Source organism: Conger conger, chromosome 1 (assembly GCF_963514075.1).
Source record: "Conger conger chromosome 1, fConCon1.1, whole genome shotgun sequence".
NCBI lineage: Eukaryota > Metazoa > Chordata > Actinopteri > Anguilliformes > Congridae > Conger > Conger conger.
Window position 1 is genome coordinate 48,143,600 of NC_083760.1, and position 144,179 is coordinate 48,287,778.

General features: G+C 40.0%; 1 protein-coding gene across 1 annotated transcript; it reads left to right on the top strand.

Annotated features, from left to right (window-relative positions):
• Nucleotides 1-32,551: 32,551 nt before the first annotated feature.
• LOC133127212 (doublecortin domain-containing protein 2-like) lies at nt 32,552-98,815 on the top strand. The gene is made up of 10 exons (XM_061239962.1): nt 32,552-32,838; nt 33,453-33,504; nt 43,693-43,769; nt 46,540-46,674; nt 48,158-48,307; nt 48,566-48,620; nt 57,607-57,802; nt 80,736-80,836; nt 86,432-86,899; nt 98,690-98,815. The coding sequence occupies exons 1-10, from the start codon at nt 32,552-32,554 to the stop codon at nt 98,813-98,815; spliced, it is 1,647 nt and encodes a 548-aa protein (XP_061095946.1).
• Nucleotides 98,816-144,179: the final 45,364 nt, after the last annotated feature.

Here is a 144,179-nt window from a genome sequence, read left to right on the forward strand (position 1 = left end):
GGCTGCAAATTCTACCTATCGGGGTAGACTATCTCTGCGAACCTTTTGCGTTTGTGATTTGACTTGTGTATGACCGTATTTTTGTTTGACCTACAACTATTGCCTAGCCCTTTTGCTTTGTTGCTATTCTGATCCTGTATTTGACCATTGCCTTGTTTGTTTTCGACTCTGACTCTTGCCTAACCCGTTTTGGATCTGTTTGCTGATTGAATTTTGACCCTTGCATCCCTTATGACTCTTCATTCATGCCCAGCCCTTGTTGATCTGTTCACCCCAGTGCCTCACTCGTGCTTGACCCTGTTCGCCCAGCCTGACTGTGACTTTGATTTGCCTCTCTGCTCACCGTATAGTGACTCTGGTAAAGTTAGAGTGTCTAAAGCTGGATTGCATCCTTCCACCGGCGATCCTGGGAGGAGACTTGATCTCCGTTGGGGGCTGGCTACACACCAACAAACTTTTCACACACACTAAAATGATGAATAGAAATGTATTTCTTAATTTATCATGCTTCTGGTTCAAGTGTAAACAAACGGAAGTTGACCATGCATATAAAACAATCCGTGTGCTGTACTGAGATTCTTTTTGGCGCAGCATTAAATCATGGTTATCATACTTGTCAATACAAAATCCCCAATTGCACATACTGTAAAGACTGCCTAATTTTTGAAAGTTAATTTAGGCTACCATTCAGAGGGCTGACCAGAGTTTCTACAGCCGCTTCCGACCATCACACAGTTTCCAAACTGTGTGACGTACACAGCTTGCGATTAATCACGTGTTTTTTTTGTTTTTTTTCTTCCGTGTGCTGTACTGAGAATCTTTTTGGCGCAGCACTAAATCATGGTTATCATACTTGTCAATACAAAATCCCCAATTGCACATACTGTAAAGACTGCCTAATTTTCCAAACTATTCTTTCATGATTTCCTGTACCAAAACAACATCATGGGCCTATTAAAGTGTCAATCCTTTTCATCGTTTCACAGCACACAGGACAGTCTCTCCTCTCCTCCATTATTTGTATAAATCAATTGCTACAAATGATGACAGACAGACCGAAACTAACTTTCCTAGAATAAACAGTCTGGTAATCTCAGAAGGCATTCATCCATTGAGGAACGAATCATCATCAGACTCCTGGAAACGCTCTCTTACCCATCAATAAATTGGATGGCTGTTTATTTGGTCAGACTGGGCTAACAAATAACTATGGATCGAGTGCAAACAATTATTTCAATTCTTGAGGGATGCGTGTTTGTGCAAACATTACATTGATAAACGTACTAGCATAAGGTGATATACAACATAATAATAGGTGGCAAGGAATATGGTACTAGTGTACCATAAACCCAATATGGCTTTAATATTTTTGTAAGGTTAAGGTTTGAGATCTATTGTCTTTTATATCCTCAAATTTTGAATAGTCTTAAGGGTTGTGAAGTTACTTAACAGAGAAGGTGAAAATGCATACATTTTGGCAGTAGACAATAGGTTTTGAGCAACCATATTGTCACAGTTTCTCCAGCAGGGATGCTGTAATTGTAACCATATATTATGCTTTTAATTCAGACTCTTACAGTGCTTGTGGTGTTATCAGCCACAACATTAAAAACATCTGCTTAAATCAGTTTTTCATGATTAAAAAAGCTTTGTATAAACGTATCTATGAACACTTAGTATTTCATTATATGATATGTGTACTTATAGAAGCAGGTAATCATAACTGCATTGAAAAGTTTTAATTTTTAAATTAAAATGGAAATCCTGTAAGCTCATTGGGAGGGGGGTGTCAACTAGGCTAACTGGGACAGCATGTTTACTATTTTCTTGTTTTCCATTGCTCTGTTGACCCTATATAGTGCATTAAGCCTCCGAGATAAAGATTGTTGATTGTTTAGAATGGGAATGAAAATGAGCAAATAAACACAGAAGATGACATGAGTAATGCATGCAGTGAAGATGGCGATGATGAAGCCTGTTGGGTGCTGACATTCAAGAGGTAAATACACAATTATACATCACACAGTTTTTACCTTGGACTAAACAAATTATTATCCTTTTAATTAATTGATATTATTTTAAGTCATCTTTTTCCCTTGTTAACCTGTAGAACAAGGAAGACCTGACACATTCTGACGGGAACATGCTTGATGCTGCCAGGAGTGAAGCTGGAAACGATGTGGATAGTGAAGACTTGATGGAGGGCAATACTGGTGGAGAAAACACATCTGAATTTTCAGTGGTATGTAGCCAATGGTTCAATGACATGGTGTTAGTAGTTTAGTGTAAAAGCTCACGTAAAGAAGCCCATTACGTAAAATGAGCACATTTGTGGACAATATAAAATAGCTATGGCCTAACTGTAGCACCTGTTTCCCTTTGGTCAACAGACAGTGCTGTGCCTAGATCACCTGGGGAAACTGCAGTGCGTTGCCTAGCTAACATTCTTTTGAGTTTTTTGTTTTAAGTTGCATGATGTAGAGTTGAGGATGCAGGTAGTAGTGCAAGGCATTCTGAATATCAGACTATTTCAGAATGACAGCATCTGTAAACATGGAATTCAGTTTCTCCACCAAACTCCCAAAATTCTGAATCTTTCTTTCAAATGTTAAGAGACAAAATAAAATTTTCTTAAAGGTTACAAAGTCATGGGTTAAATTTTGCTGTAACGGTACAGGAATGTGGCATTACTACTACTACAGAATAGAACTTTGGTAGCATCTTGGGTTATTGTATAGTTACCTGGACGCAATATGGTACACATAATGGTGAAATATCATCTTTACTTCTTTAGTAATTACTAGTGCAATGGATCCATTCACTTTCATAGCACAGCAAAAAATCTCAAAGTAACACATTCAGCATATATAAATTAACATAATGGACAATAACAGACAGAGCAAAATGGATTATGCCAAAATAGCAGCCTTGCACCAGCATTCAGCAGAGGTAATAGCAAAATAATTATGCATAATCTGCTTTGTTTGCGTTTGTTTATGTTCTAAAAGTGTTAATGTGAGATCTGTTTTGCCTTAACATACAGTACAGCAATCGATAATGTCTCTGTAATGTCACCACTTGATGGTGGCTGGTAAGCTGCATCAGAGGACGCAATTTGAAATGCTTCTATTAAACCCTTGTCTTCTACCAAAGCAACTGGCCTGCAGTCCACAGCAATTCAGTTTGCAGTTGCGTTTGTCGGTCCATCCGTGGTAGATTTACACATTCGCTGCCTGCTCTCTGGTGGTTCGGCGAGCGCTCGGATGATAAGAAAATGCTTTCTTGCAAAGAATGCATATCAACTGTGTTCTTATCAACAGTGCCATTAGGGCGTTTTTTGAAAGTTAATTTAGGCTACCATTCAGAGGGCTGACCAGAGTTTCTACAGCCGCTTCCGACCATCACACAATTTCCAAACTGTGTGACGTACACAGCTTGCGATTAATCACGTGTTTTTTTTCTTTTTTTTATTATTAATGAATATAATTAACGTGTTAAATTGACAGCCCTGTCCAGTCCAGTTCCTAGTCCACTCCCAGAAACTTCTATGAGTCCACCATCTCAATCTCCTCCCCCTGAATGGTAAGAGGGGTTGGGGGCCTCCTGCTCTGTCGGAAGTCCACCACCAACTCCTTGGTCTGGCTGATGTTCAGCTGGAGCTGTTTCTCCTCCGCCCATCTGACGAAGGTCTCGACCACACCTCTGTACTCCTCCTCATTCTCACTGATGCAGCCCACGATCGAGGAGTCATCTGAGGCAGGGGGGCGCTGTCGTCCGGCATGGGGGACAGTCTGGGATGGGAGGGGGTGTTGGTTGTGGGGTCATCGTCTCCAGTAGCGGAGGGGGGGGCAATGGCTGGGATGTGGATTGAGGCGGATTGAGATTGTCTTGGAGGGGTGCCGGCCCGGTCAAACCTGAAACCTGAAAAACAGGTTTAACTAATTTGCACGCTCCTGGCCTCCCCTCACTATTGGACCTGTTGGCTTTTATCCAGTAATCCTTTTCACTCCATCTCACACCTCCTTAGCACTGTCTTGCTGAAGCTTGCCTTCTAGCCTCTCCCTGTAGCTGTTCTAGGCCCTCCTCAGCTCCTTCTGAACTAACCTGGCCTCCTCCCTGTCCTCTTCTTCCGGTTGAGCAGGGCTTTAATGTCCTTGTTGATCCATGGTTTATTGTTGGGAAAGCAGCGGACCCTCTTAGTGGGTACAATGCTGTCCTCAGAGCCGGATGTAGTGTGTAGTGCAGTAGGAGAGACCTTCAATGTCCTCCCAGTGGTCCTTCGAGAACAGGTCCTAGGTAGGTCCTCCACAGCCTCTCTCGACCACACTTCCACAGTCCTGGTGGTAGTAGGCTGCTGTTTGACTACAAGCTTATACCTAGGCACAAGATGTATCAGGTTGTGGTCTGATCTGCCAAGGGGGGGGAAGGGCAACAGAGCTGTATGCCTCCTTCATGTTGACATACAGCAGGTCTAGGATCTTGTTCTCCCTGGTTGTGTACTGCACATACTGGGTGAAGTTTGTCAGGGCTTTGGAGAGGGTGACATGATTGAAGTCTCCATTGATTGTCATGAAGGCGCTGGGGTGCTGTGTCTGCAACGGTAGAATGGATGATGTCACACACGTGCGCCCCCACTGCTGACGGTGGAATGTAAACAGTTGTAAAACCCCACGCTAACCCAATGACGGAATTCAGCACGGTATTTGCATGCTTGTCCTTCTGTTGTTGCTGGAAGAATATTAGTAGGATTAAATAATAATGACCCCTATGCGGATGACCGCTAGATCAGCCAATAAATAAACCACATTACGAAGACAGTAGTACCACTCTGCCTTCCGCTCTCTACTGGTGCGGGCTGACCAAGAATCTCCACAATAGGGCCTATACATTCACCTTCGTTATCCAACTCCATTTGTAATTAGAATTTCAAAATTTGGTTTTGAAACATGCGCAAACCTCGGGAGTGGTTACACTCGAATCTTACCGGCGCCACCATTACTCAATATATGCTCCCGGGATTAGCATTATTGCAGAATCTCAGTTCTGCGGAGAACTCAGAGGCCGGGGGTCTAGCCAACACAATACATGCATTATATTTTGCGTAGATAGTTGCGAGCCCAGATCGGTGTGCATTTAGAGGGCTCCTTAGAGCTAACTTGATAAGAACCAATGTAGAAACGTCCATGGGTTCTCCGCATCAAATTACAAGAGCCATGCACCACCAATCCTTTTTGCAGGCCGAACTTGGCTGCCTTTCCCAGCTTGGAAACTCCACTAGAGTACCAAGCCACTGATCAGTTGGTCCTTGGTCAATATTGTCAATAATGAGTCATAGAGAAAATAATTTATTCGCAGACAGGTAGGTTATTAGCTTTAGAATACCACAAGTCAATTACAAAGTACACAAATTTCAAATGGAAATGTAGAGTAAATAATCTTAATCAGAATATGCACGGTGTGGGAAGTCGAGTTACGATCTTCCGCTACATACATACACAGGACGTGCATAGTGCGGGAAGCCGGTTATGATGTTCTTGCTACACACATACACATGACGTGCATAGTGTGGTAAGCCGGTTGCGGTCTTCCCTATACATACCGATAGACAACGTGCACCGTGTGGGAAGTCGTTTGCGATCTTCCCAGATTGGTTTGTCTCCCTCTCTTTTATCCCAAATCACACGTTTGAACCAGGCGGCAGTGCCATAAATTAACCTGGAGGGGTGGTCAAATCTGGAATTTAGACCCCCACCTTTGGGGGTTGTTAGCAGGGAAAAAATAGATGATTACCAGCCAGTATTTGGAGTCAAAGGGCCATCTCCTTTAATGAAGTTTAGTCACTTCCAAATGATAAATGGTTTCATTCCTGAATATCAACACAATGTGTGTCTTGGAGTCACTCGCCAACTGTCCACATTGTGCTTTGATACAGCAAACCATGAAGCCCAGATTGAACAGATTGAAGAGGTTAATTTGCGACTTGTAAAAATAAAACCTCCTGTTGAGATAACTAGTACACCAAGGTTACTGAATAAAAAGAAGTTTTGGAAAGCTTCAGAGTGGCGAGCATTTCTCCTCTTCTATGCTCTGCCTGTCTTGAAAGGCATACTCTCTGCCAGATTTTTGAATCACTTGTTCCTATTGGTGTTTGGCGTATATACATTACTGCACGATGAGATCAAGACTAGCAGCATCCTGATATCAGAACAGCCTCTTAAGAAATTTGTCATTGAATTTCAGAGACTGTACGGGAAAAACCACATGACTTTCAACATACACCTGCTGACACACATCACACACAGTGTGAAACACTGGGGGCCATTATGGGCGATGTCAACCTTTGTATTTGAATCCAATATGGGCACTCTTTTGAAGTATTTTTATGGAACACACTATGTCCCTTCAAATAGCTAGAAAATGTATATTGTGGAGAGAATTGCCAGAAAAGTACATTCAGTCCAACTTTTGTTTTTGTGTGTTGTAGTGTTCGATAACCTAGTGTTGGGCAGAGCGACTAGATGGCTTAACTAAATTTTACAATAGCTTAAGTAGGAAACAAGTGAAATTGCACCTGAACTGGAATAAAAGTAAAATCGTTAGACCAGTATTATTGGTGGACAAACTTATGCACTGTTTGCATAAGTTGGCAGACAAAAATGTTTTTGTTTTTTTTTACTTCTGAATTCATCCTGCTGCAACGACCATGAGTTACATTATCAATAGAAATTAGTGAGCACACTCCTGAAGCAGATGAGCTTATATGTTTTGGATCATGAGCAGATCACTCTTGGTTTCATCAGTACATAAAACTTTCTTTCAGAACTTTTGTGGCACATCTCTGTACTTCTTTGCAAATTGTAATCTTGCCTTCCGATTCTTACGACTGATGAGTGGTTTGCATTTTGTGGTATAGCCTCTATATTGCTGCTCTCCAAGTCTTCTTCAAACGTTTGAATGAGGTACCTTCACCCATGCCTTGTGCCATGCCTTTTCTTAACATCTCTCACAATATTTATGGCATTAACTTCTGTTGTTTTCCTTGGTTGACTTCTTCGTTGTCTGTTGCTCATTACAACAGTGGTTTCTTTCTTTTTCACTTGTTGTACAAGCTATCCTTAATGTTTAGGCAATCGATTTACCCTCATTTCTAAGCTTCAAAATGGCTTGCTTTTCACCCAGACAGCTCTCTGGTCCTCATGTTGGTTAATCTTTTCTAACACAAATGCAGTCTTCACAGGCAAAACCCAAGGCTAAAACCAAGAGTAGACATTCAGAACTATTTGTGGTTTAACCAATCAATCTAACAGGACACATCTGGGCAACAAGAAACACCTGTCAGTCACAATGTTCCAATAATTTTGCTCACCTAAAAATTGGGTGGTCTTATACAAAAGGTGATAAGTTGTTTAACAAATCTAGATAAAAAATACCAGGAAATAAAATATGAAATTTGGATGTGTCATCTCGTGTACATCTTTAGACCTCAAACTCAATTGTCTTCAGTGTATAGCAAAAACAAAGAATTGAAATTGCTGTTCCAATACTTTTGGAGGGGACTGTATGTACTTATTTTACACTGACTCTTGTTCACGCTGACATTTTAATTATTATACTGTATTGTAGTGTCTGTTCACCTGCCAAGGGACTGCAGATGGAACTGAGCTGCTAACTTTGGCAGTGCACATTGACATACCAGCTGACATATTGATTGGGGTTGACTAGCGTCCAATGGCCACTCGTATCCAATTCAAATCACTTACACTGGCACACCAAGCTGTCCGTGGTGCTGCCTCGTCCTTCGCTCAGACAGTGATTATACCATACACTCACCAGACCTCATCATTTTGCTGCTTCTTGCCAGCTGGCTGTCCTTTGGGACACCCAGAAGCCACTTCTCATGGCACCAGCTCTTCTCTGACCTCATCCTCCAGTGGCAGTGTTGGTTGACAATCTGCTCGGCTCAACAATCTGCTCGGGGTCCTTCCAGCTAATGACTGATCACTGTAAACTTTTGAATGATATATTCAGAACTAAGCTGTTCCTGCCATTGCCAAAAAAGTAGAACTGCAGAAAAATATAATGTGGTCCCTTTGGTCGTGTCACAAGATCAGATCAAGTATGTGCATTTATGAATATTTAACTGGTGCCGTGCTCTTGCACGTGAACACTTTTGGCTGAGCCGCCTGCCCGTTCGTATCAGCGCCACTATCCGTGTTGCCATCACACTCGCCCTTTAGACACACCCACGTTGCCCTAAATCACAAACTCTTGTGTGTCCAGTGACCACACTCCCGTCCAGATCCCTGGACTGCTAAGTTAACTCTCACGGCAATCTGTGACATACGCGATACACCTCATTCAATACACTGGGCTCACATGGATGATCGTTACTTTTCAAAATAAGTAAGGTAACTGCGCCATACCTTGCCAAGGTCTCTTTTTCAGGGGAGCCCTGATTACAATAAAACATTTACAGTTTGGATCCCAGGAATTCACATACACCACGTGAAATATAGGGATAAAATAATAAAATAAATAAATAAAAACATAAAAAGGACATAAGACAGAGAATAGTGATCTGATTGTCCTAATTTATCACTAAAGGAAGGTACATTCAGTCTCTTTTAGTATCATATCCATCACTAATTCTTGAAGGACTCGATCGGGGTATCTAACTTCAGTATATCCTGACATTTATTCTACATATAAGGTGAAAATGTGCTAAAAGTGGTATTGCCCAGAATTGTTCTAGTTCTGGCTGCCTCTAACGTAATCCAATCTTGAGATCTGATACAATGACTTGCAGTTTTGATGGACAGAAGCCTGGTCAGATAGAGAGGAAGTTTTATAAATAAATAGAAAGCTATTTTGCTTCCTTCTATAATGAAGAGAATACCATCCTACTGAACTATATAAAGCACAGTGATGTGTTCGGAAACCATCTCCTGTAATGAAGCGCAATGCGCTATGATAAATTGCGTCCAAGGGCCTTAAAGTAGTGTTAGAGGCATGCCTGTACAGGACATCTCCATAGTCAAATATGGGTAAGATGTCATCTGCACAATCCTCTTCCTGTTGTCCAATGAAAAACAGGATATATTTCTCTAAACAAACCCGATTTTAGTCTTAATTTTTTTGGACAAGTTGGCCACATGAGTTTTAAAAGAGAAATCAAGATCCAGCCAGATAGCTAAATATTTGTAGTACTGAACTTGCTCAATTTGAGCACCAGTCAATGAGGATATAGCAGTATTTGGCATAGTTTTTTCCAAATAGAAAAGATCATGTACTTAGTTTTTTCAATATTCAAAACAAGATTAAGACCAGCTAGAGCATGCTGTATAACGTTAAAAGCTGATTGTAAGTAAGTAAGGGCCTGGCTAAGCTATCAAGTCCGATGGATTAACTTTTTTTATTAAGATTGTATGGTCTACTGTATCAAAAGCTTTTGCTAGATGGATAAAAAGGGCTGCACATTTTTGTTTATTATCCAGCACTGTTGCTATATCATTTATCGCCAATGAAGCTGCTGTAATGGTGCTATGACCAGACCTGAAGCCAGATTGCTGTGGATTTAAAATATTGTTGAAAGTTAAAAGGCTGCATTGTTGTTGCTTAACAGGTGATTCCAAGATATTAGCCAGGCAAGACAATTTTGAGATGGGCCGATAGCTGTTTACTGAACTGGCATATACCACCCTTGAATAATGGAAGAACATGAGCAGCTTTCCATACACTGGGAATAGTCGATAGTCGATAGTGACTAATTTAAAATATTAGTTACCGATTGTGCAGTCAGTGGGGCTGTGAGACGCAAAAGATTTGGGACTCCAGCGGATTTATTCACATCTATGCATTTTAATTCTAATCAGACCTTTTTCACTGTAAATTCCATAAATGTAAACAATACTCTAGGTTTTGGTCAGATGTGAGGTCAGACGTGTCTCCTGTAGAGGACTGATTTTTCACATTTTCAAAAAGATTTCCAGCCGCTATAAAATGTTGGTTAAAAAAACACAGATCTTGTGTCTATCAGTAATAGGTCCGAAATCAGTTAGGCCACCTAAGGTTACCATAAACAGGCTTATTTCAATTCAGCTACTTCACTATTAAGCTTAATTATTCATTGACAGTGCCCTTACAAGTATGATTGATTTCCAACCCCAAGCGGAGAATGCAGTAAGTCTGATCCAGGTAAAAAATTCACTCCATTCAAAGTGAAACCCGGAACATACGGAACATCTGATAAGGTTCAGTGAGGAACAACTCGTAACTAAAGTTCCTACCAGAGGTTTGTTCAAGCCATTTCTGTTCGCGGCACACTAATGTTGAACAGTAATAACAGGGCCAAGGGATTTAACCTAAGGGAGAAAAATGCGGGCCAAGAACTGAGCCCAGGGGAACTCCTGTGGGGGGGACAAGGTGTCAATACTGTAGGAACCTGGAAGGAGCGACCAGAGAGGCCGGCCTCTTCGATGTGGGACCTGAGACGAGCATGTGGCTGTACGCTACTGAGCTGGACATCTGATGATGACACACGAAAGAAAGAAGAGGTAGGACTCAATCCAGTTCAGGGCTGTGCCCGACATTCCTGTTGCTGACAGGGAGGACAGGAGGATGGAGTGATCCAATGTTGAAAGCAACTGAGAGGTCTAGAAGAATCAGGACAGAGGAGAGGGAGGCTGCTCATGCGGCATGAAGTAATTCACTGACGGAGACGAGTGCAGTCAGACTGGTGGGGGTCTAGTAGGCTGTTCTGGTAAAAGAAAGAAGAGTCAGCTCATTCAATTGTTTTGGATAAAAAAGGAAGAAGAGATACCAGATGGTAGTTTTGGATGATGGAGGGGTCCAGGGTGGGCCTTTTCAGCAGCTGGGCGATGTGGGCCCTCTTGAAGGATGATGGGAAGCAGCCAGAAGACACGGAGGAGTTCATGAGGGAGGTGACAAATGGGAAGATGTCAGGTGTGAATGCCTGGAGGAGAGACGAGGGGATGGGCTCAAGGGCACAGTTGGTCGGGTGGTGGGAGAGTAGGAGTTTGGAAACATCAGAGTCTGTAAGGGGAGAGAGGCTGGCATAGAGAGTTGGAGGGGCATAGAGAGGGGGTGGACATAGGGAGAGGGGCAGTGCTTGTGAAGGAGCTGCGGATGTCTGTGATCTTCTCACCAAAGAAAACGGCAAAGTCATCTGCAGCGAATGAGGACTGATGTGAAGGAGCGGTGCTGATTAACAGTGGAGTAATGAATTTGTGCTTGATGATAATTTACCTTGGCAATGGTGAAAGCAGAAGAGAATGCCGCAAGGAGAGACTGGTAGGTTGAGAGGTATGATGGGTCCCTGGTTTTCTCCCACTTCCTCTCAGATGCGCAAAGGCTGGCCCTTGTATGTATGTAGGATGTCGGACAAACAAGGACTGGGAGGAGATGTGTGAGGTGGCCTGGTGACAAGGGGAGAGAGCGAGTCAAAGGCTGAGGAGAGAGATGAAAGCAGGGTAGCAGATGCAGCAGAGTCAGTGGGGAGGTTGGAGGGGTTTTCGATAGGGGGGAGGGAAGCGGTGACAGTGGGAGTGAGAGAGGAGACTGAGAGGGAGTGGAGGTTATAGCGGACTGAAATAGTCAGGGTGGGAGGAGGGGAGGGAGGATGGCAAGCAAGAGGGAGGGAGAAGGAAATGGATTGCCGATCAGACATCTGGAGAGGGGTAACTGTAATCTGAGCAGGAGCAGTTCCTCATGAAGACCAGGTCTAGGAGGTTGCCAGCCTTGTGGGTTTGGGGAGAGTGTTGTAAGTGGAGGTCGAAGGAGCGGAGTAGCAGTAGGAAGGCAGCAGTCTGGGAGGCTTTGAGGTGGATGTTAAAGTCTCAGAGGAGGATCAGCAGGGTGCCATCCTCAGGCAAGGAGCTGAGAAGGGGTTCTAGTTAATCAAGGAAAGTTTCCAGTGGCCGTGGAGGACAATAGACACCAACAATAAAGAGATGAATATAGTAGGATATTGAGACAGAATGATCCTCAAAAGTGGATATAGACAGGTCGGAGAGGGGGGAACAGAATTTCCAGGAGGGGGAGATCAGAAAACCAGTACCACCACCATGGCTGTTACCAGTTTCAGTGATTAGCAGTTAAAACAAACAAGCTAAAAGCTCCAATCTTAACTGTACAATTTAGCTATTTGTACTGTACTCAACCTGCTCTAGCGGAAGGGATTGTAGCGGTTTCTACACACCTGGATGTAATTATGCACAAACTACCAGTTACCAAAGCTAATATACAGTAGGGTCACTCTAAGCACATCTATAGGCTACACCTTGCTAATTTACTAGCCATCACAAGATGGATATATTGTGGCCATGAATGGATGCACATGGTCAGCAACAATACTCAATGTAATGGCATTCAAGCGATGATTGACGGGCCCCAAAGTGTGCCAAGAAAACATTCCCCAAACCATTACACCACTGCCACCAGCCTGGACTGTTGGCACAAGGCAGCTTGGGTCCATGGATTCATACTGTTAGTGCCAAATTCTGACCCAACCATCTGTTTGCACCAAGTGTGAATCTTCTGAGCATTTGCTTCCCAATAGTAAAACATCAAATTGGGCAGAGCTAACCCCCCCATCTTGTTTATTATGTTGAATAATTGCTTGGAGCCCTGCCCACCCAAACAAATGTTGAAATGACCATTTCTAACATTTTAAAGAAAGATTTGGGAAAACAAAATGGGATGACATTGAAAAAGAAAAAGAAACCAAGGTAAAATCTTTAAGATCATCTTAATAGAATGAATCCTGCCAATCAACGAAAGGGGTAAATTTATTAAGATTTATTAAGATCAACCAGTTTGGCAAAATTACTTTAATTATAATTAAATTAACTAATTATGAAGGGACTTCAAGGAATGTGTGTTGTTGACCCCAATGTATTGGAATCCTGTGGAGTAGAAATGAAAAGGTAGCAATCCCTGATTAATGAGTTTTTGCCTGATTAATGGGGAAACACTCACTTTTGGTAATATTGAGCCTATAACCTTAAAATGACCTGAAGGAGTTCAGAATGTGTTAGATTAGGTCAACAGATCTCACTGGATTGGTAATATATAGGAAGAATATATAATATATATATATGGTAATATATAGTATTAGAATACTCCGAACCAGCTAGCATTTCGGGCACATCAGGTTCAGCTGACCTATCACAAGTTGATAATCTTCACATTGATCCTGTGGAAAATCCAGGACCCAGCCTTGACGTCAATGAGGATGATGTTCTGGTAATAAGTGATGTGTCATTTGATTATGCAAAGCAAAATGAGCTCAGTAATTGGAAGTATAATGGGGTGTATGAGGAGATCACAGATGTTGGACAAAAGAAGGTCTCTACAAGATGGATTTGCACTTTGAAAGAGACCCAGAGTGGCATAGTTCCTAAAGCGCGCCTAGTTGCAAGAGGCTTTGAAGAACTGGACATTAAGGAACTTCCTAAGGACTCGCCTACATGTGCTTCAGAATCCCTCCGATTACTTTTGGCAGTAATTTGCCAAAAACAATGGAGACTGCACTCCATGGATATCAAATGCATTTCTCCAAGGAGCTGAGCTGTCAAGAGATATTTACATTCGCCTTCCTCCTGAAGCTAACAGTGAGGGTAAAATTTGGAAGCTCAAGAAATGTGTATATGGCCTGGCTGATGCTTCACTTTATTGGTACAACAAGGTGAAAGACACAATTCAGAGAACGGGTGGCAGAGTGTCACAGGTTGATCCTGCTGTGTTTTACTGGGTGGATCAAGACTGCAATGTTAATGGAATACTTGCATGTCATGTTGATGACTTTATTTGGGGTGGCTCAACTGATTTTGCAGCCAAAGTGATTCCACAGCTGAAGACTGTTTTTGAGGTTGGTCGTGAAGAGGTAGATAGCTTTTGTTATGTTGGCATGGAAATCACCACTGTTAATAGGGCTATACTGATGCAGCAAGACGGCTACATTAAGAATCTTAATCCCATTCACATTGATTCATCGAGAGCTCTACAGCGTGATGCTCCTCTCACTGGACCCGAGACTGATCAGCTAAGATCAAAGATTGGCCAGATTCTCTGGGTTGCAAGACAGAGTAGACCTGATGTGATGTTTGATGCATGCAATCTAGCGTCCTCCATAAAAGACGCTACAGTACAAAGTTTACATGAGGCTAACAAGATTGTTAGGAAACTGAAAACTGATCATGTAACTTTGAAATTCCAACAATTGGGAAAAAATTACTCTCTTAACTTAATAGTTTTCAGTGAAGCATCACTAGGCAACCTCCCAGATGGAGGTACCCAAGGTGGACATCTCATCATGCTAATGGGTCAGGAAGGAAAATTCTCCTGGCAGTCAAAAAGGATCAGAAGAGTTGTACGTAGTACACTTGCTGGAGAAACATTAGCTCTTGCTGATGGAATTGACAATGCCGTATTCCTCACAACACTGTTCTCTGAGCTGACCAAAGGAGAGGTTAATGGACAAGTGTTACCCATAATATGCGTCACTGACAACTACTCGCTGGTTGATGCAATCACATCCACAAAATCCGTTACTGAAAAAAGACTACGTCTGGAGATAAGCAGCATCAAGGAGCTGATCCAAGCTCAGAAGATACAAAGTGTTATTTGGTCAACTACAAAAGAACAGCTTGCTGACTGCTTGACTAAAAAAGGAGCATCGGCACTTGTACTTCTAAAGGCACTTCATGATGGCACATGGCTTTTGAAATAAAACACTCCGACCAGAAAATACATTTTTGTTGAAACAGTCAATGCTGCTATAAAATAAATTTTTATTAAGTCTATCTTCCAGATCTAGGTTTTACTCTTGTTCTTGTTCTATTAAAAAAAGAGGGAGATTGTTAAGTTTACTTTTTGTGTTGAGCTTATATGACTGTACTTACGGTATTTACGTGCTGGTTGTATTAAGCTAATGCGGATGCGTGAATCATTCTGGTATGAGACAAGTGAAGCCATGTTTGTTTATTAACGGTTGCACAAAAGTTACAAAGTACAAAAGTTAAAGTTCGTTTCCTGGTTTTTTTATACGAGTTAACATTTAAGGGCAATGGAGAGTGGTTCTATCACCAAAGCAAATAATATGTATGAGATAGGCAGTGGGAGCAGAGTAAAGAAGATGTATCTATGAAATAAAGTGTGAACTGAGACCAAACTATATCAAATATTCCAAGATAACTGTCGTCCCCAAATAAAGCCTGTTATCCTGGGGAGATGATAAAAGAAGGTAAGGGTCAAGTCAACATGTTAACATTATAGGTCTCTAGCTACCACACTCCTTAGGATCCTTAAAAAGATGGATGCCTGGGACAAAATCTTAGGAAGAGCTCCAATCTCCAATGAATAGATAACATATCTCAGATTAGAGGAGCCAATTGAACAGAAAACTTATTTTAAAAATCGACCAGGGGCCTTTCCACTATGCATGAATTTAAGGCAGTTGGTTATCTCATCCCGATGCAGAGGTTGATTTAAATTATTCTGTGCATCCAAGTTAATCCTAGGGAGAGAAAAGCCATCTCAAAGTTTTTACATTGCCAAGAGTTTGGTAGGGGGTTTAGATTTGGAGAGATTAGCATAAAATGAGGCAAAAACGTAATAGAAGGGCCGTAATAAGAGAATGAAGTGTCATACACCTCTGTAAAAGTGAGAAGCAAATTGAGCTTGTAACTTAAATCTGTCCACATATAATTCAGGGCTAGGGGAAACTGACTGCTGTCAGTCTCAAGAAGAGAATTAAGTTCTGACTGTCTCTGCTTACATTGTTCATCATTACACTAGATCCCTTGGCCCTGTTATCAGTGCTCATGGTCGATCCTACCACTGCTGTGCTGATGATACCTCTGATATCATTCCCGCCATCTGACACACAGGTCTCTGCTTGCCTGATCAACATCCTAAGCTGGATGGACAACCACCATCTAAAGCTCAACCCAGGTAAGACTGAAATGATCTTCATTCCTACTCTTACCTTTCCCCATTGGGATTTCTCCCTAGGGGATACCTCACTGATGCCATCACCCTGTGCAAGGAACCTCAGGATGGTGCTGGACAACAGACTGTCCCTCTCCGAGAACATTGTGGTGGTGACCCAGTCATGCAGATTCCTTCTATACAACATCCGGAGAATCCGGCCCTTTCTCAACCCCTACTCGACCCAGCTCCTGATCCAAGTGATGGTTTTGTCCCACCTGGACTACTGCAACTCTCTCCTGGCTGGCCTCCCAGCATCCGCCATCAAACGCCTCCACTTATCCAGAATGCAGCTTCACCCCCCTGATAACACTGGCTGCCTGTCATGGCTCGCATCAAATTCAGAACATATATATCTTACCTGCAAAAGATCATCAGACCCTACACGCCTGCCAGACCTCTTTGTCTTCCACCTCCCGCTCACGACTACTGTCTGTTCTGGCTCCGTGGTGGTGGAACAAACTCCCCGTGGAGGTCAGAACAGCAGAATCTCTTACCACATTCAAGCGCAGACTGAAGACGTACCTCCTCAAGCTGCACCTCTCCTCATGACTCCCTACCTCCCTGTCAACCTTAACTGTTGTCTTTACTTGTGTTATTTACTTGTGTCATCAGGATGATACCTTTACTAGTTTTATTTGGCTAGGCAAGCTGTTTATCCATATATTTGCTTGTTGCGGAATTACAATAAAAAAACCTAATAATTCAGATGATCAAATAAGCCCTAGTCCTTATTTTATTCTGTACAGGTAGCAGTTGAAATTGTACTTCCCTCTGGGGTCTTTCAGCACACTTATCCCTGGTTATGGGTATGCACTTTGCATTTTGTTGTGCGTCACAGAGATATATTCACAAAAGTCAGCTAATAGCCTTATATTAAATCTCAGTGTTTCCCCATCTTTCCCGACAGTCCCAACAAACATTTTTCAGCAATTGCTTTATCAGAATTGGTCATCAGCAAAGTGCTGCTGATCAGAAAGGTGAGCCTTCTCTGGGGAATTAATATGATCATCCGCAACATTCGGCATGACTCGTAGCCGGGCAGGATACAGGATACCAAAGAGAACTCCTTTCTTGTAGAAAGCAGATTTGACGTTGTTAAAAGCTGTCCGTTTCCTGGCTACTGCTACACTGCAGTCTTCATAGAACTTGATCTGATGCCCATTAAAAGACATATCAGAGTGCTCCTTATCCCACTGTAGTACTATTCTCTGCATAGCGGTGAAAGCGCACACTGATGGGACGTGGGTGCTGGCCCTGGTGTAGTTTGGGTCCCAGGCTGCGGTGAGCTAGGTCTATTTTGGGAGGGCTGGGGAGCTTGTCGCCAAGCACTTTCATGAACAGCTCAGACATAAACCGCCTCGGGTTCTTACCCTCCAAGCCCTCTGGAATGCCAACAATATGCAGCTTTTGACATATTGACCGACAAATCAGGTTGGAACAAAGTGCTGCGTTTTACTTCGATGCCACACTCAACTGGGTCTGCATGGAGTTTACCTTTTGTAGTGAGAGCCATGTCCGAAATTATGGAGGAATGTGAGCGGTCTTGGGGGCAAGACATAAATCTATGATATGTGGTGCATGGTCAGAAATGACAATGGCGGAGTATTTGACTGATTTAACAAAAGGGAGAAGAAAATATACAAAAAATTCACAAAAGTAGAAAGAACCTTTGACACAGAAGAGCCTAGGCTCAAATACACAATTTAAATCCCCTCCAAAAATGAGATGATGAGTATCCAGCTGCAGAATCCCTGAGAGGGGTGAGGTCATGAAGCCAGGGTTATCCCAGTTGAGGGCATAGACATTTAATAAAGCTACAGGGGTCTGCAAAAGGGAACCTGTACCTTGCAACTTAATGTTAATATTTGAGTGAATGAGTACATAGTCATAATACATACATAATATAAATAATTAATAAAAAACAATATGAAAATGACATTTCACCTGGGAGTGTGTGTCTGAGTCCATGGCACTTAAAATATTTGCCAACATAACAATCAGTTGCAAAACAGATCCGACAGTCACAACATCAAGTTTTTAAGCAGTTGCTTTATCAGCCATTTTCAACTCACCTCCAACAGAGTTGGTGCTGGCATGGTATGGATTCATCATCAGACTTTGACAAAGGTAGACCCAGAAATTATTGTATGGCTACTGAATCTTACTGAATTTAAAGAGTATCTAGCAGTTTGAGTGAAAGTAAAGAAGTCTCTACTTTTAAATGTACTTAAGTATTAAAAAGTAAAAAGTTAACTTTTTAATTGCTAGGGATATACGATGCTGAAATTAAGGGACAGAGTGCAATGTTTTTGCATTGAAATGAGTTTAATGCTATATGAGATTAGTTAAACATTACTTTATGAGTTTTCACTCTTCACCATACACAATTCCTGATAATAGTTGTAATGGGACTGAATGTAATGGCACAGTTGTACACTAATGCACTATAAATCACATTTGTTAAGCAAGATGCTAATATTTGCTGGCTACCATGGGCAAGAACAGCATTTTATCTGAAATGTAATTGAATGAAAGTATACAAACTTAAAAACACTCAAGTAAAGTACAAATAACCCAAAATTGTACTTAAGTATAGTAAGGAAGTGCAATTACCAAAGTACTTTCCACCCCTGGACTGGTCCTTACACTAGAACAGTACTTTAACAGAATGAGCCCCACCCATCAGCCCCATGTGCAACCTTTTTATTGAGAAAACCTCTGTACCTGTATCATGCTATCATAGCAACAGATTACTAAATCTGTTATTTTGCATTGCATTGACTAGTGGATAAACACAGCTTCCCATTAAGTCCACTGGACTATGGGAAGAGAGCTCTGCTTCCTGCATGCCCCCTTAATTCCCACACTGCCCTTCACCTCTTCCTTTTTTTATTGTCCCCCTGGAAGGAGGTGGGTGTCATGTTTCCTCCTTACATACGTACAATCTTAATCCATCAAATTATTAATGTAATTTCAATATATTATTATATATTTAATGATTATTATTTGCCCATTCATTGCATTATTTAGTGGAAATGCACCCGTTAATCCAAAAGGGTCGACATGCACTAACTGAGCACTTTATTAGGAACATTTTAAATTTATTACACCCACATATTCATGAAATTATCTAATCAGCCAATTGTGTGGCAGCAGTGCAATGCACACAAGCATGTAGATACGGGTCAGGAGCTTCAGTTAATGTTCACCTCAACCATCAGAATGGTGAAAAATGTGATGTGGCCATGGAATGATTGTTGGTGGCAGACAGGGTGACGAAACTGCTGAATCTCCTGGGATCTCTCTAGAGACTAGTGGTGCAAAAAATTAAAATAAATCCAGTGAGCAGCAGTTCTGCAGACAGAAATGCTTTGTTAATGAGAGATGGCAAAACTGGTCAAAGCTGACAGGAAGGTGACATTAATGCAAATAACCACACAGTACAACTGTTGGTATACAGAAGAGCATCTCTGAACACACAACACATCATAACTCAAAGTGGATAGGCTACAAAAATAAGTCTAATAAATACCTAATAAAGTGCTCACTGAGTGTATTTTGTGTTGGATAACTTTTTACTATGAAGATAGCTAGCTAGCTAGTAAACCAGTATAACAATGTCTAAGTTAACTTCCTGTTGCTGTCCCTCATGGCATTACTTCATACAGGAGTTAGACTCTAATGGGCAGTCTGACATGGATGCTGTGTCTTTTGTTTTTTACTGTCAGGTATGTACCGTTTTGTTTCCCATCCGTATTCTCACACAGTGACCGTTTTGCTGGACTCTCATTGGCAGTCTGATATGGATGTTGTTTCTTTTGTTCTTTTACTGTCAGAGCAGGAGAATAAAAAGAGCCAGGTTGGCTTTGCTTTATTTCCAATAACACAACGCAGTAACACAATGCAGAAGATATACCGGTTATACATGCCAAACCATGGAATGTCATATATTTTTTTGGAGCATCATAATTATTATATTATGGGGTCATTGTAGTATAAACAACCGTTGTCATGTTTGAAATCAATGAAATGGTCTGAGAAGTTTTGTTTTATTATGCAGTTATCATAACCTCTGCCTAATCCCCTGTGTTGACAGGTGTTGTTACTCCTGTTTCCTTGACGCAAGTGCTGTCAGCCAGGACCAATTACAAAGCACTTTAGGCTACCCAAGGACAGAATGTAAAAGCCGCCATTACTATATATCAAATAAACAACAGCAATTATGTATAATCTTGAGTAGTGCAACAGCAGTGGAAGCTCAAATCACACACTGAAGTAGAAAGTGGGGGACATTTTTTAAACCAGCAGGTTTTCATATTTATTTTCATGTTATTTTCTCAGCAAAAGTTTTTCTGTCTAAACCTTTCTAACACATCACAGGTGATTAGATTACCTTTCATACTGTGCATAAATACTTTATTTTTGAAAGTACTTGAAGCAGCTCTGTGAACATCTTACACAATGTGTGACATTAAATAGATAATTTGAAATGTATTTTTTGTTATACAATGGTCAGGGTGCATATTTACTTCTATGCATATTTATAGGGACATTCCTTCAAAAAATCAACCAGAGGTGTGGGAGTTGACCACTCCAATTTTACTCAAACTTTGTGTAAATGTTCTTTATATTCAATAAAGAACATCCAATGCCTTAGCCTCAGAGGATTTGTCATTCTACCCACTTGCGAGTGGAAATTTTCAAGCATCATATCTTTGGCAAGCAGGGAAACTATAAAGACAACTAATTTCCTGTCTAGTATCTGTTTATGTCGGATTATGAATTATGTTGTATTTTAATAATACCTTTAAGAAAAAAGGTTATGGTCACTTATAAATGCTAAATTGTGCCATTTGGCCATTTTCTTTTTCAACTAGTAGATATTTTGGTAATTTGGGTCCAGCCAGAAAATGACCAAAAAGTGTTGTATATTCAACCAAGCAGTTGGTAAGGTGGAAAGTTTCCTGTCAAAATGAAACTTTGTGTACTTTAAATTTGTGTATGTAATCTGAAACTAGACAGAAAATTGTGTTTTCGCCTGCTTTTGCAATTTGCAATTTGTATTTTTTTGGGTACCAACCCTACCCCTATCTCAAGAATGACAAATCCAACGAGGCTGGATTTATATTGAATATATGAAGAACATTTACACAAAGTTGGAGCAAAAATGGAGTGGTCAACCCCCATACTTCTGGTTGATTTTTCACAAAATTACCATATAATTTCATATTTTTCTTGGTATGGTAGCTAGCTGGCTGGCTACCCACACAAAATATTGGAGCTGGCTATGTTGGCTAAATTGTGTGATATAGCTAATCTATTTTGTGAAATGTGTGGCCGAAGATGATTTAGGCATTTAAAAACTGTTTTGAATCAGTCTGTAAAATTGCAATTAAAATTGGAATTTGGACATGAAATGACAAATAAGAAGCTGAGAATAAGAAAGCAATTTAAGCCTTATTTAAAACCTTGACCAACATAGCTAAATAACACACACTGAATTTAACAATCATAGATCGCCAGCTTCTCTATTTTAAGTATCTGCATTTTACTTCAGGATGTTTGGGGCATAAAAGCGAATTCCCTTCTAACATGATTTTGTAATTGAACTGCCTTGCTTTTACCCAGTATGCTTCATACTGTAATTAAAGACTATTTATATTAATACATTGTTGTTAACCTGAATATCGGACTACAAGTTTTACTTCACAAAGCACCAAGTTCTTACACTCTTCAGTTTACAGTGGTTTTGTATTTCATTTGGCACTTCTGCCTCCAGGAATCTGCCGGGCGGTTTTTCCACAGTAATTGTTGTTTGCACAACCACCACTTGGTGCCATATGTGGCATATGTGCCACAAAAATCCTCATTAAATTCTTTACAGTAGTTTAGTAGCTAACTTTAGCTGATTTTAATGTTTTCCTATTTTATATTGTTTTTGTTGCATTTTTGTATTAGTCTGTATTCATAGTATCCGATGACATCACTCAAAACTAACCGTGGCTATATTGTACGGACACAGTGCACCACTGGGCTACAATACTAACCTCTGTCAGACAAAATATAACAAATGACAACCAGAACCAGCCAATACCAACATCAAATATGAAGACACTTTAGATAACTATCATGGAGTCTATATGAATCTTATCAATGGATTAGATCCATAGGACATGAACATCACAAAACTTGACAATTGCCACTCCGATTTGCCTAGGGAAATAGGGAAGGGAAGATATAAATGTAGCTGAGGTTGTTGATTAATCTTACAGCACATTTATTGCAGCCACAGAGCTGTTGACAGATAAATCAAGATTACTAGCAGAGTAAACGGTGCGCTACGGATCTCTCTCTGCTAATGTTAAAAAGTCAACAAACGTCAAGTAACTAGCTGGCTAATGTTACCCTGCTTTACAAATGTGATGCTAACGTTAATGTTAGTTGTCAACATTGGCATTAATACATTTGATCTGGCTAGATTCTACCTTGAATTAAGTGATCAGAACACACTCTTGTTACGGGTTATTCGAGAGGGGTCTGGCGGCGGTGCTACCCACTGCACCATCTGTGCCACCAAGTAAATTTTTTAGGCCTATTAAAAAGTCAGATTATAATTACGCAAATGTCTAGGATAAATCTTTTATTTAAATTTTAAACATTGTCCTTTCTTTTAACTGTAGGCTTTGTAAATGGAACATTGATAGTGTGCATTCCAGGAGATAATATAATATTTGATAATATAAATAAAGGATAAGCGATTTCAACTGCACATTTAATGACATTCGCACAGTGACATATAAAATAAATAGGCCTAACAAGCCCCCCTTCTGTTACATTTTGTAGCAAATTAGTGTCTGTATCACTGTAACTTTGTAGCGATTTAAAACTCCTCTGAACGGTTTTCCATTGATAGAATATGGTGGTAGTGCATTTACATGATGTAAAAATGCCCTGCTGATGCGCATCAATCATATTGAAATAATTTGTTCGCTAACGCGTAGGCTTAACGTTATGAAGCAGGGCTATTCACTCATAGGCCTTTCACACCAGCAAGGCTCCGTGCCGGGTTCCAGTTCCCAAACCTAATTTTGAACCGGCTGGCGTGTTCAGATCTAAAATAAATTGGTTCGGAACTTGGAAAGTTTGTTCTCAGCTGGAACCAAAAAATAGTTGGTTTTCCTTGCGAACCGTGACGTCATCAGTGGGCGTGTCATATTCTGCCTGCCTTGGGCATTGAGCAACACCCTCTGTTGATGACGGAGGGCAGTGGAACTTTGGTTCTGCTTAAACCGGTATGGACACGGAGGGTTCGCCAGAAAGCACCAAGGTTCTGAGACTCCAGAACAGAACCACAGCCAGAACCAGAACCGCATCTGTCTGAAAATCCAGTATCTCAAAATATTATAATATTACACAAGGATTTATAATAGAGAAATGTCGACCTTCTGAAAAGTATGTTCATTTATGAAGGTCGACATTTCTGTATTATAAATCCTTTTTTTTGATTGGTTTTATGTAATTACCTCCGTGGCTCCCACAAAAGTAATTTTAAAAATAACAAAGAGTGTTACCAAAATGTTGCTCAAACATTAATAAATAAATAATAAATGTTGCAACCCATATACAAAATACAATCTTATGTATTTTTTATTTATTTTTTTATTCAAGTTGGACAATTATAACAGAACAGTGACCCCAGTCTACATTTAATGAACACTAGCCTGTCTATCAAAAAATAGAATTATAAGCCCAGAAGTGACACGGTGTGGTCCCAGGTGGTTTAGCTGGGAACAGTGTGTCTTCACTGTTAGGCCGCAGATGAAACCATTAGCTAGCTATTTAACATTTTAGGCATTTGAATGAAATAAAGTGAAGTAATACTTAGTCATGGACTTACTGTATCCCATTCACTAGCATCACACCATTATAAAACATTTTAAATCACTTATATTGACACAGGTAAGGTTAGGCTACTGTTAAGTCTACACACTTTTTAAACTTTAAAGCACAAATTGTTCCTCTACATTTAATGATGTGAGACAACATGGCCCTATAGCCTAACTTTACTGTATAAATGGCCTGCTTTACTGCACTGACATTTTCTTTAGCCTACATTTTTGTAATGGCTATGCATGTGCATTGTAAAAATAATAATCATAAAGAACAAGTTTACATTTTGCATTCATCTTTTTATGGTTTGCTATCACAGAATTTTAACAAGCTCTAATTTTTCTAATTAGAAAATGAGATCACCTACACTACGAGAGCCGAGTCTTATGCTGATTAACAATTGTAATGTTTACATAGGATGAGAAACACCTCCACTGCCGGTAAAGAGTAGGGGTGAGTGAGTACTGCATTACTCTTATCCATTACTTGCACTCGGAAATGGGCGTGACGTAACCCAGAAGTGGTGTCATTTAAACAGTCCCCCGTACTACATTGCAATTTGTAGTACATTGAAACCAAGACTTTCACCTGAAGCACAACTACTACAGTGTTGCACTCTGTTATGAAGGTAAATCTCTATTAAATCTTTTATCTAGTTAATATTAACATTAATTAAAAACTGAAACCGTCTATATAAAAATAAGTTTTAAACACTCGCCCACATTTTCCTAAAGCACTACAATCTTAACCCTGAGGGCAAGTGCAAAATGAACTTTAAAAAAACTTTATAAACAGTGATTTCAAAGTGTTTCATGTCTTTGTTTTCAGCACAAACTCAGCTACAAACAAAATATACTGGCTTAAAATTTCAGATGAACTCATCTTGCTTTTTTCCCTCTAAATTGTGTACTTCCTTGTTATTCCACTTCTTTAAAGGCTGTATCCTTTATTTTTTATCTGGCCCCAAAGTTTATCTTTTTGGAGGGGCATTGTCTGTTGGCCTACTTGGTATTGTGAAGAGTTGGGTTGCTAATTTACATGAATATATTTGCAGGCCTTAGTTTCAAATCGAGTCACAGAGTGCTGGGGATTCCATATAGTGCTTCGTTCCGTATTAGTTCTAAACATTCGTAAGTCAGTCAAATAAATTGTGTCTCTAAATAAATGAATAAATAAATACATACATACACACAAATAAACTGAGGGTTAATTATAAATGAGCAGAATCCTAGGTGTTAGATGTATAATGCAACTATATCTTATTTGGGCAAATTTAAAGAATTCAGCAGAATCATCTCATTCAATTTCATGCAGGCACGTGAATAATGATGATTGAACAGTGGAGAAATATATTTTCCATAATCAGCAGTGCCTCTGGTTACAGGTAATACAGTGGAATACAAGATATGTGGAACATGCTCAACCAGTTTTCACTCCTGTCTGCTTGGTTCCAGCTTTAGATGGAGCACAATCATATCAGTTGCTTAAAATGAGGTCTTTTGTTCACCCTGAATGTTACTGCTCCATCTTGTGGTACTCTGACGAAGTGCACAGGTTTTCTGAACATGAGAGAGATAAATCCAAGACCAGCTCCAAGTGATTGGGCGCAACATTTTTGGTGATAATCTAAACAAATTGATACAAATAATAAAAGGGTAAATATTAATTTATATGCTTCTGTGCTAATCAGACCCTGTATCTCTTTCTGAGACCTGATCTATTCATTTCTGCCCTCCATGACTAAGCATACAGGATTGTTTCTTCTGAGGCTCAACTATATTACTACTGCATGGTCTGATTGGCTCATTTTAATGTAAACCTATCACATGCATTCATCATCTGTTTAAAATTATGCATTTAAAATGACTTGCAGGCATACACATTCCTTGTGATGTAGCATTGCCCAAATTGTAAAATAAAATAGTGTAAAAAGTGGAATCTCTCAAACAACACTTTGGTTGCACTGCAACTAACTGCTTCCTGGGCTGCATACCATGGTGGCCACATTGCACATGAACTATACATGTTTGTTTTGTAACCTACTGCTCCAACAGCCTCCACATATTGCATATACTATATACCCACAATGTAACATCCATGGTATATTCCTGACATATATGCTCTACATATGATGAAAGTATGGACAATTCACGTTACTGTAACTATATGATAGTTCAGATTGGTTTGGTCACATGATGCTATGCCTTTGTTTCAATTCAATTTAAAATACACATTTAATATGCATTTCAATTTGTCTTTATTTTACAAGTACAAATACAAAATACATTATTTTTTAGCTGTTATGAGGTTAATTTGAACTCCTGAATATAAGGTGATTATAAGGTTAACAGAGTGTAAGCTGAAATAGGTGTATTTACTTGAACTGAAAAAATGTTCTTTTGAATGAACCTAAAAATCTCAAATTGTAACGAATTAAGCTTTTTCAGTGGGTCAAGCTGGTTTGCTACATTCCAGTTGGTAAAAAATAATAATAATAAAACTTTTTTTTTTAAAGCTCTGCTTGGATATCCAGCTGCCAATTTGAACTACATGCTCTGTGCAATCAACTAGCTTGGATGTTCCTATCAATGCACTGCCTCTTGGGGCCATTTGCAGGTTATAGATGCACTGCAAAATTTGCAATGATTGAACAGCATTCATTGTTTTTGAAAAGCTACTTAAATAAGATACTTATTTAAATGAAGCTGTCCAATGCTGCATTCTCAGACCAATGAGTATATACACCCACTAAGCACTTTATTAGACAGACCTGTACACCAGCACATATTAAATCAGCAAATCATGTGGCAGCAACTAAATGCATAAAAGCATACAGAAGAGGCTCAGCTGTTTTTCAGACCAAATGTCATAATGGGGAAGAAATGTGATCTAAGTGACTTTGACCGTGGAATGATTGTTGGTGCTATTGGTTTGAGTATCTCAGAAACTGCTGATCTCCTGGGATTTTCACACACAAGTCTAGAGTTTGCAGAGAATGGTGTGAAAAACAACAAATATCCAGTGAGCAGTAGTTCTGAGGGCCAAAATGCATTGTTAAAGAGAGAGGTCAGAGGAAGGAGAACATTTTAAATACATATCTCAATAAATACCTTAAGTGCTCACTCAGTGTACATATGTAACATCACAAAAGCATTAATGCAAAGTGTAGGTAGAAGAGAACTTTCAAGAGCAGACATGTAGGAAGGCCCTGGCCATGACATAACACACCATCACAGCCTTGTGCACTGCCAAAAAATACAGGAGAGCTGCAGATGTAGGAAAAATAGTTATGAAAAATAGAATGAAACAAAGCAGGGTTCAGATAACTCCACGTTCAGCCCCAACAAACCATATCAAAACGTCTTTTTGAACAGAAATGGTGGCGTGTTGAATGGTGCCTTTAAAGCAGGGGTGTCCAATCTTACCCAGAAAGGGCCAGTGTGTGTGTGCAGGTTGTTGCTTTAGCACAGGACTAAGACAGCTGATTCTACTCATCAAGGTCTTGATTAAAGAACAGGATTATTTCATTAGTATGATCAGGTGCTGCTGGGCTAAAACAAAAACCTGCACCCATGCCGGCCCTTTTAGGATAAGATTGGACACCTCTGCTTTAAAGCATGGGTGGGCAATTCCAGTCCTGGAGGGCCAGTCTGTATGCAGGTTTTGGTTTACACCAATTACTCCGCCTAAATGAGCTAATTGACCATATACACCAACACTAGTTCAATCAGATTAGATCACAGTAAAACCATATCATACAGGGACACAAGAACAGTCTTTGACTGTCATTAATGCCTTCATCAAGAAATGTAGCTAAAATGTCACATGACGTAAATGAACCAATTAAGTAATTAAGACCAGCATTTGGCATGAAAACATAAATGGATACGGCCCTCATTGCCCACCTTTGCTTTAAAGCAGGGGTGTCAAACTGAATCCCCAGGGGGCCACAGTGTCTGCGGGTTTTTGTGGTTTCCTTTCAATCAGCTGCCAATTAAGGCCAATTAAGGCCTTGAGAACAAGATGTGTGGATACTTTAACCATTCAATGACTTGAATGAACCCAGAACACCCCAAAAACCAGCAGACACTACGGCCCTCCAGGACTGGATTTTGACACCTGTGCTTTAAAGGATAGGCCTACGTAATTACTGATTCAGGCTACACCCCTGACACACCCACCAAACAGGAACAAACATGTTTAACACAGAAACCGTAGCAAAATGTTTTCAGATTGAACATGCCCCAGGTGTAGCTGCCTGGTTTTTGCGTCAGAGGTAACTGTGCCAAAGTGAAGTAAAAAGAGTGGCGTGAGGGAATCTACACCACTGATTGACATCTAGATGAATGTTGAATTCACCCAGCAGGACCATGGGAGTTATGTCTTCTGGGAAGGGCCCCCCGTGTTTTTATTGTGGTATATAGCAAACAATCACATAAAAAGAGGTCACATTTTTTGATCAGATGTTAACTGAGGTTAATCAATGAGCTCCTAATTAGGTTGCTGAACATATGGCACACTGGCTTATTTCTTTCACAAATTTATCAACACAATGCAGGTTCATTATCACTTCCTTTGTTTTTGAATTTTTGATCATCTTCCACATGGTTAGCTTTAGTTGCCAGGTGTCCACAATTTCACCAATTAGGAGCCTATTGGTTCACCTCAGTTTTTAGTTTGATCAGGTAAAATGAAGTTGCCTTTTTATGTAATAGCTTGCATTATAGCACAATAAACACAATATGAACATGGGCATTTATTCGTGGGCATGTCTGACATAACATGTAAGAGCAATTGTGGTTGAAACAAAAACAGCATACACAGGGGTCCCCCAGGACCGAGTTTGGGAACCCCTGGGTTACATAGGGCAGGAGTCATCAAAATTGGCCGTAGAATCCAAATCCAGTCCTGGTTTTCTTTTCTCCTGGGTAATTAACTGAACAATTAGTGCTGTTGATTAACCCAACTGTCTTCTTACCCAATTCCCAGGTAAAAGGAGGGTGGAAAACCAGCAGTTCTTGGACTTCAAGGACTGTGATTTGATGATCTCTGTAGTAGGTTAAATTAATCCTGGAGAGGGACTGCAATGATGAGTGGCTTCTGACAGAGCATGCAGCCATACACTGAAAAAGTGTTTGATTAACTATCGGGGGAAACTGAGTAATTCATTCAAGGTCCCTGCTAACTGATCATTTGCTGTTAGGAGTTCTGAAACAGAATATAGAACGCTTAATTTTATTTTAGAGATGCAGCTGCCATTATTGCAAAGTCCCAGCACTCAAGCTGAGTAGAACTGATGTTACTTTTTTTTTTTTCCAGATTTTTCCCTTTTTCTCCCAATTTGGTAATTTGGTAGGTATTAGATCGCCGCACCTTGGGCGCCTCGGAATCATGGCAACGGGCACGAGATGAGACGGCTTGAAGAAGGCGTGTCGCTCTCATTCGGGCCGCTGAGGGACGGGGTATGGGCGGTACATCTAATACGACTACCTCCAATTGAATCAGACGAGGTACAATTCTGAATTCTGTCTGATTCAATTGGAGGTAGTCGTATTAGATGTACCACCCATACCCCGTCCCTCAGCGGCCCGAATGAGAGCGACACGCCTTCTTCAAGCCGTCTCATCTCGTGCCCGTTGCCATGATTCCGAGGCGCCCAAGGTGCGGCGATCTAATAACCCTGCCAAGTCCCTCCCTCTGGGGCAGCGAGCCAATTATTGCTGCCCCACGTGAGCCGGCCAAACTTGGCTTTTGGCAGGACCGAGAATCGAACCCCGGTCCCCGGTGTGCAACTGCAGCAAACTGCAACCGCAAGTCTGCTGCGTCTTAGCCTGTTGCGCCACCGCGGCTCACTGATGTAAACATCCGTGATGCTTGTGCTCATGTCAAACTGGAAAATTCAGTCATCCAGGTCAAGTCAAGTCTCAAATACTTTTCTTTTTGGCAAGTCAAGTCTAAAGTCATCATATTTGTGACTCAAGTCACGCTCCGGGATGAATCCCAGAGGGAATCCACACATATCAAGTCAAGACATAACTTATGTATTGAAAATAGTGTCAGGATTGTATAGCCGTGGTCTGGCCTGCCTCATCAACTCCTCCAATCCAAACTCAATATATAAATCACGATGGGAGGAGATATGCAATGAGACTAAAACACTTGTTGGCCTATAGGTCAGGGAATTCCTGATGCCATGAAAGACCCTAACCCAACAACCTCTCACCCAACCTTGCTGCCCAACATTCCACATGCTGAAAGGCCTTTTTATATTAAAGTGAAGACAGTTAACTGAAATCAGTAATTTAACATCTCAATTCAACTTCACACATTTTAATGTTGAATCCTGTTGCATTTTTGTATGATATGAATAATTCTTATCGAAATAAAATATGAATTCATGGAATAATAAAAGCACAACACAAGCTTTAATTTCTGCACACAATTTGTTTGGCTCCTAAACAAACTTTGATAAATCCCACATTATTTGTGCAAATGCATTTCTGAAGGATTTACAGTCAATTGTGTTCGGCTCACATTAAATGAGGCCCATTATCTGTGTGGAAAATCTGGAGATGGATGGATTGTGAGATTCACAAATGAGGCAGAACACATAGGCATTTAAAACTTTGTGCAGGGTCTATAAAACCATCTGCAGGCTCACTTACAGTGGCCCTGAAGGCCAAGACAAATAAAACAAATCCAAAATCACAACAACAAATCAGAAAATACAAAAACAAATCAGAAAGCACAAAGACAGATCAGAAAACACAACACATCTTTATGACCAAAACTGTGGTAGTACCTGGTATATAGGTACTACCACATGTACCTATCTACCAGGTACTTGGTATATAAGCGCTCACCGAGCACTTTATTAGGAACAGTTTTACTTTATTACACCTACTTATTCATGTAATTATCTAATCAGCCAATTGTGTGGCAGCAGTGCAATGCATGCAATCATGTAAATACGGGTCAGGAGCTTCAGTTAAAGCTCACATGACAGAATAGGAAAAAAATGTGAATGGGGAAAAAAGTGCCATTGTGGGATTGTTGGTGGCAGACAGGGTGGTTTGAGTATCCTGTGATTTCCATGCATACTAGTCTCTAGAGTTTGCAAAGAATGGTGCAAAAAACAAAAAAATCCAGTGAGCAGCAGTTCTGCAGACAGAAAAGCCTTGTTAATGAGACGTCAGAGGAGAATGGCCAGACAGGTCAGGAAGGTGACAGTAAAGAAAATAACCACACATTACAACAGTGGTATGCAGAAGAGCATCTCTGAACACACAACGCATCATAACTCTAAGTGGATAGGCAACAGCAGTAGAAGTCTAAAAAACAGCTGTAATGTAAGTCTAAAAAATAAGTCTAATAAATACCTAATAAAGTGCTCACTGAGTGTGTATATCACAGAAAGAAATACACATAGCTACCAATTTTACTTGTATTTTCAAAGGTATTTGGGTTACTTTTCAAACTAAATGGTAAATTATGTATGAATATCTGTTTTTAATTATCTCATGTATCAAAGTTTTTGATGCAGATGTCAGTCAGGACAAATATACTTTCAAACTAGTGGTAGCGGTCTGTGAAAGAGTGTAGGCTAGTCTAGTGTGGATCAGTAGTGGTATTGCTATACTTGTAGTAGTCTACCACAGTCAAAACTGGAGATAATATCTCCAACACGATTCCACTTGAGATTAAATGTATTTTTTTCACTGGACAACAAGACTAATATCAAACCATTTACTTTTCTGTTGTCATACAACAAACGAAACAAACATGTTTTGTTTTCCGCACATAGTCATATCTTTCGGGAAGCAATAGCAATAAACTGGTGACAGCAAGGGGTCCCTTGGCGCCTAATTAAAACGCCTGATGAACACGTTTTCTGTGATTCCGAGCTGAGCATTGCCCGAAACTACCTTAAGTTGATTCGCACAGCGGATGCATTAGATTGGAAAAATCAACATCCAATAGCCTGCACATTGGATACCTTATACGTTGATATAGTGGTTGTTACACAGGTAAATAGGCGACTGTACAATACAAATATGCAATCAGCAATTAGTCGCTGTGAGATTTGCAAGCTAGAGATGTTTCTATAGGAACAGTTCAAAATAACACAGATTTTCCCATGATACCCTCCTGCACCATGCAACGCGAAGTGCTTCGCTTAATAGTTTACTAGATAGCCTAGTTGCCGCTAACTACAGTGTTTCGGCGGCAGGCAGTTCAGGCTTCACTTTGAATTGCTTTCGCTTGCATGCATTAGTTAATACAAAGCTGCTCATCGATAAGTATCCACTTGCGGTGAAATTTCGGATTTCAGTGTTGTTTTCACTTGTAATTTCAGGAGCTTTAGCCTAATTTGTCTTTGTCTTTTTAAAACTGTGTTATGTATTGCTCTTGCTTCGGGTAATTTCACGGGAGTTTATGGAACTGCTTTATTGAGCCAGCGTACATAGACTATAGGGGCTATAATATCGGCTCATGGCATTTTAATAATGACAACAGTTGCATACACGCATGCTCTGGTTTTACAGTTCCATTTCGAGTTCTTAACACAGTTTTCGGCTTTGGGAACATATACTGCGTGATATTTAATATAGCCTATTAGAACTACATTAAGAGTTCATCTAACTGCACGATGAACTCCGAGAAGCCTAATTTTCTGGCACAGCCAGCTGTGAAAAATATATTTATGTTTCGCAATGGAGATCCGTATTATGAAGGCCGACGTCTGGTGATAAACGAGAAGAGGGTGAACACTTTCGAAACATTTTTAAAGGAAGTAACCGGCGGCATACAAGCTCCATTTGGGGCTGTGAGGACCATCTACACGCCAAAAGCGGGACATCGAGTGTCTTCATTGGAGCACCTGCAGACTGGGGAGCAGTATGTGGCGGCTGGAAAGGAGAAATTTAAGAAACTAGAGTAGGTAAAACTGACCGCTGCATCTGAAGAATAGTGCGGTCGCAGTTCTCTTTAATTATATATATTTACTTTTTATTATATCAGAAACAGTAAGTGCTAAAATTCCTGTTTTTCTTTACCTTATTTGAATTGAAGTGGAATCCGACTAGCAACACAGCTGTTTCTCTTTTTTCATTTTCCCTTTTCCCTTTATCTATATTTTATTCCCGTTTTGAGTACTTTAAACAGATGGGACTAATGCGAAGTTGCGGTGTCAGCTATTACGATGCAAGTAATTTAACTTTTAATAGTCTATCTATGTATTCACGCACAGAGTATATAGACTATGCATATTGATTTATAGGGACTACACTTACAGTCTGTATCCATACAGATCCTATTGGCATTTACTGTAATTGTTGAAAGATGCTAAATATTGAGCCCTTGACACACGCAGAAGAGAGTTTGTGCTGGCTTTTTAAATTTCGAAATAAGTTAAATATAACACAAATTCGCTACCCTCCATGAAAGACACCCTTGTGCGGGTAATTCCTAACGTACTGCTGTATGATGTTTATAGATTATGTACTGAACTGATGATGATCAGGTTTTTCCAACTTGCCTGTCATTTGCAGTTATTTGCATATTGGAACAAAGAAGAAAAGAATGCTGCAGAGTAATGGCCAGGTAAGACTTCTGAGTGTTTTGAACCAGTTTACACATTTAGCACACCTGTTATGTAATAAGTGTGAAATTGTGCTGTCCCATCACAAGCTATCAACAACTGATGATCTCACTGACGCTATAGTAAACACTTTTTTTTGGAAAACTTTCTTGTAGACCGTAAAGTTAATTCAAATATGTACAACTTCACTATTGCTTCATCCAAAAAAAAAAGAAAGTGGACCATGGAAAGAAATGGATCAAGAATAGCATGTCAGATGCAGTTCTCTATTAATCACTATTTAAGACTTTTAATCTACCGACCAAAATCCAAAATGTTCTGTTCTGCAATTCATTCTCTCTTTTTTTCATGTAGCTAAACGATAAATAATCATAAATATTTTTGGAAGCTTCCCATTCAAATGTATATATTTTGAGTTCACTAGAAAAAACCCCAAAAATGTTTCATCAAAGTGGAGTTGGGAAATAGACAACACATGATGATGTAAATGTAATTTCTTTAACAATCTTTTGAGGAAAGAAGGAATGCTTGAGGAAAATACTGTCTGCACAAAATAGACCCTGAAAAAAGGTGTGAATATAGTCATATTTGAGTGTTGAACCAACAGAACTGAATTATCACTCACTCACTGACTTTAGAAAGTGTGGGTATGTGGTGCTTTCATCTGAAAGGGAATACAGAAAATCATCAATATAAAAAAAAAACAATGAAAAAAACATGCAAATTAATTCAACACGACAGTAGATGTGGGGTTTGTAAAAGCATGATTCATTAATTGTTGGCCTTTAGAATATGAATATTTAATTTAGGGTGCAGGTTTCAATTCTCCAGTTATTTACAGCTCTTCACATGCTGTGTTTATTATGTGTGTTTATTTTAGTATATTAAGGCAACTAAATTATCTATATATGTTAGTCAGCTTTCTGCATTTACATCTCCATGATTAGGTTATAAGCTGTAACCTTTTATACTGTATACGATATGTACTTGCTTGAGTTCACATGCACAGATGTCCTTCCTAAATGGTGTTGGTACCCTTGGGCCTTGGAAGTCTTGGTTGGAACACACAGTAATAAGCAGGATCATTATTGTTCACTGTGAAAGAGATATGTAATTCACCATGCATAATATGCATGTGCACTAAAATGTTACTGTGGGAATGGATTCCATAGGGCCTTGAACAGATAAACGAAACTCGCAATGGATTATTTGCACTTAAGGAAGCTAAATGATAAGGGGTTGCCCTGCTGTTTGAGGGAGTTCCTCCATTAGCAACTGTTCCTGTACCTCTGCAGCGCTTGCCCAGAGTTTGCAGCCTCTTGTTGTATTTTGCATGGCGTCGTATCCTGGTAACCTAAGCAATGAGCAGATCTGCATGTCAGTGCTCATAGAGGTTAACTCAAGAGTTAATTAAGGGAGAGTTACACCTACTCTGTAAATGTTATGTCTCAATCTCTACTCAGGAACAGTGTTAATTTTTGTGTTGCTGCACAGACAGGATGCATGTCAATTCAAAATTGTACCATGTAGACAATAGGCTATTTTAAAAAGCATTTGTCCTGTCTCTCTAATTTACCTTTCTCCTTGCTCACTGACCAAAAAAGTATTGAGGTTCCTTATCAAAGAGAGAAACAACTATAGGCTAGACTATTACAGGTATGGAGGATGAGCAAGATATGTCATGGTAATGAAATGCTTAATTAAATGTAAAAATATCTCAAAATATGTAGGCCTAGCTATGTGAGAGTGGATGGTCTGCTCATCAGTAAACAGAATGTGAGAAAAGTTCACTTTTGTTCAAAGAGTCATTTCAAAACCTGCAGTTGAGCTTTTTTTGTGTTATTTGATGTTGGAGGGGAGGGTTGGTAGCGGTAGGTGTCAACAGTGTTAGAATGGGAGTCCTAACATAAGTATGGACACACAGGTGAAAAATTATTTTATAAGAAACTGCAGTTTATTCTTTATTGCCAGGCATCTCATCTCCATCATTTGTAGTTGCGTGTGAGCTCATCCAACAATAGGGTGCTTATTTTTTAGATGGGGACTTGATGGTAGAAAGGTGTGTCTTCTATTTCACTGAAGGTGCAACATTTACTCCACGTTTGGCCGTTTGAGTCTGTAATCAGTTAAGCGAGGTGTAATGTTTCGCCGTCTCTCTTGTCGTCTGGGAAGGATCACTTTGTTGACGGTCTCTTTGGCTATGAATTATTAATTTTCCTGGCGTAATCAGTGCCCTTGAAAGCCCGTTTTAATTCAAGTGCGTGCCTCGGCGCCCTTGCCTGGACCTCGTGTTGCTGTTACCATAAGCGCTTGCGTAATGGCACATGCTAAACAGATCCTTTTACTGTGTTCACATTGGCTTTTTACCTCCCGGAAAGCAGAACTACAGAACTGCAGATGGTGCAAGAAGGTGCAAGAAGGTACAGGTGGAATTCTCCATGCCTTGATGTATGATCTTTGCTGAATTCCCTGATACGTTTGTCCTGATAATATGATAGATCAACCTCTCTCCGGCTATGATTGATTTCAGAGTTGCAGCGGTACCCTCCTGCTGTGTGGCTCTTACCCACACACTGTTGTTGATTCACAGTGAGGGTTACCGTGGAGTAGCACAGTCCACTTATGCAAGTGCTAATGTGACCGCTGGTGAAAGACAGCAGTGATAATTTGTTTCACACTCTATGGGAAATTACTGAATCCCTTGACCTTTGGCTTGGTTGGGGAAAAGAAACAAGAACATTAACCAGATTCCCCAATCAGGAAAGCCCAACCATATCTTTTCAGCTCTCATTGCTCAAACTTCCACTATTGAATTGTGAGACCACTGACGAGGGTGCTGTCCTCCAAAACATGTCAACCACTGCTTCTTGTTGCACTACAGTTTGCAAGTGGATTTCCTCTGTGATGCGAAGGCCAATAGTGTGTTGCCCTACAGGGCTGCTGGTTGCAGTCGGCATGGCACAGTCTGGATTCAAAACCAGATCTGGGGGCCTGTCCCAGCTCTTACCCCAACAATCTCCTAGTGGCCCCATGAGCAAGTTTTTATTGACTTGGTAAACCAAAAACATGAACTGTGAGGCCCCTTTCCCCTTTACCTCGGCACATTTTATTTGCGGGAACGAAGGAGAGGTTTCCCAGGTAATTGGCATGACTGCAATCATTACTGGGTGAGCTTTAACGAGGCCTATTTACGAGGGGTGTACTTTCCCCCTTGGCACCCTCTTGCTCCCTCTGATTATTTCAATTAGAGAGGCCTTTCAAGCCTTGCTCCTCCAAAAACATGAACAGTCCATTCTCTGACCCCTGGGCTCGGTGTGTGCCTGCTTTGCGTGAGTGTGGATTGTCGTTGCTAGGGAATAGTCTGCCCTGCCAGAGGAAAAAACCATACATGGTACCAATTGCTCTAGCGTGCTGCTGGCTGACTTGCTACTTTTACTTTCAGCAGGAAAGAGAGAAGTCAGCAGAAATTGCTGAAAGCACAAAATGATGTTGAGGCACATGCTTGGGTCTGTTTGGGTCTTGAATATTTGATGTTTGCTCTGTAATTTAATCAATAAATTATTATTTTAATTTGCCACCATATTTTTAGTGATGTTTTAATGATGCCTTCGTGTTATTTAGTTGAAGTAATTTAACATTGGGAAAGCACTGTGACAAAAAACAGTTTCTGGTTCTAGTGTCATTGTGATGGGTCAACCCGTTATTGGGCTTGTCCTAAAAGCATTTGCGCAGCAAAAACTGTACATCGTTGAGCAACCAAATTTGGAATCTTGGTTCCAATTCCTCCCCACTACTCAAATAAGATAATACTTAATTATCCACACTGGACAGATGGTGGCACCATTCTGTTTCATCAGAATCCTATTCAGAATTTAGATTTTTGTTTTGTGTTAAAATTCTGGATGAATAAGGAGCCAATGAAAACCAGTGTTAAAATAATTTTTATTTTAACACTAATAATTAAATTTTATTTATTCAATTTAAGGTCAAGGTAGTGCACACATCGCCAAAGGCAGTTGCTAATTAAAAAAACAGATCTACCCTTGATAGATCTGCTGTGTTTTACAGTTCCTCCTTTGGACTGCATGATTTGTGCTATCTTTTGCTGACATACAGTAAGGTAATCATGACCTGAACGTGATAGATCAAGCTCCTTTCAAAGCAGGCCATTCGTGATAGATTGTCAAAAACAAACCTTTGTGAAGGACAATTGCACTGTTAAATATACAGATAATAGAAGCAACCTTTTTTTGTCCACCTATAACATTAATGTTGTCATTGTCAGTCATTTTCTCTACTGCCAAACTAAAAAATACTTTAAAAGTTTGTAACCATGGGGGATAATATGCTATGTAAATCAAAGGTATTCATCCCGGTTCATCAATCAACTCAGCAGTCTTCTTGTCACCGATGCACAAACTTCAGCACAGGCACGTGACCCTCCCCGCCTCGGTGCGATCACACCACCCTAAATCAAATCAATATTTAGTGTTACCACCCTTTGCCTTCAAACCAACATCAATTCTTATAGGTACACTTGCACAAAGTCAGGGATTTTGTAGGCATGGTAGGGCTGGAGAGCGGTACAAGAATTAGTCTCTGCAGGCAACAGTGAAGCATTGTGGAGGTTCCTTGCAAGTTTGGGGCTGCATTTCTGCAAATGGAGTTGGGGATTTAGTCAGAATTAATGGTCTCCTCAATGCTGAGAAGTACAGGCAGATACTTATCCATCATGCAATACCACCAGGGAGCCATCTGATTGGCTCCAAATGTATTCTGCAGCAGGACAATGACCCCAAACATACAGCCAATGTCATTAAGAACTATCTTCAGCGTAAAGAAGAACCTGGAAGTCCTGGAAGTGATGATATGACCCCCACAGAGCCCTGATCTCAACATCATTGAGTTTGTCTGGGATTACACGATGCATTTGAGGCCAAAATCCACAGAAGAACTGTGGCTAGTTCTCCAAGATGCTTGGAACAGCCTACCCGCCGAGTTCGTTCAAACTATTTACATTTCTATATTTGAAAGCATTCTTATTTTACAGCATTTATTTCACACCTGCCTAAAACTTTTGCACAGTACTGTAAGTGAACCAGTACCTTGGGCAGCCATACATGTCGAGGCAATAACAGCCCCACCACCGTGTTTCACAGATGAGGTGGTAGGCTTTGGATCTTGGGCAGTTCCTTCTATCCTCCATACTGGGCTCTTGCCATGACTCTGATATAAATTAATCTTCATCTCATATGTCCACCTTACCTTTTTCCAGAACTGTGGTTGCACTTTTTAGTTTTCTTGGTAAACTAACCTGGCCATCCTGTTTTTATGGCTAACCAGTGGTTTGCATCTTGCAGTGTTGCCTCTGTATTTTTGCAGACATTGGTCATTGACAAATCCACACCTGACTCCTGAAGAGTGTTTTTGATCTGTCTGACAGATGTTTGGGGATTTTGGAGAGAGTTTTTCTGTCATCAGCTGTGGAGGTTTTCCTTGGCCTGCCAGTCCTTTTGCGATTAGTAAGCTGACCAGTCCTCTCTTTCTTCATAATTACAGCCTGGACTAATTTGACACGCAGTCTAGGTGTGTGCCTACTTAACCAGTAGGTGTGGTCCTCGGAATGCCCTGCTTCCTTCCCACAAACTGTGCCCTTGTCACACTACTGGGCAACTGTACCCAAGAACACATACAGTGCAGTCCATAGGTATTTGGACAATGGTACCATTTCTGTTCTTTTGGCTGCACATTTGATCATAAATTAAACAATGAATATGAGGTTAAAGTGCACTATCACCTTAAATCTGTGGGTATTTGCATCCATATCAGGTGATTGTGTAGTAATTACATCTCTTGTTATCCATATGCTGCGTTCCAGATATCTTGAAACTCAAAGATATCCCTTTGAACCAGGATAGATTGCTGGAATGGCCCGTTGGCTGAGGTCGGAAAGTAGAGTATCATTTAGCTCAAAGTTGCCAAGTAGGAGGATGCTGACGTCATTCAAAATTGCTGGAATGTCAGAATACACAATGGTGAATAACTATTAACTCCAATATAAGGGTTTAGTGCTCAGAAAGTGTCAGAACTAGCGGCAGATTCTTGCCAGCTGTCATGTTACCAGTGGTTGCTGGAATGCAATCTTCGGGGACTGAATAATTGGACAGTTGGTTTCGCAGATGTTTCTGATAAGGCTGGTGTATTCAATTAGTTAATACAGGTATGAACTCACTGAGCACTTTATTACCTTCTTAATCATGCGATTATCTAATCAGCCAATCGTTTGTCAGCAGTGCAATGTATAAAATCATGCAGATACGGGTCAGGAGCTTCAGTTAATTTTCACATCAACCATCAGAATGGGGAAAAAAATGTATCATTGATTTCAACCATGGCATGATTCTTGGTACTGGACGGGCTGGTTTTGAGCATTTCTAGAACTGCTGATCTCCTGGGATTTTCGCACACAGCAATCTCTAGAGTTTACTCAGAATGGTGCGAAAAACATAAAAACAAGCGCACCTTGTTGATGAGAGAGCAGTGTTTCCCACGGTGGTTTATCGTTAAGGCGGGCCACCTGAACAAAAAAATGGCCCTGCCTTAACTAATATTGGATAAAAAAATTTTAATAGATAAAAAAATTCAAACCCGACGGCGTTGCAAGGTAACGTCAAACAGTGGAATCTGCTGATTGAAAATAACATTGTTATTTTTGTCAATAACATTACAGTTTGTCAATAGTTTGAGGTGAGATTGAATTATTAATCTTAATCATGACTTTTGCACATCTGTTTCTTGACATTCATCAGTAAACTAGCGGCTGCTTGGAGTAAGCAAATTCAATTTTTCAAATGAGTACAGCTATGTTAGATTTCATTTTTGTAATACGATGAACTTTATTGTCCCGCTCAGGGAAATTTGTCTTGGACTCTGCGATGCGGCATGAATGTACTGTATTGGCTATTTTAAATCTTAAGTCATCATTATTCCTAGGGATATTTTGCAGAATATGCAGGACACCTAAGCAGAGGGTTAAAGCTCAAAGGCCATTCGTAGAGATCCCCTGTACAAACTACAGGCGTGAGGCATTGGACTCAGTCATGAGTTCAAGCAATCATGCAGGTGTTCTCTCTGAAAACAGTTATGCATGTACAGCAGTCAAGTCAATTTTGTATAAATTTATTTTGTGTGCGTGTTTATGTTCTGTATTGCACAGTATAAAATAGTATAAAAATGTATTCATGACTTGTGCAAGTAAATGTTTGCCTCCGTCAACAAAACTAAAATGTGTTTGCACCCCCTGGCCCAGCCAGCCACCACCTTAACTGAAGAATAATCTGCGGGAAACACTGGGGAGGTCAACGGAGAATGGCCAGAGCTGGCAGAAAGGCTACGGTAACTCGGATAACCACTCTGTACAATTGTGGTGAGCAGAAAAGCATCAGAATGCACAACACATCAAACCTTGCGGCTGAGGGGCTACAACAGCAGAAGACCAAGTTGGGTTCCACTTCTGACAGCCTAGAACAGAAAGCTGAGGCTGCAGTGGGCACAGACTCACCAAAACTGGACAGTTGAAGACTGGAAAAACGTAGCTTGTTCTGATGAATCTCGATATTTTCTGAGGCATACAGATGGTAGGGTCAGAATTTGGTGCCAACAGCATGAATCCATGGACCCAACCTGCCTTGTGTCAACAGTCCAGGCTCGTGGCAGTGGTGTAATGGTTTGGGGAATGTTTTCTCGGCCTGTTAATACCAATTAATCATCACTTACCACTTAACAACCATTTACCATTTACCATTTACTTGAATGCCAAGCGTATTTGAGGATTGTTGCTGACCATGTGCATCCCTTCATGTTGATCTTATCATGGCTACTTCCAGCATGATGCACCATGTCACAAAGCTGTGGATGTAGCAGAACGGGAGATTCTCAGCATGAATGTGCAGCTGACATATCTGGAGAAATTGTGTCATGCAATCATGTTAACATGGAACACAATCTTGAAGGAGGAATCCATGCCATGAATAATTGGGGCTGTTTTGAGAGTGAAAGGGGGCCCTTGCCAGTATTACTAAAGTGTTCCTAATAAAGTACTCAGTGAGTGTATAATTGTCTTGATTCTAGGCTTTTGATTGTAGGCCAGTATTGTACCAGTGAGGGCCAAGGAAGCCATTAGCAGGCAGTTTTTTTTATTTCTCAGTTAGAAACATAGGCCAAACAATAGGCTTATCACTGGTGCATGTTTGGGATCATTGCCTTGATGTGGAATGAAGTATTGTCCAGTGAGTTTGGAGGCATTTGATTGAACTTGAGCAGATAAAATGCTTCTGTACACTTGATAATTAATTCTGGGCAGCATACCCAAATTGTAACATGTTTCACAGATGCCTTGGTTCTTGGGCAGTTCCTTTTAGCCTCTACACTTTGCTCTTGCCATCACAAATCAGTCTTGGTGTTCTCTATCCACAAGACCTTTTTCAAGAAATCTGCAGGCTCTTTTACATACTCTGCAAACCATCCTGGCCATCCTGTTTTTGCAGCCGACTAGTGGTTTGTATTTTGCCTTGCAGCTTCTGTAGATCTGTTAGTGATGTATTCTGTGGAGAGTAGTCACTGACATATCTTCACTTGCCACCTGAGGAATGTTTCTGATCTGTCGGACAGATGTTTGGGGTTTCTCTCCATTATGATGTGAAGGCTTTGAGAGTTGGCCATCTGGCCAAACTGAGTAACCGGGCAAGAAGGGCCTTGGTCAGGGTGGTGACAAAAAATCCAACAGTCACTCTAACAGAGATAGGAGAACCTGCTGGAAGGACGACCATCTCAGCAACAGAAGGGATAGAATTGAGGGATGGATGAATGCTGCCAAATACAGAGAGGTCCTTGAAAACCTGCTTGTGTGACAGAACCTCAGACTGGTGCGCCAGTTTACCTTTCAGCATGACAATGACCCAAAGCATATGGCCAAGACAACGCTGGTTTTGGGACACGTCCCTGACTGTCTTTGAGTGGCCCAGCTAAAGTCCAGACTCAAACCCCATACAAACCCCCAACATCCCTGGAGAGACCAGAAGAAGACCAGAGAAGATAGCAGTTCACAGATGCTTCCCATCCAATCTGACGGAAGTTGCAAGGTTCTGCCTGGAAGAATGGGTTAAACTGCCCAAATCCAGGTGTGCACAGCGTGTAGACTTACCCAAGCTGTAATCTCTGCCAATGCGGCTTCTACAAAGTACTGAATCAAGGGTCTTGTTAATAAATTAGCAAAAAAATTATCATAATAATAAGAATTGTCATTATGGGTTATTGAGTATTGTTTGGGGCTTTGTTATGTATGTTTGTGGGATGACATGGCTCAGGCAGTAAGAGCAGTTGTCTGGCAGTCGGAGGGTTGCTGGTTCGATCCCCCGCCCGGGCTGTGTCGAAGTGTCCCTGAGCAAGACACCTAACCCCTAAATGCTCCTGACGAGCTGGTTGGTGCCTTGCATGGCAGCCAATCGCCGTTGGTGTGTGAGTGTGTGTATGAATGGGCGAATGAGAAGCATCAACCATGTTTGTATGTTATCCCAGCATTATTTCACAATATTCCAAAGAACATCTTGTGATTTTACTGAATGCTTGGCTTATGTCAGTCTTCAAGTGCTCCCATAAATATTAAATGGGGTTCAGGTCAGGTGATTGTGGATTGTGCAGCACTCCTTGCTCTTCTTTGATTTTAAAGTAGTTCTTGCATAGCTTTGAAGTAACTTTCATTATTTAAAAAATGTTCAAAACTTTCTGTTAAAAAATGTACACAATTACAGGAAAAATAAGTCCCAGATTTTCAATGTGGTCTCAGACTTTTGGACCCCACTGTACATGTTTGCACCTTATTAAGCTCCTTATTATCACTGATGCCAAATGTAAACATTAAACAGAAATGACTTCCACTGTGCATTGTTAAACAAATTCTTAATGGAAAAAGAAGAAAACAAAATCACACTGTTCGCAAAAGATGCTAATATTTTGGAGATGCCGATATATCTTTCAGAAATCTGCCTGCCAAAAAAAAAAAAAATTACACAAGTTTTTGAGTTCTGAACGAAACATATTCTATATGTGTTTCTGTCAATGTATTATTGTATATTGTTTTACACTGTATCAACAATATCAACTGTTTAAACCTGAACAACCTTTGTTCCTAGGTGAAACCAATACCACAGAGTCGGATTATTGTGTCTGCAAGATTCCTGAAGCCCATCAAAGAGCCCTGCACAGTTTTGTAAGTTTAATTTGTAAGCTCCTCCTCCTGACAACTGCAGCACTATTGCTTGTGAGCATCAATGTGCATGAAAGGACATATTCACACTCAAATAATGAATGCCTGTAAAGAACAAGTATTTAAATATTCAGAACCCTCTGTGACACTCCCCCGAAAAACAAAACGCATGGTAATCTAAATAGACCACTTTCAAGGGAGCTGTTGAAATAGTATGCTTACTATATGTATGCTTAATGCATCTTGATTTTTAATTATAAACAACATGTTTAGTTGGCATGGTACGTTTATGGTAATGTAATTTACAGGAGGCTTATGCAGCAAAATGGAAATTTTAATTTCACCAGTGATGCCTTTTGGGAAGACTATGACAAGAATTCCAAACTGATTTTGACAGCTAAAAAGAAAAGGAGTAGTTTGTCAAGCCAGGAACATCAAGTGCATCGACAAGAACTTCACATGTCAGTCTCCTCTATTTGTAGAAAAAATACACTTAGTGACCATGATATTAGGTACACCTTTCTGGGTAGAACCTCCCTTTGCTGCCAGAACAGCCTGAATTCTTCATGGCATGGATTTCACAAGGTACTGGAGAAATTGCTTAGAGATTCTCAATTCAAGTCTTATGAACTCGGGGCAAATCCATCCACCCCAACTTCACAAGAAGCAGTTGTCTGACTTCACACATCAGTGGCAGCACCCATTCAGGTGGACTTTGTAAATAGTAAACCATCAACTAAAAGGCAATGCAAAGTATTTTTTCCTGCATGACATTAAAATAAAACATACTGTCATATAGTAAAGCCTGTTCAATGTGTGAACCATAGGCTGTAGAAAAATATGTGCCTGTCACAGTACATCACCCACTGACTGTCCATTGGCTCATGAAAAGCATTTTGAAGCCCAATTTACCGGCGCCAGCATATTGTAGATTTGGATCCAGAGTCTGCGCAGTAGGGAAGCCGCATGTGGCTCCTCCACTAAGTGTGTGATAGAGAGTGACATAATCTGTCCCTGATTCATCCAGCAATTATTGCTTTATTGGCCTAAGAACATGATAACTTAAAGGGAATCGGCACATTGAGAGGCATTAGATGAAGGAAAAACACATGATTGTGACCAAAAATTTTGTGTGGCGAAAATTGACTTCGTATTTTTACCGCAATTATACCCTTGACCTTACATTGAAAACGGGTCTGAATGATCTATACTGGAGCCAACCACAGTGGTGCTGGTGAGCACCATCTCTCACAGTCTCTCAGCATGACCAGGAAATGAACATCAAAAACTAAACTCGGTTCTGGTCGCTTGGTGTGAATTGAGAAACAATGTTGCCAATTTTATGAGTTACCTGGTTGATCTCTGAAAGTTATCTCTGCACAAAAATTATTTGGTAAAATGTAAAAAATAAATATGAATAAATTATTTGGAATTATTTGGAAATATACCATTTACTGACTTGCCGATTACTTACCAATGTTGGTAGACCGCAGCACAGTTAACAAGTGGTATATTTCTGCTGTTGGGTCAGTGCAGAATAAGGACAGTTCATGTGGTTATACACTTGCCATATAAACACCACAAGTTTTTCACCGTTCTTTTTTTACATTTGGTGTTGTGCACCTGGAACGCTTGGAGGTCGGAAGTTGGACATTTCAACTGGGAAATTCCGACCTCCGACAGTAAATGAAGCACAGCATTCAAATTGAGATTTGTCAGACCAGGCAACGTTTTTCCAATCTTCAACTTTCCACTTTTGGTGAGCCTGTGCCCACTGTAGCCTCAGTTTCCTGTTCTTACCTGACAGGAGTGGTACCCAGTGTGGTCTTCTGCTGCTGTAGCCCATCCAAGTCTGACATGTTGTGTATCTGAACCAGTCTGGCCATTTACCACTGACCTCTCTCACTAACGTGGCATTTTCGCTCACAGATCTGCCGTTTACTTTTTTTTTGCATCATTCACTAGAGACTGTTGTGCATAAATGCCATGATATCAGCAGTTCTTGAGGTACTCAAATCAGTTTACTGTCATATTGTAAAGCCTGTTCAGTGTCTTTTCTGTGTGAGTCTGTGATAATTGCTGCTATTTCTGTGCAAATTCCTCAAGTGCGAAAACCATAGATATGGGGTATGCCCCATCAAACCATTACTTTACTGTAATCCAAATTCTATTGTACAGTAGAACCTCAAAGTTGAGGTGTGATTTGTCAACCAAGCAGATATGAAGTAGCATTCATGTTTGCATCTTATTAATTTCCTTATTATCACTGATGCAAAAAGTGAGCAAGATACACCAACAATCATTCCATGCTCAATGCCTTTAGAACAAGGAAGAAATCACATTTTTTTGTATAAATAACTGTACCTCTTGACCATGTCTGCATGCTTTTATGCATTTTGTTGCTGCCACATGATTGGCTGGTTAGATATTTGCATTAACGTGCTGGTGGAGAAGTGTACAGGCAAGATAATTTACAAATAATGTACAATAATGCATTTCTAAATGTGCAATCAGCTCCATATTGTTTAGGACAAATACATATTTTTTATGATTTGGCTCTGTACTGCACAATATTACAATGTGTAATCAAAAATTCACATGTGGTTAAAGTGCCAATTCTCAGTTAATTTTTTTTTTTTCATTTACATTTTGGTTTTCACTTTCAGTACAAAGCCAAACAACAGAAATTGTTTAACTGTGCAAATACTTACAGACTGTATGCCTGTGTTGAAGCGTCCACATCTCACATTGTTTATGTGTCACATTGTTGCAGCATCCTTGCCAATGGGGATGTGCTGAACCCAGCTATAAGGTTTCTGATACCACAGCGGATTCTGCTTCAATATGAACGTGTGCTGGAAATGGTTACAGAGAAAATGGGGATGAGGATTCTGGGTGGGGCACGCCGGTAAGCCAAACTGAACTTGCACACACATTGTATTTTTGCGTAGGCTTACGTAGGCTAAAGTACAGTGGTGTTAAAAAATTTGGGCACCCCTGGTCAAAAAGCCTATTACAATTATCGAATATCGAAGTGAACAGAAGCAAACCTGACCTCTAAACAGTACAACGATAAACATGGCGCATTTCTTCAAATTTTAAAGCAAGATTACTTTATTTACATTTTTTCACAGTTTCAGAAAGGAAAAAGGCCCTTACAAAGGTTTGGGAACCCTGTCAGTTAGTACTTTGTAACTCCTCCTCGGGCAGGAGGAATTTTTCCACATTCTTTGTGGGAGAACACCTCTGGCTCAAAAATATTATTTGGCCTCCTTGCATATCTGGCATGTTTCAGATCTCTCCACAGATTTTCAATAATATTCAAGTCTAGGGACTGTGGTGGCCATTCCAAAACCTACATCCGTCTTTCTTGGAGGTACTTCATGGTTGGTTTCTAGGTATGCTTTGGATCATTATCTTGTTGGAATACACCCCCTCTCTTCAATGTCTGGACTGACTTTCGAACATTAGTCTCTAGAATTTCTTGATATTTGGTGAAATCCATTCTTCCTTCCACTCGTTCAATATTTCCTGTGCTCCCCACTGCCACAAAGCCCCAAAGCATAAAAAAAGGCAATCATGGCCAAAAAGTTCAATGTAGGTCTTTGTTGTTTAAAGTATGTTGTATTGTTGTCCTGTGAACAGCTAGACCTGTGTCTGCTACTCTTTCTGCAGCTTTTTTTGCAGTGATATGTGCGTTCTTCTGAGCATTTCTCACTTGGTATTCCAGACCTTGCCTTGACTTGAACTGTTGCATTTATCTTCCAATTTCTACTAACATTTCTGATGGTGGAAGTAGGTAGTTTAAAGCATTGAGAGATTTTCTTTGTAGCCTTCTCCTTCTTGGTAGAGATGAACAATCTGAAATTTCATTCTGAAATCCTTTGACAACTGTTTAGAGGAACCCATGGTTGTTAACACCAGACAGAACAGCCACTGCACTTGGATACGTTAGTTACTTCAGAATATATAGTTCAGCCCTGGAATTATACTCATCTGACTTATTGAGTCACCTGGGTCTGGGCCGATGTAATCATCTTTTTTATAAGAAATGGAGAATAATCCGAAAGGGTTCCCAAACTTTTGCACATGGCCCTTTTCCTTTTTTTTGTGTAATTTATAAACGGAATAAAATAAGTGATAAAATTGGCAGAAATTACAGATCCGTTGTAACACATTTAAACCACATTTTTGTACCCTGCTATAGCTATAAAGAGACTATGTTTACAAGTCCTGAAAGAACTGGGGACCCAGTTAGTTGAATTGTTGTTTTAGGAGCCTGCACATGTTTGTTTCTGTTCCTGTTTGGAGAGAATATGGCCTCTGCTAATCATTTAATTTGAAGAGTCTGGACTAGAATGAAAAAAAAACATTAAATATTTATTTGGCAGCCTGTACACTTTGGATGGTACAATCATCAGTGAAGGGAAAGACCTGGAAAATGGACAATTCTATGTTGCTGTTGGGACTGAAAAGTTTAAAAAACTCCCCTACAATGAGCTGATTTTCAACAAACCAGTTGGATTACGAAGATTTGTGGGGTAAGGTTCATATGAAGCATGTATCTTTATCAGTAGTATAACATTGTGATGTTTATATTTATGGTTTCATTTTCAGTAAGCAAGGCAGGGGCATTGCAACTGAAAAGATTTATTTCTACAGAATATTCCGTTTTGTGGTTGTTCTTAAATATATATATATATATATATATATATATATATATATATATATATATATTTAAATTTGTTGTAAAATTGATTTTGTGTGTTACATTTTAATTACGGCATCTGCATTTCCAGATCTAAAGCTGCATCACTACCTCCAATTTATGGGTCCAGAAAGCAAAATGGAAATGTAAGTATGTGCCTAATTTAAGACAAAATCGTGTTGTGCTAGTTTGCTCTTTTTCCATGTTAGTATCTTCATATGTGTGGACAATTTCCTACAAGTGATTTTGAATTATTTAGGACCTCCAATCCACTACTATGGAGCCATCCAGTTCAAAGAGATGAGCCATATACTCAATAATTGGGTGTTTTGCAGAAAGTAAGCTCCAAACTGCCAAAAATACTTGATTATGTTTGACAAATTGTCTGTTGATGGTCAGAAGAATTGGAAGATTAAAAAGAAGAAAACATGTGTGGCAATATCAATATCTAAGTGTTTAGGGTTAAGTGTCCAGTTTGAAGAAGAAATCTATCATCATGGCACCACACATAAGTATAACATAAGGTTGGCAGAAATTTAAATTAGCAGAAACTAGCTGTTTGGAACATATTGGAAAAAGAAAGAAACCGCTGGAGGACTCTATACTAAAACAATGGTCAGTGACATCAACAGCAGCCTCCAGAGCCCATAGCTGAAAATATTCCAAGCCACTGTCTGCAAAAGACGAGAGCAGAATTATATGGGATTATGACTGCAAGATACAACCCTCTTATAAGCGGTAAAGATTGAAAGGCCAGATTAGAATGTAAGCTCTATGACGATCTTGACGTCTTCAAGGGGTGGCGTTTGAGCAGGGTGAAACCGAAAACATTGCTTCCCTGACATACTATTTCTTTAACAAATTTACGTGCTATAGCTGAACAGGTTTCCTTCTTCCCGGTTGTCTCACTTTGAATGTGACATTACTTCATAAAGACCTTGCCACAAAGCCAGAAACTTACACTCTGTAGTGAGAACTAAAACCAACACCTTGTGTCCCGGCTGGAACTCACGGCACTGGGTGGAAGGATTGTATACCCTTTGGGCCTAAGCTATATGCTTCTGCACCAGAGGTCAACCTCTCCTTCATTTCATCTGCATACTACACCAGGCTGCGGTGGGGACTTTATTGCTTCTCCCATGCCTCCTTTGCGATGTCTAGCAGTCACCATGGCTGTATTCCGTAAAGGAGCTCAAAGGGAGAGAAACCTGTAGACGCCTGGGGAACATCACAAATGGAAAATATCACATGTGGTAACAGCTGGTCACAATTATGCGTATCTACCGCCACAACCTTTCTTAACATGCTCTTCAAAGTTTTGTTGAGTCATTCTACTAACCCATCCATTTGGGGGTGAAAAACCGTGGTTTTCACCTTCAGTAGTCGGCACAAGTCTTTCATAATTCGTGACATGAACGGGGTCCCCTGATCTGTCAGTATCTCCTTCGGGATTCCTAATCTGCTAAACATTACCAAATAACTTGCATGCAATTGTCTTTGTGGCTATGGCATAATCCATAACAACCAGAATGGACTGCTGTCCCTCAGCTGATTTAACAGGAGGTCTCACCAAGTCCATGGCAATTAGTTTAAAGGGAACACCAATAATAAAATGGGACTTCTATAATAGGGTTTTGGGGCGTTTAACTGGCATTCCGGCTGGACCATGATATTGCTCTTCCTCTCTCACTACTCCCGGCCTATAAAACCAGTTGAGAATTTTTGTTGGTTTGTTGTTTTTGCCACCCCCAAGTGTGTCCCCAGGAGGCGAGTATGCGCAATGTGCAGCACATTGGTTATATACATTCTGGGCAACAGAAGTAATACCTTTTAAGTGTCATTTTCTTCAGACAATAATATAACAACATTTTTTTTTTTTTTTTTTTTTAACTTTCTTTTTATTTGTAAACATTTTTCACACATTAAGAACAACACACAAAAATTAGGAAAAAACTAACATGAGGTCATGGAATGATCAGTCAGTTTGCTTTTCCAAGTTAAATAAAATGAAAAATATCAGTGCAAACAATCATGAGAGATCAGTCTCATTGGCTAAATAAACACACCACTTCTCCCACCATTTTTCTCCTACCTCTTTTTGGAGACGTATAGAGTAGGTCATCTGTTCTAGAAGATGCAATTGCTTGACAATACTGATAAAAAGGCCAGCCGTCGGACCATTCTTCTGAAGCCAGGTTTTCGTAATGGCCTTTTTACTTGCTGCCAGAAAGACCTTTAAAAGGTAGGTATCACCTGTACTTAGCCCATCAGGGGTAAGTCCAAGATAAAGGGATGCGAATGATATACTGACACTAAAACCCAAGGTTCTTGAAATGATTGCAGCCACTTCCCTCCAAAAAGTCTGAATAGATGGACAAGACCAAAAGATATGTGCATGATCAGCCATGATCTCTCCACAGTCCCTCCAGCAACAGAGCTGAGTGCCAGTTTGTTTAGACTTCTGTTTAGGAGTGATAAAAAAACGAATCAAGTTTTTCCAACAGAAGTCTCTCCAGGTCAGGGAGTTGGTGGAGGATGACTGTATTTTCCAGGTATTCAGCCACATGTCCTCAGTTATTTCGATGTCCAGCTCTTTTTCCCATCTTTGTTTCACATAATCTGTCGTGTCCAGATTCAGGGATGTGATGTCATGATATAATTTGCTTATAAGGCCCTTGGTACCTCCTGAATTGTAAGCATCAATAAATATATGAATGACCATTGGTGGATCTCTTGGATTAGGACCTTTTACATCTTTATAAAAATAGTCACGAAGCTGCAAATACCTATAAAAGTCCTGTCTATCCAACCCATATGTCCGACATAAATCATCAAAACTATTAAGTTCCCATTTTTTAACTATTTTACATATGGAGGTGATACCAGAAAACACCCATCTTCTATACCTACCATCTTGCGATGCTGGCCTAAAATCAGGGTCATATGCTGGCCATCTAAGCAGTTTAACCTCCCTTTGGAGTTGGAAGCGTTTAACCACCTCCACCCAAACTTTCAATGAAAGATTCACACATTGACTCTCCGTCTGTAACAGTTCCTTCTCCCTGCCAACAGAGCCAAGCAATGACTGTATTGGTATATCTATTAAAGATAACATGCTCTTCCATTTGGCCTCATAAGATGGGTTACACCAGTACACAAGAGGCCTCAACTGAGCAGATAAATAATATGCCCCCACTCTCCCCCGGCAACCGAAGAGTAGAAAATTTCACCCTTGGTCTATTTTTATCCCAAATGAATCGTGAAATCTGTTTATTCCACTCTCTAAATTGTTTCAGAGGGATTTCTACTGGAAGTGATAAAAAAAGATATAATAACCTGGGAAGAATGTTCATTTTAACCGTTCTAATTCTGCTGCCAAAGTCAAGAGGGAGCAAGCCCCACCCATCAAGGTCATCATATATTTCCTTGCTAATATAATTATAGTTAATAGCAAATAACCGTGACAAATCTTTGGGTAAACCCACTCCCAAGTATTTGATGTGTGACGAGTCCCAATTAAAATTATACTTTACGGTGAATTCTTGCGTGGGAGTGTAGTGAAATGTCATAACCTGAGTTTTGTGCATGTTAAGGACATAACCTGAATATACCCCATATGTTTCCAACATTTTCATTAGTAGAGGCAGCCCTGAACCTGGATCCTTGATTCTAACCAGAACATCATCCGCGTATAACCCTACTTTATACTCCACTCCTCCTATAGATATACCCTTCAATCCTGTCTCCTGTCGTATTGCTTGGGCCAGAGGTTCAATGAATAAATTGAAGAGACTGGGACTGGCGGGGCAGCCCTGCCTACAGCCACATTGCAGAGTTATGGAATTAGAAAGGCTACCATTAACCTTTATTCTTGCAGTAGGAGAAGAGTAAAGTGCCTGAATACAACGTATAAAATCTTCACTAAAGCCGAATCTGCTCATTACTAGATAGAGAAACTCCCACCCCACCGAATCAAAAGCCTTTTCAGCATCTAAACTGAGAACAACAGCACTAACATTTTCCTTATTAATCTGTTCAATAACATGTAGGGCTCTCCTTATATCATCTTGAGTTTGTCTATTTTTTATAAATCCTGTTTGGTCCTCATCTATTACCATAGGCATTACAGCTTCCATCCTCTTTGTTAAGATGGTAGCATAAAGTTTATAATCTGTGTTTAAGACACTGATAGGCCTGTATCCTTTACAATCCGACCTGTCTTTTCCTTCCTTGGGGATAACTGATATGAAAGCTTCCCTCCAAGATGGGGGGGGGGGGAGATCCCCCGTTTAAAACATAGTTAAAACAGGTCTCCAGTAAGGGGAGCAGGTATTCTCTCATGGATTTGTACCATTCCGGGGGGAACCCATCGGTACCAGGTGACTTGCTAGAGTTCAGGCTTGAGATGGCTTTGTCTATTTCCTCCCTTGTTATTGGCAAAATAAGTTTATCATTAATTTCTTTACCAATAGTAGGGAGGTCTAGAGAATTCAGAAATTCAATTATTGTATGCCTATCGACCTGATCTGACTGGGAATACAAAGATTTGTAATATGTCTCGAATGCTTTTTGTATACCATCCAAACTACTGGTGATCTTATTTGTAACGGGGTCTCTAATCTTATAAATAGTGTTATCTGCTTGTTGTTTTCTAAGCCTCCAAGCTAACAATTTTGTTGCTTTGGGCCCTGCCTCATAATATCTTTGTTTCATAAACCTTAAGTTTTTCTCCACTTCCTCACTTAACAGTTTATCAATTTCCTGTCTGACATTCCTAATTTGGTGTATAATAGAAGGCTCTTTATTAACAATGTGAGCTTGTTCTAGAACTCTCTGCAGATTTGACAGTTTTTGGGATCTTATCTTTTTGAGCATGGCTGTCCTGGCTATGATCTTCCCCCTGAGAACTGCCTTGGCTGCATCCCATAATATACCAGGGTTCACATCCCCATTATCATTGTCCTGTAAATATACACCTAGGTCCGTCACCATAGAACTTCTAAAGGTGGGATCGTTTAACATGCCAGTATTTAGCCTCCACAATGTTTTCCGCTGTCTACCATCTAGATGTAACGTTAGATAAACCCCATATACATAAAGAAGTAGTCTATCCTTGAATAGACTGTGTGTCGTGCCGAATAAAAGGTGTATCCTGGGGCTGATCCATGCATCAGTCAGTCCCAGGTCTTTAAGTACCCTGTCTATACGTTTTTCAATAGGAGTCCTTCTTCTTTTCCTATTGGTTGTATCCAGTAAAGGGTTGAGAAGCATATTAAAGTCTCCCGCACAGATAAGGGTCCCACACGTCTCTGAAGCAATCAAATCAAAGATAATATCACTACCTGGGGGGGCATAAACATTAAATAATGTAACCTCTTTTTGGTCTATTTTCCCCTTTATCAAAACAAATCTACCCTGTCTATCACTTATTTCAGATATGTATTCAAAACGAATCGAATTGGAAATCAATACAGCAACCCCCCTTTTTTTACCGTTTTTATATGATGAGAAAAAAGTATTCCCAAACCCCAGTTTTTTTAGTTTTTTGTGTTCAGTACCAGAAAGATGAGTTTCCTGCCAAAATGCTATGTTTACCCTCTCCTTTTTTATTTTGGCTATCATTTTACTTCTTTTGATCGGATTATTTAGCCCATTTACAATGAAAGTGTATTATAATGTTGGTAATGCATTAGTATTATGTTTGAAACCTTGCACTTGTGCCATCCCAGACCTCAAAAAATAACAATATAACACACAAAAAAGAGAACTTAAATAACTATAATACAGAACATTAAACTGAGCTTCCAACTGAAAAGGCGCCATGTGGGGCCCCTCGGTTGCAAAAAACAAAACAAAAAATAAAATAAAATCTTGTGGCTCTGTCTAGTGTCTATGAACTTGTAGACAAAAAAAGTCTTGTGACTGTCTATGAACTATAGGTATCAGCCTACCTTATAATCCGACAATAAGAGGAGTAAATCGCTCACTCATCCTCTGCTGTAGATTCCACCCCTATCCTACGATACTCCTTCAATCTCTCCCGAACTTGCCGTTGGAACCGGGTCTTCTCCCCGCCGTTCCGGGGCTCGGTCGTCTCCCACGGTAGAAGTCGGGCCAGCGTTTCCTCTGTTATGCCCTTTCTCTCGGTCCCACGAATGGCTTTGCCCAAGGTGAATCCCCTTTTCCGAAGATCCTCCGCTGCTTGCGTCGCGCTGTTATACAGAACAGTGCCGCATTCTGGTCAGCGGAGTCTGGAAGCGTATTCCCCTCTCCTTCAGCGTCTTCTTAATGGGTATATATACCTGCCTCTTGTTTTGCACGTCCGCTGCATAATCATGGTCAAAATACACTCGCTTGGTTTGGAAACTGAGTTGCTCCTTCCAGGCAGTATGGAGGATCTTCTCTTTGACTGAGAAATGGAGGAACCTGACCACCATAGCGTGGTGGTAGGGCTTTTGCGGGTGGTTTTGGTGCGAAGGCGCGGTATGCGCGTTCTATCCCCAACGAACCCAGCTGCGGAGGTGCCCTCGGTGTCCTCCGGGACGCCATAGATCCTGATACTGTTGCGCCTAAAGCGCCCTTCTAGGTCAGACACTTTATCTTGTAGCACCCGTTGATCACTGAGCAGCTGGGTGAGGGTGTCTTTGACTCCAATATCCCACTGTTCCATGTCAGCTATAGCTTCCTCCATCTTCCCCACGCGCTCCACTGCTCCTGCTATCTGGCCTACCGCGTCTTGAATCCTCAGGTTTATTCCCGTCGTGAGTCCCGTCCATTTGTTTTTTAATGTCTTCTCGAATGTCGTCTCTGAAGTCAGAGAAATTGCTTTTCAGTTCGGCCTGAAGCGTTGCCATCCCCATACTCCCAGCTTCGCTCACCACTCTTCAAATTGAGTCCAACATTTCGCTCTCTCTGGGACCTCCATCTTGTCCTGTCGCCATTGGGACTTCGCTATCTGCCCCTTCTCTGCCCTTTTCTCGTTCGTTAGGCTTTCGTAACCCACCACCTCTTTTCTTTCCTTTATCCCCATCCATCATTACGTCGAAGTATATCAACTTGAATGAATACAAATTCTTGAATTAGGGAAAATTTAAGGCTGATACCGGAGCTCTGTAAACTAAGCTGCCATGTTTTGCATGCATTTTTTATGAGAAAACAGGGAACCTTCAGCTCGCTCACCCCTCGTGCTTTCTGCCCCTCAATTTTGGTTACATGACTCCGGGCATGGAAGAGGTTTGGATCCCAAAGCTCTCCGTGGGACATGTTCTCTTCCTCAGATTCCTCAGCCAGGGGAAAATGTTGTGCCTCACCCAGGCCATCAATCCCCCTTTCTGAACTGGGTCAATTGGTCTCCAAATGTCTTCCAGCCGGGCCCCCATCTTCTTCCACAGGCGCTGGTTTGGGGGCTTACGGCACCTGGAGTTTGTTCTTCTTGGCTTTCCCCATTCTGGGTGGCCTTTACCAGGTTTGTTGCAAATTCTTCCTCAACCTGGAAAAGAAAGGACAGTCTCGACCCAACAGAAGAAGCATAGGCTACTTGGGGACCACTCCCGCCTTCATACAACAATGCCCCTGATGGTATCTACTATTTTGTTGCACATGGGGGGTATTCTTTTGTATCTTCATGAATGCAGGACACTGCTACTGTGGATTCAGCTGTCTCATGCTGTAATTTGACCCAGTCTGGTTGTACCAGGATCACCATGCCACCAGAATCTAGGAGGGCTTGCGTGTCTTGTCCCTCCACCTTTTTCATTTCTTCAAACAGCAAGGCATTCTGTTTTATCTGTTCCCAATTCAGTTTTTGCTGATACTGTTGAATTAGGGCTTCCATCTTGTTTTTTTCAGACCTGGCCAGGTGCTACAGACCAAGCTCTGCAATCAGAGTGCAAACTCAGGACAGTATAGTCAGGAAGCAGGCAGATGGTCAAAACACAAATCGGGTACTCATACAGGCCAACTCGTACACATGAAATCTAGTTTTACTGCAAGTAGCAAAGGAACTCTAGCAAGCACGCCGCTAGGCTGAGGCAACTCCTAACTCCCACACCTCCCATAGTCGCAAAGTCTTTTTATTTATGGGTGATGAGCCGTAATTTTGAACTGGTGTGTGCTATCAGCTGTCGTTAATCTGGGAAGAGTGTAACCAGCCATGTGGATTGTAGCGGCCTGTTCCGCTCCACTCGTTCTGCCATACCTAGTAAATCTTTATGAAAGCGAAAGCCAAAATTGGAGAAAGGAAGGAACAGCCCATGATCGAAAGCATGCCACCTCATCTGTGAAATATGGAGGAGGTAGTGTCATGGCTTTGGCGTGTATGGCTGCTTCTGGAACAGGCTCACTAATCTTTATTGATAGTAATAGAGGATGGCAGCTGCAGAATGAATTGTACCAACAGATTTTGTCTGGCTTTGTACAAATACATTCCTCTTCAGCAGTGCTTCATCCTGCAGAGAGACGATGACGAACACATTGCCTACACAACCATTTATCAATAGCAAAAAGTGGAAAATATTGGACTGGCCAAGTCAGTCACCTGATTTAAATCCAATTGAGCATGCATGGCACTTGCTGAAGAGGAGACTGGAGACCAAAACAATTAACTGAAAGCAGCTGCAGTGAAGCCTGAGAAAGGTATTTCCAAAGAAGTGATCAAATGCTGGATGTCAATGGGTCATATACTTGATGCAGTTATTGCATTTAAGCGGTATCACTTTACAATAAGGTTCCATGAATTGGCATGAACTAATGTATTGACTAAATAGTAATGAGAAGTTAATCTGTACTATTCTTAATGTATTTGTACATACATATCCACAACTACATTAGATATTGCCAATTCATATTGGAAATAAAAGTGTAATATATTTGTTAATGGTTATAAATAAATATAATAAAAGCTGGTTGTTTGTACTTTGATCTCAAATTCAAATGCATTAACTCATTAACTGCCCTGGTTGACAAAAGTCACCAAGTTCATTAACTGCCCTGGGTGACAAAACACCTGTTTGACATGTTCAGAGGCTATTATAATCTTTTTTTGAAAGTTAAAATATCACCCAAGGCAGTTAATGAGTTAAATACATAGCAAAAATAAACTAATTTCACTCTACTGTTATCATACTTTTGGAGGGCACTGTGAATCAGAGGGATCAGAGCAAGTCCCTGGTGAGCAGCAGTGACTCAAAGCAAGCAGGAGACCCCAAGATCACTCCTCCCACCCAGCAGAACATGGCCTCTATCGTCAGCGAGATCTCCCAGGCCAGGCTCCTGAAACTGAGGCAGAAGAAGAGCGGTATGACCATGAGCCTGGGAGGGCAGAGTAATGGTAAGAATGCTACCAACTGCATACCACCCCTAGTGTTTCCCTTATGATCGCTGTCCCCCGGCTGACAGTGACTACTGGCACTGGCGAAAAACCCTCAGGAAGCTTTATTATTGTTGGTTATTGTTTTGCAATGCCAAATACTAATGAAAAAATTCCACCATAATTCCACCATGTATCTCCTCTCACATTTTGCAAAACACACACTGCACTGAGTTGTTGAACAAAGAATATGAATATGGCTTACTTGGTCAGGTCCCATAATGGCAGACTTATTCCTGCAGGTTGAATGACACTCACCTTAGTGTGTGCTTAAACAAAATGAGTGGCAATAAACCATTAATGGCATAGGATCGTGAAAAACAAAATTGAATTAGCTTAGCTGGTTATATTATGCTTTGAATTAATTTTTTAAAATCTAGCATAAAAACTGTAAGGCACTTTTGGGGACCTCTTATAAATCTTGAATAAATATTTTATTTTTCATCTCCCACCTTATATTAAGGTAAGAACTGTACATTTATTTTCTGGAATTTTGCCTTTTATTATCTCTCCCTCATCTCTCCCTTTTCATTCAACATAGTTTTAAAACATTGTTTCAACATTTCATTTCAGAACCAGCATCTAAATTTATTTATTTATTTTTAAACCTTGAGTTCCAACTTAGGGCGGCACAGATGGTGCAGTGGGTAGCACTGCTGCCTCACAGCAAGGAGGTCCTGGGTTCGAATCCCAGTCGGCCGGGGCCTCTCTGTGTGGAGTTTGCATGTTCTCCCCGTGTGTGCGTGGGTTTCCTCCAGGTACTCCGGTTTCCTCCCACAGTCCAAAGACATGCAGGTTAGGCTGATTGGAGAGTCTAAATTTCCCATAGGTATGAGTGTGTGAGTGAATGGCGTGTGTGCCCTGCGATGGACTGCCGACCTGTCCAGGGTGTGTTCATACCTTTCGCCGAATGTATGCTGGGATAGGCTCCAGCCCCCCTGCCACCCTGTTCAGGATAAGTGGTTTAAGATAATGGATGGATGGATGTGTTTCAACTTTACCCTCTTACCTTCAGGACACTACATATGAAAATGAAAGCGCACTAACCATAACTCATTTTTGACAGCTGATAGTTTTCTTCCTATTGGTCTCATTTGGAACATATCTTTTGGGCAGTGTCAGATATTAGTGGGGTTTCCATCCAACCGTTTTTATTTTAAATTAGAATTTGCACATAAGAAAACAAGTCAAAATGCCTGAAATTAATGAAATGAGTTTTTGCGCATGGCGGTGAAGGAAAAGTATCAATAAGATGCAAAAAATGGAAATTGATGGAAACATTTTTCAAATAAATGATGACATGACAGGGAACTAAGTCCCGTGATGCAAATCCAGAAAGCCCAGAGCAGCTGGCCCAGAGACCCTCCCCCAGACCTCTGGCTGGCCCCAACTGGTAGCCTTTTGTTTATATAATCTTGTTGCGCCCTCTTCAGAAAACATTAGCTCATGGAAATACACACTGATTCACATTTTATATTTGTGAACCATTTGGATGGAAACAAAGCTATTAAGACAAATTTGCGGAGAGAAATTAAGGGTTAAAGAGGTTATAGTCTGAATCTCCTTCATCAGTCTTACCATTAAGCCAAGTCTCTAAATCAAGATCCTTTTATAAAACCTATAGCCCCAAGTTTGTCACATTAAAACATCATAAAACACAATTGGGGAATAATTGAAAGTGATTATGCATGAGGGGGCATTCTATTGTAAGTGTAAGTGTGGGCACATGTTTTGACACTAGGGATTTTGCTGCAGTTAAGGTATATTGGCGAGTTCAAGTAGTCAAATAAATTTTAAAACATTTTTTTTAAAATTTGGTAACATTTTGGGACTTGGGGCTGTGAAATACTTTACATTGTATTTGCTCGTTATAAGATGTGTGCTGAAATTAGCTCAATGTCATCCTCCCCCTCCTTCTCCACGTCCCTCTTGCAGCAGCAGGTCTGAAAGATTGCAGAAAATAACTACATTACATTAGCAATCTAGTTTACTAATCCATTGATTGAACTTTACTTACAAATATCCCACCCCTATCAACATGTCAAACATATCACACAATTTCCAATATCAAATGCCACATTTAGTATTTAAAGGCAGGTCTACTCCTTATTTCTAAGTACTGAATAGTAATATTAAAGTAAAAATATTTTGCGAATGTATTTAGATGCACACCAATATAAAATTGTCCTTTTTGAACATGCCCTCTGCTAGGGATTCAAAGCTGTTTTCACTGTGATTTCCTCCAAGGCCTTCTCTTTAGATTTAGGGATTGCAAAAATCTTTTGTTGTAAAACAACCTTTTCAAGCATACATTTTCAAGAACTTTTTAGCCGATGCGTAATATTGTCACTATGTGCACTGAAAAAGTTATGGTTTGGTTACACAGGAGAAAACAAATGTGTGTCCTTTTACACATGCCTAATAACCTATATAACATTACAAACATAATTTCATTGACTAAAAGAATTATCAGTTTTCTGTATAATGGCTTACCAGCACCTAGCTGTATACTAGGCAGAAGTTATACTGTAGGTGCTTTTGCACACCGGGTCCCAATGGCTATACTGAGGAACTGCTTGGCTCATACTGGTCAGAGGACCTTGTGGGTGAGCTCCTCCTGTTACATAGACCCACTGGGGATAATAATGTTTGCCAAGTAAACAACATTCTATTGATGTTTCTCTGAGTTTTGGGACTAAAAGCTGGATTTTGGTTGCTGAATCCTTGCTGTGATAAGGATAACAACTTTACTATGATTTACAATGCAGTCTGTAAGTATTTGGACAGTGGTATAATTTCTGTTCTTTTGGCTCAGTACTTCAGCACATCAGATTTTAAATGTAACGGTGAATATGAGGTTAAAGTGCAGACCAAAAGTAATTGGACAGTTGGCTTCTCAGCTGCTTCTGATTAGTCAGGTGGTTATGGGGCGGCTTGTAGCGTAGTGGTTAAGATACATGACTGGGAGCCACAACGTCAGTGGTTCGAATTCCGGTCGAGCCACAATAAAAAAAAAAAGATCCGCACAGCTGTTGGGCCCTTGAGCAAGGCCCTTAACCCCACATTGCTCCCCGGGTGCTGCACTGTGGCTGCCCACTGCTCCTAAGTAACTAGGATGGGTGAAATGCAGAGGACAAATTAACCCATGGGTTTCAATAAAGTGTATCTTATCTTATCTTATCTTAGGTGTACTCAGTGATTTCCCTCATGCAGGTATAAGAAAGCTTTCGGTATCTAGTCTTCATGCTAGGCTTTTTTATTGCCTATGGAATCTGTTATTGGCGTTCGTCAACATAGGATGTATATTGTGTGACCATATTGATTGAAAATGTCACCATAAAAAACAGAATGAATCCAAATAAACTCACTCCCACCGACTTAAGGGGTTAAACATTTTAAACACATTTTAAACACATTACCATCTGCAGTGTGGCAAATCAGACTGCTTTTAAAATAAAGAAGTAAAGCACAGACTTCTTTACACAGAACACAAATACATGATCTGCGGGAATGACAACTACACTACTGCATTGCATTAAAACAGGCCAAACAAAGCAATTCTGATTTGCTCAAAGTAGTGGCTATTCAAGTTATGACATGATCTATTGTTGGTGCGAGACAGGTACATTACATTACATTACATTACATTGCATGGCATTTAGCAGACGCTCTTATCCAGAGCGACGTACTACGAAGTGCAGATCAAACACAAGTACAAGTGCGAAGAGGACCTGAGAGGACAGTACAGTTCTGAGTCCTAGTGTAAACATACAGATAATCAGAACCCTTGAAGAATACAATCAACTTCCAAACTAGCATACCACAGTTGGCAGCTAGAATACCCTGAGTACAACAATACAATAGCTAATACAAAAAAAACAATATCTATACTAGTAACAATATCTATACAATCTATACATAAGTGCCATTACAGTCTAAGGCTAATCATGGTGGTGAGTTAGGGAGGGAAAGGTGTAGCCTGAAGAGATGAGTCTTCAGTCTGCGCTTGAAGGAGGTCAGAGACTCTGCCGTTCTGACATCCACCGGGAGGTCATTCCACCACCGTGGGACCAGGACAGACAGCAGTCATGAGCGTGAAGTACGGAGGGGTCTTGTTGGTGTATAGGTCTTGATAAGTGATTGAATATATACAGGGGCTGATCCCTTAACTGCCTGGTATGCGAGCACCAAAGTTTTAAATTTGATGCGAGCCATAACAGGCAGCCAGTGGAGGTTGCTGAGCAGGGGGGTGACATGTGAATGTCTCGGAACATTGAATACCAGACGGGCTGCAGCATTCTGGATGAGTTGTAGGGGTCTGATGGCAGATGCTGGAAGGCCAGCCAGCAGAGAATTGCAATAGTCCAGGCGGGACAGGACCATTGCTTGAACAAGGAGCTGAGTGGAGTAGGTGGTGAGAAAGGGTCGGATTCTCCGGATGTTGTACAGGAAGAACCTGCATGCCCGGGTCACCGTAGCGATGCTCTCGGAGAAGGACGGCCTGTTGTCCATCACCACTCCAAGGTTTCCCCGAGTGAGATGGAAAAATCGGAGAAGGGAGAGGTTAGAGCAGGGATGAAGATTACCTCCGTCTTACCTGGGTTGAGCTTTAGATGGTGGTTGCCCATCCAGCTCTGGATGTCTCTCAGGCAGGCGGAGATACCGGTAGAGACCTGTGTGTCTGATGGGGGGAAGGAGAGAAAGAGTTGGGTGTCATCGGCATAACAATGATATGAGATGCCATGAGCAGAGATAACGGGGCCATGGGATCTTGTGTAAATGGAGAAGAGGAGGGCTCCGAGGACTGAGCCCTGGGGGACTCCTGTAACCAGGGGGCGAGGGGTTGACACTCTTCCAGCCCAGGACACCTGGGAGGACCGGCCAGAGAGATAAGATTTAATCCACTCTAAGGCTGTGCCACAGATCCCTGTAGATGCCTGGGAGGCTAAGAGGATGGAGTGGTTGACTGTGTTGAACGCCGCAGAGAGGTCAAGAAGGATCAGGACAGAGGAGAGGGAGGTTGCTCGTGCAGCCTGAAGGGACTCATTGACGGAGAGGAGTGCGGTCTCCATCGAGTGGCCAGGTCTGAAGCCGGACTGATGGGGGTCTAGCAGGTTATTCTGTGAGAGGAAGGAAGAGAGTTGGTTGGAGGCAGCTCGTTCAATGGATTTGGATAGAAAAGAAAGGAGAGATACCGGACGGTAGTTTTGAATGCAGGAGGGGTCTAGAGTGGGTTTCTTTAGGAGTGGGGTGATGTAGGCCCTCTTGAATGATGATGGAAAGCAGCCAGAGGACAGAGAGGAGTTAAGAAGGGAGGTGACAAACGGAAGGATGTCAGGCGTGATTGCCTGAAGGAGGTTTGAGGGGATGGGGTCCAGGGCACAAGTAGTAGGGCAGTGGGAGAGCAGGAGGTGAGACACATCAGCATCTGTAAGGGGAGAGAAAGAGGAGAAACAGGGGGCAGGCACAGAAAGGGAGGCAGGCACAGAGGTGGTGGTGGTCGCGAAGGTGCTGCGGATATCTGCAACCTTCTCGTCAAAAAATACTGCAAAGTCATCAGCAGTGAGGGAGGACTGGGGAGGTGTGCTGAGGAGAGAGGAGAAAATGGACAACAGTTGACGGGGGTTAGAAGTGGAATTCAGGATTTTTGTTTGGAAGTAATTTCTTTTGGCAATAGTGATAGCGGAGGAGAATTCCGCCAGGAGAGACTGGTAGGAAGACAGGTCCGATGGGTCTTTTGATTTCCTCCACTTCCTCTCAGCTGCACGTAGGCTGGGCCTGGAGGGACGTAGAAGGTCAGAAACCCACGGGCTGGGAGGGGAAGATCGAGCAGGCCGGGAGACATGAGGACAGAGAGAGTCAAGGGCTGAGGAGAGAGAGGAAAGCAGGGCGGAAGATGCAGAGTCAGTGGGTAGTTCAGTGAAGGATTCAAGAGGAGGGAGAGAGGCGGTGACTCTGGGGGCAAGGGAGGAGGGTGATGGAGAGCGGAGGTTACATCGGACAGAAACAGTGGGGGTGAGAGAAGGGGGGGGAGGCAGGGAGCTAGGGGCATGGAGAAGGAATTGAAGTGGTGATCGGACATGTGTAAAGGGGTAACAGTGGGGTTAGAAGAGGAGCAGTTCCTCAGAAAGATCAGGTCGAGAAGGTTTCCAGCCTTGTGAGTTGGGGGAGAGTGCTGCAGAGAGAGGTCAAAGGAGTGAAGTAGTGGTAAGAAGGCAGCAGACTTGGAGGCTTCCAGGTGGATGTTGAAATCTCCCAGGAGGATAAGTGGGGTGCCATCCTTGGGGAACGAGCTGAGTAGAGTGTCAAGCTCATCAAGGAAACTTCCCAGGACACCTGGAGGGCGATAAACGATGACAATATAAAGTTTAACAGGGTGAGTAATTGAGACAGCGTGGCATTCAAAGGTAGATAGGGATAGGTCAGTGAGGGAAAATGCAGAGAATTTCCAGGAAGGGGAGATCAGCAAGCCAGTGTGAGAAGGAGAAGGAGGATGAGATGGCAGCAGGGGTGGCGGTGTTCTCTGGTGTAATCCAGGTCTCGGTGAGGGCAAGGAACTGTAGGGACAGGAGGGAGGCATAACCAGTAATGAAGTCAGCCTTCCGTGTGGCAGATTGGCGGTTCCATAGCCCCCCTGCAACTGTGAAGTTGTCACAGGGGGTCAGTGAGGGGTAGCAGAGGTTGGTGGGGTTCTGTCGCCGTGGAGGGCCACGTTGCTCAAAGCGCGTTCTGAAGGGGAGAGAGCAGACTGTAATGGGGTACTGACACACCATACCATTCCAAATGGGAGGGAGCGACGCTGGCGTCGCTCTGAGCATGCCTATATAAACTACTAATTGCTAGGTTTGAGTATTTATGTAACTGCTGATCTCATGGGATTTTCACGCCTGACAGTCTCTAGAGTTTACTCAGAATGCTGCAAAAAACTGAAAACATCCTGTGAGTGGCAATTCTGCGGATGGAAATGCCTTGTAGAGAGGTCAATGGAGAATGGCCAGACTGGTTTGAGCTGACAGAAAGGCTTACGGTTACTCCGATAACCACTCTGTATTGTACACTCTGTACAATTACTCTCTAATTGTGGTAAGCAGAAAAGCATCTCAGATTGCAGACCATGTCGGGTTCCACTTCTGTCAGCCAAGAACAGAAAGCTGAGGCTGCAGTGGGCACAGGCTTACCCAAAGTTCAAGACTGGAAAAATGTAGCCTGGTGTCTGATGAATCCATGGACCCAACAGTCCAGGCTGGTGGCGGTGGTGTAATGGTGTAATGTTTTCTTGCCATACTTTTAGCTTGTTAATACCAATCAATCATTGTTTGAATGGCACATCCTATTTGAGGATTGTTGCTGACCATGTGCATCCCTTAGCCACAATGTACCTATCTTCTAATGGCTACTTCCAGCATAATAATGCGCAATGTCACAACGCAGAAGTCATCTCAAACTGGTTTCATGAACGTGACAATGAGCTCAATGTTCTTCAGTGGCTTTCCCAGTCACCAGATGTGAATCCAATAGAACACCTTTGGAATGTGGTAGAATGGGAGATTTGCAGCATGTGCAGCTGACAAATCTACAGAAATTGTGAGATGCAATCATGTCAACATCTCAAAGGAATGTTTTCAACATCTTGTGGAATCCATTGAGATCAAAGGCAGGCCCTACCCAGTATTCGTAGTGTTCCTAATAAAGTGCTCAAAGTGTGTGTACACAATTGGAGTACTTTATAGAAAATGCCTTTCGAAGTAATCGTGCACAATTTAAGCTCTGTGGATGTCCGTGAGTAACCCTTGCATTATATTTGGAAACTGACATTGTTGAGTTTTTCAAATGTACATTTTTGGCTTTGAGGCCATAAAAGCTAGGGATCCATTGAGGTTTGTTATATCAAGGTGAGCTACAGCAGGTATCTCTAGAACTTGTCAAATCTCAGCGAAACTATCTAGATGGTGGAGGTTTTGGCCTACTTAATGGCTTGAGCAGTGTTTTCACTGAATAATTCATGATATTAATTAGTTGTATGGGACAAATAATGGTCCAAAGTACTTTTGTAAATGAATCTAATTTTTTTTTTTAAATGTACCAGTTCGTTTTCAAGGCAGTTGTGCCCGTGGGCCCTTACTATATGACATTTTTCTTCTTGTAGTTGTGAAAATAAAAAGAATTCATAGCCACTATGAAGCGTGTTAGCTTGCAGAGAGTGCACATTTGTTGCCATGTCTCAAACAAGTTCCAGTGAGCAGCAGTAATAATAACAATCACTAATTATAATAATAATATTTCATTATTAAGAATAATTCAATTAACAAACATAATTGAGTCATAATTAAAAACTGAAATATATAGATTGTTAGGTGTTTATTATATTTTTCAAACTATACAGGCAGGACAACAGAACTCCCCTGCTGAGTTCCATCTGGCCAAAGCAATTGCTTGGGATCTATTTGGACCAGGGAAAGTATGGGCGCATTGTGTGTTTTGTACCTCAAGGGGGCAGCATGCATATATGCAATTCCTATTCCATCAGCATAAAATGACATTTCTAACCAGACTATTGTATCTATAAATGTGTGCTTATAAAACTGTATGTCTAATAGAAGAATAAGAATAATAATCAACTGCCCCCTATATAGACGCTCCTTAGCATCCATACCTAATGTGTCTTGAAGCCACCAGTTTTATCTTAATCTGAGGTTACACATGCTTGTGCTAAAATGTGATAAGTTATGATAAGCGGGATGGAAATTGGCAGTGAACAGCTTTGGGCTCATCTGACCCCAAGGGAGTGTGTTTGTAGTCAGGATGAAACACTGTGCCTTGGGCCAGTCCGGTGGTACGAGACTGATGCTCCCTTGGGGTGAGCAGTCCCGGGCAGATGGCTGAGGTTTTTCACTTGCAACAGTATGCAACTTGCATTGTACGTCCACTGTCACCATATTCCCAAATGAACCCTATCCCACAACACATAAGTGACCTATATAATGGTGGTGTGAATCAGAAACACATTCACTGTAATTTAGTATTGATTTGTAATCTAGTAACAGGAAATCTTGAACAAACAACAGATCTCCTTACAGTAGCAGCAGTAACACTGTTATTTGTGGCGGTCAGGTCTTGCCTTTGCTATGCTGTTCAGTGTTCATTTAATAATGGCATGATGTAATGTCTGGGAGCTTATGTAACATTCCTCTGTCAAGCCACAAGATGGCACTTGCACTCCAGGGTAGACTGTGACCGCTGCAGAGTAAAGGCATTACGTCATCCTCCATTTCCCTCCATACTTCAGGCATTGTTGAAATTGGACCTTTAAAGGGGACAGTAGATTCTCAGCAAGTACTGTTTTAGAAATAGCTTTTTTTCCTTTTCTTTTTTCATCTTTCTTTACACAAAGTCATTGAGCAGTTTCTTTTATACAGTGTGAGAAAAGGAAAAATCACTGCTCATATCATAGTGCTTATCAGTATGCAGGATAGGGCACCCAGATGGCTGATGGGGAAAATACTAATTTCCCTAGGTGATGAGGTACATCCAGGCCCCCCGCTCTCCCATCAAACATCCTGCCCCTCTGCGTTTATTCGGTAATTAATTAGCATTGCCCACTGTGGAGATTTAGCAAAAATCTGTGTTGTTCAAGTTTTTTTATCAGGGCAGGTATTGAATGGACTATGATGGCAATTGTAAAATGTCTGGTACATAAAAGGGGTTTTGAATATGCTTCAATAACACAACATAATAGTGTGTAAACACTGTATTATATTTGTCTGATTCTGATTTGATCTGATAGCAGAATCAAGCTGTATGTCTCTGAAGGTACTAAAGCAAGGCCCATTTGTATTTACTGTATGAATTTGGAGCCACTCATCCACAGAATATGCATACAGTAAGAGGGGATGAACATCCATCTAGTATAAAGTGTAAAACAATTGTAACAATTGTAAATCTGATCGGGGATCCGTTGTAAGAGACGGTCCCTTGAATAAATGGCTCATAACCCTATAAGTCGCACCAGGTTTATTTGCATTCATTCATTTTTTCACTATGACATTTTCAGTCGCCGGATATGCCATTTGAAAGCGTTCAGTCAGAGTTCTAACTATTTTACAATGGCTCAGCAAAACTAATCCATGATAGTTTTTAATTCCAAAAAAGTTTTAACTTGGAGAAACAGTGATAGAATGTCTATCCTTTTCACTGTTGCATGCTTGTACAAAAATACTTGTACATAGGAATGCTATTATCTGAGTTTTGTATCGGCTTTCTGGAACACTTCTTCCAGGATCATTTCATATATAATGTATATTATTTTACGCCTTATAAGACCAATAATATCTATCATTCCTTTACCATCTGTCCTTTTGCAGTCTCAAAATTGCCTTTTTGGAAACCTGCCTGGAAATAGTAATGAAGAATTACCATTTTTGGTGATGTCAAAGGGGATTTGTCCAGCACTGTGGCTGTGACAGTGTGTTTCTAACCCCACCATATTACATGATCAGTAATATTTTGAGTAATTTTGACTCTTGGGCAACAAATCTCCAAGGGTTACCTTTCAGAAGAGACCAGGGTTATGCCTGTAGTCAAAAGGTTCAACAGTAATAACTATTTTATTTTGGGTATGTCATTTTCAAGATTGCGTAAAGAAAAGGGGCAATATTAAAGGGTTAATCCTAATCCTTTTTTTATCCAGTGAGCAGGGTTTACTGAAGACATAAGATTGGGTAGGAGCTGTTGACGACCCTTTTCTGTGTCCTAGGCCATATCAGTGTATATTTTAGTTTCTGGTAGGAGAATCAGCTCCATCTCTTTGCTGACTGCCTTGTTTTGTTTTTATATTTTGATTGCGTCTGTACATACATTTTTCTGCTTATGTTAGGTTTTTGATAAATGAGAAGGTGTTATTTTAAACTTTCTTTCAAAGTGGCAAATAATATAGTGTATAGCTACCAAGAAGAGGAGGCGGAAACTTCACTTGCTTTTAGTTTAGTAATTCTACCTATTAGGTGTGATAGGTTGTTGCTATTCATACAAGCTCATGGAATGCCCAATGTCTTTCTGTAATGGAGCTTATAAGCACACAAAACATGAAGAGTCATCATTTGCAGTTATCCTGGAATGGCATTTAAAATCTGCTGATGGTTTCAGAATAAATATTACAGAGTTGTCTCATTCTCAATAAAACTGAGGGAGTACTTAGAGCAATTTTGTAGAAAATAATATTTCTAGTCAGAGGGGATGAGATGAGCTGTTTGGCATGCAAACTTAGTTCATGGAACAAAACAAATGATGCTGTCAATTTCATACATATACGTATGCCCCAAACAGGCTTGGCTTGTATTTTCTACAAAGTATTACTAATGTGTTTAAGTTTCTGGAATATCAGATCATTATCGGGGGTGACTTTAATGCGGTTTCTGACACAGTGATGGATACATCTTGTTTAAATAAAAATGAGAACTGCAATTTCTTTGACCTCCGTAAAACATTTTACTGCCAACACTAATATATGTGACATTCATGTGACTAAGAGTTTCCCAGTACTTGACCCGCAATCGTTACACATACAGAGTCAGTCCATAAGTATTTGGGCAGTGGTACAATTTCTGTTCTTTTGGCTCTCTACACCAGCACATTGAATAGTGAATATGAAGTTAAAGGGGCGACATTGGCTCAGGCGGGAAGAGCAGTTGTTTGGCAATTGAAGGGTTGCCGGTTCGATCCCCTGTGTCAAAGTGTCCCAGAGCAGGACACCTAACCCAAAATAAATGCTCCTGATGGGCAGGTTGGTGGCGTGCATGGCAGCCAATCACCGTTGGTGAGTGTGTGAATAGGTGAATGAGAAGCATCAATTGTACAGCGCTATATAAATGTCAGCCATTTACCATTTAAAGTGCAGACTGTCACCTTAAATTTGAATGTTTTTCCATCTGAAAGTGTATATGCGTATAATTCAGGGTTTCTAATTTCCATACTCAACTGTGTTGCCTTGTTGAATGAGGTGATTCTATTCTTGCTGAAATCTGTCTGATCATGATTTTGCGTCAGTAAATGAGCTGAACATATTTCTGAATATGTTGACATATTTCATTTTTATTGTAATAATGTGTTTAAAAAAAAATCTGTCCAGGTGTTTATCCTGTTGAATGGCAGAAGTGTTGTACATAACAAAGAGGATTCTTGTATGAATAACCCCTTACAAAAAGGTCTGGTGCCATGCTTTCAAGTTGGACTATGTATTTTAGGTTGTCTTCATGTTATTTTTAATATGGCTTTTAAGATTAGTGAATAACCATATTATGACAATAACTGCACAATACCTATGCATGTAATATATGGCTAGAGGCTTGAGTTGTTTGTATTTCAAAATAGAAGATAGATAGAAATAAGATCATTACAATAAGATAAAATTGATAGGGTTGTATTGGTTTGTACATCAATCAACCTTTCCCTCACAATGGGTCCAACTCATCCCATGAGCACGCCAGTCTTTCGGGCAGTAGCAGCACAAATCATTTAGGTCAGAGAGCTTCAGAGTTCTATAATTACCATCTCAGCTAATCACTTCATGCAGGCCCTGAAAAGCCTGTCCAATTTGACGTGGGCTTTCAATTACCAAAATGGTCAAATCAACAAAAGAACCTGCTCAGAAAAGGACCATGGTCTGATAATTATGATTTTTTATGTCCATATTCTCCCCCAAGGTAGGTGATATTACTGATACTCAAAGCCATTTTTTTTTCATTTTTGTTATGACTTCCTCTCCTAAGGGAGATTTATATTTGTCAAAAGAAACAAATTAATCACTTCAAGAAAGATAATGTATTCAATGGCCACCATTGTAATTTTCTGAGTGCAGTAAAGCAGGCTCAGTGCCATAGCACTTTATATCTGCTTATTCTTTCAGCTGGATTATGAAAAATAAATTAGCATTGTAAGAGCTTCATATCATTTTGTGAAGCCACCAAACAAAATACTGCAACACATTTTTTAAATGTTTACAGTCTCCTCCAAAGCATTGGAAAGCTCAGAATACATTTGGGGTTGAGAAAAATCCTGGTATTTTTCCTGGTATTTATCCTAAACCACCCAATTTTTAAGTGAGCAAAAGTATTGGAACCGAGTATTTAAAGGTACAATAGGTCATTTCAAACGGCCAAGAGAGGAATTGCAGCAACAAACACCCTCAAACCCATTGAACTGAAATATTTCACATTGAAACCCCCCGCTAACTCCAGGTTGTCATGTGTTTTGGAAAGCTGACAGTGACAAACAGCGACAGAGCCTGTCGTCTTTTCATAGTGTTCTAGTACTGTTCGCTGAAAAGGTGACTTAATGCTGACTTTATGAAATGTTGACTTTATTGTACTACACAATGCTACAGATTATGAGCAAGCAAGTTATTTGGCTATGTAGCTGGCTATGTAACTAAGATATGATAGTCTCCTGCGAACAATGCAACATGACACATAGGTCTCATTTTCTTTGGTTTAGCCACAAGACATGTAGAATCTAAAGATTGCTTGCTGGTAGACAATTGTTGATGGGCAAGGTTTATGCTTGTGCATGTTTCAGAATAAGTCTGCATCAAGTCTGTGACCCATTGACATCACCAAACTGTTGCATTCTTCTTTTGTAATGCTTTTCCAGGCTTTTACTGCAGTCTCTTTCAGTTGTTGTTTGTTTTGGGCGGTTTTTCCTTTCAATTTCCTCTTCAGGAGGTGAAATGCATGCTCAATTTGGTTCCATAAAACCTTTGTGGCTCATCTCTGTACTTATTTGCAAATTGTAATTTTGCCTTCCTATTCTTACTACTGATGAGTGGTTTGCATCTTGTGGTATAGCCTCTATATTGCTGCTCTCTAAGTCTTCTTCGAACGATTGAGATAATGGCACACGTTTAAGCCTGGACTAATTTGAAACGTAGTCCAGGTGTGTGCCTACAAAACCAGTAGGCGTGGTCTTCGGATTCTCCTGCTTCTTTCCCACAAACAGTGCCCTTTCCACATACAGTAACTTTTCAATCATATGATATATCCATATTGTCTGATGGGGTTGGGTTGGGGTTGGTTATTTGTGAGTCTTTGAATTTGCTTATAGATGCTAGACAATTATTGTAGCTAATAGAATTCTGAAGGAACTATTTTTTGTTGATGCCGAATAAAGTAAATCTATTGTCCCAAATTACCAGTTTTTGATAAATAGCCATGTCTGTAGAACTTGTAAAACTATAAATTTCATATGTATCATATACACATATCTGTTAGTGCACCAACAATATTTTGCATGCATGCACACATACAGAAAAATATGTTCTGAAAATAATGTACACATTTTTTTACAAAAATTAATTGGCAACTATTCAAAAGTGTCCAAATGGTATGGTTCATCAGTGGAGACACTTTTTTATATGATAATTCCAGATCTGTAATGCCCCTAATCATGCTTGCCCAAGTTATTTTAACATCACATGCAAAAAAAATAATTTAACTCTACATTACACAGACATTTTACTGGATTATGGTAATTCTGCAATTGGAAGTGAAACTTCAATTAGCATGCAAGGTAAACAAAAGTACAGTTTCAAGTGTGTCCTGAGAATTAGAAAATTATGTATGCATGTTTCTGTACTGGGACTTTGCAACCATATTCTGCCTGAAAATATGTTATTTTTAACAGATTTTTCACAGTAGATTGATGGTTGGGACAGATTATTTTTATTCAGACAAGGTAACGAAGCCACTGGGAATTAATTATTTAATCTTCTTGGATGTGTCTTTCAGCTGAGCGGAGCGATTTCGAAATTTAACAACATGAATATGATAATAAAGTATGCAGATATGTCCGATGGCTTGTAGCTTCTGCAGTATTACCATTGCCCCATGCAGAGCAGTTAAAAATAACCAGTCAGTCAACAATACATTTTTGACCCCATGATTACCAAAAAAGGTTTTTTGAAAGTTCATATGTAAGTATTGAGCTCCAGTCAGAACTCCATCCAATTAAAAAAGTGACCATGGTTGAGACACTTTGATTTTACACAAGGTGTTTTTCGCCTGAAAATTCTAGCAGTTTCAGAGATACAACAACCCCATCAAGCACCAACCGTCATTCCATGGTCAAAGTTACTTAGATCACATGTCTTCCCCATTCTGATGTTCAGTCTGAACAACTGAACCTCTTGACCATATCTGCATGCTTTTATGCATTGACATTCTGCCACATAATTGCCAGATTAGATATTTGCATCAACCAGCTGGTGTATAGGTCTACCTCTTGATTTGACTCTGTACTCCACAATTCTAATGAAGTCATGGCCTTGACTGACCCTGCAGGCAAGACTTCATCTGCTTTCTAGAACATTACCCAGATGAGCTTGCTGCATTTTCAAGTACATGGATAGCAACAAAAAGCAAGTGCAACTTCAAATATTTACAGATATTCTTCCTACACATATCGCTGTGAAACACACTTGTCGGAAGATTATTTTCTCTTTAATCCAATAAGCCACCATCAAAGGGTCACAAACACCCCCCACGCCTACCCCACTTTCTGAAATGCACAAGGAGAGGAAAGCGAGACACGTCTATTGCGTTGTCACAATCACTCTTTTTAACACCACATGAAACAGGATGTTTCATTTTCCAGCAAGGATCCACAGCCCTGGACTGAAGATCTGACTCAAAGAATGGCACACCTGTTCATGTGTGTCTTGGTTGTTTTCACTTTATTTTAACACCACTAAGAACATTATGGGGCCACAGAGGTAAGCTAATTCCCAAAGGCAACATCCATTTTTATGAGATGAGAAGGAGACATTTAATCTTGTTGTTTGCTTATAAAACTGGCTTTCACCGCACTGATAGTTAGATTAACTATGGGGACATGAATCACCGCTTTTCAGTTCCATGTATCCATTAACACATAAAAGATTAACTGTTTCATACACAGTCACATGTGGCTAGCAGAGTATTGCCTACCTCAGTGGTTTTTCAAAGACGTGCCGTCAAGGCATCCCAAGTGTGCTGTGAAATGAGAGGCTAATTAGTGTTACAGTAAAAAAATAAAAAATAAAATAGCAATTAAATTTTTATCAAGGCCTGAAAACCTGCCTTAAAGTCTTAGACTTGCCTAAATTACAGTTAAATAATTGAGTTAAATTGTATCTTTCCTCTGTATCTGTGAAATCACTGATGTGATTTTACAGTGCAGTCCCTGAATATTTGGACAGTGAGATTTTTTGTTTTGGCTCTGTACTCCAGCACATTAACTATTATGAAGTTAAAGTGCCGCCATTTAGCTTTAAATGTACAATGGGTAATTTCGGACTTCTAACAGTCAAGAAAGGAATAGCAGCAACAAACCTTCAAACCACAACGCTGTTAATCCCTGCCCCTTCTCTGTGAACGTGCTGATGTTGAAACGCCATTGGCTGTGGCAATTAGAACCAATTTTCAACCAATGAGCTTGAGTTATTGTACAGCTATGCGTTGTTTTGTACAGAGTGCCGGCCGATCAACTGTATATTTTGAATACATCCATCTCTGTAAAGGACAGCAGGACACTGTTCATGCTGTTCTTAGTAAGGACTGTAAAACTCTGACCATAACAAGGTATAATGTCGGGAGAAAGGAATTCCTAAATCCGACAGACAGGATGCAGAGCTGGAACAGTCTTGGGGTCAGAACGTATCTCTGTGGAAGGAGATCCATCCACTCTAAGTGAGAGCTATGTTTTCATTCTTGCCATTAAGTCAAGCTTGTTCAACATAGGTGTTGGACTCCACCAAGGGAGCACCTTGTCTCCTCTCCTGTTCTTGATAGTCATAGACAGGTCTTCAAGGCACTAACATGGTCTGGAGTGTTTTTCCACTTCAGGACATATACACTTGGAGGGGGACTGCAGATTGTGTCTGCTGTTAGTGGATTTTGTTTTCCTTTTGCTCTCATCATACTGTAACCGATTCACAATACAATGGTTTGCACCTGAGTGTGATGAGGTTGGGATCAGCACAGCCATGCCTGGGCATAGTCCTCTCCCGGGAAAAGGTGGCTTCTTTCAACAGTGGTTGAAGACACAAATTCATTAAAATCTCAAATCTCATTTTTTCAATTATTCAGACTGGACATTATATTGTCTGGTTGGGACCAAAACATTTCGGAGACAATATGGTGAAAAAGATTCTTGCAAGCCTACCTGGTCCTCGGATAGGCTAATCAAAAATAATGTCACATGTTACCGAGTATTACATTTCATCTCTGTTTGCCTTCACTGACATAAAGCCAGTTACTTTTCAATTGCTTTAAAGCTTTTTTAGAGCTGCAGTGAAGCATGAGTAACATAGTTTTTTGATGTATTGAAATGATGGCAATGGCAATTGAACACTATTCTTGTTTATTTCAGGCATATCAGTAGAGCCACAGGTGACATGTAAAGTATGCATTAGCAAGTGAAAATGCAGTATCCTGTCGTACATCATAAATATACTGTTTAAACGCATGTGAAATTGAATCAAACTGTCATATGAATTTTAGAAATGGTAAGAAGGTATTAATTATTCTGTTGTAAGGAAAGGCTATCATATGATCTATTTCTATCATATGAGGTATTTCAAAATGCATTTGAATCCAAAATCAACAGAACTGGTCACAATATAATATTGCTACACAAAAATAACAATATTGTATTAATTTCCACAGAAAGAATAATCACTTTGTTATAGTATTGCTTTGACAAGGGGGTACAGATGCTCATGGCTGTGTCTGGTGAACACAATGGAACTGCAGCAAAACAAAATGGTCAAATCCTTTTCAAATTTGATGACAATATCACCAAAAATGAGCAAGTCTGCATTGCTTTTTCTAGCTATGTCTAGGCAGGTTTCCAAAAAGGACATTTGGAGACTCCAAAAGTGCACATGGGTTGTGCATGAGGTATAAAATACTATAGATCACATACTAAATGATGTCACTCTTCCCCTACCTCTCCCTCTTCTTGCTCTACCTATCTGGCAGCAACAGGTTCTGAAGATTATAAAAAGAATAAGTACAATAATTGCAATAATAAGATATGGCATGCTAATATTGATTGAGATCCATTGATTGAAGTAACAAAGATAAATAGAAACAAATTGTACAAGCATGAAAATACATTACCCATCCACAACACTGTCAACCAAGAGTCATGACTCAACCAATTCACTGAGGTGGTGTACGCAGTTTCAGTGGCGGCTCCTGAGTTCAATATCGTGGAGACAGAAAATATTCCCTAATTATTGGTATGGACCTGTTTTCAATAATTTTCCTTGATTAAAAAGTTCTCCAAAGATGGGAAAAATCAAAGTAAACACATAGCTTCTTTCTTCACGCCGTATTAGAAAGATTCATCAATTCAATTTAATACACTTCGACCCTACAAAGACTGCACAATATAATTCAGTGTATCAGGACAACGTTGTATTTACAGCATACAGGAAATATACTGTGTTGCAAATTGATTTAAAAGAAGCCGAGACCAAAATACATTGAATAAGAATTGTGTAGACTTTGTAGCGACGAAATGTATGAAATTGAATCAATTAATCTGTGAAGAAACAAGCGTGTCTACCTGTCAATTGATTATTCCCATCATTGGCAAATTAGTTTAATTTTCTGCCTCCTCAATTTTGAGCTCAGGAGCAGCCACTGCACAGTAACGCAAATAACTACACATTACAACAATGCTATGCAGAAGAGCATCTCTAGACACACAACGCATTATAACTCTTAAGTGGATTGGCTACAGCCTAAGTAATAAATACCTAATAAAGTGCTCACTAAGTGTATATCCACCGTATTATGAATGAATTGTGAATTGCTGTACATATTACTAAATAAGTAATAAGTAAATAAGTTGCATATAACTTATTTTGATAGATTTGATAGATTCCCCCACTCCCTCCCCCCTACCTCGGGCTTCCAGTGGGGGGACCTGAGGTCAGCCTACCCCCACCCACCTCCCCATCTCTTATTTCTGAGTGGGAGACCTTCAGGCAGCCTGCCTAGCTCACAAACTGGAAACAGGGCACCCACTCCACTGGGAAGTGACATGATATCATTGACATGACATGCAAATGAGCAATAAAAAACGATCACGCTAATTTTTGGGGTGGGTGTCACGTGCCGCCCACAGCAAGATGCCACCCTGGGCGTCTGCCCATGATGCCCATACTATGTCACAAAGCAAAACTGGTTTCATGATCATGACAATGAGTTCATTTTCTTCAGTGGCCTTCCCAGTCACTGGAGCTGAATCGAATAGAATACATTTGAGATACGGTAGAATGAGAGATTCGCAGCATGAATGTGCAGCTGACAAATCTGCAGGAATTGCATGATGTAATCATGTTAACATGGAACAGAATCTCAAAGGAATGTTTTCAACATCTTGTGGAATATATGGCAAGAAGAATTGAGGCTGTTTTAAAAAGCAAAGGGAGGCCCTACCCAGCATTAGTATAGTGTTCCTAATAAAGTGCTCAGTGAGTGGATATGGAATTTCTTGCTAAACATGTACGTGGGCCGCAGGCTGACAACACAGACAGCACTGTCTTTGAAAATTGTGTTTCAGTGAGACAGGCACAAAGTAACCAGTCATCTTCAATGCTTGGCCTAATCTATTGGGTTTAATGAAGGCAAGATTTTTAGATTTTGTATTTAATTTGATTTAGCATTTTTATGAGGCAGGCCCCCGTGCTAAATCACATTAAAAATGTTTATAGTCGCATTAACTTTCTTGCTTACAGTCAGTGCTTTAGACTACAGTTAATAAATGCAACCGATTTACATAAAATATTCACAGAAGCCCATTATTGCCACAGCGTTTCATCTCTGCAGCTAAACTTCAATCAGTTTTGCATTTGAAATGCATTAAATGTCTTGGTAAAATGTTATAATCTGCACAGCAGTATTTTTTTATAGTTGGTATTGGGGGAAACGGAACTTATGTGAAGCACATTAATTCCTCTGCTTAATTATTTAAAATGTATCGATTTCTCACGCATTATTTCAATTTATAATGCATTAAGTATTTAAAAAATTCATGTAATTGTCTTGTTTATCAGAGCATACAATGCTATTCTTGTTATAAATCAGAAACAGTGACTTCAGGCCTGTGAAATCACATGGACATTTTAACTGCTTTTGTTTAATTTATTGCACCATTTTGCAATGGTGAGCAATTTAATCAGGCCATCAATATGAATTTTTTTCAAAAAGTTTTTTCTTTGAAATCATTACCATGTAAATGGCGAGGCGCCGTGAGCTTTCGTTCACTCAGGCCACATACGTGAACAAACACTCATGTGAGTGTCCTTGACCGATTTCTTGTTTTTATGGACTATGTTATATCCATGGTCTATATGTTGAAATTTATTCTTCAGTACATTATGAATGATTATTGATAGATTTGCTTTTGCATGATTTTTACCATGGTGAATGAATGGAGCCCTTCTGTACATCTCAGTGAATTCCAGTGAGGATTCGACACAAAGCATGTTGCTTGCCCTTTTTGTGAACTCAGAATTATAGGGTTCTAACTGACATTTTTGAAAAAAATAGATTTTGTCATAAATGTGTAGTTTATCAGGCACTAAATTCCTGTGTGAAGTTTTATTCAAAAATATTGTTGAAATGTATGCAAGAAATACAACATTTTTCAGACTTATCTGCTTAGAGCCCATTCACTTGGAATCTTTGAAGCTCCATGTCTCAAAACTCTCAGAACGCAGATAGAACCTTTTAATTCTCAGCTCACAATCTGTGAATGCTTTCTTTTTTTTTTTTTTGCTTTTTTTTGGTCATTTCAGTCTGATGAGATAACTTTCAGCTTTGAGTTAACAATGGTGGGGTTATCAAAGTGGAACCCTGAAAGCAGAACCAATACTGTATTGTGCACAGATGCACGAAGAGTATTATTGGAAAATGGTAAACATGTAATATGTATCTTATGTAGTAATACTTTCACCTACTGAGATGGAAATGCTTCAATGAAGGAAGTACATTTGAGTTATATTTAACATTGGTTCTAATTCACGTAATAACAGGCCCCAAGTTTCCCAAGGTTATATATTTTTATAATAACAATACTAATACAATAATAGCATGTTATATACCTGTCCAGATAAGTTTGTTTTTGATAAACCTTAACTGCCCATGAGGGAGAGTCAGTCAGTCAGCCACTGGTCACTCAGTCAGGAATAATGTAATCTGCGACCAAAAAAGTGAGAGAGGTCCAGTCCAGGCATGGGTCAACCCATTATAGTTTCTGCCACACATACTCCCCCTTACATCAGGGTCTGGCTAAACCTGGCTTGCCTCGTCTTGTTTTTTTTGCAGGATGAATTGTATCCAATTGTGTTGCATCCATTTATTTGCACTGGCAGTGCATATCAAGCAATAAAGTGTAAACAGAAAAGGCTCACCCCACTTTCATACACAGGCATACAGTTGTACACATACACACACACACATGTCCATCTTGGATAGATGGAGACGGCATCTACGATTGTAGATTTGTCACTAAGCGTAGCCTCTGGGGAGGTTTCTCTGTTGCCTTTTGAATAAGGTTGATGAGAACCTACCCCAAAATGCCAAACCAGATGATGGTGCGCTATTCCCGGAGGTGCTGTGAGATAAGATAAGGAGGATTTACTGTCAATGAGGAATTTAATTCACCTTGGTATGCAGTGTTAAAATTGATATACAGTATACTCTATGATAACAGCATTGGAGAGGATTCCGGAGTTGTCATATTGAAGAACAAATAGGAACATACACTGTTCTTTATTATGCTTGGTTTAAAAATGTGTTGTGCACTGGCTAATAATAATGTTTGTTTGACTTGGTGCATTCTAAATCTATTCCCAGTATAAAGTCTCAGTGGGTGTTCCTTGTTTCTAGTTCGCCTTATGCTTTGTGTCTGTCTCACATTGAGTGAAGATTATGCATTTGTTTCACTGGTTTTCCTCATTTTACACATTTAGTGGTTATCTGATCTATAAATGCTTTGTAGAGTCTATAAACATTTTGTTGTGATGTGTGTCCATTTCTTTTTCAATGTGTGTCTATCAAAGCCAGTTCCAGCAAACATAATTTAATTTTGGTATGAGGTAGACCTTTGAAATTCTTACAGAGAAAATGGTCTTGAGGAGATAATGTGAGATCCACCAAATAGTAGTTTTGTTTTAGTTTTTTTGTAAGTAAGAACTTGGAGGAGCTGGCAAGTAAGTATACGCATCTTGATATTTTAGTGAAATGACCTTTAATCCTGAGACAAGTTCAGGGCAGATTTATGGTTATAAATGCTCTGTAGAATCTATAAACATTTTGTTGTGTTGTTAGTTTGTACCAGAGGTGGCAATTCGTGAGAGAGCCACAGCATGGATAGCTTATATCTTCTCCCTAGCATCAGCAACCGTTTCAGGCCCAAGGACTCAGGTGAGGTAATTTCCCAGAAACTGTAAACTACTGCTTTTATGATCGACTGGCAGAATCAGAGTCGGCGTATGCGGTAGAATGGTAATAACATTGATGAGACAAAAGCCCATTGGCTCTTCTTGTTGAAAGCTGATTTTTCAGTATTCTGGTCGGGCTAAGTGGTCTGCGGCATTGGTTTTCACACATTCCGTTATTATGTGGATCATTTGATATCCTCTCTCACATCTATAGTCAATAACCATTTAATGTTTTTCCTTCCTTTCGATTTTTATTTTATTTTCGGGTTTAATACGAAAATAATTTGGGCATGAAGCCATATGTCATTGTTAGAGGCTGTGACACCTGTTTCAGGGTTCACCACACTGTGTCAGTGTTGCACCACTGCTGTCTGACTTTTAATACCTCCAATTTCTGCCCTGACACAGACGAAGGAGAACAGGCGGCCGCAGACAATCCTGGAGAGAGCAACGGCAATCGTGAGGCACAACCCCCTGAGGGTTTGAAAGATGACGCATCTGCTGAAGAGGTTAGCTAAATTGCTGCCTTAACACACAAAATAAGGACACCCCCTCACATATTCTGAGATTAGCAACTGGTGTAAACAATGTGTATTTTCATATGATAGATCAATTATCAGTTAGTGAGATAAAGATCTTGGGAGAATTGTTTTGGATCTTGTTTAGGATCTTTGAAGATCCTGATAGAATCCTTAAAGATCTTGCTAGGATCTTAAATGGTCTTAATATGAAATGTCAAGATCTTTATAGGATCTGGTGAAATGTAACTTTATTGATATGATCCTATTGTGATCTGTTTAAAAGGATTACTGAAGATTCTTTAAAGGTTTTGGTCAAACAATGCAGGTAGTAGAGGTATCCACATTATAAATTCAGGAATGTTTTTATTTATATTGATCTTGAGAATGTGGGATTATTGAACAGTCATACAATTTATGTGATGTAGGTCAGATTTGAACCAGCGACCTTGTGGTTCTAAATTTACAGTCCTTTCTTTCTTTGTGGTGATTCACAACCAAATGGCTTACTAAATCTTGGCTAACCAACACATGCAGGCATAGAACATAAACCTCTCCATTTCTTTTTCCAATTTGTGTCTATCAAAGCCTGTTCCAGCAAACATAATTAAGGAGGATCCTGATGTGATGCTGACATTTGCATTTCTTATAGAGAAAACGAGTGTTGGGTTTTTCATATTAGATCAACAAAATTGTACAGTTTTTTTTTTCTAAGTGAGAACTTGGAGAAGCTGACCAGTAAATATAAGCATCTTGATATTTCATGGAAATGACCTCCAATACTAAAGTATTGAGGGCAGATTTATGGTTCATACACTTAAGTAACTTTTTCCCACTTTAAATAACAAAACAAACTATATTATTGCCGGACCCGTAGGGCTGGGCTACAATTGTGTTTTCTATTATCGAGTGACTGGCTTACCTTGTTAAAATGTGCATGCGCGAGATGGCTTACGCATTACATAGGACATACGGTTGTGGTTACAGAAGATGTGGAGAGCTGAAATAAGATGCAAACAGCTATGCCGAGTTTCACTTCAAGTCCATTCTAGCTAGCTTGAAGAAAGCACTTCATACAATAGTGGAGATTGCAGTAAAAAAATTGCAGTCATGCAGTTTGTTGCTGTTGCACACCAAGGACCAGGGTTCGATTCCCGGTCCTGCCAAAAGCCAAGTTTGGCCGGCTCTCATGGAGCAGCATAATTGGCTCGCTGCTCCAGAGGGAGGGACAACAGCACCCCAGGCGCCCAGGAATCACGGTCACGAGCATGAGACGAGACGGCTTGAAGAAGGCGTGTTGTTCTCGGATGTTGTTCGAGGGACAGGGTATGTGTATCCCCCAGCTAACACTAATTGGATTAGATGGGGTACAGTTGACTACCAAATTCAATTGTACCCCATCTAAAAAGGTAAAAATGCCTAGGCTAGATACTGTAAGCTGCCTCTGCACATAAAAAAAACAAAACAAAATGCTGTTGTTGGACTGATAAATATTCTTTGCATTTTATACAGCTGATTGGTCTGAATCTTACAATGCGGTGCAGGTTCTGAATTGATCAAATCGCTAGGTAATATGAGACTGCAAAAAAGCATCATGATTTTTTCTCTGGAGTTTAATTAATTCAACTAAGAACTAATATATAAGAACACCGACAGCTGAAATGTGAATGTTTTGACCAAATGGGACATTGCCTTGTTATCATTGTAGTTATCATGAATACATCTATGAAAAGACCGATGTTCTGCCGATCCACCACCTAGCAGTACTAATGAATTATTTTCCATTCATTACCTCAAAATTAGCCCCCGACAAATTTAATAATGTCTAAATTGGTTTTATTTATATATACTAACTTCTTATTTTATATCTTAACCCCTTTGTGCAGATTCACAACAAATCTGGCAAACCTCACCCATTTTTGCAAATAAATTCACTTGTGCGAGCGTTTTGACACATCTATTCATACAAGGCATAACTGATTATGAAGGCATCGCTATTTGTGTATGGGCAAATCTCTGAGATATTCATAGTAAAAAGTTTGGTAGAGGTATACATCATAATGACTTACTCCCATAGTGGGCGGGGCAATTTACATTTATGGACCTTTGAAGATGGACAGCTTCTGGCCATTGTAGTCTTTAGTAAACAGGTCACTGGAGCATGAGCAGTAGTTTCGGGTTGTAGCTAGTGGAGAGATTATTTAAATAAGACAGCTATTCTTCTAGGCGGCACGGATGGTGCACTGCCGCCTCACAGCAAGGAGGTCCTGGGTTCAAATCCCAGTCAGCCGGGGCCTCTCTGTGTGGAGTTTTCATGTTCTCCCCGTGTACGCGTGGGTTTCCTTCGGGTACTCCAGTTTACTCCCACAGTCCAAAGACATGCAGGTTAGGCTGATAGGAGAGTCTAAATTGCCCATAGGTATGAGTGTGTGAGTGAATGGTGTGTGCGCCCTGCGATGGACTGGCGACCAGTCCAGGGTGTATTCCTGCCTTTCGCCCAATGTATGCTGGGATAGGCTCCCGCCCCCTCTGTGACCCTGTTCAGGATAAGCGGGTTAGGATAATGAATGAATGAATGAATGAATGAATGAATGAATGAGCTATTCTTCTACAAGTAAAAGTAAATTTTTGGTGGAATTCAGTTTTAACCTGACAAGGAGGTCCAGTAAACCGTTTCAGCCAAATTTAATAAATATATCTCCTGAATCTGGCAAAAATTGGTTGGATTCACTTTCAAGAGATAGAATTTTTACTATAAGTGTTTAACTGAAGTAAGATTACCTGAATATTTGACTGAAATGTAAATGCATTTAAATACATTTTTTTGAGAGATATTTTATTTAAAGACATTTACAGGGCTAGTTCACCCATACATTTAAGTATTTTTCCACTTAGAGTACCATCTATCCGTTCAGTTTTGCTGAGATATGACATTTTCTAGATTTGTTTTTTAGATACAGTTCAGGGTGCCAACACATTTGAGACAATTGGTTTCACAAATCATATACATGAAGTTGGTGATGTGGTGACCAACATTCTAGGGACAGACTCCAGGAAGCCCAAAAATTAGACGGCTACAGCAGGTCCAATAAAGTGAAGTCATGAGTAGTCTGAGAGAACTGCTTCCTGATATATTTAATTTAATTCACCATTGTGGATAGTTGGCTGAAACCCAGTCAAACCCATTGAACATGACCGCCAATCATTTTCCTCTACGCCGACAATCGCTCCAGTCCTTGGGCAGTGCTGCCCACCAATGACCTCATCAGGGTGCCTCTCTCTACCCCTCACAATGTCCAGGCACTTGCTATCATACCTTGCATTATGATCTTGAAGCAGTGACACCTGACACATTTGTTCCCAAACATTAGTACGACAGTGGAAAACAAGTGGGATTATGAACGCACAGGAGATAATTAGATGATATAATAACAACAAAACAGAACGAGCACTCAAGTCATTCCAATTCCCTCCCGTACTATTGCATCAGGCCCATGTCCCTTACTAGACCTATTACCTCTCAGCACCGGAAGGCCAGAACCAGTCCAGCAGTAAGAGTGTGAGTTCCGGCATAGCACATAAGTCCCTACTTTAGTTCCACACAGTGCTTTAGTCGAGCACTGTTAAACTAACTTACTTACTACTACTACTAACTTACCCACACCGTTGTGATGAATTGCATGTATTCTGACTTTATTAACATTTGCTATATTTCAGATCATAGAAAATGGTTCCATTTTTTTTTTTATACGTCTCAGTTTTAGTGATTGTTTTAATTTTTCCTGGTTCGTAAAGGATATTTCAAATATTTGATTATTTTGTCCTGATGGCTTTACAAGGGCTATTATATGGAGATTGGGGGGTTTTGTGGTCTAAAGCTTGAAAGTTCACTCATCTCAGTGCAGCAGAGAAGCTGTTGTGCATTATGGTAGTTTGGACAGTGATGCATTTTTTGTTATTTTGGTTCTGTACTCTAGCACTTTGTGTTTGAAAGGATACAATGACCATGAGGTTGAAGTTGACTGTCAGCTTTAAATTAAGGGTATTTTCATCCATATCGGATGAAATGACACCACCTTTCGTACATGGTCCCCCCCATTTTAAGGAACAAAGGGTATTTGTTGAATTGTGTCTGTAATTTGTGTCTTTAGTGAATGCAGAAGAGAGTTGTTGATGTCTAGTCTTTATTCTAGACATTGCAATTGCCTGTGGAAATTGTTGTTGGGGTGTGACAACATGAGGAAGACAGCAGTGTCAATGCAATTAAGCAGGCCGTCATAAGGCTCAGAAATCAATTAATCAGAAACATTGTAAAAACCCTTTTGCAAAAAACATAGCAAAAAATCAAGTGGTGAACTAAATTATGTGAAAAGACCCAGTAGACCAAGGAATGACCACTGTAGTGGATGGACAGAGAATACTCTTTATGATGCAGAAAACCCTCCTGACCATGGCCCAATAGATCAACAACACATCTCCTGGATGCAGGTGTAGATGTGTCAAAGTCTACCATATGTAGAAGACTACACCAGCAGGACTACAGAGGGTACACTACAAGATGCAAACCACCGATAAGCTTGAAGAACAAAAGACGAGATTACAGTTTGCTAAAAAGAACCTAAAAGAGCCCCAAGAGTCTTGTGGACAGATGAGACAGGAATTGACATGTACCATAATGGGACAAATATTAACATGTACCATAGCGATGGAAAGAGGAAGAAGAGACTAAAGGCAAAAAGTCCCTAAAACAAGCATGAGCTTCACCAAGGAATATATCCAGCATCTAGTGATGTCTATGCATTGCAGACTTCAAGTAGTCATTGCATGCAAAGGATAGTTGACCAACATTAAACATAATTACTTTATTCGACATTATGTAAAACTGTCCAATATTTTTTCATGCCTGAATTAGGGGGGGCGGGTGCCGTGTATAAAAGGTTCTAGAATTTATACGGTTCAACTGATTTTCATGGTAACATTTCAAACTGAAAGTGCTAGAGTACAGAACCAAAATGACAAAACATGGATAATGAATTTTGGTGCTCACTATAATGTAACCTTGTACAATCCAGAGCCACATACATGCAACAATCGATGGCTAGTTTATTATCAGTACGCAAACCAACAAAATATATTCTTGTTAGGCATCAACAGCAAGACTTCAGTGTAGTTATCGGTCTTGCTGTTCAAGTCCTGTAGCAAATGTTGCTTTGAAAGGAAGTGCATATGGAACATGCATAATTAATTTGAACCTCACACAAGAAACGTAATCCATAAAACATATCCCACAAAATAGCATTTAATACATCCACTGACTAGCTCTTTGTCTACAGTTAAATTAGGAAATTGTAAAGAGATGTACCATAGAAGAAGACGTTAGTGGTCACATTAACTCAGTTTTCATAACAGATCCAAGAGAGGAGAGTGGCAATTGATCCAAGAGTTGGATCAATCCAGGAATGGTCAGGGGCTGTAGACAATGGGTGCACTGCATGTGTGTATATTGTCTCAGTACCTAATAATGAAATCGAACAAATAACATTGAACTTATTACTGAAGCTTTGCACCTTGACTTTATCATTACAGAAGCTGGTTTCAGAAGAGGCTAAAGGCCCTGCTGCTAAAGGAAGTGCAGATGGTGTGACTGATGCTACAGTGAAAGGAAAGGAAGATGAAGATAAGGTGAAGAGTGAGAAGGAAAGAGATAGTCCTTCCCCAGTGCCGGACAGAACCGAGGAGGAAAATGAAGAAAAAAGCGCTGCCCCTGATGAAAATGAGGATGAAGGGAAATTGAATGATGAAAAGGAAGAGGCAAAGCTGAAGAACAGGGCCCAATTAGGGGATGGGGAAGTACGAGGCGATGGCACAGAAAAAAACTCAACAACAGAGGACATCTCTATGGATCAAGGTGAAGAAGGACAGGAGAAACCAGAGGACGAGAAAGCTGGGAGTTCTGAAACCAAGAAAGAAAATGCAGAGGAGGAGGACAAGTCATCCTACCAAATGCAGGGAGAAACGGAGAAGGAAGAGAGCAGAGGACAAGGGTCAGAAAAGGTAGATTAAGGAGGAAAGGAAGATAATAAATAATAGGAAGATGCACTCAATTCATTGACAAATAAGACAAGAGTATACTATAGAGAGACAGTAGAAAGCTACCATAGATACACCCATTTAATCCTATTAAAAATATTTAAAAGGCAGGAGACAGTGGTCACTCATGTCATGCTATTATCTACAACTGAACTGAAGAAATACCTTCATAGCCTTATTTTTACTATGCCCGTTTCCTAACAGACTATACACATTGTGTGTGTGTATACATACATATATATATATATATATATACATATAGCATATAGCATATATCATATATAACATAAAGTCTAAATGAAACCTACTGCATCCAGACACTATAAGCTATGTGAACTTTCAGGTAGTGTGCATATAATTAGGTAATTAAGAAGGAATGCATTCTTTGCTTTAAGTGGAAATGGAAAAGGAGAATGAATATTGAATGCTAATTTAGAAATGAGAAGAAATGTATTTTTATAATTTTCAGTTTTAATTGTTTGGCTGCTTTCAATGCTTAAAGCTGCTCCGAAAGGCGCTTCTGTGAAAATATAGGAAGATATGCTAACACTAATGCATTAAGGATTTGCAATATCTTTATTGAAACATTGTACATTTCTGATTGATTTGGATTTCATGATTATTTGAAGGCATTATTTCAGATAATGAAAATTATTAAAGGAGTACATAGCCAAAAAGCGATGTTGTCTCTTACCCCGCATTCACACAGCGAGCGATTCAGTGTCATCAGTATGGCACTGATGATTATAAGTTGTTAGTGCTCTCTCACTAGCTAGGTAGACATATATCAGTCTCTCTCTCTCTCGGTAGCTAGCTGCCTCAGTCTCCCTCCGTAGTTAGCTACAAACTCGCTAGCTAGCTAGTGCAGTTAACTCAGCTATTGGGAGAGATACAGTTGTGGGCACTCCTGGTCAAAAAGCCATTTACAATGAATATCTTGGTAAACAGAAGCAAACCTGAACTGTAAACATGATACCTTCCTGCAAATTCTAAAGCAAGATTGCTTTTTATTTTTATTTTTATTGTTTATGGGCCCTGTGCAAACGTTACATAATTTAAAAAGATGATTACTGACAGGGTTCCCAAATTTTTGCAAAGGGCCTGTTTCTTTTTATTATAATATTGAAACTGTAACAAATTTAAAGAAAAAATAATCTTGCTTTAAACTTTGAAGGAATGTGTCATGTTTAACTTTGTGCCATTTAGAGGTCAGGTTTGCTTAGTGAGAGAGTTTGGCTAGTGAGAGATAGCTAGATCGCTAGCAATAGCCGGCTGTCTAGTGATAAAACTTGAGTTTTGGTGTCGATGTGACTTGTTAGAACAAGCACATATTTGCCATATAATCTGCTACCTATCCTTTAAGTTTGTAGCTGCTCTTCCATTGCAATGAGGGAAGCCGGGTGGAACAATTATTCACGAAATGGGAACAAATCGGTTCAAAGAATTGGAACCGCAGGCCTCTTTTAGGTGTTGGTGAGCAATCCGCATAAAAAAATGAACCACAGGTAACATTTCTCTGGCAGATTGTGTTGTTCAGGTGAAACCGTCACACAGTTTCATATAAAATGAACTTCCGGCCACAAGTCGACCAAATCACTCGCTCTGTGAACGGAGGTTACAGAAAATGATTGACGTTTACTCAGTCTCAGTACTTTACAATGAGTAGAGTTATGCAGCATTTTGTTTGCTTGTACAATGTGATTGACATTGTATTGCAATTAAAATATATTTTCAAAGAACCCCACTTGTAGAACAGTCAATGTTGGTGAGTGAGTGCTATATTTGCTATATATGTATGTGCTTTTAAGGATGCACCATATCCTAAAGTATATTTTGTGAATATTAGTGTCGGGCAGTAAGTGAACAAACAAAAAGGGCTGACTATCTAGTCTAGTAGGCTACTGGTGAACTGAAATCAATAACCAAATCAGTAACCCTCTGTAAAAGGCCTCCCCCCACAGGCAACTGAACTGCGGAGCAAAAAATATCCTCTGGTATTAAACTAGAGAATAAACCCTCCTTAATTATAACTTTACCATTTGAAAGAGCAATGTTTGAAGAAATAGCCCACTTATACCACGGAATGATCAGATCAAATGCTTGCTTGAGTGGCCTTATGCCAGAAAACATATACAGAAGGTTTATATGGGGTAAGATGCTTTTACTTGTGTTTATGACTGGAATTTTTGCAAACTGATTCAAATTGATTAGTAATTTCCACTACTAGTGAATATTGTCAAGAGAAGTTTACTGGTGTTTTCTCTTTAAGGGGCAGTTCACCCTAAAATTCAATTAGTGAAGTAGTTTTGCTGAGATGTGAAAAATCTTCTAGATTTGATGGTAATTGATGGTAATGAATCCGCTGAAAATTGACATCGAAAAACTCAACAGCCATATCTTTCAAAATATACTGTAATGCCACAATTACTTGCGGACATCAACAGATGCACATTTTAATGAAGAACTATTTCTTATACTGTGGGAATACGGATGGTAAAATGCTCTGCTTTCATGATGTTAGTTTGCATACAATGCAGTCTGTAAATATTTGGATGGTGGCAATCAAAAGCCAATAATCAAGACGAAATACTGAATGCTTTATACCTGCACTAAGGAAGTGATTTAATACACCTGACATATTACTTTTGACCCCCTACAATGGAGGGACTATGTATACAAAGGGATGGAATTCCTTCACTGATCACCCAATATGGTTGTAAATATCCTCAAATTAAAGGTGGCAGACTACATTTTAATCACATTATTCATTGCTTCAAGAATTATGAAGCAAATGCTATGCAAATGCTTATGGACTGCACTGTAGCTAATGCAAATATGTAAAGGTGTCGCTCACTTGAGAGAGAGAACCATGTGGATGCGTTGTCATTATATATAATGCATACCTACATTCCAGCATTTACCTAGAGAAATACTTAAACTATAATAAGTCTCAGTCAAATTAAGTGAAAACATAATATCTCCTTTTTGATGTGACAAAATTTATACTGTAAAACTGATAATCACAGAAAACAAATGAACGTGAGCAGAACAAAAGTTGAGAATTAAACCTCTTCTGATTAATTTAAATTTAAGGTCCAAAATGTTTACTGCAAATGTTTACTTTCTATAAAATCAGAAGGTAACATCCCTGTAGGGTAAAAATAGACATTTTTCAACATTTAGGATTTAGTATCCATGGTGATCCACTGTAACAGTATGTTAGGGAAGCTGTTGCTAACATGACACTATGAACCAGGCAGGCTTAACATTATACAGCTCAGCCTGCATAACAGAGAGAATAGGTGTTTGGACCATCGTGAGAAACCATAATAATGAACTACATTCCTCAGGATAAAAACTACCATTGAACAGATGTTGATGTTAACTTCTGGTGGAAGCGGCCACTTCTCCGTGTTTTGTTCATTTGGAACATGGTGAGTTTACGTTAGTTAACTAGCTAACTGTTTTTCCACAGCTCTGGTTCAGTCGATTTTGAAGTAACGTCACTTTGTTTAGCCCATTGAACTGTATTATAACAGTTCAATGGTTCCACCGATGAGTAGCCACCCAGAAGTATCTTAGCCTGATATTTTTCACTCCACTCCCCCACTACCACTCCTCCACTCCAGCAAAATAATGTGGAGCAAATGAGTGGAGCGAAGGAGTGAACGAAGGGGTAAAACATTTTTTGGATGTTTTTCAGCTTTGACTTTAAAAAAAATCTAATCATACCTATATAAACAATGATTGCCCTGATGGTATCTTGTGTTTACAGAACGTAAAGCATTTCGAAATCTGCATTTCGCAATTTTTGAATGAAAAATGTGGTAGTTCTCTGAACATTTTCATGGCTGCTACTGATATACACTATGTACTTAAGTAATTTGGCAGTGATTACCTTTTACCTTTTAGATTCTTTTTTTCAGTTTTATTTAAACTGAAATATGTTGATAACAACAGATAATACTGCAAAGTTGAATCAATAAGTGTGCCTTTTATAAATTGATAAAATTATTTACTTTCATGTGAATAAAACTTCCCCTACTCATTCATTGTAATTATGTATATACTTTTTGGCAATTCCATTAAAACTAGATTTGTTTCTGTATTGTTTGTCGGGTTCCAAGAGATCAAAATGGTCCCAAATTCTGAGAAGAAATACGAAATTATGCACCCGAAATCTCAATTTAACTTGTCACATAGGAATTGTTGAATAGACTACATGCTGATGTCTGTGAGGATGTACCAGCCTTTCTTCAATAGGTCACCAGGAGACCTATTGAGACAAGGTGTAATTAGATGTTCGATAATTTAAAATAAAAAATAGGGAGGGACAGCCCTCCAGATGACTTTTCGCGTTGTATGGTTTCTAGTCTCATACTGGAACGTTTGCCTTTCTAAATAAGTGTCCAATATTTGGTCCAATATTTATCTGGTGGGGGAAGCGGAATCATAGTGAAGAATGTCCATTTTAATAATGGAATGCATTTATAATAATAATGGAGACTCTAGCCTGTAGAGAACTCGGGAGACAGGACCATTTCTTAAGATTTCTTCTTTTTAGTTGGCTAGGTAAGCAGTGTTTGGATAGTTAAGTTTGGTCACTTTTGCTTTGTTGTTTGTTTGTTTATTTGTTCGTTAAAAAAATTCAAAATTCAAATAGGCCCTGGTCCTTATCTTTGTTGTACAGGTAGCAGTTGAAATTGTACTTCCCTCTAGGGTCTTTCAGCACACTTATCCCTGGTTATGGGTATGCACTTTGTTGTACATCGCTCTGGATAAGAGCGTCTGCCAAATGCAATTAATGTAATGTAATGTTAAGATCAGCCTCTATGAGTGAGGGATGGATATGAACACCAAGAAATTAAAGTCTTTAACTATTGGTATATGTGAGGGCAGGGCATTTTTAAGGAACAATAGGTAATATTTTTACGAGACCATTGTAAATCCCTTCCTATCATTGAAAAAGGTGTTGACTCGCCCTCTGCCTGTTTATAGGCCTTAAATTCTGGTTTCAAAATATACAGTTGACAAGCCTCCATTCTGTACCAAAGCATTGCACAGCTGTACAATAATTCAAGCTCATTGGTTGAAAAATGGTTCTAATTGCCACGGTCATGGGGGCTTATTCTGATTGTTCACGTGTTGCTGGCCAAATTGCACTCCAGATCACTGAAACTCTGTATAGTACTCTGTATACTATAGCTTATTATCCAAGCAAAGACTACATATCTAGTTATAAAACAATACTATTTCGCTATTGGTAGCAACAAGCAAATTAGCCATATTAGCTCAACAAATTTACAAATATCCACGTGAGGCAATACGAACATAGTAGCGAGCGTTGCAAGAATTGTGTTGTGTCTCAGGTGGATATTTGTAAATTTGGCACGCTAACTAATAGCTTGTTGCACCCGATAATGAACTGGTATCGTTTCATAATTAGATATGTATTCTTTGCTTTTATAATAAGCAGTAATATACAGAGCTTCAGTAATCGTTTGTCTGGAGTGCAATTTGGGCAACTACATGTTCCTTTTATCTCTTTACGTGTTGAATCATTATTTGTCTCAAACTGTACGTTGCAGTTGCATCGTTTGTGGTACACTATCATAACTTAGTTATATAGCCAGCTAGTTCCATAGCCAAGTAAGTTGCTTGCTCATAATATAGTTGGTTGGTAAAGTGAAAATTTCAAAAAGACATATAACATATAACTAGTGTTGTGAAGGACACTAAAGTCTAGATTTCATGTAGTCACCTGTTTGGCGAACATTTTCTTACTAGAACACTATGAAAAGACGGCAGGCTCTGTCACGCTTGTCACTGTCAACTTTCCAAATGGAGCATGTTGTGGTTTGAGGGTGTTTGTTGCTGCAATTCCTCTCTTGACCATTAGGTGTCCAAAATGACATATTAAACCTTTAAGGGGCAAGGGGCCTGTTTATGTTGTATCCCGATATGGCACTAAACTCATTAAAATATAGATGGATAGAATATGTGGTAGCGAGCTGGTAACATCATTAACAAATATCAGGACATCATCAGAATACAAGGATATTTTATGTTGGGTGTTAACACATTTGATTCGATGGATATCGATTGGCGAATTGATTGAGCTAGATGCTCAAGGGACAGAAGATGTGAGAGTGGACAGCCCTGACAAGTGCCTCTGGAATGGGCAACTGTGGAGAGCAAATTTTATTGGTAAGAACCATTGCAGGTTTGGTATACAAAACTTTGATAATATGAATGAAATCCATTCAAAAACGTATGTGTTCCAAAACCTCCCAGAGATATCCCCACCTTTACAATGATTTATGATCAAATTTGTTTGGCTCACATTTGATAAATAAGGCCCAATCTGTGTATGTGTGTGTTCTTGTGCATGGATGTCATTTGTGTGACTAAAGCAGTATCTAGGGTAATCAATGGGTTCTTTATTATACACTGAAAGAATACATGAATTGGTCACATATCTGAATGAAAATAATAAAATTTTGAATTATTTTAATTTCTAAATACCGAAATCACAATCATAGCTGTCACTTACTGTAATTTGCAGCTGTTGCTCAATTGGGAACTATTTTAATAGGACAATGATTGAGTTAGCTATGTGTGCCCCCTCCTTCCCCTATGACATTTCACCACATTAACAGATTGATCAGCTTTCATTTAAATCAAAACATCATTCCAGGCATTAATCACAATTTACTATGGAGAAACTATCCAGTAGTGTCAACTGACACCAGCCTATTCACTTTCCGAACAGAAATGAGATCCGGCCATTTTCCACCCAATTTGGAATGACCAGTCATAACTGTAGGCTGCTCTTTATACTTTATCTGACCCAGCTTGCCAAAAGACTGGAAGCCTTTCTGTCTCTCCACAAACTGGTGGGCGGAGCACAATAAATCACGAGTCTTTGTTTAGTCGGTCTACCTTGGAGACTGGCTCCCTCTTCCCTGGGTGACATTATGACCAATTATGCAATTTGTTTTTATGACTAACAGATCTAACAGATGAGATTATCACAACTGTAGAAATGAAATCAAAAGTCCCTGTTAAGGGGACAGAGGGCTTGTTTATTTACAGCGTCAACTACCATGACTGCACAATTCAAATAACTTCAGCACACACATAAAATGGCATATTTTTATCCACTACCATTCAAAGGTTTGGGGTCACCTTGTCTTCTTCTGATTATTTTATTTTCTCAGTTTGTAATCAGACAATATGTGGTCAAAGTACAGACTCAGAGCTTTGGTATGTATTTTTATACATTTCATGTTTCACCATGTAGTAATTGCAGCGCTTTTTTACAGCAGACTCCAAGGTATCAAATGAGCCTCCATCTATCATGCTGCTGCCAGATATGCAGTAGATACTACAAGCATTGTTTCTCCTGATACATTCTTGTCGTATCTACTGCATGTCTGACAGCAGCACAGTGGTTTGAGGTGCATTTGATACCTTGGCCCCTTGATGACTTAAAACTATTTAGCCAACAAATGTGTTCCATACTGTATCAGCATAATTTACAGCTGAATCTTGTCCCGCCCCCCAATTCCCTTCAAGATCCTTTCAGATACAAAGAGTTTTAGTATCAAGTAACAGTATCAGTAACAACCTGAAAATATGATATCCAGACTCTGATGGTGTTGTTGGGTCACAGACATCAGGAACGCATGCAAAGGACATGCAACTAAATACAAAACTCTGTGATAAAGTAAAAACATGACTCTTTTATTTGATGTTAATTTGTCTCAAACATTGAAATGGAGGACCACCATAATTCCTATGGTGAAACCAAAATGTATTTTAAAAAAATACCAGCTCTGTCTGTGCTCTGTCTGTCTCTGCTTAGACCACGTATGAATTTTTTGATTACAGAGAAAATAAAATATTAAAGCAGAAAAAGACAAGGTGACCCCAAACGGTACAGCACAAATTGCTATGCAATCTTGGATTGACGCATACTTTCTCTATTTTTGCAGGGTGAATCTGTGGCTGCTGTGCTGACATCTATGGGACAGAAGCACAAACTAAAAGATGACATTAAAATAATACTGATTTATTCAGGGTGAAACAACGGACAACAGTGAATATTCCATTCGAGAGATAATGCTGACACAAACCCCATAGGTTTACAGAGGAAATAAAACATCAAACAATTCACATGTGGTCAAAGTGCAGATTCTCAGCTTTTATTGAAGCATATTTTTTATTCATTTCGGTTTCAGCATGTAGTAATTGCAGCACTTTTTATATGTACCTCCCCCCCCCCCCCCCCCCCCCAAAGTCCATAAGTAACTGGACAGTTGGTTTCTCGGTCTGCTATATTCAAACGCTTCCTTGGTGCAGGTTTCAGGAAGCTTACTAAAGTGACTGGGAAAAGATCTGTGAGAAACCCTGAATAATTATATTTATAACCAGACAATACCAGATACAGGATTATCTCTTTGAACAATCACTTTACCATTGAAGTGGATATATCTCCTTGTGTTTGTGCTTGTGTGTACACATACATGAAGACTTGTTTGAGTCAAATTCTCTGCCAGGTCATATTTTACCTATAACCCACCATGGATGTAGCAATTTTACAGACCTTCAGAATTTAATACATTGGTTTTGTTGTGTTTATATAGCTGTTTTTTAGGATATCATGGATCCTTGTTCCAAAAAAAAAAAAGCTAGATGGTATTTATTACATATCTTAACTTGAAAATAGTTTTTTTTTACCCTGACACAATAGAAGGGTTAAAACCGTTTAGTGCACAAATGGTACTGTGTCAGCATAATTTACAGCTAAATCAGGTCCTACCCCCCAATTCCCATACACATCCATTCAAATGCTAAGAGGTTTTAGTATCACTTACATTTCACAGTTACATTTTTGTCGTTTGGCAGACACTTTTAATCCAAAGCGATTTACAAGTGCATAGGTTCTTCCACAAGTTAAAGCATTGCATCCACAACTAGTACAATACACACAAAGTGTTGTTCAAAACATGCAGTCATCATAAGTGCAATTGTTTTATTTTTTTTATTTTTTGGGGGGTTAGACAAGAGGGATAGGGATATCAGAAAGGGGGACAGGTGAAATCAGGAGGTAGGACTAAGGTACAGTTTGAAAAGGTGTGTTTTTAGTCTGCGTCGAAATAGGGGGAGGGATTCTGCTGTCCTGACAGTGGTAGGCAAGTCATTCCACCACTGAGGAACCAGAACGGAAAATAGGCGTGAATATGCAGCTCGACCACCAGGTGCTCGTAGTGAGGGAACCACAAGGCGACCGGAGCTGGCAGACCGGAGTGGTCTAGCTGGGGTGTAGGGAGTGATTAAGACAACCTGAAAGTAAGATATCCTGACTCTGGTGATGTTTATACATGTCACAGATGTAGTTGGGGCATACAAATGCTATGCATCCAAATACAAAACGTGACTATTTATTCTATGTATAAAAACTGCTGTAATTACAACAAGGTGAAGCCAAAATGGATAAACAAACTCTTTAATACAAGCTGAGAATCTGCACTTTGACCACATATGAAATGATGACAGAGGAAATAAAAAAATAATCAGAACAAGGGAAGGTGTGTCATGAAGAGGAAACATTCCACATTCACACTCCAGTAGTTCTAATCAGTCAAGGGCTTGTTTCACTAAAGCAATATGCGAGGATTTTCACTCGCAGATCGCAACATCTTGCCAAAACGCGTTTCACGAAAATGGATCACTTGAGGCAACCTCTGTGGAAACAGAGGCATGCTCCTGAAAATGATTCCATGATCACGCCAACTCTATAGATAACCTGTGGAGATAATGAGATGATTGAATCAGACATATACCAACGAGCCGAAACATTATGCCTAATATACCGTTGGTTCTCCAGGTGCCACCAAAACCGCTGTGACCTGCCGAGGCATGGACTCTACAAGACCACTGAAGGTGCCCTGTGGTATCTAGCACCAAGACGTTAGCAGCAGATTTTTAAAGTCCTGTAAGATGCGAGGTGGATCAGACTTATTGATCCAGCAAAATGTGAAATTGACATCATGTGGTATGTCAAATTGTCATCCACATGAATGCCTGGACCCAAGGTTTCCCAGCAGAACATTGCCCAGAGCATCACACTCCACAGGCTTGTCTTCTAAAGTAAGACCTGGTGCCCAGTTAAACGTCGACCACGAATTTGGCCGTCCACATGATGTAAATGAAAACAGTTCTCAGGGGTTAGCATGGGCACTCTGACTGGTCTGCTGATACGCAGCCCCATACACAGAAGATTGCGATGCACTGTGTCTCGACACGATCCTCCCGTAACCATCATTGAAATTGTCTGCGACTTGTTCCACAGTATTGGATAGCCTTTGATGCCCTCGCGCATCCATAAGCCTTGGGTGCCAAACACCCTGTCGCTGGTTTGTTGTTTTCTCCCTCCTCAGAACACTGTCAGTAGGTACTCACCACTACTGACCGGGAGCACCCCACAAGCCTTGCCAATTACTGTCTGATATATCCCAGACCTTGACACACGCCACTGTTACGAGATAATCAATGTTTTTTTTGCTTCATCTGTTTCGGCTCATTGGTGTAGATTTCCACGTCATTAAATATTATGTTTATGCAGCCTTCTTGACAGAAATCTTGGGTCAAGCATGAACAAGAGCATAGCATTAACAATCACTCTTCAAGTGTCCCCTTAGAAAATGTAGAAGAGAAAAGTATAGGCTACTTAAGTACATCAAGTTTATTTTTTAAAATATATTGTTTTATATATTTCAAAGACTTTATAAAAGTAATTAGGCCAATTTTAACCTGAGTTTTTCTTGGAATGGTTATACTATTTATTCTAGCATCTGCACTTTATTTTATACTATTTACTTCTGTAAAGGAAAAAGAAAGTGCACTTTAACACCTTATGTAATTGTGTTTCTGCTGCCTTTAAAAGTGTTTAAAAAATCACTTGAGATTCAAACTGTGCCAAGAATGAATTTCGACATTTCAAAAAAATCAATCCACTGATTCATCAGGAGGCTGGCATTTGGTTGAACTGATGAAAGTCGGCTTAAATATGTGTTTTGTAATTTACCATTTGTATTTTACCATTAAGACATACGTATGTTGTAGTGGAAGAGAGTGTAGTCTGATCAAAACATTTGGCAGACTGGCAGTTCAGAACTACAGTGAACCTTACAGCTAACTGATGTTCACCAGCAGTGGTTGTATCCAAGTGTATTTTAATAAAAACGGATACATTAACAGTGCAAACTATTGAAAGAGAAATTGATCACTGTCCTGATGAACTGAACTGACATTTTTGGCATCCAAAATGCCTTACCAAACAATAATCAATGTCCGGGGCTTTTAGTATCAATTGTTTGTTTAACCACGTAAGCTGACCCCATGGGATGCATGCCCTCTGTCAGGGCTCGGACACCGGCTGAATGTTCTGCGCTTTGGACAGGGTGACGGGTATCTTTCACTCTCCAAGCGAGGGAGCCTGTGTGATGGGTTGAACAGCAGCCTGCCTCTCAGCGAGCTTCTCCTTGAACCTGTGCTGCAGGTAGCCCTCCTGGGTGAGGTTTGCCAGGGTGAAGCTGGACAACAAAAGGCTCACAGATGCCAGGGTACCCCCTGCGCAGAACAGGATGCCACTGATCAGCTTGCAGATGTCGAGAGCCCGGTTGAAGTGCATGGCGTGCCTGTCCACAAATAGCAGCTCTTCTTCTTCTCCTTGAACCTGTGCTGCAGGTAGCCCTCCTGGGTGAGGTTGGCCAGGGTGAAGCTGGACAACAAAAGGCTCACAGATGCCAGGGTACCCCCTGCGCAGAACAGGATGCCACCGACCAGCTTGCAGATTTTCGAGAGCCCGGTTGAAGTGCATGGCGTGCCTGTCCACAAATAGCAGCTCTTCTTCTTCTCCTTGAACCTGTGCTGCAGGTAGCCCTCCTGGGTGAGGTTGGCCAGGGTGAAGCTGGACAACAAAAGGCTCACAGATGCCAGGGTACCCCCTGCGCAGAACAGGATGCCACCGACCAGCTTGCAGATGTCGAGAGCCCGGTTGAAGTGCATGGCGTGCCTGTCCACAAATAGCAGCTCTTCTTCACCAAAGGCTTCGATTTTGGGCAGGGAGGCAAAGCCGATAGTCAACACGGTCAACCCAACAAATAGTATCTGGGCCCCGAACGCGAGGCAGACCTGCAGATGGAAAAACAGAGCAGTAGAGCGAGAGGGCAACGGAATAAGGGAACACAAACTTTAAGCCCCATTTCTTCGCAATTGTTATGCATTGCCTTTCCCCAACATTGGCGGTGTTGGCATTAAAAAATATCAGTGTTCACACATAATTGGAATTATGGTGCTCCCTCTTAAAAGTAAAGAATCTGAACCCAATACTGCATGCACAAAGGTATCCGGGTATGGCTTTCCCATTATTCATTGCAGGGGCCGATGATCTTCTTACCTTTGAAAGGTCAGTACTCCACCCGCTGGGTGATCTCTGAACCTGAAAGTCTTCGTCCTGCTCCCAGATTGAGGCCGTGCATCCCTCATAGAATTGGTGCAAGTAGGACCGGACCCCATAGCACTGATGGCTGTTGTGGACCATGCTCTGAGCTCGGTCACCATGGTCTGACCCACCCGGTTCTGAGCAAGAAGTCATCTTTCACACCTGCCATGCAAACACAATATAGTGTCGACATGAAAACAGTATGCAGAAAAGCAATTATATAATTACATAATTCCAAATTAATGGAATGAAACTGTTTTTGACTTAATTTGGTGCAAATTTCCAAGAGACAAACATTGGTGATGCAATTTAATGTGCAAGCAATATATTTCCACTGTCTTAATTAGGCAGACAAAATTACAGGGCCCTGTCTGCCAGGAGCAGCCAAGCCATGCCCCTTTCGCTTCGGTTTCACAGGCAAGTGTCCTGCATTAGCAGTCTAGCTAAGCTAGTTCTGGTCAGCTATTTTCCTTTGAATAAGATAATATTACTGATGGTGATTATGCTGTGGAGATGTATCCCATGTAAAATATTGTGTGTGCTTCTTAGCAGATTCTTAGCAGCTAGTTTGCTAACTTCACTACAAGTATGGTTGTGGTTGCTAAACTAAAGATGGTTAAGTAGTCAGATCTTTGCTGCCTGTAATGTTTGTTTATTTTTATAAAGAGAACCTTTTTAAGAACTTTGGCCAGCTGTCTCTATTTTTAATGTCTCACACTTCACCTATTATAACATATTACTGCCCAAATACCAACTCTGCATGCCGTTGAACTTGGAATATCATGGACTCTTACAGACTCTTAACAGTAGCAAGAGGTGTAATACTGACACCTGCTGGACTAAATGATAAACATTCATCCCCTTTCCTTTGAGGTCTGACAAACAGGAATACTTCATGGTAAGTATACATACTAGACCTATTGCCACACTTATTCATTTAAACATTTTTAGGGCATTTGAGGAGATGTAGAGTCTTAGGTAGATTTCTCCTGAGTATCCGTCCTTCTTCAGTTCTAATTGACCTTGGGCTTACTTCCTTTAGGACAATTTATTTCTTGTTCCATGCAGTGGGCTCCTCAATTCTGGCCCCCTCATCTTCTGAAAGATGTTTCAGATTCTTGGTCACCCTGTTGTGGTTCTTTTTCTGTTCCCACTTGAGCTGTTTTCTGCGTCAGTTTTCCTTTTCAGTTGGCATACAGTGCCCTCCATAATGTTTCGGACAAAGACCCATTATCTCTTGATTTGCCTCTGATTTGCCTGACTTGATTTCAGATTTATAATCACACAGTTGGTTCAAGTGCATACTGCCAGATTGTATTACAGGCTATTCTTATACATTTTGGGTTCACCTTGTAGAAATTACAGATGTGTTTATACACAGTCCCCCAGTTCAGGGTACCATCATGTTTGGAACACATTGCTTCACAAGTGTTTGTATTCGCTCAGGTGTGTTTAATTACCTCCTTAATGCAGGAATAAGACTCAGTACCTCGTATTTTCTCTTGCCTTCGGTCAGCTTTTTTAACTATTTCTGCTGTTTATCAACATAGAATCGATGTAGTGCCAATGAAATTCAAAGAAGCCATTATGAGATTGAGAAACAAGAATATAATGGTTAGAGACATGAGCCAAACCTTAGGCTTACCAAAATCAACTGTTACATAAATAAAGATAATAAATAACATAATTAAGAGCAAATAGAGCACTGGTGAGCTTACTAATCAGGACTGACAGGCCAAGCTCCACAGCTGATGACAGAAGAATTTTCTCCCATTTTCAATAATTTTCTTTGATTAACAAGTACTTAAAAGAGCAAAAAGGTCTTGTGGACAGATGAGATGAAGATGAATCAGGGTGATGGCAAGAGCAAAGAATGGAGGAGAGAAGGAATGTCTGCCCAAGATCCATAGTATACCACCTCATCTGTGAAACACGATGTTATGGTCTGGGCATGTATGGCTTCTAAAGGTACTGGCTCACTTACATTTACATTTACATTTTAGTCATTTGGCAGACGCTTTTAATCCAAAGCGACTTACAAGTGCATAGGTTCTACCATAAGTCAAAGCATCACATCCAGAACTAGCAAAATACACATGAAATGCTGTTCTAAACATAGTTGTCATCATAAGTGCATTTTTTTTTTGGGGGGGGGGGGGGGGGGTTTAGACAAGGATAGGGATATCAGAAAGGAGGGGCAGGGGAAATCAGGAGGACTAAGGTAGAGTTTGAAAAGGTGGGTTTTGAGTCTGCGTCAAAATAGGGGGAGGGATTCTGCAGTTCTGACAGTGGTAGGCAAGTCATTCCACCACTGAGGAACCAGAACGGAAAACAGGCGTGAACGCGCAGCTCGACCGCCAGGTGCATGTAGAGAGGGAACCATAAGGCGACCAGAGCTGGCAGACCGGAGTGGTCTAGCTGGGGAGTAGGGAGTGATCAGGGATTGTATGTAAGGTGGGGCAGTCCCCTTAGCAGCCTGAAATGCCAACACTAGGGCCTTGAAACGGATGCATGCGGCAATAGGAAGCCAGTGGAGGCCAAGCAGGCAGAGATCCGTGTGGTGACTTGGGTGTCGGGGGGGAAGGAAATAAAGAGTTGGGTGTCATCAGCGTAAGAATGATAAGAAAAGCCATGGGAAGAGATAACAGAACCAAGAGACATGGTGTATAGCGAGAAGAGGAGAGGCCCAAGAACTGAGCCCTGCGGGACTCCAGTTCGTAGGGGGTGAGGGTCGGAGACTGAGCCCCTCCAAGTCACCTGGTAGGAGCGACCAGAGAGGTAGGAGGAAAACCAAGCGAGTGCAGACCCTGTGACACCCATCCCAGACAACGATGAGAGCAGAATCTCATGGTTGACTGTATCGAAGGCGGCCGACAGGTCGAGGAAGATGAGGACAGAGGAGAGGGATTTTGCTTTAGCAGAGTGGAGTGCCTCAGTGACCGCGAGCAGGGCGGTCTCAGTGGATTGGCCACTCTTGAAGGTTGGGGTCATGGAGATTGTTCTGGAGAAGATAAGTGGACAGTTGGGAGCTGACCGCCCGTTCCAGAGTTTTAGCGAGAAAGGGAAGAAGAGAGACAGGCTGGTAGTTGTTCAGGGCAGAGGGGTCAAGAGTAGGTTTTTTGAGCAGGGGAGTGACTCCGGCCCTCTTCAGGGAAGAGGGCATGGTGCCGGAAGAGAGGGAGATCTTTATTGCTGAAATAACTGCTGATGGTAGAAAAATGAAAATGTATAAACACATCCTATCTGCTCAAGTTCAAGTGAATGCCTCAAAACCCATTGGCTGGCGGTGCATTCTACAGCAAGACAATGATCCCAAACATACTGCTAAAGCAACACATTTTTTAAAGGAGTTGGTCAATTTTTAAGTGTCCAAGTGAATCACCCAATCTCAACCCAATTGAGCATGCCTTTCATATGCTGAAGAGAAAACCTATGGGGACTAGACCCCAAAACAAGCATGAGCTAAAGGTGGCTGCAATATAGGCCTGGCAGAGCATCATGAATAGCAGACATCAAGCAGTCATTGCATGCAACGGATATGGAACAAAATATTAAACTACTACTTTAATTTACATAACATTTTTGTGTCCCAAACATTATGGTGCCCTGAAATGGGGGGGGGGGGATGGGGGGGGACTATGTATAAACACTGGTATAATTTCTACATGGTGAAACCAAAATGTATAAAAAAAAACCCTTTCTTCAAATCTACACTTTAATCACAAACCTGGTTGATGATTTATTACAAATCTCAAACTGTCCAGTTCAGAGGTGAATAAATACATGATGAGGCTTTGTGCCACATTTTCACTTTATTACACCTACTTATTCATGCGATTATCTAATCAGCCAATTGTGTGGCAGCAGTGCAATGCATACAATCATGTAGGGTCAGGAGCTTCAGTTAATGTTCACATCAACCATCACAAATGAGAAAAAATCTCAGTGATTTTCACTGTGGTTTGAGTATCTCAGAAACTGCTGATATCCTGGGATTTTCAAGCACACTAGTCTCTAGAATTTGCAAAGAATGGTGCAAAAAAAAAAGAAAAATCCAGTGAGTCGCAGTTCTGCAGACAGAAACGCCATGTTAATGAGAGACGTCAGAGGAGAATGGTCAGACTGGTCAAAGCAGACAGGAAGTAACGCAAATAACCACGCATTACAATAGTGGTATGCAGAAGAGCATCACTGAACACACAATACATCATAAATCTAAGTGGATAGGCTACAGCAGTAGAAGTTCAAGTCTACTAAATACCTAATAAAGTGCTTGGTGTATATGGCAGTGTGTTATGCAGCTTATAGTTCATGCAGAGCTACTCTGCTGGAGATTCTCCACATTCCAGAAGCGAGGGCCAGTCGCTCAACTGTGAAGGCTAGGCTATGAAATTTCAGGATAGTGGGTTGGCATGTCTGGAATCAGCATTGGGTCTTTGGATTGCTTGAAACATGTCACATTTGCTTATCAACTTCTCAGTGTCTGCATTGATAATAAGCCCTTCTTTAATATTTCTCAATGGCAAGGTGTCCCTCATGGATCCAGCGAAGCATGTCTTTGGGTGATGATCCTGTTTTAGCATAATACTGTGGACATTTGCCTTTTGCCCACCCATGTTGGAGGTTTGCCTATGGTCTGTGTAGTCTCTTTTGCAGTTTCTTGTGCAATTCACTTGGACATCATATTAGACACCGGAAGAGAGGCAGCTATCATGGTGACATGCATTTCCACACCCTTGGAGCTGATCTAAGTTCTACTGTTGGGTGCAGGATCCCTGGAAAGTGTGTCAGCTAGAACTATGTATTTCCCTGGTGTGCAGACTTGGTCCAAATCATATCTTTGCAGCTTCATCATCATGTGCTGAGATGTATCTGTGGAGATTTTGGTTCTTGTGGAGGGATCAAAAAAGGTGTGTACTGGCTCAAAGCCAAAAGTGCCTTTTTTAGCTTTTTCCATTCCCTGTTATGTCTAGCAGTCAATCCAAACACTTCTTCATTACAGACAGCCTAACATTTACTTTTCTGTCTGATAAATCGCCGATTTACCAGACATACAATTGTGTACATACATAAATACATAGTATTAAAAGTTTTCTTCCTTTTTTATCTCATTTGTGTCAGTCTTGGCAGGGCAGACCTCTTGCTTCCGCCTGTGGGTTGCATTTGCGCTGCGCCCATATGGGTGTTCAATTGGAGCGGCATTTCTTCTCGTTTGGGTGATGTTTGTGTCACATTGATTAGTTGCTGCCAGAAACCAGGCAGGGCACACAATTTAGCATCCCTGGCCAATAGACATTCTATTCCCACCCAGTGCCTAGCAACCATTGGCGACTCCTAGCACTCATCTTTACCCTGCTTTGGTCTGAATGAAGATGTTGCGTAAGTATGAATTATGCAACTGAACAAACAGACAACTTTAGTTTTAAAGTAACTACATAACATTTTGTGTGGACTTTGCACCCTAACTTGTGATCAAACATACATTATACTGGTGTGACAGGTTGCTGTGGCAAAGAAGCTTCTGTTTAATAATAATTATTATTATTATTATCATCATAATAATCATAATAACCATAACAATCATAATAATAAATACATTTAGCCTATTTGCATTGATGTTATTGATGAATATTCTAAATTGATGCTTATGTTTCTGTTCCATTTTGCCTGCCCATTTGGGTGAACGTGACTAAGACGTATGTGGCGGTGTTCATTTAGGTCAGAGTAATGGGTGGCTCGGTAAAGCGGAAGGGAAAACGTTTTTGACAATGTACCCTGTATTGTATTGACGATGTGTCTTTGACCATATGTGTAATTACCTGTGCGATCTCGTTGTGCTTTGATTGCTCCAGATTTAGTAGGCTATGATTTTGTTTTGTTTCTATTATGATTGTAAATAAACACACAAGAACACATGTCGGCTGGACTGAACCGCTTTCAGACATGGCATTGGAAAGAAATTCCAGTTGTCGTGCATCATATGAAAAAAGTAAAGAATAACAGAAAACAACCACAAACCATTTTCAATGTAGATGTGAATGGATTCTTTTTTGCCCTCAGCCGATTTAATAAACTATTGGCTATCACTAGAGGGGCAATTGGACGATACAGGTTTGGGGACGATATAACAACCCTGCTAGACGTTAAAGAAATGGCTCCGCCGTAAGTAGCATGTAGGTAAAATATGTTTTATTTACAGTGCAATATATAACTTACAATTAAAAACTAACAAGAAAATAACTGAAAAAGAAAATCAATCAGCAATGACTACAGCTATCTTCTGCTCTCAATAATCAATAATAAAATTCCTCTCTCCTTCAAATAGGCTCCGTTTCAATTCTAAGCCCCTCCTCCTAGTTAAAACATAAAATAATGCCAAAGCAGCAACAATGACAGTACATGGGTGGATTTATGAAGGGTTTCTATCATGCATATTATTTCAATCATTTTTACTACAATTGCTTTTCTTAATACATCATTAGTTTGTTTTAACCACTGCAAAATGTATGCAATTTATGGATATGTTGCCAGCAAGTAGCAAAATATGTGGTAGCACCACCCTGCTTCTTTTCACACCACAGTCCACAGCCACAACTCACACAGAGGATGATTGATTGACCAGCAGGTCACTAGATTGCAGTGGACATGGACACCAACCCACATAAACTCTCCAGGCCAAATTTCCTCAACCGCTTGCACATGACACAGTGGGGTTACCAGATTGTCGGCACTGGTATGGTCCAGATTCAGTCCAAGACCCTATTCACCTATTCACCAGCATGGTGCCTTTACTGAATGAGCCACCCATGAACAGGTCAAAGACAAATGGGAATTAATAAAATCTACTTGTACTTGTATTAGGAAGGGATTTATGGAAAATACCTGCAATTAATAATACTCTCAAATAAAACTAAAAAGTAGAGTTTTTACTTTCCTATATGTAATCTTCCTATTTCTTTATTTTTCGTGACATGCAAATATATTTGTTTTGTGATATCAATTCTGCTGACTTGACATCTGTTTTGGACACAAATTGTGATTTATTAGGAGGGTTAGCCTATGGTGCATTAAGACCCATTTTCCGGAGCTAACAACGCTAAATTAAAAATAATGTCACATGAAGAATGGACTGAAATATAAATTTATCCACATCAATAAGTTATTTATAATCTAAATGAGCCTCATATTATGATTGAAATATTAACATATATCACATCTGGTAATTAGTAGCCTACACACCCATAATTTATTACACATCACCAGTGTATTGTCAAGTAAAAATATTAATGGGAATATTGATGGGAATTCACTTGTTATTGTCCCTGACCTGATGTGACAATAAATCTCAGAGTACAACCTGTGTATAATCAGTTGTATTACATTATTACTTTGATGAGAAAACTGTCAAGGAATGATGCTTGGATAGGTTTTCAAAAGCATACATTGTTGACAACGATTGCACTGACATGGGTCAAATTCTAGTGTGAACATAGGTGTATAATAACGAAATATTAATCCTTACACAAACTGAAATGTCAGATAAAATAAGTGGGAGGCGACAAAATACATTCCACATAAGATCCTACTATGACTATTCTTTAACTTGTATCTTAGAATTAAGGTAAACAAGCCATTCTCAGAGTGTCATATCCACTCATCACATGACGTAAGAGTTATATTATGTGATTCAGAACCACGGATAGCTCCTGTGGCGGTGCAAGCTTCATTCATGAAAATCGTAATATTTAAAATAAACGCATACGTCAATTATAGAGTTTAATTTAGCTCTTTCTTGTTTGTAGTTACTCCTTGATAAGAAAGTATGCTATTATTGAACTTTCATTGCTCTTTCAATCATTCCTTCGATATTAAAAACGAATTTCCGTCTTGTTTAAGCAGATGTAACTCAAAAGTATACAAACGCCTTCCAGCACCGTGGAGTAGTGATTAAACACATATCAGAGAACGTAGCGTGCATTGCTCATCGTAAATAAGGGTTCTCTTTTGTAAATTAAAAAAGTATGTATCTATCAAATTCCGCGTACCTAACCAATCAAAGGTCACTTAGATTAAACCCCTACTGGGTCAAAACGTTTCCCATGAACCGTTAACATTCTACATCAAAACACTGAAACAACAATCAATTTTATTGATAGCATTGTTAAACATATTCTCACCATGTTGGTAACGTTTTATTCCGAACTTTGAATGGAATAATACCTGTCATAGCCCGGACAGTGATTACTTGCGGCTTTTCCTTCACAATCAAGAGATGATTCAGACTGTCATACAACCAAGCGCAGGCGCAAACTCCATGTCTTCGATGTGTAAACACAGCTGATGTAGGAGACGCTTGTTTTCAAGGTTACATTGTCCAGTGGTATGGTGAATATACTTGAAAATGCACAACAATGTATGTCAAGTTATGATGAAAGAAAATTATTCTTAAAAAGATTTTGCAGATTATAATTAAAGATAATTAATCCACCCAGTTAATGCAAGGTACGTTCATTCATATGTGTCCTTGATGTTCTCTAGGACTAGGCTAGGACTAGGACTAAACCGGAAATTCTAAAATTATGTTATAATAACATTCACGCATCGAAACACATCGCATTAAGGGGGGTCATTTTATGCCTGTCCACTGAAACTGTGAATTCATATGCAAATTCACATGCTTTTTAATTAAGTTAGAATTGAGTTAGAATAACATAGATATTTTGCTATCTTTATGGTTTTGCTATGAAGCTTAATGCAACACAAGTAGCCTACATGAGATTGTGATAAACTATTTTTTGTTTAACAGTTCCTTTTCAGTCCCTATTGATTATTTGCTGTGTTGCCATGTCAAATGAAATAAATAGAAATAGAACACTTTTTCAGCCCCTACAGTATATTAATCACAAAAAGCTCATTTTTAAGTGAAATGTTTGCATTTGCTGAAAGCCTCAAAAGATGGATCAGCCCTAACTCTAAAATCAGCCTGCTCTCCATCAAAGTATCATCACAGATCTCTGACAACTGCTGCAGACATGTATAATGTCTACTGTACATCAAACAAACATATGCTCATCACTAGGAAAATTGTTTAGAATGCAAACCTCTCAAATAATTTATAATCTTAGAGTAGTTCATTGTAAAGTGTATTGGCAATTTTGCATATTAAAGTTAGAGGCAATATACTGATTTTGCACTTTTCTAAAGCATGCTTTAGTTCCGTGTGTCCTATTTGGGAAAACATATCTTGAATCACTCTTTCAACATAGCTTTCCCACAAACTGTGTCAGTACGTAGCATGCACTTTTTAAACTAATGTGTCTAACTGATAGATCCTACATTAAAGTGTATATTGTAGAGTATAGTGTGTACACTCAGTGAGCACTTTATTAGGTATTTATTAGATTTCTTTTTTAGACTTCTACTGCTGTAGCCAATCCACTTGGAGTTATGATGTGTTGTGTGCTCAGAGATGCTCTTCTGCATCCCACTGTTGTAATGTGTGGTTATTTTCATTACTGTCACCTTCCTCACTGGATTTTTTTTTTTTTTTTCTCCAAATTCTGGAGACTCTGTAAAATTGCAGGAGATCAGTAGTTTCTGAGATACTCGAACCACCGTGTCTGCCACCAACAATCATTCCACGGTCAAAGTTACTGAGATTCCTTACCTGTATCTACATGATTGCTGCCACACAATTGGCTGATTAGATAATCGCATGAATAAGTAGGTGTATTAAAGTAAGTGCTCGGTGAATGTATATTGCTATGATCTCATTCATATAGGCCTACTTTATGTCATTTTATGTAATTAAAAGTAAATATATAGCCTACAGTATGTACATATATGAGCCTATACATAATTGTTAATATTTGTCAAAAGTAATTGACCAATTAAATAAAGTCATGGCTAACTACTGTGCATTCACAGTCACTCAATGATAGCATCACCCAGAAATCTCACTGTACGAATAAATGTTATAATGTTGTATGTAATGTATACAATTCCTTTTGTATCTTTTGAATGTATCAAAACAAAAATATGCAGCCATCTTAATGCTATGCAAATAATTGGATATAAATGAGAAAGTCTTGTTCAGCACAAACTGAATATAAACTGTAGCTATAGCATGTTGTCAAAGATCTGTGCTGATACATTTATACCTTGATGGAGAACAGGCTGGTTAGCGTTAGGACTGATTAATTGAATCTCCTTTTGAGTTTTCCAGCAAATACAAACATTTCACTTAAAACATAGTTAATTTCCTTTTTTACACCCGGAGGTTCAATGAATACTTGTAAATATGCTTGGCTGAGAACTTAAAAAGAATCTATTCGGCCAACTAAATGAGTCCCATTTTTCCCATGTTTTATATGTAGATGCTATCTACTGGCAAAAAGTGGTATTTTGCCATCCATTGGTGATACATTCTTGGTTAAATAGATTCTCAATCTCAACCAAAGGTTCTGTTTTCATAGCTAATATGCATAACGATAACGTCAGTTTTCTGCCATCAACAGGGTATTTGCATATTATCTTGCTAGTGAGATTACCCATGACATGAGTTTACCCTATTCATTACCATGTCCCAGACACCTGATATGTGTTCCCTCATGTTTCATTCCACTCACCTGAATCCCATTGTGTCTCGTTACCTGTATAATCTTTCTGTTTTCCTATTACCAGCCCGTTCCTGTCATTCATACTCTGATCTTTTCACGTTTTTCAAATGTTGGCCTGGTCATGAAGATAGTTAGGCCAGGGCTACTCAATTTCAGGACCTGCGGCTATAGTATCTGGAGGTATTTGCGCCAACTATGCACTAAACCACATGATTTCACTAATTAATTACCTCCTGTAATAATTAGTGAAGCATAACTGGAGCAAATACCTGCAGACACTGCAGTCAACATTTACTGTACAGCACAGCAGGGGGTTATACAGTGGGAATCCAGAATTTTTGGCGCCCTTAATAAAAATTAAAATAAAAAAAAGGCTGCATATGATAAACAACATGGATAATGATATGTATATTTTATGTTCAAACATATTTAAAAATTATATGCTTTTTTGTTAATACATTTACATTGCAAAGGCAAGAATAAAAAGGTCAATGGTTGCAAACCATTAAAAATTGGAGAGATTGGTTGTGTCTTGGGGTCACAAAGTCTCAGAAAAAAAGACACCTCCATACCAACAAACTCTTTGGAAGGGTGGCACAAAGACAGCTCTTACTGAGCACAATAAACAAAACCAAGCATCTTGAGTTTGCCAAACCTCATTAGAATTATGACTGGAAATGCTATGGTCAGATGACACCAAAATTGACAGTGTTGGCAATACACACCATTGACATGTTTGGTGGCAAAATGCAATGCATACAAAGAGAAACACAATCATACCTAATGTCAAATATGGTGGTGGGTCATTGATGTTTTCAAGATGTTTTGCTGCCAGTGGTCCAGGGGCACTATTTAAGATCAATGGCACAAATAATTGAACAAAATACCAGGAAATATGGTTGCCTCTGCTGGGATACATCGAAAATCCACACAGAAATGGTGAAATGGCCATCTCAGCCTCCAGCCTCCCATGAAAAACATGTGGTCTGAAATGAGGAGGGGGTTATCCCAAAGATACCAACGATTCTGAAAAGGTTCTGCATGGAGGAATGGTCAAAAATCCATCCATAAAATATAAGAAAAGACTCAGGGCTGTCATCTTTGCCAGGGGTGTTTACCCAAAGTATTAAACCAGGGATGCCAATAATTGTGGCAGGTAACCTGGTTTTTTTTTTTTATTTAAGACTTTCGGTGATTCCATTGATAATAATGAAGCAACATACTTTACACATGTTGGAAAATAAAGCATCATTTTTCAATTTACAGTCCACTGTATATATCCGAAAAATGTTAAAAGCTTAGCATCAGCATTGTTTAGAAATTCTGGTGGGGCACCGATCAGCTTGTCAAGCCTAGCAATGACAATTGTGAGCCTTAAACTTGCTAGTTTGACAGTGATGAAACCCTTATAATTCAATTCCATTCCATTTTATTTGTATAGCAGCTTTTCATAGTAGACTGTCACAAAGACACTTTACATAGTAAACAGAAGGGAAGAAATATCAGCTCTAAGCACCCAAATAGTATGTGAGGTAAACCACTCCCAAGAAGGTGAAAACCCCTCAAACTGTGGCGAGAAAAAACTTCCCAATGGGAAGGAATCTTGAGAGGAACCCAGCTATAGGGGATGTCCATCCTCCCCTGGCCTATAAGTTAAGATGGTAACGGTTCAAGTATTAAGCTAGCAGGTATTAAGCTAGCATCTAAAAGTCCACAGGATGGATGTAGAGTGTGCAGTTCAGAGGGTTGGGGGATGATCCGTCGCTCCAGGATGTGTCGAAGTATGGGCATGAACCAGGAACCAGGAGCCATCAATTTTCTATAACTAAATAACACATAGGCTACAGCAAGCAATCTAATAATTTTTTTTTTTTTTTCAAGTAGTAAGTACAGAGTTCACTGGTTGAGAAATCAGCAGGCAGTAGATTGTGGACAGTGAACAGTGATTGATGAACAGATAGTGGACAGAAGTCAGTGAACAGTGAACTCTTGACTAATGGAAAGAAAAATATGCACATTATATAAATGTAGTCCTGCATCTTTTTCATAATGCTGCTCCGTGATGAACCTTGGTGTCCTCAAAAACAAACATCGCTCAGATGGTTGCCAGGTGACATCCAGCAGCTTCAGTTTCCTGAAGAGGGTTGTCGGGCATCTCCTCTCCAGCGCATATCTGCAATGAGACCGTGACATCATCATCACCTGTAGGGGAGACAGAAACAAACTGGACTCCGGGAAGTTTGGTCATTCAGTTGTGTGCCATTTGTCTGCTTCAGAAATCCAAGATGAGTAGTAGTTGTTGAGAAAATTCAGCCAGGCGTTGCTCACTTCTTATGAACAGGTACAAATCTTTGTATGGCAGTATATTATACTACATGAACACTGAATATAATTTTCAACTTGAGGTATGTTGAATTACTGTTTGTATGTTTAGAATGTTTAGAATACTTTCAGAATAAAAAAATCAAGTTTCAAGTGGCCTCTTTTTTCAATGATTGAGTCTTCTGGCAACTGCAGCAGAAGCAATGACAACAATCAATTCACCCATGAAAGAACTGACAGGTTTCTTAAATGAGCAGTGTTGGCAAACTGGTCTTTCAGACATAAATGATGTGAAATTATCCATCATTTATAAATGTCATGCACTGTTCTCCCTTGGTCTTGGTGTTAGTCAGAAGGTTAATGTGAGCTGTGGCTTATGTCTCACGTTTCTTTTTTTGGGTGCACAATGTTTGGTAACTACGCTGTGGAAATGAACCTTAAGCACACCAGGTTACAATAAATCACGCACCCACACATCCCTCAAAGCAAGCTCAGGTGAACCTTGGCGAATTTAGATTGAGAAGCCTTCCCAGTCCTTCGTATGTGCACACACGACCTATGACCCGTGCTTAATGGATGTTTAAAAATACAACCCATGCAGAGACTGCCACTGTTCATGATTATTCTCTCAAAGGGAAGCCTTTTTAATTAGACCCGTTAATTCATATGCTTCGGGCCAAATCGCACGCCATCCCAAATCTCTGTCATCTCTTTGCAGCAATTACACAGAGCAGATTTACAGGAATCATTTCCCCTCACTATGCTTGACTCCTCTTGTTTATAATGAGTCAGTTTATGATATGTGACAGTGACTGATGAAAACATTTATATTCACATTTTCAAATACCTTTCTTCTTATTAATATACTACTTTACTGCATTAGTTGCTTAGTTAGCACAGGTATTCATCAGTTTGTAATTATTATTCATGTTGTATCTTCTAATGTATCTTCTGTGCTTTGAGATTAACCAATAAATGATATTGTGCTGACAGAGATTATCATGGAAGCTGTGCATTACATACCTTATTGGTTGTGTTGGAATTGGTTTATTTCCCAGTAAAATTCCTTACATTAACACTCATTGAATAATAATGATAATAATAATAGGCTAATTCTGTCTGAGGAATATGATCTTACGCTTTAGTATGGTCTAAATGACTACCTCTCCATTGTAACTATAACATTTAATTGCCCTTTGTTTAAAATGGTATACAATATGAAAAATTGCAACTAATTATAATCCTTTTATTCCACGTATCCTCATCTCCTGTTGTTCAGAACAGAGGATCTTACTGTCTTTGTCAATTGGGCACAATTATGTTGCTGAAAGGAATCAATTAATTTGTCCAACATCATATGTATCCATTTGAAATAAATGCTATAAACAAAATATTTTAGGCTAGTTTGGGCTCATTGTCTTGTTGCAGGTGCCTTTCAATGAGTTTTGAGGCATTTGTTGTATCTGAGCACATCTGAGTTTCAGTACACTTTAGAATTCATTATGCTGTTGCTATCAGTAGTCACATCATCAACAAAGACAAGTGAGCCAGTTCCAGAGGCAGCAATACATGCCCAAGCCGTAACACTGCTTCCACCATGTTTCAAAGATAAGTGGGAGATCATGAGGATCCCTTTCTTCCTCCACACGTTTCTCTTTCCATCAGTTTTGTACAGGTTAATGCTCATCCCATCTGTCCAAAAGAGTTTGTTCCAGAACTTCAATTTGGCCATTCTATTATTGAGGCTTACCAGTGGTTTGCATCTTGCAGTGAACCCTCTTGTAATGCTTATGTGGTCTTCACTTTATCATAGTCCTTGACACATCTGTGTCATCCTGAAGATTTGATCAGTTCCAACTATTGAAAATTTAGGTTTTCTTCAAAATTGAAATTATCCTTTGGTCATATACTACAGTAGTCTTCTGTGGCCTACCACATTGTTTGTTGTTGTTCAGCTCACCAGTACGTTCTTGCTTTTTAACAATGTACCAAACAGTTTCTATTTGCAGACACCAAATGTGCATGAACTGATGATGCCACAACTTACAGCTCCTCAAGATACAGCTGAGCAGCCAAATGCTTTATTATTTTTGGTCCGCCAAAATAGGGGGACTATGGAGAGATAGGGCTGAAATTCCTACATGGTTCAATCAATATGGATGTAAATGTGTACAGGGCCAAAGCAACATAAATTGTGTCACTATCCAAACACTCGCAGACTGCACTGCATATTTCTTTTTCTGTAATATACGTGTGTTATGAATGATATGTCCCATACTGCATGCACATAAAAGCAATAATACATAAGCATCTACATATAAAATATGGAGAAACATTATGGGATAAAATATAAACTTCACTGTCTCAAATTAAGACTTAGCATGGGCGCTAAGTATAGACTGGTGCACTATGTACCAGTAGACTTTTAGGCGTGTCCCTCTGCTGCAACATTCTCTATCTATTCAGGAGGGCCAACAGCAGCACAGCAACCTCCCAAATGCACAGTCTGGAAACTGCTCCTTTTGACACTCTAATTGGTCAGTTAAGCAGCAGCTTCTGGAGAGCCAGGCACTAAGTGATTAAATGTTGAGTACCCCCACTCATGTTCAACAAACCTAAAAATGGACACCGTAAGTATTTGGACAGTGGTTTGATTGCTGTTCCTTTGGCTCTGTATTCCAGCACATTGGATTTGAAATGGAACAATTAATATGAGGTTAAAGTACAGACTATCACTTTAACTCCTTAAAGTCTCACCCAGGGCTGGGTTTTTCTTGCATTCATTTACAGCACAATTTCCAATCAATGTTGGAAATGGGATACATCGCTTGAAAGCGTTAAAACTCACTGTTCCATCGGTATAACCTATTTGAGGTGCCATTGCTTTAACAGTTCCTTATTTTGTAATGTGGGTGGCAAAACATCCGTTGAGGGAACTCACACTCTCTGCATTTTGGAAATCCACATGTAGCACAAAATAAGGTAATGTCAGTGTTCTTTTCTCGGCAAGGGTCCAGCGAACCAAATGCATAATAGTTCCTAATTCTAAAAACATGCTAACTCGGAGACACGTCCATAGAATGTACATTATTTACATATAATTTCTCTGGAGGAATTATCATTGTTGTCTGTTTTGTTGTTGCATACTGTCGTGAGCCACGGACCCCTTGCCGAGCTCAGACCTCACGTTCCCACGAGCAGTACCTCATCATGAGGTGTCTCGGGGACGAACTCAAGTACTCCGAACGTCCTGGAGCCCTGGTAAGTTCTACTGAACTTCCAGCCCAGTCTCGAAGTGAAGGGTGTGATGCAAATCTGGTATTCGATGTCCTGTATTCAATGTATTCCTCTAAAGAATCTTTATCACATATGATTATAGTAAGATATACTTTATTATAATCAATCAAAAGAATAGAGTTATACAGATTACAGTGTAAATATCATCTTTTCAGTTTTCTGATCACATGCAAGTTACATATACCCCTTTAGCTCTTTCTAATTTACCTTTCCACCATGATGTGGAAATAATACCCATCCTCTTTGGCCTTAGCCTTATCCTATAGCTCCCCCTTCTGGACATTTAAAAGAAACTATTCCTAGAATATTACATTTATCTAACTATAATAACTTCTCTACATTTTTCTACCTTATATAATACCATAATGAGAAATAAAAGACATTAAAATAAAAGGAAACTTATAATGTATTACTTTTCCTACTTCTACAAGTAATATAGATTATAATTACCACTCCAGCTGGGTTATAGTTGTTCTGCGTGGCTCTTTCTTCAACAGCTCGTAGATATCTTCTGAAGCCAAATTCTAAGATCCCATCCTAAGGTCTAAAAGCTTATTCCTTATATATCTTTTTTGCATACAAAAGTGTACCTTTTTGATAAGAAATGTCCCCAATATTTCAAGCGGGAAGACATTTATCTCTTATGTAACTTGTTTTTTAATGACCATATTCATCATTTCTGTTTTTCCCACTGTCATTTTCTCATACCTCAAAAGAAATTTCCCCAATATTTTATCTCATGTGCCCCTCCGGTTTGGGAATTTCCACCATCTTAATATACGAGTGGAAAAACACTAGCTTTTTTGTATTTTTTTTAAGGAACCTATTCATCACTGGTGTCTGTTTCAATTTCATAGTCTCTCCTTGACTTCCTCCACACCTTGATCTCATGCAAGCCAGAAGTTAATGCCTGCCACCATCTCAATACACTCTTCAGGTGCCCCTTTCTCCAGCTAATAGCTGAGTGTAATTCATCATTTAACTCCTCCACTGTTAGTCCTTTGAATCTATCCGATAAATTATTTGTGCTATAATCAGGAAGGCCCTTGAAGCCTCTTAATCTTCTTTCGGTATTGACATCCCTTCCATTTTCCTTATCTCTCCTACATTTTTCCATCTCCTCATATTCTTTGATCTCCCAATTATCTTCATTGTTTTTCTCATCCTGTTGCTTTAACCAGGCCTTGTGCTCCTCCCCTGTAGGAGCAAGCCCACACGTGTCAACTAAGTATGTTATCACATCTACCGTCTCCTTGAATGCCAAACTCCCTGGGTCACCAATTTCCCGTTCAGCTTGTTCAGCATCTTCAGCATCTTCCATGGTCATGCTAGAACACATTCTACGCATGGCCTCAGTCAGGCCTTTAGCCTTGCTCTCTAAAACCCTGAATCTAAGTCCTCTGACTTCAGACTCCTCAGTATCCATATACGGTTGTACATTTATCTTGTACCATATACTTCTCCTCTTACGGGAGCTTTTACTCCTACCCCATTGGCGTGTGCGAGGGGTTAACAATGCATTCCTGCCTAACCCATCTTCTGTCAATCTCTCATCAGGCGGGCCTAGGGCCGGGTCCTCGACAATACTTCTACAAAAGAACCTGTACATAGGAATGCCATTATCTATGTTTTGTATGTTTTGTTTTCATCTGTGAAACATGGGTTGGAGCATGTTATAATTTGCCAATGCCACCTACCTCTCTCATTTCTCACAAAATGAAATGATAATCAGCAAGAAATCACAGAAATCATCATCAAGCAAATGAAGATCTCAAAAATGTACTCTGTGATGGCAGACGAAGCCAAAGACAGATGCACGGAGCAGCTTGCGGTCTGTGTGCGTTTTGTTAAGCGGGAGTGAGAGAGTGTTTTCTTGGTTTATGGAAGCTACAAGGCTTTGATGCACAGTGCATTACAGATGCAATAGAGGAAATGCTACATTTGCACAACTTGGGTGATCTAATTTGTGTTGCACAAGTTTATGATGGTGCATCTGTCAAGCCCACTCCAGAGAGCGACACCCTGAAGCAGTGTATGTGCACTGCATGCACATGAGTTCAACCTTGTCCTCTGCTACACATGTAAAGTTATACCGGAAGCTACAGCATTCTTTGAACTACTGGAGAATGTGTACACATTTTTCAGCAACTCCCACAACCACAACAAGTTTGTAGGATTAAGGCCATCTGAACTCATGCCAGGTGAGGTCTGTCAAAGCTGTCCTGAACAACCTTCCTGCCATTTAAACATGTCTCAGCACCATTAACACATCCATGGCTTTGGGATCCGGTCAAAGCTCTGCAAGCCAAACACACTCTACATGCTTGAGATTTCCCAACTCCTCGGCATAAGTGAAAGGCAACACCGGTACCTACAGGGGAAAGTTTGGACTTGAGCAAAGCAATTCAGTATAAGAATGCAGTCATTCAAACCTTGAAAGAGCTCCGCACAGACTGTGGTGGTGAAGATGTGTTGAAGAGGGCTATGGTCTAATGTAAGGCAAATGACGTTCAGCTCCCTGTTGGTCCCAGGCAGAAACAAAAAAGATTAGATTGGTTTTGGTTTTGTGGTGGAGTCAGCCTGTGGGTCAACTTCCAATTTGACCACCTCGGATGACTTCAGACGCCAGCTTTTTTTATCCGTGCCTGGACAGGATGGTAGAGGAGCTCAATCATCAGTTTTCAGTTGTGGGAGAACAGATTATGTCAGGTATTCAAGCATGCAACCCAACCACACAGACATTTCTCTCTGAAGAAGCCCTCAAAAGCCTTTCTACCCATTACAGGATTGAACTGAAGCCAGGAGAACTTTTGGTGGCTAAAAGTTCCATCAAGAAAAGGATGGAGAAAGAGACAGTCCCTGACACAGCCACTGTGTTTCAAATGCTTGATGAAGACATGTTTCCCACAGTATTTCTGTATGGCTCATAGCATTTACTGCAGAATTCAAAATTTGTCCGTTTCCAATGATGGAAGGATGCGGAGAAGAAAGGTATGAAAGAGAAATGAAGAAAATAAAGGTGGAGGGAGGAGGACATATGTGAAGGAGAGACAAGGAAAGGACAGGATAAGTCTCATGGAGCAGGAGGAAGCAGGACAAGAGGAGGAAAGAGATGATTAGGAGCCAAGAGAAGGAGAGAGGAGGACATATGTGATGAGGAGCCAAGAGTAGGAGAGAGGAGGACATATGTGATGAGGAGCCAGGAGGAAGTTGAGAATTGGTAAGATTAGAAAACAGAAGTGGAAGTCTGGATTTGAAGAGAGAGGAAGCTAGAAGAAAAGGAGGAGTCAGGAGTGAAAGAGAAAGTGAAGAAAAGAATGGAGGATGGAACAGGAAAAGAGATGTAAAAACTTGTGGAGAAAGCAGGTGAAGAGAGAAGAAATTAAAATGTGTTGAGAAGAAATGAGTGAAGAACAAAGTCAGGTGCCAGGAGCAGATAAGATATGCGTCTTAAGTTTCTGATCAGAAATCTTAATACATTTTTGTTTTATATTTTCCTCTTTTTTGTGGATTAGAGTCATGTCTTCTGGATCATAGAAGGAATAGTGATCTGAACTGTGAGTTCAACCAGCTGCTGACTGAATCCTAGTGGAGTATAAAAATTGTGATTAAGAGTGAAACTTCACACATTTCGTTAGAGGCAGTATTAGTGAGTGAAATGTAATTTAAGAAATTAATTTAAAATGAAATGTAATGTTTGCAGTAGTCATACAATGCAGTAAAATGTAATTAAATTTAAGCCATAGTGTTCCAAGCAGAACAGCAGCGCCATTGAAAGAGAGTTACGCCACTCTTTGGTATTCAACAAAACATAATTATAGGATATATTATATAATATATTACTATATCCTTGGATCTAGAATAAGTTACATGTATTTATTAATTATTTTTGTTTTTAAATTGTTTTATATAAAACAATTAGATAATTGTCACAGCTGTGTGTAATATATATATATATATATATATATATATATATATATATATATATATATATATATATATATATATTTATATATATAATATGTTGGTTTATTGCTGCTTTATCACCACCATTGGGTTTTGAACCAAGTGCGCATGTGTGAAAGTGCCACCGTGCTGAATAAAATGTGCATGTGTGAGATTCGCAAAACTGTGGTTACTTTCTAGACAATTTTCTCTGAGCTAAGACCCGGACTAGGTCAACTCCTAGATCTGCTCCTGGGATGCAGCACAACGGTCGAAATGCTGTGCAGTGCAACATAAAGCTGGACAGCTGGTCACTCTAATCATAATCACCCATAGAAACTTTGTGTGACATCATCATATTCTTTTAAAGACATGCTGAAATCAAAATTCACTTTTTCCTCAATTTAGTCAATTCTTCACAACCACTTGTACTTTACTTGTCTTGAGGCATATATTTAAAAAAATATATAAAATTGTAATACTTTTGTATTTCCTTGTTTTGAACATTCCGACAGCTGAGGCTTGTTTGGTTTTGTTGGACAGCTCACATCACCAGCTTCCTGTTGGTTGTCAATGAATATAATTGCTTTTGTTTCCATTCCTTATGTTTTCTTTTAAATATAATAGGATTACTGGCCCCAAATCAACCAGTGTCCGTTACAGAGGTTTTTGAGTAATTCTGTCGGTCATTTTTCATAGTCCTGTGTCCTTCTGGTGAAAGTTTCATACCACATGAGAGCAGACAGGCTTTGGGTTCTATAAAAGTTGACTTGGCCTGATTAACTCCTGCTACTATGTAATTAAAGCCATTAACAAAACCTGCTGGGAAGATCAAAATCATCCCTCTCTGGGTGATACAATGGTGCTTTATCAGGATATGCAACACAAAATCCCCTTAGAGTCTAGTATTCTGACAAACATAACATTCTAATAGCAGATCTACTGCTATAATATCATACCTAAGAGTAGTAGGCTGATAGGTAATGTTTTTACTTAATTTGTTTACAATTTGTTGTTTTAGTTATAGTTTGCTTATAGAGGGGAACCATGTTCGTATAGTATGGGGAACCACATTCTTTTGTAATAAATTGTGTCTGGATGCAGATGATTCATAGCAGAGGGATGGGAGAACTATGAATTCCATGTTTATTATTAGGTATTATTATACCTCGACATGCTATTCTCTTTACTTGTATTTGTAATCACAGGGGATTTGCTTTTGCTCTAAAAAATGAAAGAAGAAGGCAGTAATGGGGGGGTTGGTGGTGCAGCAGAGTCTGGGTATAGTGAAACACAGCCCCAGATTTGAGATTTATCTGTGCCTGTGCAGTCTGCTACTGCGTAAAGATAAAATAAACTTTCATCCGTCCCTTCTAAACAGCATATTCAGAGCCCAGATCCAAAGACAGGTGTCAGAGGGATTATACCATGTAAGAAAAGACCCTGAATCCCCTGATGGAACCAGACTCAAGAGGATGGGAGCAGGTGCATCGTGGAGCACACGGCTCTAAACTCATTTACTTTGTTGTGCACGGCACCAGAGCTGCAGATACTCAGTCTATTCAGTGAGAGCTGAGCTGCTTGGCAGCGCGAGACGCCATAATTAGAGAATGGGGGGCCAAAACCTGTGAGTAGCAATTGCTGAGCAGTGGCTGCCACGGCAACAGAGTGATGCTCGGTTGCCCGGATGCTTTTGTTGGCCCAAAAGCCCCAGGGTCTCCTTTTTATCACAATGGGACTGTGCCTCTAATCTACAATCTCAGGCCATTCAAATAAATGATCAGTTAAAAGCTAAAGACAGAGAGAGTGTGAGAGAGAAAGAGTTGGCTCTGAAAGCGTTCCCTTCACCTCCTGCTTCACGTGCAAATGTTTTAAAATATTTGTACAATGTTTCTCATTGTAGAAGAGCCAACACTCCTGTTTGCTGGAAATGGATCAAATGCAATTACCGAGGCAGATGCTAGGTCTGTGAAGCTCCAATCTGAGATGGTGACTTCACCAAGATGTACAGCATAACTCAAGTGAATCATATTTCATTATGGCTAACATTTTAGTAATCCTAGCAGTGATTTTGCTGTACTGAGACTGAAAGCAACATAGAGCAAGCAATGAAGAATAAGACCAATCACACGCAGCTTTGTTTCCAGAAAAGATCCAGACTTTGTGTTCTTTGTGTGTGTGTGTGTGTGTGTATGCAAATGTGTGTGCCTGTGTCTATTGTTGGAAGGTATTCAAAATGTACAAATTAAAAACAAGAGGGAACACTTTGTATTTGTTACAAAAAGATTTCATGGCAACAAATACAGAAGCAAATCTTAAAACTGAACCATAAAAGGAAATGTTTTTATTTCAAACCACAATATTGTTTAAAACAAATAACACTTAATATTTGGTAGCATATCCATTGCTTGCAATAACTGCATCAAGCCTGCAACCCATTGACTTCACTAAACTGTTGCATTCCTCTTTTGCAATGCTTTTCCAAGCTTTTACTGCAGCTTCTTTCAGCTGTTATTTGTTTTGGGGCATTTTTCCCTTCAACCTCCAGGTGAAATGCACGCTCAATTGGGTTAAGGTCTGGTGATTGATTTGGCCAGCCTAAAACCTAAAACCACTTTTTCTCCTTAATATAGTACTTTGTCGTTTTGGCAGTGGGCTTTGGGTAATTTTCTTGCTGCATGATGAAGATCCTCCAAATTATTTTGGATGCATTTCTCTGTAAGTTGACAGACAGAATGTTTTTGTAGACTTCTGAACTCATCCTGCTGCTACCATCATGAGTTATACCATCAATGAAGATTCGTGAGCCCACTCCAGAAGCTGGCATGCAAACCCAAGTCTCATCAGTCCATAAAACTTTGTACTTCTTTGCAAATTGTAATCTTGCCTTCTTATTAATGATGAGTGGTTTGCATCTTGTGGTGTAGCCTCTAAATTGCTGCTCTCTAAGTCTTCTTCGAATGGTTGATTGAGATACTTTCAACCCTAACCTTTTTTCCCCCCTGATTTAGAATAGCCAAATGTAGCTCTTAAAACACCAGTGCCAATCCTACCAGTAAAACTGGCATAGCAGCTGAATCATACGCAGTCCTCTAATGCACTCACCCCCCAAGTCTGTTATTTTCCATACAACAAATACTTCCACAATATAAAACATGAGGGTGATTGGCTGATGAAGAGATGTTTCTGTCACTAACTAATCATCTGGTAGCCTGTGGGAGCCGGGCATATTACATTACATTACGTGGCATTTAGCAGACGCTCTTATCCAGAGCGACGTACAACAAAGTGCAAATCAGGAAGGAGCTAATGAGGTGGTAAACCAAGGACCCCTGGCCAAATTAAACCCACCCTACCACTAGACAGATAAAGCCAACTGTTCCAGCCATAGCTGACTAATGCAAAACCCCAAATATAATATGTAATATAAAATAATATAACATTAAACATTACATTAAAAATTATCTTTTGTTTTGTTTGAATTGTTTTCGCAAGGACCACTTGACACAAAAACGTAGAACTTGGTTGCAAATACTGTCTCTTGCATAGTCCATGTACACAACAAATGCTCTTGGCTGGCTTTAGTATTCATGAAATATCAATGCAATAATAATTTACCTTTCAATGTATGTTACATAGTATAATTCAGCAGGACGTCATTCTATTCCATCCTAAACTGTCATTAGTAACGCAGCATTCACAAACCTCCAGATGGCACCTGGAGCAATAACTCAGACGTTGCATTCAAATCAGTCAGCAATGCATGTCGAATCTGCATTTCCTATAAATAGCAATTTAGAGATGCATTAAGCATTTCCAATATACTGTACTCATCTCTAATGTGGGCAATATATTATTTAAATAATACCATTTCAGACAGTCAAAGCTTATTATTTTTTCATCCTGACCAGTTAATCATCTACTGGCATTATGAATATATGGAAATCATTTCTGTGTGATTAACTGTTTTCGGTCCTCTTGTAACTAATGGTCCACAAGGGATGTGCAGCCTGTTGGAAATCACGTCTATACATCAGCCCAGAGAGCTGACAGATGAAATGCTGAGAAATATCATTAGAAATTTTGAAATTAAAATAGGTTGGCTAATGACAGAGGTTAATAAATTTATTTCTCTGTTATTAGAAACATTTTCAAAGGTTTTCATAACCTGATATGTGAAGGACAAATAGAACAGATAGCCTTTGGCCACAATCTCATTATATTATTAAGAAGAAAACAGCCCTCTGGTTTTCATGAGCACTCTCTTAATTGTACATTTTAAGCGGACAAGGACAAAAATGTATAGCGTAAATGAAAGATCCTTGTGATGAATGGACATTGACATAGAAGAACAGAAATATAGTATCTTTGGGTTGTTTACTAAAACATGGTTTGGAGTTGGTTGGAGAAAGCCTCACTTGTTAGGCCCATAGGCCTAAGCATATTGATACTATAATGTTGGGTGGCCAGTAGCATAGTGGTTAAGGTACATGACTGGGACCCGCAAGGTCGGTGGTTCGATCCCCAGTGTAGCCACAATCCGCACAGCCGTTGAGCCCTTGAGCAAGGCCCTTAACCCTGCATTGTTCTGCATTGTCTAATCAACTGTAAGTCCCTTTGGATAAAGGCGTCAGCCAAATGACACGTATTGTATAAGCCCATCCAACTTCTATGGATTTCTTTTGATAACTTCTGCCAAATATTGTACCCGTGTAGCCTTGGGTCAATTTTAAGGTAGAGATTCAAGCCATCTCAATCACCGGCCAATGGCATAAGGCTGGTAAGAATTTGCTAAAATCAATTTCAGGAAACCAATCTCAAAAAATATATCCTCCCTGTCCAAACATTCTAGCTATAGAAAGTATTTGCTGAGACTAGGTTTGATGTATATACCGTAACATATCCAAATGCCTTGCAAGAGTCCAAATATAGACATATGGTGTTTAAAACTACAAGATACTGTTACTGGCCACAGTTAACATGCTTATTTGTTACTTGTGTACAGTTCCAAAACATGTTTTTTTCTCTTTAAATACCCTGTGCAGTCAAAATCATAATTTAAAAATTATAAGGTTACTTACACATTGATGTTAACATTATGTAATGTATGTAATTAATTTATTTTTCAAAAAACTATACAATGTTCAACATTGCCGACTAGAGTATTTGGTATTGGTGGTTTTGAGACCGCAATCGTGATCTCCCAAATGCTTCTAATTTGCATTGACCAATGTGCGGTGGCCAAAACACTCACCCAGTATTAATATTTATATAGTGTGCACTCCCAAGTTCAAATCAAAGCAAATAAGAAACATTATGAAAACATGGTTAGCTTAGCTATGGATATTCTTAAATGGTTGAAGCCAAACACCAGCTAAAGGACAAAAACCCCCCGCTGCCACCACAGCCAAAGATACAGAGAAAGCTGGCTGTAGCAAAATCGTTGGAACAATGAGCGCTCAAGCCACAGCAACCAGCTCACTCCTGCCGTCTGCCCCCCGCCTCTAGGTAACTAGGAGCAATATAAAAAATGCTAAGTATTATTGTGAATCACGTTTTTCTGCAATGGTGGGTCAGCAGTCATTTTGGTAAAACATGGTAATATACTGCAGGTGTGATACGGTATCAGCATCACTTTTTGTTGTCGTGCCTGCCAGCACAGTGTGCACTTCAGCTTGCTACTAGTGCACCCACTTTAATTTGTCCCGCTACAATTTCAGAATGAACCCAAAATATTTCACAGATCTAGCCTCTTTTTCTCTTAAAGTGTTCAAATTGATAACATTTTCTCTTGTGGGAGCATGCCTAGAGGGTTGGTCTTCCCCCCAGTACTGCACCCCCCCAATTCAGATGCACCCTTCGTGATTTTATTCTGGAACCGGGCCTTCTAGGGGGGCAAAGTGGAAGGGGTTTAAGTTATTAAAAATTCAGTCTATTTAGGGATATGATGAGTTTTGCTTAAGTACCTTGTTGCCCATGTTCCTTATCTATGATCCGTTCCTCAGGGAGAGTCAATATAACCACTCACCCATCTCTCACTTTTGATATTACAAGTAAATTAGAAGAGGTTATAGTATAGCTTCATGTTGTCTTTTCTATTTGATCAAAATATGATAAACAAAGCCTGTAGAAGTAATTTTGGATTTTTGCTTTTGCATGAAATTCTAAGAGAATCTATCTGCCTTTTAATAAAGGACCAAAATGTTAGAAAACAGCATGAAGACAGGCTGCTTTGTCATCATCTAAATGAATAGGAGGTGGAAAACACATCAAACGACATAATGAGGTCTGTTTTTTATCAGCCTCTCAAGCAAGTTTCATTATCCAAGTGTCGTTCAGCACGCACACAGAATGGAACTTCCTGAAGGTGACCTTTTGCTGATTGTAACCATGGAAACCATTATCCCTTCACCAGGGCACAGCTTGAGCAGCAGGATAAAAATGAGGCTACTCCAGGAGGAAGAGGTAAGGTCCAGTAGATTGCAGACAGAATAGATTGCACCACGGTATAGTTGAGCAGAGCACTGATTAGGCTTCTATTCCATTAGCATCTGCCCATAAAACTTTTGTGACAAACAAAGGCAAGTGTTGGGTTTGTTTTCTGCTTGGCAAGCCAAACTCGCCAAAATGTGTTTGTGATAAATACATTCAGAAAAACGTGAATTTATTGGTTCCTCAAAGAGATGCTGATTGAATCTGGGTCATTGTCTATGCGAACGACCCTCGCCAACAATTCAGTCATTCCTTTTGGACTATATCTGCATAAAAATCTGAAGCAGATTAAATAGAACAACACTATATTTATAGTTGCATCTTTCAGATAGAATTAGCATTGGCCGATTTGCATATTCTTGGTAATACAATGATTATCGTAATTATTGAACAATTACAGTGTACTATGTAGCTAAATGTCAAATAGAGTACCATATGTTGGCATCCCTTTCATGTATAAAACACTGAACATTTTATTGAGGTGTTCTCTCATTTTAAAAAATGCATTTTATTGTAAAACCAAAAAAGGGTGGGGTTTACCATCCTGCTATATCATGGTAGCAATATCTTTGAAGATACAAGTATCATACAACACTAGGATTATTACAGGGCAAATGTATTGACCCTAGTCATATATTTTTTTTAGCTAAATAATGGGTCTTTTTAATACAGCGCAGTCTGTATGTATTTGGACAGCTGGTAAAATGTATGTTCTTTTGGCTCTGTCGTCCAGTACATTGGATTTGATAATGAAGTAATAAATGTGAGGATAAAGTGCAAACTGTCCCTTTTAATTTGAGGGTATTTACATCCGTAGTGTGTAGGAATCACATCCCATTTTATACATACTCCCCCCCCCCAAAAAAAATGTCATTGGACGGTTAGTATGGCTGCCACAGGTGCTGATTCACTTACCTTCATTGATCATGTAACTGCTGATAGAAGCAGCAAAATGAACTCTGCAGTCTAAAGAAGCATCTTATCTGTGCTTCTATCAAGTGCCCCCAAACTCCTTGGACAACGGTTCATCCCATAGCAAGGCAATGATTCTTCTTAATTATCTTCTAAACACTTAATTTCAGTAAGCCAATATCAAGATAAGTCTTATTTCGGTTTGTCTCTGGTTTTTTTTTTCAGCCTCATAAAAGGCTTCCTTGGCACAACTGTGTGCCTCAGACTCCAAAGGCAATCAAAATCCTAGCATCAAGACTAGATACTAAAAACTTTGTTATGCCTGCACTAAGGAAGCAATTAAATACACCTGGCTATTTAGAAGCAGCTGAGAAGCCAACTATCCCATTACTTTTGGTCCCATAAATTGTGGGGGACTATGTTTAAAAAGGTATGTGATTCTTGCACGCATGACCTGATAAGGTGGATTATGACCTGATATGACACTCTGGATAAAAGCATCAGCCAAATAACATGAATGGATGTAAATACCTTTAAATTAAAGGCGACTGTCTGCACTTTAACCTCACATTAGTTCAATTTCAAATCCAATGTACTGGACTACAGAGCCAATATAAATTGTCCAAATACATACAGACTTCACTGTAAATATTGCATTTTTTCAAAAGTGCACTGCATGTATGTTGAATGAGCTAGCATAATATTATGCTAAATAGTTCTCTGACAGCTAAAGACTAACTTATTAAGTATTTATATCCACATCATGTCTTGATGGCAATATTGATGGATATTAAGTTTCCATGATTAGATATTCAAGCTCCCGTGGTATTACAATTTAATACCTTTGGAGCTTGAAGTTATTTGATCTTCAGGTTGGGGTGAGGATCATCATAGAAAATTTAAAATCATATAATCCCGTCCTTGAGAAAAAACTATTTTGGGGGAAACAAATTATAAAAATTTAGAATAGAATTTTTAGCTGAAGTATATTTAATAATTTTTTATCTAAATAAATCAAGTCATTCGAACATTGTGGAAACTGCAGGAAACAGAACTGTGTTCCCTTTACTGTGCCACAAGGATACTTTGATTTTAATTAAAAGCATTCAGTCTGAGCTCACCTTCAATGAAATGGTTCAGAGGAATTGTATTTATATATGTATATTATTGTTGTTGCCATGGTTATATGCAGCCAATTATTATAGCACATTATTGTTGATTTATATGTCAGGAAAAAAAGGGTCAGTTTTGAAAATTCATTGAATTTCATCAATAACAAAAATAACAAATAACAATAACAATGTTTTTCAGTCTTAATAAGATATTTGATGGCTTTCTGTGAAACAAACCATCATTGATGTGGAATGTCTCATAACCTCATTTCTGTGTTGGCTACGGATATGACAGAAAGGCTTAACTCAGGGTCATGGATACACAGGTTCTCTTTGACTCATTCGGAATAACAAGCATTTAATTGCTTAGCAAAAGTTGTTTAAAGTTGGAATGTGCACCTGTTAGTAGGAATTACAGCAACTATTTGAGCCTGCCAGGAATCGCAATATGCAAAACAAATAGCAAACGAGGGAGACTGTAGAATATTAAATTATTGAGACATGTTCCTGCACAATTGTGATTATTCAGAGAATGAATAAGGGCAGCAAACTTCTCCCACTCCCCCCTTATCCTCCATATTGCTCTAGCCCCCCATAAATAATTATCCTGCAGTCCCAAATAAGATGTGAAGAATAGCTTTATTCTCCCATGTGGGGAAATTTTATTTGCAGTCAGGGTTTAAAACATTACCACAAATACATTAAAAACAGAAGACGGTAAAACAAGAAGACAATAATAACAATGAAAACAAAGAATAAAATAATAAAGCAAAACAAAAAAACAATATCTCGTTAGAAGTGAGGGAAAAACAGTACATATATTTTGATGTTAAAATGCAGACTGTCCCCCTTAATTTGAAGGTATTTATATCCATACTGGTGTCGTGAGCCACGGACCCCTTGCCGAGCTCAGACCTCACGTTCCCACGAGCAGTACCTCACCATGAGGTGTCTCGGGGACAAACTCAAGTACTCCGAACGTCCTGGAGCCCTGGTAAGTTCTACTGAACTTCCAGCCCAGTCTCGAAGTGAAGGGTGTGATGCAAATCTGATATTCGATGTCCTGTATTCAATGTATTCCTCTAAAGAATCTTTATCACATATGATTATAGTAAGATATACTTTATTATAATCAATCAAAAGAATAGAGTTTTACAGATTACAGTGTAAATATCATCTTTTCAGTTTGCTGATCACATGCAAGTTACATATACCCCTTTAGCTCTTTCTAATTTACCTTTCCACCATGATGTTTAAAAGTCAAGGTACACCCCTCAAATACCCATCATCCTCTTTGGCATTTACCTTATCCTATAGCTCCCCCTTCTGGACGTTTAAAATAAACTATTCCTAGAATATTATATTTATCTAACTATAATAAATTCTCTACATTTTTCTACCTTATATAGTACCTTAATGAGAAATAAAAGACATTAAAATAAAAGGAAACTTATAATGTATTACTTCTATGTATTACTTTTCCTACTTCTACAAGTAATATAGATTATAATTACCACTCCAGCTTGGTTACAGTTGTTCTGCGTGGCTCTTTCTTCAACAGCTCGTAGATATCTTCTGAAGCCAAATTCTACCCTAAGGTCTAAAAGCTTATTCCTTATATATCTTTTTTGCATACAAAAGTGTACCTTTTTGATAAGAAATGTCCCCAATATTTCAAGCGGGAAGACATTTATCTCTTATGTAACTTGTTTTTTAATGACCATATTCATTATTTCTGTTTTTCCAACTGTCATTTTCTCATACCTCAAAAGAAATTTCCCCAATACTTTATCTCATGTGCCCCTCCGGTTTGGGAATTTCCACCATCTTAATATACGAGTGGAAAAACACTAGCTTTTTTGTATTTTTTTAAGGAACCTATTCATCACTGGTGTCTGTTTCAATTTCATAGTCTCTCCTTGACTTCCTCCACACCTTGATCTCATGCAAGCCAGAAGTTAATGCCTGCCACCATCTCAATACACTCTTCAGGATCTACAGGGATCCTGGGATCTACAAAGGACATCCAGCTAATAGCTGAGTGTAATTCATCATTTAACTCCTCCACTGTTAGTCCTTTGAATCTATCCAATAAATTATTTGTGCTATAATCAGGAAGGCCCTTGAAGCCTCTTAATCTTCTTTCGGTATTGACATCCCTTCCATTTTCCTTATCTCTCCTACATTTTTCCATCTCCTCATATTCTTTGATCTCCCAATTATCTTCATTGTTTTTCTCATCCTGTTGCTTTAACCAGGCCTTGTGCTCCTCCCCTGTAGGAGCAAGCCCACACGTGTCAACCAAGTATGTTATCACATCTACCGTCTCCTTGAATGCCAAACTCCCTGGGTCACCAATTTCCCGTTCAGCTTGTTCAGCATCTTCCATGGTCATGCTAGAACACATTCTACGCATGGCCTCAGTCAGGCCTTTAGCCTTGCTCTCTAAAACCCTGAATCTAAGTCCTCTGACTTCAGACTCCTCAGTGTCCATATACGGTTGTACATTTATCTTGTACCATATACTTCTCCTCTTACGGGAGCTTTTACTCCTACCCCATTGGCGTGTGCGAGGGGTTAACAATGCATTCCTGCCTAACCCATCTTCTGTCAATCTCTCATCAGGCGGGCCTAGGGCCGGGTCCTCGACACTGGGTTGGAGGCACTTGATTAAACTTGAGCAGATAAGATGCTTCTGTAGACTTCAGAATTCATTCTGCTGCTGCTGCTATCAGCAGTCACATTTTCAATGAAGGAAAATGCTAAAGGCAATGATTTGACAAGTAAACATTGTGCCAGATTAAGTATATATGGCAGTACAGAACTGTTTAAGTCAAGCTAGTGTTCAGCATTTAGTAGAGAAAGGAATTAAATGAAGGCCCTGTCTGAAGAAGCATGTTCGAGCTTATGCTAGAAGTTGCCCCATGTGGTTTACGAGCCAGTGTGGATATCTGTTGGTGGCTACACGATTGTACCAAGCCAATAAATTATTATAACAGCATACTTTTGTATCTTTTCCTATTTTTTTTATTAAAGAATGACTGTCTTCTTGTATAACTTGCTGGAAAGTACATACTATTATGCAAACCGTTAATACTGTAACTAGGCCTATTTCTCCATAATTTGTGTTATTCCTTGTTGCATAGCCCCAAATTATAGGTTACAAAAATAATTCCACACTAATTTTTTTTGAAAATTCTGTATTTATTTATATAATAATCACTGACAATAAACTGCTGATAAGATGTGCCTGCTTCCTTCACACTGGCCACGGCTAGCATCACTGTAAACTGGTAGGCTGTATAGCCTATTTCCTCTGCGTCTTACGGTCGCTTCATATCCGATCTCAAGTATTGTAAGGTAAAGATCAAAATTTTGGTTGCCTTCAGCTGAATGTGATAAATGCTCTCAGGGTTAGTTCAGCTAATTTGCCTGCAGATTACCATGTCAATGCTCCCAGTTGTCAAAACCCTTCAATTTTATACAATGTGGTTTGAAGTGATTTCTCCTTTAGCTGACTGGGAACACGTTGATGAAATTGATCAAGATATTCCACCTCGGACTCAAGGATTTGCACTTCGCTGGTCACGACGTACTTGCTTGTACTGTAGGCAGCTAGATCAAACTTCACCTCACCCTTCTATATCATATAACAACAAAGTGGTCCCTACTTTTAACTTGTAATATTACTGTCAGGCTTCATAACTCAGGAACCAGTAGCAAACTCGTAGTATTTCCAATAAAAGTCTTTATCAGAGAACGGGCAGGTTAAACAGGCAAAGATCAGATGTTGGCAGACAGGAATGTAGAAGGTAACACAGTTTGTAGTCAATAATCCAGTCAGGGGTTTGTTAACTGGGTTAACAGACACAGCAAAGGAAATCCAAATCATGGTCATGGTCAGTTGGGGAGGTGGGAGGCTAAGTCGGATGGCAGATCCGAGGTGAGGTAAAGGGGCCGATGGTAAAGGGGCCGATGAATCAGGGGGCAAGCCTGTGACAGACAGAATGGGAAGGAATATCTCTGGATCAGAGCCACACCTCCTGGCTCACAGTGTAGCAAGGAGTGAGACGATGGCGGCGGTCTGCAAACTTCTGCAGCTTGGTGACTTGGCAAAGAAAGGTGGTGAGGGCTCTCTTCCAGGCCCTGTGGGAGCGCTGTACAAACAGTTGGGAAGCCCGAAATTCTATGTCCCTCTCCTCAGGGAACAGGGGTGGCTGGTAGCTCAGGCAACAGTCAAAACGTTAAAGGCCCATTGAGAAAAGTGGGAGTGAATTGTGCGCATACTCAATCCACGGGAGTGAATCAGTCCAGGAAGATGGGGATTTCTCCACCAGACACCGCAGCATCTTCCTTTTCTCTGTTTTCCCATTGCTCTGAGTGTGGAAGCCAGATGACAAGTGGGGCTTGGCACAAATAAGCGCACAGAAAGATTTCCAGAAGCGACTGGAGAACTGAGGGCCACGTTCCGTGGTCACCTCCAGGGGCAAGCGGTGCAGGCGGAATATGTGGAGGAAGAGCTGTGCTGTTTGGGTAATTCCACAAAGTGAACAAGCTTGGAGAACCTATCCATAATGTTCAGAATCACAGACATACCCTTGGAGAACAGCAGGCCAGAGCAACATGAGACCAAGGCCGACGTGGAATAGACAGTGGCTGGAGGAGTCCCTGAGTTCGCTAGTTGCTGGCTTTTCCTCAAGCACACTCAGGGCATGCAGCGACAAATTCCACTGCAAATTCTTACTTGGCTGATGGCCATGAGAAATGGTGGACCAGGGGGGCCAGCGTGCAACAGACCCCAGGGTGGCAGGCGAGAGGGGAGGAGTGAGCCCACTCCAGGACCTGAGGCAAAAAAAAAAATGGTCAGCTCCTTAGGGCTTCTTCCACCATGCTGACAATGTCCAGTTTTGTGACGGCAACCAGGGTATCAGGAGGCAGAATGTTGGCTGGCTCTTCGTTGGCGTGGGGATGTGAGTATAGCCATGAGAGTGTGTCAGGCTCGAAGTTTTTGGAGCCGGGCCAGTAAGTAAGGTTGAAATTGAACCGGTTAAAAAGACAAGGAGCACCGGGCCTCTTTTGGCTGACTTCTGGGATTTCAAGTTGCGGTGGTTGGTGCAAACAACGAACAGGACAGGGGTACCTTCCAGCAGGTGGCGCCACTCTTAAAAGGCCAGTTTCACTGGGAGGAGCTCTCAGTCGCCATTGTTGTAGTTCCTCTCCGTGGGTGACAAGAGAGTGCGGCAGAGGGGCGCATCTTATTATCTGGAGCTCTTCGTGAAAGTACCACTCAAAAACCGGTGTCGGAGGTGTCCACCTCAAGGGTGAATTGCTTCTCAGGATCAGGCATGGTCAAGACAGGAGCAGAGGAGAAGCATCTTTTGAGCTCTTGGAAGGCAGATTTGGCTTCAGGGGTCCAGCAGAAGGTGACGTTACTGGAGGTTTGGGCTGTGGGAGGGGCGGCAATGGAGCTGTAGTTCTTGAAGTGTCTGTAGAAGTTGAATCGCTGCAATTCCTTATGGTTGGTCAGAGGGGGCCAACTGACGACAGCCTTGGTCTTCTCGGGGTCCATTTCAATTCATCACAAAACCGAGGATCTGGACTGTGGAGCGGTGAAACTCGCACTTCTCAGCATACACAAACAGCCGATTCTCAAGCAGGTGCTGCAGGACTTGGTGGACATGTTCCTCAAGTGAGGTCGATTAAATCAAGATGTCGTCCGGGTAGACGAAAACAAACTTCAAGATCATTTCTCTCAGCATGTCATTGATCAGGTTCTGGAAGACTGCTTGAAAGTTAGTGAGGCTGAAAGGCATGACCAGGTACTCATAGTGGCCACTAGGGTTGTTGAAGGCCATCTTCCACTCGTCACCATTGCGAATGTGAACCAGTTAATAGGTGTTGTGTAGATCCAGCTTGGTGAAAAACGTGCAATTTTGGAGGGAGAAGGCAGATGAGATCCGCGGGATAGGGCAGCGGTTTTTCACAGTGATATCATTGAGCCCTCGGAACTTGATGCAGGGACAAAGCAACTTCTCCTTTTTCTCCACAAAGAAGAATCCCACGCCGATGAGGAGGACGGACAGAACAGACCAGCAGCGAGGTTCTCATCATATATTTCTCCATGGCTTGGGTCACTGGAGTAAATAGCGAGAACAGACATCCCCAAGGGGGACTGGTGCCAGGCAGCAGGTAAATGGCCAGTGAAGAGGCTGGGAGCAGGCCTGGGACTTGCTGGTAGACACTCCCAGCCAACTGACGAGTGGGGCACATTAAATTGCCGTTGGCTCCTGAGTCGATGAGAACCTGCACTTGATGTCTTAACCCCTTCCAGGAAATGGTAGCAAGCAGGGTGGATCGGGAGGTAGAGGGTGTTGGGTCAGTGGAGGCGCCCATCAGGACGCGCTTGCTCACTGATGGGCATTGTCTTTTACCGGGCAGGTACTGACCCGATGAGCAGTAGTGGCAGAGTTGTTCCAACATACATCACTCTCTCTCTTGTGGTGATAGCCTGGTGTGGCCAACTTGCATGGGCTCAGGATGGCAGTTCTCCACCAGGGGCTGACGGCTGGGACGTGGAGTAGCTTTGGGGTAGCTGGGCTCCCTAGTATGTCTTGCTGCTGGTGTTACGATCGCTCGTAAATCGTAACATGAAGGACACACACCAGTTTAAGGAATAACAAAATAATAGAATTTAATAAGACAAAAGATAACAAAATATACAAAAATTAGTAATGAGGTGTGTAGAGCTATGTGTCATGTATTTAATGTAGGTACATAAATTGAATGTGACTGGATACATGTAAATGTTAGCCAGTCAAACAAAAAGGCTTGTCAGCATGGGAGGAAGCAAGCCCCAACTGCAGGAATGGCAGATGTCTTAAGCCAAAGCCTCCGGCCACAGGTGCACCTCATTAAGCTGATGACCCTCTTGTTTCTCAGCCAGCCACTTGAAAGACAAAAAACAGAAAAACCAGAAACGGATACGAGCGGGCCGTCACACTGGTCACACTGAGTCCACGTGTATAGCCATGGCCTATCTGTCCAGAGTAGCAAATTGTCAGCAATCATGCAAGATTTTAAAACCTAAACGCCTTGACCAGGATAAACATGCCCATGTGTTTCAAAAGCAAAGCAAATCATGTTCTTATTTTAGAAGAGTTCTGTATTCTCCCTATTTCACAACAGACCTAGTGTGAATATCACAATTTCCCTCAAACCATGTTTTCTTTACTTTTCACAGTCAACCTCGCCATTCAGCTAACTAAACACACCTTGAAGAAGATTTTCAGGATTTAACAATAACATTCATGATGCTGTACCCGTCCCTAAAGCTTATAATAAGAAAAGAATTGGCTCGAAACACTCTGGATATGGATCCGTCATGATGTTCGGATGACTATGAACTGAGAAAAAATGTCCTGTAATATCATCCAAAATCAGGTTTAGATCAAATTAACTCCAAAGAAAGAAATGATATATGATTATACTAATGGCGTAATTACACCTGGTGTGGTATTATTCTTGAAGTTGAATAGTTGAGGGATGACACAGAAAACAATAAATTTGACTGAATTTGACTTTTCAGTGGAACAAAACCTTAATCATTCCCCCACTGTTCGAAACAAGCTCAGAAGCACATCTGTACAAAAATAGCTGGTTGTGATATTGCAACCGGTGCCAAAAAAAAAAAATCATGAATAAATACATTTCCATAGGTTTACATTGTAAAGCATGTCCTTACACTGGCTAAATAAAACCATTTTGAGAAGCTACCACTACAGCCCTAGGTGTCCTATCCATCCCTACTTTACAAATCCTAGGTTGCTGGTCTTCATTTGTTTTGAAACTTTTCTGCTATAGTGTGGTGGAATATAAAATGAATGTCATGTCACGTGATCTTGATTGTCCTGCAGGTGTAGTCAATTTCTGTTCTGGTATATACAGTGCATCCGGAAAGTATTCACAGCGCTTCACCTTTCCCACATTTTGTTATGTTACAGTCTTATTCCAAAATTGAACAAATTATTTTTTTTCCTACACACAACACCCCATAATGACAACATGAAAGAAGTTTTTTGAAATTTTTGCAAATTTATTAAAAATAAAAAACTAAGAAATCACATGTACATAAGTATTCACAGCCTTTGCTCAATAGTTTGTTGATGCACCTTTGGCAGCAAATAAAGCCTCAAGTCTTTTTAAATATGATGCCACAAGCTTGGCACACCTATCTTTGGGCAGTTTCGCCCATTCCTCTTTGCAGCACCTCTCAAGCTCCATCAGGTTGGATGGGGAGTGTCAGTGCACAGCCATTTTCAGATCTCTCCAGAGATGTTCAATCGGATTCAAGTCTGGGGTCTGGCTGGGCCACTCAAGGACATTCAGAGAGTTGTCCTGAAGCCACTCCTTTGATATCTTGGCTGTGTGCTTAGGGTTGTTGTCCTGCTGAAAGATGAACTGTCGCCCCAGCCTGAGGTCAAGAGCGCTCTGGAGCAGGTTTTCATCCAGGATGTCTCTGTACATTGCTGCATTCATCTTTCCCTCAATCCTGACTAGTCTCCCAGTTCCTGCCGCTGAAAAACATCCCCACAGCATGATGCTGCCACCACCATGCTTCATGGTAGGGATGGTATTGGCCAGGTGATGAGCAGTGCCTGGTTTCCTCTAAACATGACGCCTGGCATTCACGCCAAAGAGTTCAATCTTTGTCTCATCAGACCAGATAAATTTGTTTCTCATGGTCTCATGGAGTCCTTCAGGTGCCTTTTGGCAAACTCCAGGTGGGCCTTTCACTAAGGAGTGGCTTCCGTCTGGCCACTCTACCATACGGATTGCTGGGATGGTTGTCCTTCTGGAAGGTTCTCCTCTCTCCACAGAGGAATGCTGGAGCTCTGACAGAGTGACCATCGGGTTCTTGGTCACCTCCCTGACTAAGGCCCTTCTCCCCCGATTGCTCAGTTTAGATGGGCGGCCAGCTCTAGGAAGAGTCCTGGTGGTTCTGAACTTCTTCCATTTACGGATGATGGAGGCCACTGTGCTCATTGGGACCTTCAAAGCAGCAGAAATTTTTCTGTACCCTTCCCCAGATTTGTACCTCGAGACAATCCTGTCTCGGTGGTCTACAGACAATTCCTTTGACTTCATGCTTGGTTTGTGCTCCGACATGCACTGTCAACTGTGGGACCTTATATAGACAGGTGTGTGCCTTTCCAAATCATGTCCAATCAACTGAATTTACCACAGGTGGACTCCAATTAAGCTGTAGAAACATCTCAAGGTTGATCAGGATGCACCTGAGCTCAATTTTGAGCTTCATGGCAAAGGCTGTGAATACTTATGTACATGTGATTTCTTAGTTTTTTATTTTTAATAAATTAGCAAAAATCTCAAAAAAACTTTTTTCACGTTGTCATTATGGGGTGTTGTGTGTAGAATTTTGAGGAAAAAATGAATTTATTCCATTTTGGAATAAGGCTGTAACATAACAAAATGTGGAAAAAGTGAAGCGCTGTGAATACTTTCCGGATGCACTGTACGTATGTGTTTGCCAGTTTGCTTCGTCAAAGCCCTGATGAAGGCATATCTGCTGCCAAAAAGTTGGCAATTAAATAACTGCATTGGAATTAAGAGTGTGCAACCTTTCTTTTTAAGTTTTGCTTTCAAGATTCCAGGGTCTTCACCTTGCAAACAAGGTGTGCATTTTTCCTTTTGATACAACATTTTAGCGAAATGCTTGAAGAATACTGAGAAAAGCTTATGTCTGGTTTATTCAAGCACAACGGCTTATAGCTTACAAAAAGTAAAGCTGTACTTACAAAACTACAAAATAGCTGAATTTATCACAATAAACATACATAACAACATATGGATTTAACTATGAACTACATTTTTACATAAGGTGAATCATTCCTTGAATAGATTAATAAACATTCTGACAGATGCCATGAATGTGTGGAAGAACATGAGTAAGAGACTCACCTGCCTTGAAATTGACTCATAATAACTCTGAAATGGATTTACAGAACAGTACCCAGGGAAAACTGGGATAACACAGAACAAAGGAAATCAAGGCCAAATGTTGCAGTTAGGTTAGAAAGAGCTGTGGGGCATTTTGTTTGTGCTGTTTCTATGATAACCATCCTGAAATATAATAATTGTTTCTTCTCAACCATGAAAGTGACGTACCCAGGGCACAAGGAAGTGGCAATTATGAGAGATGAAAGGAGAAAGATAGGCTTGCTGACTGATTATTTCATAGATGGCAATGCATTGAGCTCAACAATGCAAATGTCCATTTGCAGAGATTTATTGAACCATTTCAGTGATGCGGGAGGAAATTATGCTGTGTGTTTCAATCTCAAGGTTCAGCTCTTTTATATGACTTAGCCTCATGCTACCTTCACCTTCCACAGACAAATTCCAGCTGAACAGCCACGCTTCCATTGAGGAATGCCCAGTGTTTACTCAGTGAAAAGGAAAACAGTTTGAGACTGGCATTAGAGAGTAAGCAAAAGAATGAATGGGATATTATGTTTACAATGAATTTGAGTCAGACAGTGACGGGGGCTGAGACCTCCTACCCATGCCCTTGTATGAAAAGCTGACACGGAATAGGTCAAATCAAATGTCTAAGGCGGATATGAGTGCCCCTAATAAAGCCTGTTTTTTCTTTTATTCTCCTCAATCACTATAATTTTCCTTTAACTCACAATTACCTGGAAGTGTTTTTCTTCATAAACAATTCAGCCAGTCTCCACAGTATTGCATGTGCATTACAGATGTATTTAATTTCAAGAGTATCACTCTTTCTAGTTATATCTCATCCCGTCATATGCCATCAGCAGGATATTGTGGGTGGGATAATCATCACATGTATGACACTTCAAAAGCAGTCTGGAAAGACATGACCTCTATCATGGCTCAGTGCAGGGATCCAAACACAGAGATTGTTTCTTCACTTACCTCTGGCTCCAGTGTCAAAGAGACTTCATTGAGGGCAGAGTACTGGAACAAAATGAAATAATAGCCAAACACTAGGAAACAGCAGGGAAACTAGGCACAGAGACAAGGTTTAAAATACATGCCAACACAACACCTAGCAATGAAACACTGGGGACAGAGGAACAAGTGAAACTACTAGTGCAGTACAAACAGGGACTGGCGGCCTCCAGTGGTCAGAAATTATTTGTGATTTGTACAGTATTACAGTTTTACTCAATCGCTTTGGCCCATTTCATGCAATATTTTTAATGTTCTCTATAGGAGCCTTTGCCAAAACATTTTATGCATACAGCAAAACATTATCTAAAAGTGCATACCTCACTAGAAATCTTTAATTTCAAAATGAAATAATTTCATTTCAATGAATTAGTCAGTGTCAGCAAAATGAAAAGTCCCTTTTTCATTATTTGAAATGAAGACAGTCAAAATGGTTAGACATATTGTCATTATGACAGTGAACCCTGGAAGAGCATTTGTTACAATAACTTCAAAACAGTCTCTCTGCAGTACAATATTTCATACTGAAATATGTAGAAGTGCACTTATAAGAGACTGGACAACAATCTTATTTGTTGAGAATCAATTTTATTGATACTGTGGCACAGTGCAAAACAGTAAATGGAAAACACAATGATGTAGGGGAATCAGTTATAAATCACCAACACATGACAGTTCATGTTTTCTTTATGGACTTCAAACATGCATTTACTGTAAACTGAAATAGCATGAAGAATTACAATATTGCACAATTTAGAACCAGTATTCGGTGTTTGTATAACTGATGACACCGACCGGCCCATATTAGGTTTCACGCCAGCCTGCCTTGACCAGCCTCTGCCATTGTAAAACCATAGTTGAATATGGTCCATTTCACGGGAGACAACCGTGTGCCTTTGTCTTCTTCTGCCTCTTCCTCTGTTTTGTGGCCTTCTAACCATACCACCACACATCCTTACTCCTCTTCCTCTTGGATGAGCAGGCACTTGCCCCTGTTCAATGCTTGCCTGAGCAGGTTCACTGGTTGATCTAAGATACACCTGACAAGCAATTTATCAATTTATCAATATAATGTCACTAAAGTTTACATATTATGATTGGATGTACATTTTGACCTACACAAAGAGTAGTTGCACAGATTTGTTTGGGAGTAAAACTATTCAACAGAAAACAACATAATCTAATATGATCAGTAAGATTAAATAAATACATTTGCAAAACAAACTTGTATTTCCACCAAACTGGAAATATGTCGGCTGGACGTGGAATAAAAGTGAGCTAAGAAAAAAAACCAATGTGTTTATTCATGCAACTTCTGAATTGTACAGTGGTGTGAAAAAGTGTTTGTCCTGATTTCTTTTTTTTTTCATGTTTGTCACACTCAAATGTTTCAGATCATCAAACAAATTTAAATATTAGTCAAAGACAACACAAGTAAACACAAAATGCAGTTTTTTAAATGAAGGTTTTTATTATTAAGGGAGAAAAAAAATCCAAACCTACATGGCCCTGTATGAAAAAGTGATTGCCCCCCCTGTTAAAACATAACTTTAACTGTGGTTTATCAAACCTGATTTTAATTTTTCTAGCCACACCCAGGCCTGATTACTGCCACACCTGTTCTCAATCAAGAACTCACTTAAATAGGACCTGCCTGATAAAGTGAAGTAGACCAAATGATCCTCAAAATCTAGACATCATGCCGAGATCTAAAGAAATTAAGGAACAAATGAGAAAGAAAGTAATTGAGATCTATCAGTCTGGAAAAGGTTATAAAGCCATTTCTAAAGCTTTGGGACTCCAGCAAACCACAGTGAGAGCCATTATCCACAAATGGCGAAAACATGGAACAGTGGTTTCCCAGGAGTGGCCGGCCGACCAAAATTACCCCAACAGCGCAGCGACGACTCATCCAAGTGGTCACAAAAGACCCCCCAACAACATCCAAAGAACTGCAGGCCTCACTTGCCTCAGTTCAGGTCAGTGTTCATGACTCCACCATAAGAAAGAGACTGGGCAAAAATGGCCTGCATGGCAGAGTTCCAAGACAAAAACCACTGCTGAGCAAAAAGAACATTAAGGCTCGTCTCAATTTTGCCAGAAAACATCTTGATGTTCCCCAAGACTTTTGGGAAATACTCTGTGGTCTGACGAGACAAAAGTGGTGTGTGTCCCATTACAACTGGCGTAAAAGTAACACCGCATTTCAGAAAAAGAACATCATACCAACAGTAAAATATGGTGGTGGTAGTGTAATGGTCTGGGGCTGTTTTGCTGCTTCAGGACCTGGAAGACTTGCTGTGATAAATGAAACCATGAATTCTGCTGTCTACCAAAAAATCCTGAAGGAGAATGTCCGGCCATCTGTTCGTGACCTCAAGCTGAAACGAACTTGGGTTCTGCAGCAGGACAATGATCCAAAACACACCAGCAAGTCCACCTCTGAATGGCTGAAGAAAAACAAAATGAAGACTTTGGAGTGGCCTAGTCAAAGTCCTGACCTGAATCCTATTGAGATGCTGTGGCATGACCTTAAAAAGGCGGTTCATCCTCGAAAACCCTCCAATGTGGCTGAATTACAACAATTCTGCAAAGATGAGTGGGCCAAAATTCATCCACAGCGCTGTAAGAGACTCATTGCAAGTTATCGCAAACGCTTGATTGTAGTTGTTGCTGCTAAGGGTGGCCCAACCAGTTACTAGGTTTAGGGGGCAATCACTTTTTCACACAGGGCCATGTAGGTTTGGATTTTTTTTCTCCCTTAATAATAAAATCCTTCATTTAAAAACTGCATTTTGTGTTTACTTGTGTTGTCTTTGACTAATATTTCAATTTGTTTGATCTGAAACATTTAAGTGTGACAAACATGCAAAAAAAATAAGAAATCAGGAGGGGGGCAAACACTTTTTCACACCACTGTATATATTTGTTGATAGAATATGCCTTTTATTGTCTGAGTCTGTGACCAGGTCAGGGTTTGAAACTTTGTGGCATGGGGGAGCCTGTTGTTTGATTGCCCTGCATTGCAAATAAGAAACTGATAAGCTTTTTAACAATCTGGCATCGCCATTTAGTGGTTTTATTACATCACAGTTTTTGTACACAGTCCTGAAGACAATTGAGTTTGAGGTCAAAAGATGTACATGAGATGACAGATCTGAATTTCAGCTTTTATTTCCTGGTATTTTTATCTAGATTTGTTAAACAACTTAGAAAATATCACCTTTTGTATCAGCCAACCCAATTTTTAGGTGAGCAAAAGTATTGGAACATGTGACTGACAGGTGTTTCCTGTTGCCCAGATGTGTCCTGTTAGATTGATTAACCAATAAATAGTTTGGAATGTCTACTCTTGGGTTTAGCCTTAGGTTTTTGTTTTGTGTTAGAAAAGATCAACCAACATGAAAAAAGAAAGAAAAAGAAAGAAACTGCTGCCACACTGAGCAACAGGCATCGAACAGGTCAACCAAAGAAAAAACAGCAGTTGATGACAGAAACATTTTGAGAGCTGTGAAGAAAAACGCCAAAACATCGGTAAGTGACATCACAGACAATGTCCACAGGGCAGGGATGAAGGTATCACAATCAACCGTTCGAAGAAGACTTTGAAAGCAGCAATACAGATTGCAAAGAAGTACAGAGATGAGCCACAAAAGTTCTGGAACAAAGTTGTATGGACTGATTAGACAAAGATTAACCTCCACCAAAGTGATGGGAATGCCAAACTGCAGAGAAAGGAGGGATCTGCTTGTGAGCCAAAACATACAAGCTGATCTGTGAACCACAGTAGAGGAAGTGTCATGGCTTGGGCTTGCAAATCTTTATTGATGATGTAACTCATGATGGTAGCAGCAGGATGAATTCAGAAGTCTACAAAAACATTCTGTCTGCCAACCTACGGCGAAATGCATCCAAATGCGCCCAAACTAATTGAAAGGAACTTCATAATGCACAAAGACAATGACCAAAAACACACTGCCAACACAACAAAGGACTTCCTTAGCGACAAATAGTGTCAGGTTTTAGACTGTCCAAGTCTATCACCAGACCTTAACCAAATTGAGCATGCATTTCACCTCCTGAAGGAGATTTAAGGAAAAATGCCAATGAAACAAACAACAACTGAAAGAGGCTGCCGTAAAAGCCTGGAAAAGCATCACAAAAGAAGAATGCAACAGTTTAGTGATGTCAAAGCGTCACATGCTTCATGCTGTTATTGGAAGCAAAGATATGCTACCAAATATTAAGTGTTATTTACAGTGTAATAGAAAAACAACAGACCCTACTGCCATGACATGCACGCTGCTTGTTCTGAGTAATTGACTCATTCATTGAAAGGGGCATGTTGAAAATAATAGCAGTGTGGAGTTTAATTAGTTTAATTCATTAATTCTGTGAAAAAACAGTTGTCATTGTCCTTTATTAAGGATGAAGGGAAGCAAATATTTCACACATTTTTTTAAATGTATTTCCGTCTGAATTGCTAAGTAAAATGGGCTGTTCCAAACATTGTTCAGAGGGACGACTTGATAATAATTTGATTAAAAACTAGGAGAGGGGAAGCAAATTATAGGATGCTCAGCTAAAATCATTTCAAATGCTTTAAAATGGAAACAAAAACCTGAAACACGCGGAAGAAAATGAGCATCTACTGTTAAAACGGATCGAAGAATAGTCAGAATGGCAAAGATTCAGCAATTCATCAGCTCCGGAAAGATCAAAGATGATCTACAATTACCTGTAAGTGCTGTTACAGTCAGAAGATATTTGATCGAAGCTGTGCAGAATCAGTTAAAATTTCTGTGGTCTGATGGGAGTGAAATAGTTCTTTTTGGGTCTAGTGGTCAGATGACAGTAAGTCAGACAACCCCCGGGTACTGAATTCAAGCCACAGTACACTGTGAAGACAGTGAAGCATGGTGGTGCAAAAATCATGGTATGGGGATGTTTTCATACTACGGTGTTGGGTTCATATACCAGGCATCATGGATCAGTTTGAATAAATCAAAATACTTGAAGAGATTATGTTCCCGTAT

Excerpts from the sequence above, each read along its gene's own strand:
- LOC133127212 (XM_061239962.1), top strand. The coding sequence starts at position 32,552 with ATGAACTCCGAGAAGCCTAATTTTCTGGCACAGCCAGCTGTGAAAAAT. Across the intron at positions 48,308-48,565 it reads GGATTACGAAGATTTGTGGG|ATCTAAAGCTGCATCACTAC; the intron begins GTAAGGTTCATA and ends CTGCATTTCCAG. Across the intron at positions 86,900-98,689 it reads GAGGACAAGGGTCAGAAAAG|GTAGCCCTCCTGGGTGAGGT; the intron begins GTAGATTAAGGA and ends CCTGTGCTGCAG.